The sequence below is a fragment of the Lemur catta genome, chromosome 11 (genome assembly GCF_020740605.2).
Source record: "Lemur catta isolate mLemCat1 chromosome 11, mLemCat1.pri, whole genome shotgun sequence".
NCBI lineage: Eukaryota > Metazoa > Chordata > Mammalia > Primates > Lemuridae > Lemur > Lemur catta.
The window spans coordinates 67,597,369-67,741,547 of record NC_059138.1 but is presented as its reverse complement, the minus strand read 5'-3'; the positions used below and the strand labels follow the sequence as shown (position 1 = coordinate 67,741,547).

Sequence of the window (144,179 nt, the reverse complement as noted above, 5' to 3'; positions counted from 1 at the left end):
AGAGAAAACATTCATAGTTCTCTCTCTCAGTCTCCTAAGGAGAGCAAGAGCATGAAAGAAAAACATCCAAGTTTTCATCTTCTGTGTTGAATATCTTGTTTGAGTTTGTTTAGATCTTAGTTTTTCACATATTAGCCAAATTTATCCATATCCTTCTATGAGAATGTTATTACTTCCTTCCTCCTCTCTTGTCCCATCTCTATGTAGAAAGCAGAGATAATCCTGTAATTGGGAGGGAAGAATGTTTTCCACAGCTCCATCTCCATGTCAACCCCCACCCAGAAGCAAAGTCAGTCTGGAGGAAAATTGCTAAATAGACTGAGGTTTTCTTGATTCTCCATCTTCTCCCTTTCACTTTTGAGCTGCCCTCCTCTCGGTTCTTCACCTTCACCAGGGACCTTCTTCAAAAACTTCTATCTGTAGCACCTCTTATAAGTTAACTGTTAATTCACCCATCTGCATTGAAGCTCTCACTTTCAGATTTCTTTAAATGTGCTCAGTATACAATGTATCAAGATGGGGATTCCTAGATCCTATTCTAGACTGACTGAATCAGAATCCTGAGAGATTTGGGATGCAGAAACCTGCATTTCTAACAAATGTTCTTCCATACTAAGCCACTAGCCTCATTCATAGCAATTTACAGAGTTATTTCCCAATAGATATTTGCATTTTAATATGGGAACTTCTGTGGCTCAAGAACTCGATAGTCTAGGGGAATATGTGAAAAAGCTTTCAATCAAGAGAACATTTCATAGTTATCACTCATGGAAAAGATGGTGCACCTGCTTCCTTAAATGGATCTCGCTTTCTCTCTCACACCTATAAGCCCAGGCACACTGGGTCCATAAATGCCTTCCTGGTAGATGTCCTCAGTGTCATGTTCCATGGAAACAGACAGACCTGCAAGGGAGAAGACCATAAGTGGTGTGAAATGTGCATAAGCAGGTGTATACTCTGCTGAATATATCTTCTGTGCTTTTCAATTCTGTGTTTTGCATAAAAATTCAGAAAAATGTTTAAGTAGAACTTCACAATGATAAGCCATTTCTATAATTGAAGTTACTAAAGGAATAAAACAAGGGGATTTGTATAATATAAAGATCAGTTTGTGTTTATTTTAATCCAAAATAAGCCTGAAGGAATTTTTATGAATATCCATCTTTGGATCCATTCATCCTATAAATATTATATCAATGATTTTTGATATCCTCTTCCATTTTTGCAAGTATCCTCAGAAATATTTTATATTTGTTTTGTAGCCTGTTACTCGAGGTATGTTTTTTAGTTATCTATGATTGTGTAATAAATTACCCCAAAACTTAGTAGTTGAAAATAACACACATTTATTATTTTCATTTCTGAGGATCTGGAATCTAGGTGCAGCTTAGCTGGGCATCACTGGTTCAGGGTCTCTTGCAAGGCTGCCACTCAATGTCCTCTGGGGTTACAGATATCTCAGGGCTCTCCTGAGATAGAATCCACTTCGAAGTTCCTTCATGGGTCATGTGTCTGTTGGCAGGCCTCAGAGGCTGCAGGCCTGAGATATCAGCTTCTTGCTACATGAGTTTTTCTGTAAGGCAGCCCATACATGGCAGATAACTTCCCTCAAAGTGAGTGAGAAAGAGGTAAAGAGAGCAAAAGAGGGAAAGAAAAACAGAAGTAACAATCATTTTATAACCTATTCTAGAAAAAAACACTCTCTTACTTTTATGGTATATTATTTGTTAGAAGTGAGTCACTAGGTCCAGCCTACATGCAAGGAAATGGGATTTCACAAGGGCATGAACAGCAGGAGACGGGATCACTGGGAGTCAGTTAGAGGCTTCCTACAACGGTGTTCCTAGGACACACAATATGGTTCTTTGCTTTTGGGGTTTTCGCCATAGAGTTCAGTAGGAAGAACATGTATTTATAAAAAGCAACATGTAAGGTAATACATGAATACACAGTAATAGCAGAGGAGATCACAGGAGGAAGAAATCTGGGTTGAGAAAGCCTGAGAAGTTATGGTATAATGGGCTTAAATACTTTGATCTGTGTCCATGGATGGAATTTGGATATGTCCACAGAGAGAGGGGATTCAAGATTTGAGAATAAGCAGTTGGAAAAGGTGGAAGAATCTTTAGAGACTTAAGATAATTTAAGTGGTTAAAAGTTATATATATATATTCAATAATGATATTTTTTTCAGGATAAAATTCAAATTTTTTACCAGGTTACACCTATGAACTCTCCATGGCTCTTTAGGGAGTCTCCCTATGGATGGGATCTAATCATGCAATGTTCCAAACGAACCCTGCTTTTCTCATCTACATGCCGTGATAGGAATTACTCTCTTTGGGCTCTCTTATTCTCCACAATGTGCTTTGCTAATGTCTATTTCAGCAAGTACTATTTCCTAGAATATTACCACTATCCAAAAATTAAATGGGAGGTCCTTAGGCTGAGGTGGCTCTAATGCCTTGAGTTCTTATCTAAGGAAAATGAAACTTAAGCTCAGTCCATCACCAGTGGCCAATAGGGCATTAGCTATATTTTCTCCAACTTCCCATCAGGAGAATCCAGATAAGTCAATTGCTTGAACTTTAACCAATCAAAAAAATTTTTTTTTTTTTTTTTCCGCTCTGCTTCTGCATTGACCCTATAAAAGCTTCCCCTTCAACCACTTCCGGGGGAACCACAAACCACTTCCTGTTTGGAGCTTCCTTATTCATGAACAACTGTTTGCTTAAATAAACTCTTTAAAATTTTAATGTGCCAAAATGTTATCTCTTAACAACACTGAAGAAGTGAGAGGGAGCCTTGTGTCTCACCTTATGCAGCAAGACTTCCCTGACCTGCTTGTGTTGGAGGCTGTCTTGTCTCCTGTATTTTTTTTTTTTCTTTCACTTGCCTACTTGCCCTTTACTAGATGGAGCTCTCCTCCAGGACAGGAACTATGCTTTAATTTTTGTCTCTCTGTAACTGACACAATGCCTAGTAGTTTAGTAGGTACTTTTTCTGTTTGCTGAAGGAATATGCTCCAATTAATGAGAGTGGGGTGGGCAGGTGGTACAGTAGACCAAACAACTGGAGCAGAGAGTCTGAGCTGGGCAGAAGCAACACAGTTGAAAATAACCATTGACAAAAATAACAAAGTCAGGTAAGAATGTAGTTCACTCACTTTTCCTCCCACTCTTCTCCTTTCTTTGCTAATAATTTAGATGTGCCCTTATCTGAAGCAAATGGCTTTCTTGGTCTTTTATTATGATATAAGGTACGAGAGAGATGGTATATTTTCATGGATCATTCCCCAAAATGTATTTTGTTTTTTTTTTTTTAAGAGGTGGAGTCTCACTATATTGCCCAGGTTGGTCTCAAACTCCTGGCCTCAAGCAATACTCCCTCCTTGGCCTCCAAAGTAGCTGGAATTACAGGCACAAACCACAGCAACCAGGTCATTTTATTAATATGAACAGGTATTTACTAAATAAACAAATAAAAAGTATAAGATGAAATGATGGTAAGCTAAACAAAGTTTTTGATATTGTATTTCATTTCAGGACCCAAAAAACCTTTAATGTGGGCACTATTTATCTCAGGAAGCACATTTGTTGTGGACGATTATGCAAATATATTTGATTAAGAAAATCTTTTTTCAAAAAAGCATCTCTTGGAATCCATGGATAATTCTTTGAAAAATCCTGAGTTAGTGTATTTTCCCCTGAACAGAGACCTCAGTTATGCATTCCTGTGTGTTCTGTTTGCTTCTGGACACCTACCTGAGTTTGACTCCACTTCCAGCCTGTAAATGAAAATAATAAAATCTGACCTCTGCCAACCTTTGTGGGAATATTATAAGGTCCAATAAAATAAACATAGTGAAACATACAAAGCAGGTATCTTTGCTCTATTTTGGATTTTCAATAGTAACATGCCATTTCTAGTGACACCTTTTAAATCACTTAGAAACATAAAAATCAAATAGAATTTAAAAACTGACTGGAACTACTAAAGTGTATTTAAAATGAACTTCAGAGAAATAGGAGACCAGGAGCACAATTGCATGTGAAAGGGAAGAATTGAAAGGAGAAAAGACCACCACTGCGTGTCACTTTTTGGGCTAGTTCTTTCTGCTTCTCTGTTTGCTTTCAACTTTAGTTTCTTTCAAAGATTGCCTGAGGACTGAGGAGAGGGGTCACCTTGAGTAACTACTCCACTGAAAGGGCAGGCTCTAGTCCCCATTCAAATCCTGCTGAGGCACTTTCTCTAAAGAGACTGCTTTTCTATTATAAGCCTGTCTATTCACTAATCAAATAACTGAAGTATCAGTTGACTTGAATAGGGGTCAACTGATACTGAATCTCAAGTAAGGGGAACTAGAAGCTGAACTTGAAGAAGAAGTTTAGAGGTGAAAGTATAATTCTTATGGGCACTGTATTTGAAGGTGGAGAACATGTTTCTAATTCTTTACTCTCCACAGGAAGATTTTGAAGCAATTCCATGAACTTGCTTCAATCACACTTTGAAGACATTTTTCATCTTACAGAAATGAGTCCAGTGCTGGTTCTGCTAGGTCCTTCATCTCCTAACCTTTAAAAATGAAGCTAATAATGCCCATTCTGCATGCTCATTGTGAGAACTTAATGAGATAATGTGGAGTAAACCAAAGGCACTTAGCAGGCATTCAGTAAACAGTAGTCTTGGCCTTCTCTTTAAAGTCCACAGAGTTCCCCAGAGAACACACACTTCAGGCTTAACCCATGAGGCAGCTCTGAAATTAAACTGCTCTCTGACAATAGAAAAGTGGAATCCTGATCCTTGCAGGATTTGCCCAATAATTTATAGCAATTCTTTCTTGACTAGTGCATTTTTTCTCTATGAAGAGTTAAGACTTTCATCTCATATAGTTATTATTCAAGTATCAACTTTATTTTTGTTTTAGTCTATCGTGTGTAGCAGAGCAATCCTGCTCTATGTGTATTTTATATATTATGTATGTACATATAAGATGTGAATTGTTTGGTGTAGTATTACCCAATGAAGTAGTACTAAACTGTGCTCTTGTCATAGATAAGACCATGTGCCTTTGATGGGATGAAGGCCCTGCCCTGAGCCTCTATAATCCTGCCAATCATTTACTGAGTGGGGGGTCTTTGAGACTGGAGTTTGATTTTTTGTGCTTGTTCTGAGGGCCAAGTGTGTCTAGTGATTATACTGATCTGGTGGGGAATATATGCTATAGAGAAGTAAATGGGAAGCTGTGAGAAATTAGAGAGGCACCACTTTTGCTGCCAGGGATTATAGAGATACTACTTCTGAGGCAGCAAATCAGTGTATTTTAGCTCCAGCCATCCTCAGTTCCTAGTTCTCCAAACCACTGAGTCAACAGCTTCATGGAGAAAGTGGAGTCCTGTTACAAGCAGGAATACATTGGCTTTGAATTTAAAAATGGATTTTTTTCTGTAGTCTAATACCAAGCACTTTTGAACATTGCAAATGCTTAGCTTAGTTAAGAAGAAGATGATTTTCTCAAAAACTCCCAAAACAAACATTCAGCTTGAAGAGAATCAGGCAATGTATACAACAGAACATTGAGTAGAGAGGAAAAAATGCAATGCAAGGAAATTTCTTGGCACATAGGAAGAGGAAAGCCCAACTGGTCACACAGAAATGGAGTCTGGAAAAGAGACAAAGAAAAGTCCCCAGTGTTTTGATTTCCCTCTGTGGTTGAATCCTGAACTAACAATAAATAACATCCAGGAGGTAGATTAGGGGATTTTAAGACTGTGGGGGCTGATACTTTGTTTTCCTGGGCATAGCCTAGGAAAATGGAAAGTTTCACACAAAGTCCCCAGGCCTCTGAAATGCCAGGAGCATTCACGCCTGAGGGAAGCTTCACTTCAGCCTGCTGGGGAGAAAACAAATAAGAGATCTTAGACCCCCAAGGCCATTCATAAGTGCTATGTGCCCTAGTGATCTATAGGAGGACTATGGTAGCCAGGTAGACTGTGGGATGTGGGATGCTACTGACTAGAGGCTCAGCCAAAGTCCACGGACATCGGCCATGGTAATAGAGTGCACTCCAAAGACCAAGCAGGACAATCTCAACTCAGAAGGATCTTCAGTGGCCATGGGCTTACACCACCGCAGAAGCAAACATGACTGATGCCATTACCCAGAGATGAAGCAGCACCTGGTCCTCCATCATCTAGAGAGTTGTGTGTTCCATTCTCATGTCTGAGGACATGTCTGCTTCATTGTGCACCCAGATCCTAGATTTGGAAGGGGAACAGTAAGGATTTGAACCATGAGAGAATGAGAGACTCTTAAATACAAGATCTAAAAATGTATAGTCAGTCCTTTGTGGGCAGGGGTGGAGGGTCTAGAGTAAATCGAACAAGATATAAGTTGTAAAACTGAATTGCATTTCTGATATCTGAATGCATGCTTGTTAAATTCATACCTGTCACATAGGCAAGAAACCTGTGAAGCTGGGTCAGCCCTTTTAGCATAAAATTCATTTGTCTTGGGACATGAATCCTCAAATGTGGAAACTTAACCACGCTTATGGTATTTGGATTTGCTATAACTGATTTCTTTTGTTTCTTTTTTGGAATTTTGGAATGTCCTCTGTGTGCCAAGGTGGCTGAGACCTGCGTTTAAAAGTGGGAGTAGCATCTTCTTACAGGCTGCATAGGTCTTGGAGTGGGAATCCAAGTGAGAAAATGTCCATGCCAGTGTAATACTTGGGGAAGCACTTTAGGAACCCTTTCATCTATGCTCGCGTCTCTTAATGCTCATCTCTGCTCAGTCTTGAAGGGATTTGCATGCTGCTTATTTGTGGAGGTCATTCCTTAATACTCTTTGTGGCAATGGTGGAAGGGAACTTTTGGTGCCCTCCTCTCTAGCCATCCCACCACAGCCTTCTGAGTGACTTCAGAAGAATAGCCAAGAGTGATTTGCCAGTGTGACACACGGTTGGCTACAAGACTGGGTTAAACACGGTAGCGAGGACTTACAGTCTAGTTAGACATAGAGAGTTTGGAATACAACAAGCCTAGGTAGGAAGGTGAAACCCAGAAGGCTGTGCTAAGACAAGAAAAAACACCCAAGTGTTAGGCAAGTATAGCCCCCAATGCATTCAACTCTAGGTGAAGGGTTTGGATAGTGAGCGTAGACTCAAATTTAATACTCAGCTGTAGGAGGCAGTGAACCCCAATCTGCTTCTTGCCCAGCTTTAGAGGTGAATTGAGTCTGAATAGGCCTGAAAGAAAAAAAAAATACCAGAAATGAGGCATAAAAAGTGTAGTATGTTGTGAATATGGCAAACATCTAGAGTACCAATCTTCAGGACCAATGTGATCCACAGCCCAGGTAAATCTGTGCAATTCTTACCCTCACACACTCTGGTTGTTGACTGGTTCCTGTCGTGTGTCCCAATCCCAATGCTGATTAACAGGCTTCTTCTACATGTTTTGTCTGAGGCCCCTTATTAATAGCTACCGACTCTAGCTGTCTTCCAAGGCCAGGATTCTATTTTGTTCTCATTGTAATTCTCCCCAGTAACTTCAGCCTGACCCTCAAAGCTAAATTTGTTCTTGTACTGAAGGTGGTAGTGGTTGTGTGCCCTGTTACTTGATACCTCCGAACTCCCTCATAGTATTTATGACATTCAAATGAGGTTTTATATGAAAGAACTGGAAAAAGAACTCATTATATACATTTGTTAATTTCTATGTGATGTCAACAGATAAAGTTAATGGCTTTTCTGTTTTTTTTTTTAATTCTGTAACAGTAAGCTTATAAAAAACTGTGGTAAACATACTAGGATCACAAAATAAGTCACTGACTGAACGGTGATTTGTTCAAACTCTTAATTTTTCAGAGTTTTAAGCCATCACTTTGTTTTTCAGAGAGCCACTTTTCCCCTCAAAATAAATGTCTATTGGATACTCCTAATTCTCCTTACTAATTGTGAAAGAAAATCCAACAGGAAGTCAAAGGACTTGTGCTTCTCTCTGTGCCAACTCTCTGGACCACACAGAAGCAAAAGCTGGAATAGCTTGGCAGAGCTATCAGATGTGGGGAGAGATTTGGCAATTGGATGAGGGGAAGGAAATCTGAATGTGGTGTCACTAGGACAGGACAGAGGAGTGATTATAGGCAGTGGCTGGTAAACTGCCTACTCACACTGTGGTGGGAACAGCTGGATAGGGAATTTGACCCAGTGAGGGAAGAGAGAACATACTGGTCTATTTGATGTCAGGATAAAATGGAAGTTGGCATTTTAAAGAGTTATTGAGACCACAAAGATTACTTGTGGGTGTAGAAGGGGTAGTGCAGGGTATCATGTTTATGACCAGTTGTAGGTGGCTTTAAATATTTGATACTGCTGCTTTCTAGGATTAAGGCTATGTAAAATAATGCTGTCTGTATACTTTGTCAGGATCAAGTCCAACTTAAAAACAAATGAAAACATTGACAAGAAAAGAAGTAGATACAAAGATACATTCCAGAGTAATGCTCCTTTATATTTATGGTCCACTTACTTTGAACAGATTGGATTTCTGACTTTGAAGAGATTGGATTTATCAATTAAAAAATAAATACTATAAAGCACTTTCCTACATTTGGTGAAACAGATCCTATAAATGCATAATATTATTATTATGATCATTAGAAGTAAAATTAATATGTTTAAAAATTGAAACCCTCTACATTCTGTAACAGAAAGAATGATACTAATTACCTTTTATTGAACACTTACTATGATGCAGGCACTATGTTTAGTGCTTTACATTTATTTTCTCTTCCAAGTTCAAAACAAAACCTGAGGAAGGTACTATTTTTATTATGAATTAACAGAGGAGAAAATTGAAGCACAGAGAAGCTAAGGCAACTTGTACTCACACACATGGGTCCGTACCAGATCTGGAATTCAGAGCCCCGTGTGACTTTCGTGTCAACCCTTTTAACTAGGATTCTCATTTGCTAATCTAAGTCCTCTTCAAATATAAACTGTTTCCCTAACTCAAATTAAAACCACAATGATAAAGCACTGCACACTCACTAAAATGTCTAAAATTTAAAAAAATTGACAAAATTAAATGTGATTAGGATATGAAGCTACTGAAACTCTCACACACTGCTGGTGTAGTATAAAAGGTACAACCTATTTGGAGAACAGTTTGACCATTTCATGTGCAATTAGAATACACTTATATAAACCTAAAATTCCATTCCTAGGTATTTACCAAGAGACATGAAAATGCACCTGTACACAAATGTTCCTATCACCTTTATTTATAATAATCAAAAACTAGAGACAATCCAAATGTCCATTAACTGGCAAATGAATAAACAATTTGTAGTAGATCCATACAATGGAATATTACTCAATGGAAAAAGGAATAAACTACTGTTTCTTGAAACATGAATAAGTCTCAAAAGCTTATCCATGGTGAGCAAAGAAAGCCATTAATAAAAGTTCACATACTGTATGATTTCATTTATGTTCTAGAATAGGCAAAACTCATCAATAGTGACATAAAGAAAATCAGTGGTTGCTTAGTGCCCAGAGAATAGGATCAACTGTAGAGGGACATGAGGGACATTTTGGATGATATAACTATTCTATATCTTCACTGTGGTAGTTACACAGGTTTATATATTTGCCCAAACTCATTGAACTGTACACTTAAAATGGGGGCATTATATTAATATTTTATAAAGATTATACCTGAATAAAGTTGATTTAAAAATATTGTTTCCTATAGTTAAGTTCCTATGGCTTAGGAATCCCCAGCCTTTATTTCTTTCAATGTCTTGTCTCCATTGTGTTCCACTGTGTATACGTTAGTAGGTATATATGTATAGTATGTATTAATTTATTTATGAGATTGCATACTTGCCTGCTTATAGCCTAGCTACTTCATAAAATTGAGTAATATATATTTTTCTGTTTAATATTTTCTTATGTTTGTCTGCTTAGTCTTGTTTTGCTGACTAAATTATAGTTATAATATCTGATTGTGTGAAAAACTATTGGAAAATACAGTGCATAATGTCACCTATCCATATGTAAGTAAAATGAATATTTTAATGAAACATTCAGATTTATTGGCTCTCTGATAATAAAAAAGCTCTTAAACCAGCATCTCACATAAATGAAGCAATGGAAAAGAAGTCCTTAATGTTGACCTTGAAGTGTTAACTCCTGAAATATTGTCTAATAATCTTATATAGAGTGAATTGTGGGTTTTGCAAGTTTTGGTTAAAATTGAAAGTCAGTGTGTTGTAGTAGGAAAAGTTGCAATGTTGAATTTAGGTGATCTGGCTTGAATTCAAATTCCAATTTTCCCGTTTACCTACTGAGTGACTTCGAGCAAGTGCTTTAGCTCTTTGATTGCACTTTACTTATCTAAAAAAAAAATAGAAAAAATTTCATAAGCTTGAGACAATTTGAAACAATGCATGGCATATAAAGGATGTTCCATATCTAGTATCCATGACTGTTATTATTTATTTTATTAAATGTACTATAGTGAGAAGAATGCTGGTGTTAACGTCAGAATCTTGGGTTTGAGTCTTTATATTCCACTCACTGGCTTGGTGTCTGTGACAAGTGCCTGTGCCTTTTGATTTTCTATTTACCTATTTGGAAAATGCTTATGGTAATACTATTGGTTTATTTTGAGGATTAAATTAGACTTCTTATGGAAAAGTATATAGGTAATACCTGGCACATGGTAGTATCACCTAAATATTACTTGATTTGAAATCTAATTTTTATTGAAACCCATATAAGATATATGATAACTCTTATTAACTAGAATATTAACAAAAGCATCTCATTTAACAACTGTGAATAAACATATTTATTTGCACAAACTTGACTTAAGAAAAAAGAAACACTGAGGTCATAGGCTGAACTTTTCTCATTTTATCCAAATCCTTGACATCTTAAAAATAGCTAAATAACTGGTCAGATAATTGAGAAGCCATTTTGATTCTGTACTCCAAATGCATGTTTGTGTCCTTTGTTAGTTAGATTCTATGAAAGTCTAGAAGGTGGGAAACAGAAGGCAGTGCAACAAAGAATAGTACAGTGCTGATCATTTCTTTTGACAGCACAACTGTTTCATTACAACTTGGTTATTAAGCAGATGAATTAAGCAGATGTCAAAACATACTTGAAGCTCCAGGGATTCCAGCTCTGTAAAAGTTTTCAAAATGAAAATTAAATTGACATTTTTCATGATGAGAATAATGTTATGAATTATTCTTCCACTGGGAATTTTTTTCCAATTATATATTATCCAAGATAATAAATAAATAGATATAATAAAATAACAGATAAACCAAATGAAAATGTAATAAATAAATATATAATAAATCTTATTGGAAAACAAGGAAGTAAAGTTTAAGAAAATAGAGCATAATAATAATAAATAGAGCATAATAGAGCATAAATAGAGCATAATAATAATAAAGTTCACTTTTATATATAAAAGTGAACATGGAAATGTAACACAATTTCCTGCAAAAATGTAGGTAGGAATGCATCTTGCAAACCTTTGAATGATAAGATAATATATTACTTAGCTCACTTATTTGTAGCTGACATGTCATGGCACAAGACCAACCAAACTCAACAGAAGGCCTACATTTCTGCATAGGACTCTATTTTTGCAGGTATAATTATTCTGTTTTGGGAATCAATGTATGGTGCCAAGATGTATTGGCACTGTCATGGTTTTTAATTAAATATCTATGTGCATGTGAGACATTTTAATTTGCAGAGTCTTATTTTTCACATTTAATTTAGAAAATACTTCATATAATTTTTTCTCTTATCTGGAAAATTGAATTTGTTTCATATAAAATGATAGAAGTGTAAAAACTTATTTTAAAATAATATAGGCTGAGTCAATCAAATGTAGTTTAAATAATAAGTTAAATCTCACCCATAGTATTTTTAAAATAAGTTATCCAAGCACAGCTTCCCCCTTCAATCCCTGTGACTGCCATTTCTCATTCTCTCTGCATTGCCAAAAAATTCAATTCACAGAACAATACAGGGCATTCAGTACTCTAGTTGGGTCATGAATAGTTTATATGCATATATTGAAATAGTCATAGAGTTAATAATAAATCATAAAGAGAGATAAATTCATCAAAACAAAATAACTACATACTAACAAGAGAACACTAATTAACTAAGAATTTCCAGGTGAGGGGGGAAATTATAAATACATTATATAGAGAAAAACCTTTGTTTTATAAATCTATACTATGTTTTATAAGTTTTATAACTACTTCAGGAAGCCTCTCCTAATAGTTTAAGATTGTTTTATGTGCTCCCAAGATACTCTGTGCTTATACTATAGACCTAAGATTCTGTGTTGAAACTGCCTGTTCTTTTTTTGAGTCTCCTATTAAGATTTAAGCTCTTTTGGGCAATGAATTAACCTTGTTCACTCTTGCATACCCGGTACTCAGCATAGTGCCTGGCATGCAGAAGCTGCCCAGTAAGCTTTTGGTTATTTGCTCAAGGTCACATGACTAATTAGTGGCAGATTGGGATTCAAATCCAGGTCTCTCTACCTATTGGGCAATTGTTTTCTAGTGTGCTGAGAAGCAATCCCCCTCCACATGCATTCACCTAAACACATAGTTACGGAAATCTACATTGGAAAGTACTGATTGCATGGTATAGACTGACAATCTTTGTTAGGGAAAGACCCACAGGTAAAGTAAATTATTCTAAATCCTTCCACTGAAGTGTGACAAAACTTGGCACCACATGTGGTGCTTCTACTACAGAGCATTTTGGCCCAGGAGTGGGCCCTGATGCATTTCTCATGTGGGGAACAATAATAATACCTATATTCCAGCCATGTGGAATAAATATGTCATGGGTGAACTGCACAAATATGTCCTCCCTCAATCTAGCAATGACATTCCATAAAATGTTATCTAAAACATCATGACTTATTCAGTTATGTTAGCAGGAATGAACAGTTTTGCCGGTGTTTCTATTAATGAAACGAGTTGCATTTTAAATCTTTTAAGTATATTTTAGCTCGATTTTCATTACGTGTTATAGTTTATAATGTATTTGTGCTACAGGACAATAGGTCTTTTAGTCTCAGCTGCAATGATGAATTATGCAAGAGTTTCTAAGTGTTTTTTTTTTTTCTTAATCATTTTGATGTTGAACTTTCAGATTATGGTAGCATTACAGACCACTGCATCTGAAAGGAGGAAAAAAGAGCATTTGACAATAGCTCCTATCTCTGTACAGAATATATTTTATATCCTTGCCAATAGTTTCTACAGCTGTACAGAATGTATTTTATACCCTCATCAGTGAAAGAGTTCATTTGTAATTCAGATGGCATAGGCTGAACACATAATCCATTCATTATAATTGTTCACGCCGTTAATGGATGTGATGTCTGAAGACCTTAACTGCTAAGTTTCTACCTAGAGCAGAGGTTGTCAATCACATGATGTTTTAAAAAGCAATTATGCTAGCATTTTATTATTTATTTATTTATTTATTTGAGACAGAATCTCACTCTGTTGCCCCGGGTAGAGTGCAGTGGCATCGTCACAGGTCACCACAACCTTAAATTCCTGGGCTCAAGTGATCCTCCTGCCTCAGTCTTGCCAGTAGCTGGGACTACAGGTGCACACCACCATGTCCAGCTAATATTTTCTATTTTTGGTAGAGACAAGGTCTCGCTCTTGCTCAAGCTGGTCTTGAACTCCTGACCTCAAGCAGTACTCTCCTCTGGGCCTCCCAGAGTGCTAAGATTACAGGTGTGAGGCACCATGCCCAGCCTATGTTAACATTTTAAAACTGGGAGATTAAGGCTCAAAATACATATTTCTGACTTCTCTTGAAAAATCAGGTGATCTGGGACCAGATACCCAGGCAGCATAATGTCCTGGAGTGGCATAGCTCCTGCCTGTCCCTTTCTAAGTATCTCTAGTCCCAACACTCACAGGTTTCCATCCTTTTATGTTACTTCCGTGGCCCTCTTGGCATTGAGCTCTTGACATCTGGACAAAAGTATTCTTATTTATATAAATAATGATAACTTTGTCAATCAATTGGCAATGTCCAAACAAAATCTAATTTCAAGATCAACAGCTATTGAGTTCTTTCATCTTCATTAAGTGCTAGGGAGTATTTTATAAAAATAAGGAGACATCAAGACCAGAATAAATAAATTTTTGGCCAATATTATGTTGCATATAACTTAATTTAGTGTATTAAGAATTTATTAAACATCTGTGAAGCCCGGAGGTCCCAGTCATCTGCTTTCAAGGAACTTACAGACTTTTTCTTCCTGTTATTTATTAGCTCTCAACAAACCATCAAGAGGATAGTGGATTTGGGGTGGAGGGGCTGCAACTTTATAAATAAAACAGAGTTGGAAAAATTAAACTTTTTTTCTTTAGCTATATGTTTAGAATTGTGTTAGTTCATAAATAAAAATCATAGACTTTCCATCACAATTAAGGAAAACACTAATTTTTTATTATGTGCTTTATTTTTGGAAAAAAAAGATGTACTGTGATTAAGCACTTTCCTTCTTAGGGAAAAAAGAATCTTTGAAAAGTAAGGTTTACTTGTTCTCTCATTGAGCATAGTTCCAGAAACTAGGTCATTGCTTTTCTCAACAAATTAACCAAATATGTTAGCCCTTGACCTTTAAAAAAATTCACTCCGTAATGCTAGAATGGCCATGGTGTTCTCCATCTATTCCCTAGTTGGGAAATAGCTGTTTGCATGTTCTTTTCCCGACTTCATTGCCTTCAATATGCATTAGTGTTTCATCTCTTCTACTTTCAAGACAGAACACAGAGATTTGCCAATTCCTAATATCAGCTCTCCTGGATATGGCCATCTGCAGAATTTTGACTTTAGAATTTCTCATTAGTTTGATCTAATTTCCTACAATCATGCCAACATATGAAATGGATTCAGAATTAATAAAGTTACGAACCAATTATCAGATGAGAAGTCTATCTATTCATTCTTTTTCCTTCCATAACGGCTTCTTGAAATCTCCTTTAAAAATCCTATGATCCTTGCAATCAATACTTCCTCCCTGTAAGATGGTGTTGGTTTCATAGAAAAGTGGAAATTTTTTACTTAGTAGTATTTCTCTACTACCATGCCAATTTTCTTATAACCTCTAACAAATTCTGCACTCACAAATCAGTATTTTTTCTCCTGGAGTTGCCTCTGAATGGAATCCCAGTACCTTCTCTCCATTCAGGGAATTCATAACTTTATCAACTGATGCACCATTTCTGCTTTCATCATTATGCCAATGGATATACTTTGGCTGAAGTCCCTAAGGAGTTGCACATTGACAAATTCATTAGATCCTCTTTAGTCTTTGTTTCACTTAATCTTTCTGCAGTGTTTGACCCTCTCCTTGAAACTTCTATTACCTTGTGTGACACTGTAATCTCCTAGTTTCTTCTTCTTCCTATACTTCTTTCTCAGTCTCTTTCATAGAATTCTCTTCATCTGCCTCTGTTCCCTAAATAAAACAAAGCACGTTTTATTTGGGGCCTTTCATGTGCTCAACCCTTCCCTGAGTGATATGCCTCATAATTATAGCTAAAGAGGCACTCCTATGCCATCAGCTTTCAAAGCCGTATCTTCAGTCTCAATCTTTCTTTCTTGCCCCATGCTCTTATGCCCAACCCTTGAATACACATTTGTATTTAGATGGATTACAGGTGCTTCAAATTCAACTTATATTTTGCACTCAAACCTGATCTTCTTTTATTTTATATCATGGTGAAGAATACCTTGATATATGCAAAACACCAGGCTAAAACCTGGGACTAATTCTGATCTTATTCTTGATCTTGAGTCCAACTATTTACCCTAGGAAGATGGGAAATAGTTTGAGACCACTAACTTCTGTTCCAGTAGCTAGCTCTCTATTCCACTTGCTGCCATCTTGGAATATGCCCCCCCAAATATTTCACCTGGGCAAGTTAATTAATCTCAGGCTCCTCCCACTTCCCCTAGAGATCTAGACAATAACTTCTTAAAATGTCAATCTGTTCTTATTACTCTCAACTTAAAACCTTTCATGGGTTCAGTGCCCATAACAGAGGTTTACTGTTTTTTTTTTGTTTTTTTTTTTACTAAAGGAAATCTTAAGTGAAAGCCTAAACAGATAAAAAGCTAAGCAGTTTTTATTTCCCAGCAGGCCCTCAGGTGGCTCTACACTATAATTTGAAAACCACCAGCCTGCAATATGGAATCCAGATTCTTGTATATAGCCAGCATGGCCCTCCCTGTCTTACCTGTCTCCTCTCTACACTCCCCCTTTAACCTGCTCTCCACCGCATTGATCTTCCTGCCTTTTCCTAAACTGGTTACTTTTGCTGTGGGACCCCTGCTGTTCCACATCTTCTACTGGCTGCCTGCATGTTCTTCCTCACCTTGTGTTACTGATCACGTCTGGCTCATCTTTGAGAGGCAATTAAACTGAGCCCTCAGAGGCATATCTCCATGCTCCCCAACATCTCAGCAGTGATTGCTCCTGCTTCTGAACATCATAGTATTTTATAGGCATCTGTATATTTTGTATATATCTTTATTCTATATATACATTTATTTTAGGTTGTTTATGGGTTAATTTCTCCTGTTAGATTGTGAACTCCTTGGAGGCATGTGTTACAATCATCTGTGTATCCCCAGTCTCTAGAATGCACGGATCACATTTAATACCTGGTATCTTTTACTATAATTTTAGAGAATTTTCCTTTTTCTGGGTATAATACAACGTCTAATCCTTTTCCTCAAGATACAAATGCACTTACCCCCTTCTGCACAATTCTGAAGTTCCTTATTATGTTTTCTTCAATTAGGTCATCAATACATGTCAACCAAGTGATTCACCATCACAAATTTTTATTTAATCTTGGAAGTTTTTTTTTAGGTTATCCACTCATTTATTAATTCATCAAATGAGTGTTAATTGAGAATCTATAGTGTATGAGGCACAGAGAAGTGGAGGAAAGTAGGAATATCGTTTCCCCATGTTAAGACTTGCTGTCCATAGTGATTGCTTTCAACCTTAACACATTATGGATCCTTCAAAGAGAAGCTAAATTTGACTGTTAACACACTAGTCCCTAGGATGGATGGGGAAGTTTAAGAAAAGAAGAATAAAGATTTGACTATTCTGCCTTTACTTTTGAATGCATCTACCATATTGAAGTCAGTTATTACCCCAGAAGACATGCTCACAAGATGCAAAACTATAGCCAGAATTCTTTTGCTGTCTAGAAATTCTGTGATATCTTCCTTCTATTAAGGCAATTATGAGGAGATTTTGGACTTTAGTATTTCATATACATTACTTACATATATGGATAAAATGGTGTTTATCCACTTTTGTGGGGTAGTTTATGTGGTTGTAGGTCATTAAACTGAGAATTAGAAAGTGATTATTACTCTTATTTCCATGAAAAGTCCTGAGTCGATCATTTCAAAGAAAAACAAAACTAAAAACAAGAACTCCTGTGACAAAGATTGCTCATGCCTGTTAAACTATTTATTGCCTGAAATGTTCAAATTTTTATGCAATAGGCATGGGGAACACTTAGCTTTTCTTGGACTGCTTTGCATTTTTAGAAAAGGGAAAGGGGAAACTAATATTTATTGAATGGCAATTATGTACTAGGGTGGTGTCAGATGCTTTCCTTTAATCCTCACAGCAAACCCTGGAGCAAGAGGTATTACCTCGTTTTTGCCAATGGGAAAGATGGATTTCAAGGTAAAGTAAAGTAATTTGTCCCAGATTCCTCACTAGAAATTGGCATAGTCTGATTTAGAACTCAGGGCTCCAGTGTGCATCCACATTCTTTTTACTGTGCAATGCTGCCTCTCATACAAGTGCTCAAAACCAGCAAGGAATAACATTACCCAGAAAAATGGGCTAACATAGCTCATCTTTTTGATAATACCACTTTAGAACTGACCTTCTTCTTATTATTATTTATCCTAAGGGCACTCTATTTACAACTATGACTCACTTTTCAGTATGCATAGGTCATTTCTAGTTCTCTCCTAAGGCTATAAAGCTTGTTAAACTGAGTTTCATGATGTGATATACAGAACATATAGGTCAACTAACTAGAAATCACAATTTAAAATTATTTTGGCCATCAGTAAAACAAACGAGTACTTTTATTATCATATAAAAGAAAATACGGAATGAACAATCTCTTTTTTGCCTTGTTTGACCTCAATGCAAAATTATCTTTTAATTTTCTGTTCTTTTTAATTATTGTGTGTTTTGTGGTTACTAAGGCTTTTAGAAAGCTCACATTCTTTTCTGCTAATACAGTATACTATAGCCCAGTTTTATACATCATGGAAATAGATTTGCTGTCCAAATATGAGAATGCTGCAAGAAGGTCAGTTCTAGAATGGAGTATATTCAGGCCAGGAACTAATGTGAAGTTTGATACTTTTCCGTTGAATTAAAAATTTTATATTATGATTTTATTTCAAAACATTAAAATACATTACAATTGATTCAGCAGTAGAATCCTGTGTACAAATTTTAAAAGATGTATCTGTTACCCGATTTCCATTATTATTCTCCAGATCGTATTAAATAATGTTGAATTTCCAAATCCTCAGACAACAACTAACTATACTTCGTTAGTACTTAATCACAAACTCACTATAATGCCACACATCTGTCATAAGAGTAAGATGAATGCAATCTTTTCTTAGGCGAGCAAAAAATATGAAAATTGCAGCTTGTGCTTTTCATTAAGCTTTTGGGTGAAGGAAGCCCATTATTAAAACAAATTGCAATCTCAACTAATGGAATAATGAATGGGAAGAATTAAGTCTGTATTTGCATATGTTTAATTTTGTGTTTCTATAAGCTTTAATGAAAAGCCTTATGTTTCCATAAGCTTTAATTTAAAAAAACCAACACTTCAAATTATAAATTAATAATTGGGTTTTTAAAATAGTGTACTATAAACAAAACTTTATTATTTTCTATAATATAAGTTAGATTCTGCTTTGAGTTCCTACCAGTTTTATTTTGCAGAACAGAGAATCATCAAAAGGGGAAACTCACCTTTTGTAGGTAGTAATGGGATAAGAAAATTGCCCCAGTCAGTGCTTGTCCTGTCCTCCTCCCTGCTTAGCACTAATAACTTCTTGGGTGCAAAGATTTATTTAAAGACATCAACTGTCTTTCCTCGCTGCCCATCTCCTTCCCATCTTTCTGTAGCACCCCCAAAGCAAATAATCTGACTCTGATAACAGGCAGTAAACCGGTATTATTTTTAGCGAACTGAATCAAGAACAGCAGAGAAAAAGCTTGGCTTATCATCCATGTCATTTGGTGTTTGTGAAAGTCATGTTTTCTTTGCCTAAAGTTTCACATTTGGTGGCAGAACCAAGTCCAGAACCTAGATCTCCAGGCTAATATTTATACTACACCACACTGTTGCTTATATTGAATTCAGCTAGTACTTGCTCTAGAATCTGTGCTGTGCATATAAATATATGTTGCCTCAGTATTTCCACAAATTTTAAGGGATATTCGTTCATCCCACAAATATTTATTAAGAACTTACTATGTGCTGGAGAGACAGCTATAAACAAGGTGGACAAATTCCTTACATTCACAAAACTTAAACTCTAGTAAGGGAGATAGGCAGACAATGAATTGACAAATCTATAATATAGTAATAGATGTTCAAAGCAAGGAAAGCATATAGAATATTTTGGAGAGTAACTTCATGAATGCATTGTTTTGCTGTATAACTTTTTCAAATGAAGATGGAATAGAGACATTTTGGGAGTGTCTTAGTCCATTTAGTGTTGCTATAACAGGGTCCTGAGGATGGGTACTTTATAAAGACCAGGGTTATTTTAGCTTATGTCTCTTCAGGCTGGGAAGTACAAGAACCATGGCACCTGCAGCTGCTTGGCTTCCGGCTAGGACTTCTCATGCTGCAACACAACATGGAGGAGAAGGTCAGAGGGGAAGACAAAGCAAGTGAAGAGGCAAAACCTGAGGTGTGTCCTGGCTGTATAACAATTTACCCTTATGGGTACATTCCCTTGAGTACTAATCCAGTTTCATAAGAGTGAGAACTCACTCACTAGCAGGAGAACAACACTAAGCCATTCATGATCCAAGCACCTTCTACTAGACCTCACCTCCCAACATGACCACATGAGGGGATCAGATTTCAACATGAGTTTCGGTGGGAACAAACTCAAACCACAGCAGGAAGGTATTAACAGAAAGCATGTTTTTATCCATCTTGGCTTTTGGACTTTTTTATTCAGACTATTATGAGGGTACAAATGTTTAGGTTACATATATTGCCTCTGTCCCACCTGAGACAAGCATGTCCATCCCCCAGATGGTGCCCACTACATCCATCCCCTTCCCCCCCCCACCTGCCTGACACCCGATGAATGTTACTACTATATGTGCACCTACAGAATGGGAGAAAATATTCTCATGCTACACATCCAATAAAGGGCTGATAATTAGAATCTATGTAGAACTCAGGAAAATCAGCAAGAAAAAAATCAAACAACCCCATTAAAAAGTAGCCAAAGGCCTTTGGACTTTATTCAGCATATTTACATGCATGCAGCATATTTACATACATGCATATAAATGTGCATGAGATTGGCATGATAATGATTCTTGATGAATTGTTAAAATGCTATTTTATTTTATTTTATTTTATTTTTTTTTGTGTGTGTGTGTGTCTGTGTGTGGATAACACCAGTGCTGGACCACCAAACACACACCGTTAGCTTTTTTTGATGAATATTCGGGTTTTTCTTAAATTTCTGACTACTATGGGGCTACAAACATTTTGGTTACATATAATGCCTTTGCCTTGCCCAAGCCAGGGCTACAAGCGTGCCCTTCCCCATACAGTGCAATCCTCATCAATTAGTTGTGAATTTACCCACCCCCACCACACTCCTCCCACCTGACTAGCACCCAATAAATATTACTATCATGTGAGAACCTTAGTATTGATCACTTAGTAATAATTTGATGGCGAGTACATGTGGTGCTTGTTTTCCCATTCTTGTGATACCTCACTTCGAAGGATGGGCTCAAGCTCTATCCAGGATAATATAAGAGGTGCTACTTCACCATGAAATTGAAAAGAAAAGAACTATACAAAAGGTTAATAAAACTAAAAGTGGGTTTTTCGAAAAGATAAACAAAATTGACAGCTCTCTTGCTAGATTGACAAGAACTAGAAAGGAAAGGACTCTAATAAACTCAATTAGAAATGGAAAAGGAGAGGTCACTACAGACATCACAGAAATACAAAACATTATCTTTAAATATAATAAAAATCTATATGACCCAAAACGACAAAATGTGGAGGAAATGGACAAATACTTAGAAACACACAACCCTCCTACGCTTAGTCAGGAAGAAATAGAATTCCTGAACAGGGCAATATCAAACACAGAAATTGAGGCTGGGCATGGTGGCTCACGCCTGTAATCCTAGCACTCTGGGAGGCCAAGGCGGGTGGATCGCTCGAGGTCAGGAGTTCGAGACCAGCCTGAGCAAGAGCGAGACCCTGTCTCTACTAAAAATAGAAAGAAATTATCTGGCCAACTAAAATATATATAGAAAAAATTAGCCGGGCATGGTGGCGCATGCCTGTAGTCCCAGCTACTCAGGAGGCTGAGGCAGTAGGATTGCTTAAGCCCAGGAGTTTGAGGTTGCTGTGAGCTAGGCTGATGCCACGGCACTCACTCTAGCCAGGGCAACAAAGCGACACTCTGTCTCAAAAAAAAAAAAAAAAAAAAAAAAAAAAAAACACAGAAATTGGAGCAGCAATTAAAAATCTTCTAACAAAAAAAAGTCCTGGACCAGATGGGTTCACACTTGAATTTTACCAAACTTACAAAGAAGAACTCATACCTATACTGAAGAAATTATTCCACAGTATTGAGAAGGATGGTATCCTCCCCAACTCATTCTATGAAGCCAATATCACATGGATATCAAAGCCAGGAAAGGACAGAACAGAAAAAGAAAACTATAGACCAATATTCTCATGAATATAGATGCAAAAATCCTTAACAAAATCTTAGCAAACTGAATCAAACAGCACATCAAAAAATAATGATAATAATAATTCATCATGACCAGCTGGGCTTTATCCCAGAGGTTTAAATGCAATCTACCACATAAAATGCTATTTTAAATACAGAGTCATCACTTGTCATTGTGAGTGTACTCATTCTCTCTTACTCCAGTTTATTTCAATGAGATCGTCATCTAACAATGTTAACATGTCTAACTGTTGTTGCAAAATGCTTTGAAAGGCTAATAGATATAGGAAAAAACACCATAGGAAGACTTAGCAAAACAGAAAACACACTGGGTTCTCCTCAGTGCAACTGTGGGAGGCTTTTTCCATTTCTGGGGAATTCTGTAGAGAAGAAAGAAGAGTATTATGCTCCCTCTTATCCTGCTCTGTCAGGAAAGAGTAATGGTGGCATTTATGGCTCCCGAGTGGCCTTGAGGCAAGAATCAAGTGTTTTATTTTTCCTCCCCCACTGGTTTTAAATACCTGAAGTTTTCCCTCTACAATTACAAAACAAATATGAAGTTGATAATGATAGTAGCTATAATATCCAGTCGCATCAAGCCCTTACTATTTCTCAAGTACTGGGCTAAATATTTTATATAACATTATTTCATTTAATGAAAAAAATCCTATGATTCAAATATCATTATGCTCATGTGATGGGTAGGAGTCCTGAAGAGTCTAAATATCTTGTTCCAGGTCACACATGTAATCAGGAGACTCAGGCATGGACCCCTAGCGATTGGATTCAACTTTTGAACAGAAGCCATCTCTGTGAGACAAATAAACTGTGGGGCAGGTTCTGAGTGAAAAATGAAAGTGAACTGTAAGCATGAGGCGTGAGACGTCTGCAGTTGGCTGCTGGTCATGGTCAGTGTGGTGAGAAGACCATGGCTTTTCTAAGTATCTGTCTGCTCTTTTGAGGGTGATCCCCACAAGCACAGGTTGATACAAAAAGAAACCTTGGAGAAAATTAGATAATTTTTTCACTGCAGGAGTTTCTTAGATGGAACTCTCAGTAAAACATTTGTAAGTATGTTTGGAAAGACCAGGGAAAAGCCTTACAAATATCAACCAAAATCGAAAGGGTACTTGTGGTCGGTAGAGACACGGGCTTAATTACCCACGACTTTCTGGTCCCTGCTTCTTCTTCTGTGTCCCCTGGCTGCAAGAGTGAAATTATTCACAATTGCAGACACTTCTCTGATCGCATATTCATTCACTAAACTAGCATATCAAACACTGACTTGGAGGGTTGGAATATATATAAATTAAAGAGTTAATTTCTGCTTTAAAAGAGCTTAGGGAACATTTCTTTTTTTCCTTCCTGTAATCATTTAACGCATATTATGATAGTAAATTGTATGCTATATACTCCTGGGCTCTGACTTACAACCCCAAACAAGAAAGACTATGTACCTGAGCTTATGCACTAGACGTTGTAAAAGGAGACAGAAAATAAACAAGTAAACAAATAAATAAAAACAGATGAAGAAAAGCTCTCCGAGGAGGTGGCATCTAAGGTGAACATAAAAAGATGAGATGCAGACGATCGTGGGGGAAAAAAGTCAAGAAGGAATCTAGGCAAAGAAAACAGAAGGCTTATCGTGGGAAGGAGGAAGAATAGAAAAGGGTGGATTTGGTGACTCAATATAGATGAAAAAGAACAAAAAGTTTGTTATTATATTTGCAGAGCCAGTAATGAACCAGGTTTCCAGAGACCTAATCCTATGATTTCTGTTATACTTTCCTGTTTCCCAAATAGTATAATAGAACGTGAATTAAATGCACTGAAGAACCAAGAGGAGGAAAAGGAAAAAAATCCTACTCAAATTTTAGAAGGTCTTCAAGATATCATGAGACAAATTTTATTTCCAGAGAATTAATAGCTCTCCATAAAATAATATATCAAGGTAAAATCTCAGGACACACAACCTATGCTTGCAAAAATATGTTATTTCCCAATAGTAAATTGAGACATGGGGAATGATGGATGTGTTTCTAAAAGTATTCTGAAACTGCAATTAAAAGGTTTTATTGAAAATGTTTGTCACGCAAATACTCCGCTTAATGTTTCAAAAAAGTCATTGCTGAGGTCAATATCTAAGGAAAAAAATGAGATAATTTTTGTTTTAGGTCAAAAATTGCAGAAATAAATTTTCACTAATGATTACTTCCTTATTTTAATGAGGTATTTTTTTTTTACTGTTGTCACCCTAGAATACGGACAACTGACACCTCATTACTTGGCAAATTTTGCATGGTTTTCAGGTTTCTGATTTATAGAAAGAGGATATTGTGAAGCTCTCATTCACTCAGTTTCACTATTTATATGACTGATTAAAAATTAAGTCATGAGGGAACCACTAACGATGTGACTGAAACTCTGTGGTTGTCGGCTAGGTTGTTCAAATAATCCAACACACACACACACACACACACACACACACACATGTGTTCTCATTAAATCTGCTATGGCAGAGCAACCTCCAGCTACCCATGCAAGTTCTGTGTCACAAAGCCTGGGCACAGCAGCTCGTGAACACTTCAGGGGCTCTGTTGGCATGGCAAGGCTAAGAGGGTAACAGACTCAGGATTCTTGCCTCTATTGGTCAGAATATTCTTCTAGTATTCTTCAAAGAACAATGAATATCCCTCCATTATTCCACATGCTGCCTTGTGTCTGTCTCTCTGCTGAGGAAATGCCTTTTTAGGATCCTTAGTTTTCATCTGATCTTTGATGCATCTTCAATCTCATTCTTTCTCTGCTGTTTCATTCTCTATATTCTTGCTTCTCAAGGGAAGGTTCATGAACCAGCAGCATCACCTGGGAGCTGTTTAGAAATGCAGAATTGCAAGCCCCAACCCCAGACCTGCTGAATCAGAATTTGCATGTTAACAAGAAGGCTTATAGGCACAATAAAGTTTTAATCTCTCCTCTACATTCATACATACACCGGTTCCCTTTGTCTGGCAAATCTATCATCATAACTTGCCCCTGTTTCCTTGCTAGAATTATATTTTTCCTTTCTCTTATGGCCAGACTTTCATGTGCTGCTTCACATATTCCAATTCCTTTTTGCTCTCATCTCCGTAACACTCTGCAGTCCGGCCTCGGTTCCATCTGTTGTGCACATGTAAATGTTGCTGCTCCTGAGCATCCTTTCACCTTACCTCACCCAGCAACCACCCCGCCTCCCTCCTCACATCATGGGGTCCCCCCCCCAGGCCAAGTTCAGTCAAATAGTCCATCACACTCCTCCTGGTTATGGTCATTGGTGGCCACAACGGAATGGGCTTGTGACCACTTAGAATGAATGAGAAATAACCAGACTTGATTGGAACTTCTGGGGAGGGGGATTTCTTACTTTTCTTTCTGTGGGGTTTCAAGATGACAGGATGTAAGTTCTGGAGTTCCTCCTACAATCCATCCTGCCTTTGAACCCAGGCAGATGTGGCTTCTTCCCCAAATCCCATGCTCTGACCCTTCTCCAGCTGCACTTCTTCCCACTGCTTAAGGAATCTGCAAGGCCTGGGGATGGACCACCCATAGCCCTTGATATTTGACATTCTCTGTCCAATTCACCCCAGTGCTACTCCCAATGCTTGTGCAGGCGGAATGCTGTCTGACAACGTGCCTCTTTTTGCTGGTACTGTGCGTACTTCTAGGCTTGAGTGGTGACCAGGAAAAGCTCTCTGTGAGGGGTGTGGACCAAGCTTTGTCCTGCGGGCTGTGGTGCCCACACGTGTCTGGGAGACCCCTCCTTGTGAGGCAGGATGGAGCTGAAGGTGAAAAGATAAGCAGCTACCAACAGCCTCCACTTGTTACTTACTGCTGGCAGCTCATGAGAACTATGTAGATATTCTGGTTCAGTTACTTCGACTGGATTTCAAACTAGTCTCATTCTTCTCCAACACATTCTCTGCGTAATCATGAGAATGACCTTCTAGCAGGAAACTAATTATGTTTTTCCTACTTAATCATCAGTGGTTTCTCTCCACCTAGAGAAGCACAGTTTACAGATCCCTTCATGCTCTATTCCTTGTTCACAGGTCCACCCTACTTCATTCATTCACCAGGTATTTATTGATTGTCTACTTTCTGGCAGGCAGAACTGCAGCCAGTGAGCATACCATGGTGAACAAGACAGAGAACCTGCCTCTAAGAAACTACTGGGGGGAAATAATCAGTAAACAAATAAATAGATAAGCCAATAAGGAAAATTTAAAAATATATTACATTAGTAAATGCTATTCACAGATGAAAACAGGGTTCTTTGCTGGAGAGTAAATGAATAGCTAAATGAATTTGGTCCGAGAAAGTTTTCTACACACGTGATATCTAATCTGAGACTTGAATGACTACAAGCAGACCCCTGAAGTACAGCAGAGTGAACCTTCAGAGCAGAACTCACAGATGGTGTGAAGCCCCTGAAGGAAGAACACACATCCACTCTTTGATTCATGTTGTATGGTTCAACATGATCCCAAACTTGCAGTTCCCTAAGCATGCTGGGTTATTTGAAGCCCTTATTCTTTTTGAAATACCCTCTCCTTCATTCTGCCTGTCCAATTCCTACTCTTCTTTCTAGTTCAACTTGCCTATGACCTCCTTTCTTTTCTTTCTTTTTTTTTTTGAGACTGAGTCTCGCTCTGTTGCCCGGGCTAGAGTGAGTGCCGTGTTGTCAGCCTAGCTCACAGCAACCTCAAACTCCTGGGCTCAAGCGATCCTACTGCCTCAGCCTCCCGGGTAGCTGGGACTACAGGCATGTGCCACCACACCCGGCTAATTTTTTCTATATGTATTTTTAGTTGTCCAGATAATTTCTTTCTATTTTTAGTAGAGTCGGGGTCTCGCTCAGGCTGGTCTCGAACTCCTGACCTCGAGCAATCCACCCGTCTCGGCCTCCCATGACCTCCTTTCTTAAGGCTGCCTTGACTGCCCTCCCCTGGTAAAACAGACTGAGGCCCTCCCTCCTCTGTGGTTCCCGTTTCGCTGCATGAACTTTCACTAAAATAACCCTTTTATAGTACTGAACTTCTCCAAAGATAGAGGACATGTTTTATCACCTTGTTTTTCTAGAGCTTTTCGTATATTTTAATACACACTCAATAAATACTTATTTAAATGGATGAAGGAAACTCTTTTGAAAATCTCTCATCTGTTAGAATTCTTCATGCCACTCTAATACTTTTTAAAAACTCTCATGAGTTCCTTGTTTTAGTGATTTTCCCATACTCTCTAGATTTCCTTTATTTTTCTTTTCAATAGGCTTTTCTTTCTTTTTCTTTTCCCCATCTAGTCTTTAGGATTTTCTGGGAACTGAGACTTACATTTTTCTATTGCAAGGATCTCTTGAATTTTCATCACTACAACAACCAGTTTCTGTACTAATGATTTAAAAAATTGTATTTTCAGTAAAAAGCTAGTGGGTTTTTTTGTCTTTATTTCTATTTGGTTGACTTTCAGTTTCTTATTTTATTCTTTGTCCTAAAGATCTTAAACACTGTTGAGAGAGGAGAAACACAGAAATAGCAAGCATAAAAATCGAAGTCAGAGTGTATTTTCAGGAAATCCCTCCTATCTACTTTGTGATAATCTTCCCATAGTTATGAGTCAGACATGCTAAGTGCTTTATAAGTATTAGTCCTCTAACCTTCACAAGAGTCTTATAAGGTAAGCGCTTTTATTATTTCCACTTTAAAGGTGGGTCAAATGAAACTTAAAGAGATTAGAAATTTGCTATCAGCTACCAGTCAGTGCTAGAGCCTAGATTATAACCTGCATCTGTCTGATTCAGCGTTAACCAGTAGGTCCAAAGGACACGTAGGATGTAGCTTAAACATTGAAAATTTTGTGACAACTCTGTGCCTCCTCAATTTATCATTCTATAGCAATCTTTCAAGTGAAGCTAGGAATGCAAAAGGTCTTAAATTCTTGCAACTATTCAGTAATTGGGGTTTATTTGAAGCCTTTTACTATCTTGCTTTGTATTGTCAGGGAGCAACTATTCACAAAAAACCATTTCTCTGAATCTAGCCATAATACTGTTATATTTCTAAACAATTTTACAACTTTAAAGGGCAAGAATAAGACTCAAGTAGGCTTGAAAAAATTTTTGCTATGTAATTTAGGTGGTGAAAATTTGGAATTCATAAAGACTGCTGAGAAAGGTACATTTTGTAAATCAAACAATGCCACAATCAGGCTTCTGATACACCACATGGCTTCTTCCAGACCGTGTTTTGAGATTAAATATGCTTCCTCTGGAGAACTACATTAAGATGTGACAGCAATCAAATTCCTTGGCTGATTAAATACTTAGTGAGCATGGAAATAAACTTCACACTTCTTCTGCAGGCAGGACAGAAACCTGAGTGGGGACTTCACAGCAGTGATCCTCTGAGGAGAAAGGGAGATGGGAAATATCTGATCACTATAGTAATTCAATTATACAGGAGAAACCCAGGAGCTGAGTGCGCTCCACACTCCTCAGCAAGTGGTACAAAGTCAATTGTTACTCCAACAGCAAGCAACTCCACAGACACTCCAAAACTTTTGATTTCTGAAAAAAATGCTTTGATCAATTGTATGTCTTCTTTTCATCTGTGCTTGAAAAATGCAGTTGAACTCTGTAGTGGTGAATTCTTACAACTTCAAATGTCAGAGTGGGTTCTCATGACAATGGATTTGAGGGTGGTTGTGCAGTTCTGTGTTGTCCCAGGCACTGTGGAAGAGGTTGCTAGAGTGACTATGTATTTGCCAAATAAAGAATGTTGCAAGCTATGTTCATCTCCAACTTCAGATCTGACTTCCTTCTTCAAAACAGAGTTGTACATTCTGTAGGGGATATTTTGGGAGGCTCTGGAGTTAGGCTACCTGGGGTAGAATCTTGTCTCTACTACAGTGTACTAGATGTGTGACCCTGGACAAGGAACTCACTTGCTTTTCTTACCTATAAAATGACGATGTCAGAAGTACCTGCGTTAGAGGCTATTGGGAGGGTTAGACCAAAAGATTCATCTGAAGAAGATGAAGGGCTTCACAGAGTGTTTGCCACTTAGTATACCCAATACATAATACTTCCCTGTGATTGTAGTCCCCAGAAAACTGTTCAGGAATCTGGCTTTGCCTCAAGTCTCATTTGATGATGATAAAATTGATGACCATTCTACTCCATATATAGCAAATACTTATTAGACATTAGCCTTGCTAGGTACCAGGGCACAAAAAGTAGGGTACTGGACTCAGTGTATGTGTCTCATAACCTAGATTTGGTTGGCATCACCTGTCTACTTACACTTACATGTTTCCTATAGTAATAAAGGCCATCACAGCAGTTATCTTATTTCTGAGCAGCACTGGTTGCTTCTGCTTCCCCTAAGATGAGAGGAGCCATCATAGCTCATTTCCAGCACCAAGGTTCGATCCAGCTGGACCCGTGGAGGCGCAAGTTTGTGCAGTGGCTGCCCAGAGTGGCTGGGCAGCACATTGACACTGTGGAGTTATGGGAGTTAGTAGTGCCCTGTGGGGTGAGTAATGACTAATGAAAGAGGGAAGAAGGGAAGAGTAGTTAGAATAATTTGCTCACCTTTCTTTTCTAGGTAGCTTGTCTGAGATGGAGTGGTTCCATGTGGCAAGTTTAGGAATGTGGTAATTTAGACCTATAATTTAGTGATTTATAGTTCTATTGGCACACAATAGACTTATAAATTAGAAAGGATAGGTATTATTAAGGAAACTGAGACTCGGGAATTCTGTACTCTGCAAGGTTACACAGCTATTTCACAGCCTTTCTATGACGTGAACTGACTTTGAGGGCATATCACCTGGTATTTGTCTCACTCTTTTCCTACCTCATTGCACTTTCTCTTTCACTCTTGCTTCCTTGAGATTGTGCTCCCCCCAAAAATCCGAGTAGGTCAGCTTTGCCTTAACACACTATCTTCTAGGGATCCCGTGACAAGAGGCAACATTTTTATAGCTGATAATTTAGCTTAAGAAACATAAATATTCTTTAATTTTTTAATATTTTAGTTTTTAAAAATTTTATTATTTGTTAATTTAGCTGCATTGTTTTAAAGCTCAAAAGTGATATTGTACCCTTTTTTTCTTTTTTAAAATTTCAGAATATTATGGGGGTACAAACATTTGCTTACAAAAATTGCTTTTGTACAGTTTGAGTCAGAGTTATAAGTGTGTAGAGTGTGCATTGTACCTGTAAGGTGTGAATTTACCCCTCCCCCTCCACCTGCTTGATTTCCATTGAATTTTACTACCATAGGTGCACATTAGTGTTGATCAATTAGTTCCAATTTAATAGTGAGGACATGTGCTGAAGAAACATAAATATTTTAACAGCAACTTTAAAACAATGTAGTATTGGTTACTCTATTGCTATGGCAACACAGAAGATTTAGGGATGTACTCCTCAGAAAGGAAGGAAGGAAATGTCAGTCTGGCTTTCCTGAGAAGGAGACCTTTTTGAGAGATGATTAGACGTTATGAAAGACAAATAAGGATTGACAAAAGAGGCAGAAAGAACAAACTGAGTAAAGGCAAAGGTGTATGAATGAATGCAGACTTGCTGTAAAGAATAAGGGGCCCATATGACTGGGGTGGAGGGTATGTGAAGGCAAAGGTATAGATAAGTCAGAAAAGAATGCATGATTCAGTTTGTGAAGGTCCTGAATGCTATGCTAGAAAGAACTGTGGTGTTATATTCTATGCAGAAGGAAGTTTTCAAAGGTTTTGAGTAGGGAGGTGATATAAACCTATGTAACACCGTTCCCCAACCTTTTTGGCACCAGGGACTGTTTTCATAGAAGACAATATTTCCACAGATGACTTTGGGATGATTCCAGCTCATTACATTTATTGTGCATCTTATTTCTATTATTATTACATTATAATATATAATGAAATAATTATACAACTCACCATAGTTTGGAGACACTTGCTATATATGATTTTGGGGGCAACTAATCTACTTAGGCAGCTACTTGCTATAGTCCAAAATTGAAAAGATAAGAGTCTATTCCATGAAAGAGCAAGAACTGAAAATTGAAGAATAAATGCTAGAGAAATTTTAGAGAGAAAACCAAAAGGACTTGGAAATTTTTCACATGGAGTGAGACAAAAGAGTCAATGATATTCTGATATTAATTATGACATACGGGAAGACATAACTTTGAGGAAGAAGTCAATTTTGTAATAATATAGTTAAGTTTTCTAATGAACATCTTGGTAAAAATTCCTAAAAATATTCGGAAATACAAATCCAGAACTAAAGAATGTTATTATTTTATGGATAAAATTGACTGCTAACATTACTTTGTAATAGAGTTCAAGATTTGGGGGAATAATCAAATTTGTAAATATCAATTCATCATGCAATCCAAGCCTCCATCAATACATTAAAATATAATGAAAAGCTCTAATAAGCTTGACTAAGGATGACTACTTACGTGATAAGCAGTAGAGAACAAACAACTAGATTGAGATATAAACTCACCAGCTCACTCTAACCTGAACATCTGGGTACTTAATTGAACATAGGAGCCAGATACAGGCCTCAGAAAATGACAAATTATTATGTGTTTGGGACCTTTTAGGGTCTTTAATAAATATGCAAAATTGGACTACTAAATGTTATTTATGTGTGTAATAGATATTCACATTCAGAGGATGAAAAAACAGGGCAAAACGGAGGAAAAATGAACCAGGAAGAGTTTGTAGAATATAAGGATTTATTAGGAAGGGAAGAAAACCTCACATGTGTTGATATTTCAGTAATGTGGTCCAATTTTTATAAATAAAGGTAACCACTAACATGTCTTAAGACATTGCCATTACATGCCAGACACTGTTGTATTAATAGGAAATTTACATGGATCAACTCTTAATCCTTGTGAAGTCCTAATGATATAGGTTTTATTATTACCAGCTCTTCCAAGATGAGGAAACTGAGGCACAGTAAGGTCATAGATCATAGGAGTAATCCAGGGTCCCAAAGAGGTAGTGCTGTGTCAGTGTCCCGGCTCTTAACCACTGTGCCATTCGACTCCCCCCACGCTGTAAGAGCAGTAACAATGTTCTTTACATTTGTATAGCAATTTATTCCTCTTGATGCATTATTTCACATTGACACACTATAGACCTATGAATTGGAAAGGATAGATGTTATTAAGAAATTGAGGCTCAGGAATTCTGTATTCTGCAAGGTTACACAGCTATTTCACAGCTTTTCGATGACAAGTGCTGACTTTGAAAGCAAATAACATCAAGGCTGGAAAGTGCTTAAATTTCTGAATAGAGAAAATGAAAAATCCAAAGGTAAGCAAATGCTCCGGACGGCAAAGCCAGGATACAATCTAGGAAGTGTAATTTTTATAAGACACTTGTGTAATAAATGTACTCTGTGGGGTTTAACTGGGGGAGAAAAGCCTGCATATTATTTTGCCCAAAGCCTGCTAAGACTTAGTGGGCAGCCCCATTGCCCCTCACTGCCCTGTGTAATCTGGCCTCTTCCATGCTCAGAAAATAGGATCATTTTCACTTTATTCTTCTAAGGAGATTTTCTTGGTCATTTTGTATGAAAACAAAAGGAAATGACCATACTTTTTCATAAAGTGGGTTTCACTAACATTGTATCCTCAGTGTTGTTATGGTTTAGATCTTTCCAAATAATTATGGAAGAAGATGGAGATTCATTCATTTATTAAACAAATACTCTTCTCCAGTAACATGTAGCATTAAAAGAATTGATTTTGGAGCCAGAGGGGATTCGAATCCTACCTCTGCCATTTACTGGCTGTGAGATTGATCAATGCCACAGTTTTTTTTTTTTCCTTTTTTTTATTATCCCAAGACCTTATATATATTTATTTAGAACTTTATAATTTATGAAGCACTTCCATATCTTCAGTCTCGTTATTTTTTCTAATTTCAGACTATTACAGGGGTACAAATGTTTTGGTTACATGGATTGCTTTTGTACTGCTTGAGTCAAAGTTATGTGTGCCCATCACTCAGATAGTGGACATTGCACAGTTTTCTTATCTGTAAATTGTGGCTAATAATAATAAATAGTACCTAGATCACAGAGTTGTTATGCAGATGAGATGCCTGGCACATAGGTGCTACATTAGTGACGGTATATTATTAAGTGCTGACTATGTGCAAGGCACTGTTTTAAAGATTGGGAATAAAGTCATAATCAAGGTAGACAAAGTTCCTGATCTCACATAGCCTGTCTCAAACATTCTATTCAGAAAGACAGATGACAAGCAATCATTAAGTTCAGTATACACTATAGTTTCACATTGTGTCCTAAGTTGCATAATAGCTGTGTATAGGCTTATGTTCAACAATTAGAGCATTATATTAGTTAACACTCAATAGTTTTCAAGCACCTTCTACATCTCTTATAATCATTGCAGCTATTCATTAGCCCAGTACTTATTAGGCACATATTTTGAATCCTCCTTCAAATTGTGAAAGATAAGAAATTGAGACTCAGAGAAATTCAATAACTTGGTAAGTGGCGAAGGTAAAATCCAAACCTACGTTTGTTTCACTTTGAAGTCCATGTCCTTCAACTGCCCCAAACTGCTTCACAAGCATGAGATGAGATGCGACAGAAATTAGACCCATCTCCAGCTGAGGAAATTGTGGCTCAGGTTAACTGTCTTGGATCAAGGTTGTACGTATAGCTTAGCAAGCAAAAACGCTAGGGTTTTGGATTCCTATTTCAGAGTTTTTTTTTTTTTAACTATAGCAACATCGAAAAATTCCACAACCATTTGAAGAATAGAAATGTTGTCTAGATGCTCAAATGACTCAAAATTTACTATTATTATTCATATCATTCTATGACTTAAATCACATATGCGTTTATAAATCCATATCAACTATGTGTGTCAATTCTTTGGAAGAGGAATGCAGCTTCCTCCCTAAAAATAAAGTTCAAAATAGTGGTTAGGTTCTTAGACCAGGCCACAGAAGTCTCCTGAACATTTAGGGGCATGGAAATACAATGTTAATGAGGTGACTAGATTGGTTAGTTCTCTGGATTTACATAAGGGAAGTTTCCTTTCTAGGGCAATCTGAAACAAAGCCATTAGAGCATGGCTCAGTTGGCAGAAGAGGGATGGAGAGCAATACAGAGGGACCACCCTGTTGCTCAGGGAACCTTCACTAGTCAGCAAAGGTCTGCATTTTCAATCTCCTGTAACCATCCCGTGACAGAATTAGCATAGCCAGTCATATTCTCCACCTCCACAGTTTTTAATTATTAAAAAATAGCGTGACTTAGTGTATTAAGGCCATGATCTCTCAATTCCCCGTGCCCAGACCCCCCCCCCCAAAAGAGATTGTGTATAGAATCTTTAGAAATCACTTTCAAATCTGATATTTCTCTGACACCCCTACAGTCTCAGTGATGTTGGAAAAATCTGCCAGGAGAGAAACCAACAGGAAAATCAGTATCAGCAGCATGAATATGAAAGGAAATTGTGTGGTAGTATCACAGACTATCTTTGCAAAGTTCTTAAATGGGCCAGAAATCTTCTTTTATGTTATGTGGTTCACCTTTTGGCAATACAAACAAATATACCCAAATGAGTTCCAGAGCTCTTTCATATTTCAGAACTTTTACTTTCATCTACCCACCAGTGAAAATGAAAGGGATTTTTCTCAGTTTAATTTCTTCTTTGGAATCCTAAAGCATTTCCCTAACATGTTTTTGATCCTTAAATACTTTTTGAAATCACTTTTTCCCCTTTTACTAAGGGGTTCTTTTTAACCACTTATACCAAACATTTATGTAAAAATACACAGAATCATGGTTTCCAGGAATACTGAAGATTGGAATATTAAAAATTCCAGAAAGAAGGTTGATATTAAGTGTCATAATGGTAAAGTGGAAAGAACACTGGATTAAGAGCCCTACTGAAATGATTCATTTAAACTCTTTGAGTGTCAGTTTGTTGCAGTGCCTGATATATATACTGCTGTGTGTTGTATGTGTCAGGGCTCAGAACATGATACTCCAAAGCATGGCGGCTTGGTGCGCTGAATAATTTGGACTGAAGGAGATTGGGAGGGCCTCAGAAACCATGTTTCTCTGACCTTCTCCCACCCTCTTTTTCCTCCAGTTCTCCTCCAAGTGGGTCATAGAAACTATAATTCCTGCCCCTAAAGCAAGCCATAAAACCTAGAAAGATCACTTTCTGACCTTCTGGCTTTCTGTGTGAAGCATTGTCATATGGGAATTCTCCGGCCTACCTAGGCTAAAAGTAGGTCATAAGACCTTCATTCCAGAGGGGTTCTGCCTCACACTTGGGGAAAGGAATGCTACGCAGAAAGGCCAAGAAGAATCTGAAAGAACAAGCCTGGCTGAGTTCCCTTCAGTTTATTACCATTAGGTCATGCCCCACTTTTTGTTCAGTCAAATTCTATACAACTATAAATTCTTCATGGAACCTAAGTGTAAAGCCACACAGTTTTCTCTGGGTTTTGGGTCTTCATTTCTCCCGTTAATCTGTCTTTTGTCATAGGAATGTCAGTGTGACCCTTGTGATGGATGAGGGAAAGGTATTCCTTTTTCTTGCCTGTATATGAGTAAAGATATGTTGTGTGAATTTGCACAATAAAGGTACTCTTAAACTTGAAAAATTCTAAGTAATCTTTCAATGATCAAAAATCTCTTTTTAGACGCAATTCTAGTTTCTTTCTAGTCACTTTCATGCACATCTATGAATGGCTCTGGCATCATTAGAAACTGGCCAGCAGGTTAATTCCTAGATAATTATTATACTATTAATTTTCTGCAAAGATGAGTGGAGTAGGAGCAAATCTATTTAGCTACTATTAATATATTTATTTTATGGGTATAGATAGTATAGGTATAGATAATAGGAACAAATAACTTTCTTATAATAGCAACACAATTCATTAATTAGGTGCTTTCAAGAAGTTAGTGCTTTAAAATGCTAAGGAACGTTCAGAGTAATTTACTACACAGCATAATTAGTGTGAACAGTGTCCTTCGGTTTTAGTCTTAAGCATATTTGATATTTTGTCTTTTCTTACATATATTGAAATTCTTTTAGTCTTGTTCATAATAAAAAGCCTGATTGGTTACACATAAGCTTTAAGCATAGATTTTGATTTTAAAAATGTAAAATTGGCAGTGCCTATTCCATTATGGGGAAATTAATTACCCAATTCTAGGAGTCCTGGGAGTAGAAACATATTTGTTCAATAGCATTTAAAATTTCACTAGATGTTCTGTTAGTAGAATACCACTCTGTAATTGAAAAAAAAAAAATTTACTGGAGGAACCTTGGTAGCTTAAAAGAGTTACAATGTCCAAATTGAGATAAACTTATTTCTGTCTTACTGGCAGCATCAATCCTTAGGATGACTGCCTGGAAAATACCAGCTTGGAATTTAGGGTGACACATTACCTCAATCTCTTGTGCGTGGGGCTGGTTAACTTCATTTCCCAGAAAGTCAGTGAAATCTGCAGGCCTGTATTTATTTAATATGGGCTTTATGACTTTAAAATCTGACTTTGGCAATTCACACATTTCTTCTGACATGGAGAGGGGGAAATCACTGTGACAGCGTTCCAGTTAATCGTTCTTCTTCAGCAATGGTTACACACATCTGGAGGATGTGTCTCTAGTTTCTACCCTAGGTATTATGTAAGAAGAATGACTGTGAAATATAATTGGGAAAAGATGCGAAGCTGTACTTCTTTTATTAGTGAAGATATCACTTAAAATCTCAATAACAAGTACATTTTAACTAAAACTTTATCTTTCAAAAATATTTCTTTTTAAATTTCTCTAGTGATAAGAAACACACTCCTTTCTTTTTCGGAGCAATTTTAAACAAAGATATAAATTTTGTGTTCACTAAACTCTAATATACAAAAGGAATATAATAGTTGCCATTCAGTCTTGCATTCAAACTATGTTTAGCAAACTTCACTGTGACGCAGACACCATGCTAGCAGCTGAGAAAATAATGGTGAAGGAACAAAAACACAGGCCCTGGCCTCATGGAGCTTACTTGAACAACAAGCATGAATTATTCAGAAAAATTATCATGAAATTAAAAACTATAAGATGCTCTAAGGAAGGCTTTCCTGTGGAAGGGCAAAATCCAAATGGAAAGAAGGAGAAAAGCATTTTTCAGCTACTGGGAAATATCTAAAGACTCTTTGGTGTAAGAAAACTTGCAAAATTCTAGAAACTACAATAAGCTCCTCTGGAGCAGAGAAAATCATTAAGAGGAATATAACATGAGAGTGGAGAGATAGGAATGGATTCAAGAATCCATGGGGGGCCTTACTGGCTAAACAGGGATTTCAGCTTTCCCCTGAGAACAAAGAAATGCCATTTAAGGACATTAAAGGAGAGAAAGTCTATTTGCATTTTGGAAAAATCAATCCATGTTCAATGTAAGGAATGGATTGAAAAGCATAAAAAATGGATAAGGAGAGGCCAGTTAGGCTACTACAGTATTCCAGGCAAGGGCTATAGGTAGTTTGGAGCAGGGCAGTGACAGGGTTTGTAGAAAGAGGAACACAGGTGAGATCTACTGAGGAGGTAACCCTGCCTGCTCTTGGTGATGGATTAGATCTGGAGTGAGAGAGGAGAAGGCACAAGGATGGGTCCTGGGATGTTGGCTTGCAAAATTGAATGGCTCACAGTGCCATTCTCTAATGTAGGAAACACCTGGGAGCAAATTTACAAGTCCAGTTTTGGATTGAAATGCACAGGTAGAAATGAGAATAGCTGGATATCTGGGTCTGGGGCTCAGAGGAGGGATATGATATAAATTTAAAATTGTTAATATATGGGAGGTAATAGAAGCAAAGGCAAGGAGGAGATGGCCCAGGGAAAGAGAGGAGGCACTGGGACAAGCAGAGTAGAGGAAGGAGCATGAGCCTGCAAAGACAGAAAAAAGTTGGCCAGAGGGAGAGGACAGGCAGCAAGAGACTGTGTTCTCTCAGACACTGAGGGAGAGGAAGTTCCTGGGAGTGATCAGTGAAGCTCACTGTAGAAATTGCATCTAATTTGTCAGATTTTTCCAGCTCTCTGCCTACATGGACTTGGTAACATCTACATCCTGGCCCACTGTGGATGGGTGTGACCATGTGCTTCGTTTTGGCTGAAGAGTTGTGAGCAAAAAGGATGTGTATCGATTCTGGGCAGAGTTTATAATCGCCTGTACGGAGTTCACCAGGGCTCTTCCTATACCAGGAAACCAATATTCAAACTGGAGGCTGCTCAGAAGGTCTAAGTTCCTGAGCAATTAAGATGAGCAGAAACCTCCCACGAACCCTCAATGGACAGGCAGAGTGAATGAGAAAGAAACATTTTTTGTCACAAGCCCGAGGTTTTGTTGGACTTTGATTTGATTTGATTTTTTTTTTTTTTTTTTTTTTTTAGTGCAGCACAACGTACACTATTCTGGTAAGTGTTAATAATCTGCTGAGAAATCAGGAAAGATAAAGATTGAAAAAAACATTCATTGGATTTAGAAAAATGGCCATAAGAAGAACTTGATGGAGGGTGAAGTCAGATTAGCAAGGGTTGAAGACTGAGAAGATGAGGAAACAGACAGCAAGTGTATATGGAGAGATTCTGGCACAGGGATCAGTAAGGTTATCAGAGTTGCTTGAGAGGGATGTAAAAGTTTTTTGTTTTTAGAGAAAGGGAGAGAATTGAGAGATATATGGATAGGAAGGATTTAGATGAGAGGAAGAGATGGAATATACAGAGAAAAAAAACCCAAGAGATAATTGATGTTAAACGTTTCTTGAAGAAACAGGAGTGATAGACTTTGAGAACTACTAACAGGTGAATTTTGACTAAAAAGTAATCCCCGATTTCTTATAAGGGATCATTTATTGGAATAAAAATATAAATAAATAAATAAATAAATTCTGCAACAAGTAAACAAGGAACAATGATGAGACCCTTGTTACATTTAATTTACCTCATTCTTCTCTTTTGGTCCCAATAACATGTGCAATGAGAGAAAAGATCTTGCTTCATTTCTACTAGAGTAAGACTGCTGCACATTTAAAATTGGTCCTAAAGTAAAATCAATCACCTTTTATTTAGGCAATATTACTTAAGCTCTTTCATGTTGTAAGAAATAAAATAATGAGAGTGAAAGGATAGAGGACACATTTAGGGAGCAGAGTCACCACCACATGTGTACAACCAGGAAGAACTTAAATATAGTTTAGGATAGATCTCTTAGTATAAGTCCTCTATAATGTAGGCTCCATTAAACCATGGATTTGTGTCTTTTTTTTTTTTTTCACTACAATATACCTGGCTCTTCGAACAGTCCCTGGCACACGGTCAACAATCAGCAAGTATTTGTTGAATGCAACAATAACTAACAGCTCACCTTGCCTTACCCTTACAAAGGAGTGTCTAATGCTTCCTCATTCTGTGATTCTACCATTCCTGTGACTAGCCTTTCTCTTATTCTGCTTTGTCCTCTGTCTGCTGTTACTGCCACCACCAATCACCAGTCCTCTACCCTACAGCTTTCTACTCCCATGATCTCCGAATATTAGTCAAGCTTTGGACTACAGTCTGGTTTCTGCTATCTGTTTTGTCAAGGTGCTTATCTTGATTTTGCACTGCTCCAGAACCCATACCTTTTTTGAAGTTTTTCATTCGCATACCAAGGAAAGATGATTTGATTGGTTAGCTAGTTGGTTACTATGCAACATAGAAATATCCTAAGAGGGCATAGCTCTCATGCTAGACTACTTTATAAGATGACTGTCTCACTGTGTGGCTTTCACATTTGCCCACAGAAACGAAACCATTTTACCGTTTTATATTTGATCCAATATTCAAGCACACACACACATACACACTGAAATTAACAGTTCAAGAAACAACACTGACCCTTTTTAGTTCAAGGCACTCCTATTTATTCTCTTCTGCTCTATTCATTTCATCCATCCAGTTTCATTCCATTTATTCAATTTCACTTTAAAATGTTGGTAAATTGATTCACAATCCACAAACTGGTCAAACATACAATTAAAAAAAAACCCTGCTCTATCTTGCAGATAGTTGACTTTGGCTTGCAGATCAATTTTCAATCCAGTAATCTATAGCCGGGTATCTGTGGTCAGTCAGAGCAGTAGAGTCATATGTTATAGGGCATGAAAAATTTTATCTGTGGGTAGGTTCTTTCATGAGAAGTGAAGCTATTACCTGAGAGGCAATCCATATATCCTCTCTGGTGCAGGCAGATTCCTGCATCTTTTCCTGCAAATTTTCCTCCATTTAGTTCTCCCCTTGTGCTTTCCCCAATCTCAGCCCTCGTCATAAACTTTTCCCTGCTATAAGGTGGATTGATAAATCCTTGCAACGGAAGCCCTTCTAAGGTATATTTCCATTTTAGTATGGTCTTGTTTAGCTAATTTAATTTAATTGTTCTTGAGAGCAAACCACTTTTGGAACTGAATCTTGTGTTTCTCATAATGAAATAATGGGTGACAGCCTTGAGGGAGGGGATGTTTTGGGAACTCTGGGACTTTCTTTATGCCTCTTCAATCATACATCATCTTCTAACACTGGTTCTGTGTGAAAATCAAAAGATTTTCTCTTACCCTCAATGAAAAGCATGTGTGGGACTCAAATCCAACCTTAGAATGTTGGATACAGAATTTCCTGAGAAAGTATCCCTTGGTGGTAGCCAGAATAATAGCCCCTCCAAGATATCCTCATCCTAATCCCTGATGTGTGTAAATACGTTGCCTGACATGGCAAAAGGCACTTTGCAGATGTGATTACAGGTCTGTACTTTGAGATGGGGGATGATGTGGACCATTCAGGTGGCCTCAATGTAATCATGAGTCCTTAAAAGCAGAGAAGTTTTCCCGGCTGTAGTCAGTGAGAGGGATGTGATGACAGGAGAGGGATTTGATGACAGAAGAGGGATCAGGGAAATGGGACATGAGAGGACTCGGTCTGCTGTTGATAGCTTCGAAGAGGGAAGAAGGGACCTGAGCCAAGAAATGTGGGTGGCCTCTAGAAGTTGGGAAAGGCCTCCGGAAAGGAATATGGTGCTGACACCTGGATTTAAGCCCAGTGAGACTTGTGTCAGCTCCTGACTTCCAGAACTATAAGATACTAAATTTGTGTGGTTTAAGTCACTAAATTTGTGATAATTTATTATGGCAGCAATTGCAAACTAATGCATTTAGAATGAACATGTTAGCACCAGGAGCATGTGTGCAATATAAGCAGCCAGCCTTATGTAGGCTCCTACATCCCAGATGGAAATCCTTACCGAGTATTGAGTGAGTAACTTAAGATACTCCTCTTATTCTATGTTAGAGAACACCAGGAATTGGTCCTTGTAGGTAAACCCATCCATGTCTCGATGGAGTTCAGTCTACTAACCCTGAGTTATAGAATAGAGCTCACTGTCATGTGATACTTATTAGAAACATACAAAATAAGAGACAGTATTCCCAGGATATGAAATATATAGCTTCTTTCTTACAGAGCTTCCAATTGTCAGAAAAATTTGACTACCCCTGTAAAATCCCAATGATAGTGTCCACAGCACAAAACAGTATGTGAATGGATGTTAACATCAAAAATGTTTTGTGTCTTCTTGTACGAAATTTAAAAATGTGCAAGAAATATACATATATATACACACACACATATATATATAGTGAAGCAGATTATTTAAATTATATTGGCAGATGAATTAGGAACATCTGCCAGTCTCTTGTCTTCTAGATTGTGAGCTTTATAGAATACAATTACAAGTTGATATTCCATCCTCAAAGAACTTATCATCTGATATACAGTGACTCAGTGTAAAGTCTTTTTCCCCCCAAAGTGGGTGAGGTACACACACTTAGTGACAAAATTATGCTTTGGAAATTTTCTGAAAAATTACATAAGCTCCAGGGAAGTTGATGTAAAGACAGCTAAAGATTTTTCCAAAGAGTGATCTTGGTATGATAATAGCAATTGTACCAAGGCATATTTTTTTTGTCACTGAATTATAAGAATATGTAAGATTTTGTATCTCTTAATTAAAATAGTGATTTTGAGGAGCCCATTAATAAATGTGTGTGTATCTCACCCACTTTGGGTGAGTCAACAAATGGACAGTTTTTTAGGCTATGATTATGAGTCAAGTAATCCATGCACATTCCAGTGAGAACTGCACAGAGCTCTCCCTCTGTTGCTGATTAGTAGCAAAAGGACAGCATAGAAATATCTTGTCATCATGTGAAGAGTTGGCCCATGTTTCCTTGCATGTTATCCTGAAACTAACAAATGAAAGAAAACAGCAATTAACTTCTAAACTCCAGCTTGATAGGGTCAACTGATGGATGATCCATCTTATGGTTGAGTAGGGAGCCAAAAAGATGTAATGGAGGAAAATATGAAATTGTAAGAACAACTTGGCTCACTTTCTTGATCTAGGGAAATAAAATCAATCTGACCTAAATTAAGTCTGTCTCTAACATTTTACCATGATTTGAGGTATTCACTGAAATTAACTGGTAAATGGCATAGTTATTAACTGTTTTTGGAAAGTTACACTGTGATCATGACTCAGGGACAAAGTGACCCAGAAAATGGACGTTGCAGCAGCCCAGGGTCTGAGAGTCAATACATACTGAAACAGGACAGAGAAAAAACTCCAAGGGGAACTTTCTTCTAAGATTGGAAATCTGGCCTTTCTCTTTCCAAGATAGCCTCATACTAAGAAAAATCTGAGCATGGAGGGGAATATGCTGTTTCCTATTACTCTTTCTGGTATACTTCAGGGACTTCAGGGACCAAACATGAGTGATATTCAACAAAGGTTGTTGAAAGATACCAAAAAACAAAACAAACAAAAAACAAACCAAAAAAAAAAATCCCTTTTGATTATTAAGTAACAGTAAGCAATACCTTGTATGTTTGATTCCCCCCTCTGGTGTAGGAAATTACTAGCTCTGTTCCCTCCTAGAGAGAGAGGAGGTAAAGTCTAAAGTCTACACCTAATTAGAAGGGGAAAAAAAAATACCTCTGCATTAATAAGCAACCTGACAGCTTCCATGTGGTCAGAGTCAGGGAATTTTTAAGTTTGAAGGAACTTTGAGCAAAGCTTCCTCATTTTATTCAGCAGCTCAAACTAGTTCAACAAATATATACTATGTCCAGGCACTGTGGAGCTTTCGGATATTTAGAGATAAATAAGCTTGGCCAGGCAGTGGCAGTGTGGTAAGAGATGTGTTGGATGTATCAGCCAGTTTTTAGCTTCAAGCAACAGAATAGGACTTTGGCTGATCTAAATGGAAAAGAAACACACCAAACTCCAGTCCCAGAATTGCTGGGAGGCAGAAGAATCAGGCACATGGTTGATGAAGCCAGAGCAACACTGAATAGGTTCGTGGTTTCTGCTAAGGCCTAGAAACTCCATTTGCATGACCAACGCTGCCAGCCCTGGGCCCTGGGCTCCATGGCCACCTGTCACACCTAGAGCAGCGCAATGTTTGCACAGCTGCCTCTGTGCACTCCCAGAGTGGATTCTCTTCTGTCCCTGCTTCTTTGTGTTGCCAGTTGCTAATTCCAGGTCCGGATAGCTATGTCTGATTAGCCATTCTAAGTGCTTTTCTTTTCCCTTATCTACAAGGGCAGCCGGGACAGTGAGTCACTGGAATTTTAGTTTCTATATAGGGTGTAACCATTGAAGTGTGTAGATGGAAGGAAGGAGCAGATTTTAGACTTACAGTTGAGCTCATCACAGTCCCTTTTAGCTTATGTATTCTTTTGAATGAGTTGTTTTTTACTCTCAGTCTTTGAGTTTCTCCTCCCTCTCCTCTGGCTGCTCACTAAGATGATACTTGTGTATATGGTAGGGGACAGACATAAAATTACAATGTGGGGGAAAAGACAGAGGGCTGAAACCCACACGGTGTCTTCTGTACTGGGGCTGGTCACCTGCTGTGAGGAATGCTGTTTGATTCTGGCCTTGGAACAGCAGACCTTACTGGAACACCACACAAGCTTGGCATCCAACGATGGGTGAGTTCCACTCATCTCTGCCTTTCTTCTTCCCAGCCACTGGGGAAGAGAGGCTGGTTTTCCATATCCTTTTTCCATCTGTCAGGAAATAACATATGTCTACATCCTACTCTTTTTCTCAGGTACAATAAATTTCATGGCCGTAAGTGATCATGACTATGACTTCAATGGAGAAATGAAAACACCTTGGATTAGAATGAACAAAACATCAACCCACGAAGATGTCTGCATAAATCAGTGTAAGAGACATGGAAGGGGGCGTGGAAGGGGTAAAGAGGTCAGAAGAGACTTTTTTAAGGAAGTGATGCTTCTTAAGGAAGTGAGCTGTGTGTTGAGGTTGAACTTCGGGCCCAACTTGAAGTAGGTGATGAAGTTCACACAGGCAGGCTAAGGCACTAATGGTCCTTATGACATAATTAGAGAAGGGGTGGGAAGACTTCCAGACAGCAGTCACCTTCACCAGCCAGACTTTGTGTCTGATGGTCCACAGAAATCTCATCATGTGAGTCAGCAGGAACTAGAAGGTTCACTTCCTCCACAGTGGCTAAGAGCTAGAAGACACAGCAGAGCATGTGAAGTCGCAGGAGAATCCTGTAGAAGAAGTGTGAGGAACTAGCAACTGCTGAGACAATTCCCTTCCCTGAGTGGGGGAGATCCGTGATTAAGAACTATTTAAAAAGTACCAAGGAGAGAGTTGAGTCTTCAGAGCCAGTAGATTAGATTATAGGGGAAGAGGTCCAGACATGCTGGAGCTGATCAAAAATCCTAGATGGAGGCAGGACCAGGTCTCCAAGAGGTAGTCATGGGGCTGAGGACTCAAGGGAGGACAGTCCTTGGGAAGCTGTTAGAAAGCCAAGGGCACAGCAGTGGGTGGAGCTGGTGAGACAATGAGTGGTGACCCATTAGAGCTTTCACTTCAGGTACTGTCAGGAGTTGGATTGCTAGATTTAAAAACCTTGCCTTTCTGCAAATAAAGGTTGTGGAAGCTACACCAGACTAAACCACAGGGGGATTCTGATAACAGTACTCATTTCTGGCATTTAGAGAGTTCTTTAAATGTACATGTTTTCTGGGAGAGACATGGTGTTAGGTATTAGCATCCAGCTTAGAGTTAATACCTAAGTTATTTCATGCATTGCTTGTTTATCAGAAACATCTACATTATCGAATTAGTGAAATGGGAATAAAATAAGGCCTTGCCTTCAAATAGGAAGATCAGACTGCATGTGTATACATACACCCACATAAAACAATGAAACAAGGTTTAAAATGTGTTATGAGAGGACGAGATACAATATTACGGATTTATTCAGAGGGAGAGAATAATTCAGATTAAGACAGACCAGGGAGGGGTTCTTGGAGGAGAGTGTTTTTTTACTGAGCTTTGAAAGAAAGGAAAGATCTGAACACTTAAAGATGAGCAAAGAGGATTTCTAGGGAGGAGAAACTGCAAGAAGGATGAAACCCATAGCGTTTGGGAAATTGGAGAGTCATTTGTTTTGGAAGGAATATAAATAACATAAAGGAAAGGTAGGTCCTAGTTGAGAATTGAGAGATCTGTGAAGAAGAGAATCAGAACAGCTTGGTGTGGATTGTGGGATGACTCAAGGGAAAGTTCAACGTGGCTTCGGGTAGATTAGGGGGCTTGGGTAGCACAGAGCCTGGGGATGCAGGAGGAACAGCAGGGGCACATAAAATGGCAGGAGAGAAAGTGCAGAAAAGGGGAAGGAAACTTCTCCTTTGTACCATTCTGCCATCTGCTTACCTTAGATGAATCCTCCTATTACATTTCTGAGCCCAGACCAAGCCAAGGCTTGTTTCTATTCATTTTCTGGGCCGTGTCTAACAGGAAATAACAGGCTAGAGAGAGATACTGAATGAACAAATGAAGAAGCACATTTCTTAATTTTTGCTTTTGTTTTACTACATTCTCTGCTGCTGATGTTGCAAAGATGTGAAACAATTATTGCGTCTCTCATTTTATTTTTAATTTTTGTTCCTATTTTCCTGCCAATTTTCCCTTTCTTGAATGTTGAAAGATTGGAAATGATGAAATATACAGAAGGAAAACATGAAACTCAGAAATGGAAAGAAAAAATGGAAGAAAATATCAAGAAAGGTTCACACTTGCTTACATTTTAAGAGGCACATTTTAAGTATATTTTTAAAAATCCAGAGCATTTTAGAAGATGAAGGGTCAAAATGTCTCCATTATATTTACACATCTCTGAGTGACAATCACAATGCTGATGTAGGGGAAACTGGAGACGTCAGGCCTCACCTGGAACGTCTTTATTCACCTGTTCCTGAAGGCAGTGAGGCACCCTCACCTCTGAATCACCGAAAGAGAATCTGGTGGGGCAGGTTCCAAGGCTTCGAGAAGATTTGTTTGCATGAAGATTTTTTAGTTCTTGCCAACAGTGAGGGAGCCTTCTTACTCCTTGGCAAACATCAAACCACTTTTATTTCCTTTCATAGAAACAGGATCATATTTACAGATTGTTCTTAGATATAGCCACCTGATTTTTTTTTTTTTTTCTTATTGCTTTTCCATCTGTTTCCCCTTTCTTCCTAGGGTGAAACTTTAGCCACTGCCCTCTTCTGGTTTCAGGTGAAGAGTCTGAATTGTGGGAATTGTAGTTCTCTTGCCTTTCAGGTCTCTGCTTGGGCAGGCTTGGAGCCACACTGGTGGAACTTCAAGTCCCATGTGGCTCAGTAAGCAGGAGTTCAGGTGCCTGCCAGCACACAGAACAAGGCACGTTTGAAGAGTACCTGACTTCCATTCACTAAAACCATGTGCCTAAACTGAAGAAGCTGGAACTCCACTTCCACAAATGTAAGTGCTGCTTTTGAAAAAATAATATTCTTTTCAGTATTGATATGTGCTGCACACTAGGAAGTTATATAATTTCCAGAATAATTGAACAAACTAACTGCTTCTTCCTTCCCAAGCTCTGTTTGAAAAAAAAAGAAGGTAACCCATGCTCTGTGGGCTTGTCAGACATGTGTTAGAATAAACCTGGAGGCAAAGAATAGAATAATATCTTTGAAACATGGTTTAGAATAAAGTGGTTTATGTTAGAAACAAAACAAAAAAAAGAGGAGGCCAGGTGTGGTGGCTCACACCTGTATCCAAGCACTTTGGGAGGCTGAGGATGGAGGATAGCTTGAGGCCAGGAGTTTGAGACCATCCTGAGCAAGAGTGAGACCCTATCTCTAAAAAATATAGGGAAAAAAAATTGGTGCTGAGTGTGGTGGTGTGTGCATATAGTTTTAGCTATTCAAGAGGCTGAGGAGGATCACTTGAACCCAGGAGTTTGAGGCTGCAATGATCTATGATCACAGTACTACATTCTAGCCTGGGCAACAGAGCAAGACTCTGTCTGTAAAAAAAATTTTTTTTTAAAAAGGAAGAATATATGCAGCATGAAAACTCAAATGTAATAATTACACCATTCTGAGTTGCTTCAAATATGTAGGAGGCTGAGATTATTTGAAAATTTTAAATATTTTAAAAGACATCCAGGTGTGTTGTAAAGACTGTGAGTTTTGAAGTCAGATAAAGTCAGATTCAGTGGCCCCTCTGCTTTTTAGGTTTGTGACCTTTGAAAAGATGCTTTGCCTCAAAAAGCGTCAGTTTTGTCATCTGTAAAGTAAGTATAACCTTCCTCATTTTGTTAATAAAATTAAGTTAGCATAGTGCATTGTACTAAATAGGTGGTTAGACCATAACTGATGGAGGATAACTTGGCATTGTCTTAATTAAGTTTCATTAAGCTTCAAAAACAGATCAAAGAGACAAAAAGACAAATACTGTATGATTTTACTCAAATGAGGTATCTGCAGTAGTCAAATTCACAGAAACAAAGTAGAATGATAGTTAACAGGGGTTTGGGGACAGGGAAATGGGAGTTATTTAACGAGTATAGAGTTTCAGTTTTACAAGATAAAAACTTTCTGGAGATTGTTTGCACAACCATATAAATATACTTAACATTAAAACTTACACTTACAAATGATTAAGATGGTAAAGTTTATGTTATGTGTTTTTTACCACAATGAGAACAAAAATCAAAGAACATGTACTGAAAATTCTGGTGCCTCTCATTTATTGAGGTAGGCCTTCCTGATTCCTTAACATATGTCTTAAGTCCATATTCAGTGGGTCCAATGTCAGGATTGATATTGACTCATCTATGTTAGTGTCTGGCTTTTATATAACAACAATGGTTAGATTATGATGATGCATTTCAAGTATATTCTTAAAGTTGCATCGACCTTTTATATGATTATCTTTAATTCATAATAGTGATTTTAATATGATTTCATGGGTAGTATACAGGACTTAGAAACTATGAAGTCATAATGATTAGTTACAATTTACTTGAAAGCTTTCGGTACAACTCATTTATAAAACTTAAAAAATGTATTTATTATTTATTCCAGTTTTCTCACCTTCCCTGTAGTTAATTTATAAACAAAATATTTTCATCTGTCTCAGAGATAATAAAGACTATTAAGAGAGTTTGTTAAATACTATCTTATCTTAAAATATATAAGCTAATTTGGAGACAAAAAATAATTTTAAGTCATATTGATTTTAACACATTGACTGCCACACTAGAAAACAAAGATTTTCCTTAGGGCCATGGTGTTTTATTATGAAAATAGAATAAAAACTTTGAAAACAAAACAATCCTTCTTAACTTAATGAAAACTTTGTCATTTTTTATTGTTTTCTGTGCATGAGTTACATGCAACTTGAAAAATAGTTCTTGCAACCCCCAAAATGAAGAGATGTGTGAAGTTACATATGCTTCATGAGGCCCCGGGCTCAAAACTAGAATGAATTAAATACAACTCGCATGCCAGTTGATGTATTCAATTTCAAAACATACCTTTGTTGAATTTTTAGAAATTTTTTTCTTGAAAGACCACACATATGCTTAGCTGTCTATTAAGACTAAACATCCCCTGTGGTATTTGGTGACAACTGAAGGTGATAACAACCAGTATTTGTGATGAGTGTGCAGAGCTTTTTATGTGATATGCCATATGAATATAAACTCTTTTAGGAGCTATGTCAGCGAAGTCCAGGATAGCATGAGAATGAAAACAAAGGTGGGGGGCAGCTGCAGCAGCACTGGACACACATAGTAGACTTCCTGTAAGGGCTGTATTGTTTTTGTTGTTGAATGCCATCTATGCTCTAGTTTCTCTAAGAAGTGTCATTTATTCATTTGACAAGGATTTCTAGCAATCCTACAATGTTCTCCCAATGGGCTGGGCTTAGAGGTCTGAAGAGTGACTCAGGCACAGGCCTTGGGGGGATCCTTATGCATAGAGAAGATACATAATTAGAAACAGCTACAGGGAGGAAGTGCTAATCTATCACGCTGTTCATGGAGTCATTGTTAATCCCTTCATAGAAGGTGTGATGCTCAGTATCAGGGGATTAAAAAAGAAGCCTCCAAAAATCTTTCCTTAAACTGTAATCACTGGAAAAAAGTAAACTTGTATATGAGTCATTCAAAAGCAGAGTGGAGTGACTTCCCAAAACATGGAAGAGATGCATTTCCAGGATGCCAGAGGAAGAAGCAATCACAACATACTGAATTTCAAGGACATTGTGGGAAGTGGTAGAACTTTAGCCAGGCCTGGAAGGATGTGCAGAGTTGGGATTGGTAGAAAACAGTAAAGAAAACATCTCATGTCCAGCATCATTTTCCAAACTTTGCACAAATTAAATTATTTTAAACAACACATGGGCTGAACAATCTATAACATCACAATGACAGTTTAGGAAAGTTATTATATTTTTTGACTTTCAATTCTTCAAGGATAAATTTTGTTGTTGTTGATATGACTTAAAAACTTTTGTAATACTTGTTTAAGCTTCCTTTATAACAACAGAGTAAGCAACAGATTTTGGCAGGCAAAAGTATTTAGTTTAATTACTCCTTTTAAATAAAATTAATTTTTATAGTTATTTCCTATTTATTGTGATAGACATCAGTTCTTTCATTTATGGAACTGACAGAACTTAATCTTTAAAATATTTATCTGAGCTAAAATGAGACTGGATTTACAAACAAATGTTAAGTAAAAAATAGTTTAGGTGGTAATTGGTAATGGAAAAATCACAGCGAGGTACTGGAATGCCTGAAGTTTGGGAAACACTGCAGTAGGGGAATGTCAAGCACTGAAATGAGGAAGTGAAATTGAATGGGCTGTGTTTTATGTGTAGCTGTAAAGAAAAGAGGGATAGTAGGTAGTTTAGGGAGAATATTGTAGGGGATTTTGGATGATGATGCTGGAATAAGGTTTTGTGGAAGCTTTTAAGGGATTTGGATTTCAGCTTCTGGATAGCTGCAGGTTCAAAAGGGTCCTGACCCAGGGACTGACGTGTTGCAAGTTGTGCTTTGGAAGGTTCACCCACCGAATAGCGTACAGGTAGGCTGGAGCATAGGGAACACGGACACAAGGAGAGCACTTTGGAAGTTGGTTTCAATAATCTGAGCATGAATAAATAAGGGGTGGTAGGAGTAGAATGGAAAAGCAGCAAGGGATGAAGGAGTCACTCAATAAAAAGGAAATGGAATAATAATAATAGTTACAGCCAACATGCTCTTGAGTTTCTAAGCTTGGTGGCCTGTGAGAGTGACAGTAACACTCAGGCAAAAGACAGGGAGCTGGTTCTTGTGGGGGAAATGATGCTTTGCATTTCAGGCAACTTGAAATTGAGAAGAGGACAGACCTTCAAGCAGAAAGGGAAACCACATCGAAAATCACGTGGGTTAGAATTATGAAGCGTCATCAGGGATGGCTAGGGAAAAAGAGGACATCAGAATGACACCTAGCCCTACTCTGCCTCCTGCCCCACTCAAGGTTTTGAGGGAGGAAAGCCGAAGAAAGAGAATCCTCAGATACCTCAGAATGGGAAGGCGGAGAAAGGGCCTGCTGACTCTTTCGTCCTAAGGTTTTATTTCTCTTGGGGCTTTTCTCTTGATCGCTATGGCCACCACCTTGCCAGGGATAAGAGGCTTCCTTATAGGGTCCTTCTTCAGAATAAACAAAAACATCGTCATTTCCAGCTGGGAGAACAGGCACCAGGTTTCAATTCCAGGAATGGTAGAGGAATTTTATATGTTTTTCTATTTCTATTGGGAAAAGCACTTAATTTAGATGTTTCCCTAATACATAAAATATGTAGCAGATATTTAGACAAAAACCACAAAGACTTGTGTACTCACCTCCCAGTTTAAGAAATAGAACATTACAGGATAAAAAAAATATAAAGCATCCTCCCTGGTCTTTTCAACCTCTTTTCAACCTCAGACGTTACCACTGTCCTGTCTTTGTAGATACCACTGTAGTCTATATTTTTATTCTTTTGTTTGTTTTAATGTTTTTATTCTTTCCACTGCTATGTGAATATATCCACAAACAGTATATAACATTGCTTTGAATGTTTAGCAATTTTATATAAAGTATGAGTTATTTACCTGCAACTCATCTCCCAACATTATACTTTTGAGATTAATCCATGTTCATTCTCATAGCCCAACTTACTTATTTTCATAGCTGTATGGTATTTTGCTATCACAAATAGCACCATAAAATATTCTATTATATTACTATTTGTGTACAAATGAAAGAATTACTCTAGTGAATATGTGTAGGAACAGATTTGCTGCACCACGGGCATTTGCATCTGCAACTTTATGAGATATTGAGAAATCACTTTCCAAAACATTTATACTACATTGTATTCCAAACCAAAATGAGAGTTCCTGTTTCTCCCCATTCTCAACGCACTTGTTTATCTCAAATGTTCTAATCAAATAATCTTTCCAGATGTAACCTAAAGCCAGATGTTTCTGGCATCTGGGGAACTCAGATATGTTTGGAACACTCCAGTCTCTAAAATACAGTGCAACATTTGATCTTAAATCAACTTCTCTTTCTCTCAACCTATGGTGCTGGAGATTGACTTTTCCATTTAATAGGCATTTAATATTAATCATATTAATAACAATAATGATAATAATATTGATAATAACTATTAACACCAATAACTGTTAACACTATGTGCCAAATATTGTCCTAAGCACTTTAATTGAGTTATTTAATTAATTTAGAGGGGAAGATAATGCTATTATGGCTCTTTTAGAGATGAAGAAACTGATTCACTGAAATGATGATGTCAGTAGTAAGTAGAGAGTCTAGATTGTGTATCTAGTCAGTCTGCTCCAGCTAGGACAGGGGGGAAAGGAGAGATGGGCACAAACTGGGAAGAGAGACATCAAAGTATTATATTCCTTCACTTCTAACAGTTTGGGATCTAGTTAATATTTAAATAGCATCAAAAGAGCATACTTACATGATGGGAGGTGTCAAATAAGTGCTGTATTCATACTGAGGAGAATTTAATTTTGCCTGGGAAGATTGGAAAATGATTCTCACAGATGACCAAACTTTACTAAGCCTTGGAGACTTGACAGAGGAAGTTAAAGAGGTGAAAATTGGAGGGAGTAGCTTTTTAGAAAATATGGGGAAGTGGAAAGCACATGGTTATGTTTGCGAAACTTAATTAATTTATTCAATCATTAATTCAACAAATAATTTTTGAACATTTATTATGTGAGAGGCCCTGGGCTAAGCTCTACAATACAGCAGTGAGTAAGAAAGACACCCCCCCCATGAATGTGCTTACAGATGTAGTATGGGGGGAGAGAGGGGCAAAAATAAGAAGAGAAAAAGACAGAAAAGATAGGTTGTCTCTAATTATGAAGAATTTTCAAATATCAGCCTATCACTTTATTCCCCAAAGGTGGTGGGAAATCAGTGGGGCTCACTGTGAGGTGGGTAGCATCATTTATTTATTTATTCAGTAAACATTTGTTCTACCTGTATTTTGCTTAGCACTGGGACACGGGGATGAAGGAATGAAGGAGGTCATAGTGAAGTGGAAGTGACATGTATGTATATAAAATTTATAATACAGTATGAGAACTAAGGCAGAGGTTTGCATAGGATAGAGATGCCTAATCTAGCCTGGCAAAGTGTGGTGAGCAGCGAGAAGACTGGGTGTAGGGTGAGATATTCCAAGATTCTTTTTGGGATAAAGGAAATTGCTCCAAGCAATTTGACAACTGGATTTAGTCCTTTTTTTTTTTTCTGATTTCAAAAGTGTTGCGTGTTTACTGTAGAAAATTTGAGAACTGCAATTATACTGACCAAGGATGTACACCTTTAAGTTTTGTGTGTATATCCTGTTAATCTTTTTATGCCAATAATAGATATTAAGAAAGAACAGTTTACCAAAAAGTTCCATGATCTTTTTAGAGCACTTAACTGTATATTACACATTTTTGACATCATTATATATTCTCCTATGACAAAAGTTTAAATTGCTCCTTTACATGTCATATTATAATTTAAACAATCCTGAAAATATCTGATTCTTCTAATATTTGCTATTGCAAATAGTGCTGTGTTGCATATTGTTGTCAGGACATATCTGATTAATATGTCAGATAAATTTCTAGAATTTGAATTTGAGGTCAAAATATCCACAAAAACACCTGAACATATCATACAAGAGAAGGAAAAAGTCCTTTTAGAATATTTAATGACAGATTGAATCAGTGAAACTTGCATTTTATTAATAGAACGATCATGCTAAAAATATTGTGAAGGGAGAATAGAAAAGATTAAAGGTAGTGAACACGGTAGGATTTATTGCAGAAACCTAGGTGAGAAAAAATACAGCCTGAACAGAAGTGAAATTAGTAATGGAATGTGGCAGATTTTAGAGATACTGATTTTTCAGGAATTAGTGGATTGGGGACAGTGCCCAGTATCCCAGGAAGGAGGTAAAGTTGATTGTTGATTACCTCCCAGTTTTTAACATAGGTATCTAATTGGGTAGATTATAGTGTCCTTGTTACTTTCAATAGGGAAAACAAGAGAAACAGGTTTGCAGGGAAGAATAGGAGAGTTGGGTTTTAGCTGGCCAACTTTGACATGTCTGTGGCCATCTACATGGAGAAATTGACTGAACAACTGGATGGGTCTAGGAGTCAGGAGTGCAAATGAGTTAGCGACAGATAGATGTGGAGTTGGCAATCCGTAGGTGTGGCTACTGTCATGGGTGTGGATGGCTTTCCCAGGGGTATTAAAAACCACAGTATGAGAAGAGTAGGGGGATCAGGGTGATGCCCTTTGATACAGTAATATGAAGGTTTAATCAGGGAAAGAAATAGCCACAGTGGAGGTGGAAAAGGAGAGGCCAGAGAAATAGGAGGAAATCCAATGGAGAGTAGAGTGAGAGAGGACAAAGGGGGAGAACTTTTCAAGAAGAGAGAAGTTAACATTGTCACATGTCACAGCAAAGCCGGATAAGGATGAAAGATGCCCTTTGAATGTCACTGGAAGTCTTATCCAGAGCAGTTTCAGTAGAGTGTTAGGGACAGGCACCAGAATGCCCTGATTAAACCTATGACTCAAGATGACTGTCCTGACAAAATGACTTAGGAAAGGAAGACACAAGGAGGTGGGAGACCCAGTACAATGGAGAGGAGATCAGGTTGCTAGAAAGAAGCTAATAAGGGAAAAACCAGGGCAGGGGCCATGGTATCAGATAGAAAGAGACTGTGTTAGTGGGAGTTACCAAGTAATTGGCTCCAAGATTTTAATCTGAAATGAACGAGAAGATCGTTCAGATATTCCTGCATGAGTCCTGCTCACTGTTGTTTCTACACCATTGTGAATCATATTCCTTTTACTGGAAGTACTTCATCCTTCTTGTCCCTACAAATTTCAGTGCAGAGCCAGCATAGCTGGCCAGATGGCTCATTCTCCAGAACCCATTTCATTAACACTGCATGATAGTCCATAGGGCAGACAGGCTGAAGGACCATTCTTGCCCACCTGGAGAGCCTGATCCCACTGCTTCTTCTTCCCTCTCTTCTGTTATAACCTCAGACTGTGTCATCCTTCCTCTGGGTCTGACCAGCACTCATCAAGGTCTTCCTTATAGCTGATTCACCAATTCAGATGACATAGTACCACTTCTCTCACTTTACAATATTTTAGTACCCAGTCATCTTCAAAGACTTTTAAAAAGGGAGAAGAACAACTACCTGGGTAAGCTTAGGCTGACACTTTTCTGGATGCAGAATGACACTAAAAATATGCAGCAATGAGTATGGCATGGATGTTTGACCCCTCTGAATGATGCTGGCCAGTCTATGGTACCCAGATGTTACTGGGTATCCATCCTGGCTGAAAACAGAGGATAGGCATGAAAATATCACCTGACTCTTACAAATATCCAGTGTTAGACAGCTCTCATGTTTCTAGCTGGGGTGGTAAGGGATGTCTTAGGAGCCTAACTGTGCATCAGTGGAGATATTTCTCCTGGCTCAAGCAAAAAGAAATGAGGTACTGATGGTTGAGTGCTTTGCTTTGGCTCCCTTCTTCTGTAATTACATCAGTGGCTCTCTCATGTCTTGGGTTGAGTTTGGCAGTTTCCTAAACTAGAAATTTCCTGTGATTAACCTCTGCACTCTTGCCTATTGCAGTTTTACAACAATTTACTTTCTCTTCCAGGATTTGTCATTATGACCAGTAAGCTGGTTGAGAATACTGATACCAAAGGTCTCCCAGTAATCTCTTTTTTCCTTGGATGTCATCATGTGTTTTCCTCAGTATTTATTATTATCTTGAAGTATAACTTAGTGTATTTTTAATGAAAGACACAACTTTTATCTGTTTATCTATAGCTGTCCATTTCTAGTAATCTTTTAAATGAGTATATGTGTACGCATGCATGTGTGTATAACTGTGTCTCTGTACACACAATGGTATAGTCACTTGTTTTCCTTTATTCTGTATCTTGTTAATAACTGCATAGAATTTGGCATAAAACTCACCTGAGCTTTAAACTTGGTTTGCAAGTGCTTTTGCCTTTATAGAAGTATGTATTACTCCTCACTATTTTATTTATTCATTCATCTTATAGACCATTTAGTTTTATTTTTAAAATTTATTTTAAAATATCTCTTTTAATAATAAAAAGGTTTTTTTTAATAAGGTGGTAAGGATTTAAAGTGAATTCTGTTGTAATATTTTTGAGTGACACTTTCTGTACTCTTTGACTCACCTCTGTGAATTCCTCTTCATTCATTTCAGTGTTTAATTTCATGTTAATAAGTGCTCTGTTGTCTCTGTGTGCTTTCTGTTTCATTGGAAGATTTATTTATTCTGTCATTCTAATCCTTATTTCAGAGCATGGCTGTGACATGACAGCTTCCTGATAATCATCTGGTGGTGATCTCTCTGGTGTTTAGGAGGGTGTGGTTAGGGAGAGGGATGCTGAGGGAGGGGTTGGCTTCAGGCCCCCAGGATACCAAAGCATCCATTCTGCCAAACAAGGCAATCAGTGTCTTTCACTGGTGTCTCCTGGGTGGAGCCAGTGCCTTCGACACTACCACACACTCCCAGTGCCTTCTCAGGGTGATTTCTTCTTTGCTTTAGGTAGCTTTGGGTGGAATGGTGCCTACTTTCTACGTGAGTATGGACAGGATAAGGTCGAGGTCAAATTGCGGCAACTATTTATCTGTGGACTGCATTTTCACCTAAGTAGCTAACAATTTTTCCTTCTCACAGCTTTCTTGCACAAGCCTCGTATAAGCCACGTAATCTGTCTCAATTTCTTATCTGCAAATGGCGCTAATAACATCAGATACTTTTCTCCTAAGACAGTCCTGAGGATTAATAAGCTGACATTCAGAAGTACAAGTGTCTGAGATGATAGGCCCTCCATATATTCAAATTACTATTATTACGGTCCTCCCTTTACACTGCCAGCAGAATAGTAATGCTCACACGGAATGTGGTATTTATATAGAGCTTTGCATTTTGAAAGTATTTCATAATGTTTATTTAATGTAGACAAGCCTCTTTGCACAGACTCAGCATCATCCTTCTATGGATAAAATGTTTGTTGAGCATCCTCTGTAGATCTCTCTTTTTCACTGAGTCTTCACTGTTTGACCCATTCAAATTATTATTATTATTATTGTTATTTTTTTTGAGACAGAATCTCACTCTGTTGCCCAAGCTAGATTGCCGTGGCGTCAGCCTAGCTCACAGCAACCTCAAACTCCTGGGCTCAAGCAATCCTTCTGCCTCAGCCTCCTGAGTAGCTGGGACTACAGGCATGCACCAGCATGCCCGATTAAGTTTTTCATTGTCCAGCTAATTTCTTTCTATTTTTAGTAGAGACGGGGTCTTGCTCTTGTTCAGGCTCTCGAACTCCTGAGCTCAAATGATCCTCCCGCCTTGGCCTCCCAGAGTGCTAGGATTACAAGCGTGAGCCACTGCACCTGGCCCAAATTATTATTATTAGTCCTATTTTGTCTCTGATTTGAAGGATTTGTCCTATATCAAGTCTGCTTGGGGCATATGGGATGTATGCTTTTGATTGAACTAATTGGATAATATATATGTAATTTGATTTAGATATTGGCAAGCCCATAAAAATCTTGCTTCATGTGAAGGGGACAGGAGAGATTATAGGTGAAGCTTAGATCTGAAAGAAGAACTCCAGAATGGAGGCTTGGGCCAGGAGCAGACTTCAGGAGCTTATCAAGACACAATCGAATAATCAAAGGGTGGAGCCTGGACAAAATGTTTACTTGTCTGGAAAAGCCTGAAGTGTTTACATTGGCCAGTTGATCCTCTTTCATCCCCTCTTGCCCACCAGGAGACCAACGTCCATTAAGCTCTGGCTGTTGGCAGTCCTGCTCTGTTCCTTGTTTACAACCTGAACTAGCGTGATACGCTTGGCTCTGGGTGCCGTGTAGTTTCCCATGCTGCCTTTGGATCTGACGCCTAATGCTAGTTCAGAAAAGCTCCCAGGCACTTTGCTTAGGCAATAGTTTAATCAGTGCCAGGTTTTCTCAGCCCGCATGAAAGGGGATGAGACATTGGTTTGATCAATATCTCTGGGGCAATGATTTGCTTCTCTTCCCACCAGTCTCCTCCATACCCCACGTATCAGATGCCCTCAGGGACCTCCAGATGCTGTGTCCTTCTTAAGGTTTCTTGCTAATATGCCAACATCAAATCCTCCTGTCACTTCTTCCCCACCTGGATTAGTCATTTTGGTAAGTGGGGAGACACTCTGTCCCTGTGGCTTTGCTGTTTAAGGGTTTTACCGTTCGAGGGTAGTGTTTTCCTCTTATGATTCTTGAGAATGGTTATGTTGAATTGCTTTTTATTAAACAAATATTCCTATAAATGAAACAGCCATGTCTCTAGTGGACGAAACAAGCCTATATATTGCAAGGAATAAAAATAAAAACAAACAGTAAATGGTAGATTTGGAAGCATTTCTCCTAAAAGCTATCATATTAAGCTATGACAAAAATTCCACTGAAACTTTTCTGTTCAATGTGAAATTGAGTGTGTAGCATCATGACTTTGAACCTTGAATCTCAAATGGCTTCTTATAGTTTCCATGATCTGTTCAAAATTTGTCTGAAATCTTTGTGCGTCGTGCAAGTACATTTTAGTTTCTTAGTTTTTGTCTGGAGACATTTGTAAAATAAGCCACACTCCCAGGTTAAATCAGTCCGAGTTACAATTAACTCGGCTAGCAGGTGCACAAAAACATGTCCAGGCTTTACTAAATGCACAAGAGATTTTCATATGCATAATGGTAAAAACTAAAGTTAGGGCAATATTTAAAAATGCTCAAGAAAGAAAAACAAGTAGTCACTAAGACTCTACAGAAATCTTTATCTTGGCTAAACTTATTTAACACACATAAAACACGAATCCATGTAATTCTTTACCCAGGGGATCTAGAACTTTAGATCCATGAGAGATTCAAAGGGCACAGGCAAGGGCAGCACCAGTTTGAAGCAAGCCTGAAAGTAAGAGCAGGCAGCCCCTTCTGCACATCGGCCTGGAAGGAGGAAAAAGGAGTACTGAGCTTCAGAGAAAATAATGTTTACTGCCTTGTTTAGTTTAAGGAACGATTAGACTCTCTTTACTTTTGTCAAAAATTCCAATTTGCTCAACTCTTTTAAAAGATCATAATTTTAAGTTTAAGTTACTATTTGGGATGGCCATTTCTTTTTGACAAAAATGAACTTCTGGAAATCAGAGAATCTGAGTTCTGGTGGTGACCTGGTCCACTAACTAGGTGTTTATAGATAATTCACAACTTTCTGAATGTCATTTTCCATACTTAACAAAATAACATCACTAAGGTCGACTGGTAATATTCAGATGCATATCTTAGAAAACAATGTGTTCTGTGGCGTGACTCTGGAGCTCTCCATGAAAAGGGTGACTTGAAGGTGTGGGTCGTGGGCTCTTATCCTCCTATCATTCAGCCAAAGGACGTTTGCTTTTAGTTATTTATTTTGCAAATGTATTTCTTTAAGTTTTGGGCAATGTTTCATTTGAGGAAATAGGTTCTCCATGCATAATAGATGCCTCTTTGAAACCATTCAATGAAATTATCTTGAAGCTCTTTTTAATTCTAAAGATAGGTTTTCTATGACAATTAATGATAATATATATTATATACAACATAGACACACATGCATGCATATGCCTACATACATTGTTATATATTTATATACTACCTTTTCTCAATATGATTTGACATGCCTAATTATAGAAATACATATCCAATAAAACTGAGCATCATTGCTAATAAAAGCTAAACCTCGTATGTTAGGTTGGGGTAAGTGATTAATTATATCAAACAAACAAGAAGTATCAGGGATATGACAGTTACCACATGTATGCACAAAACCCAGCCTAAGTTTCCCTAGTAGTCAAGGTAAAATTCAAAGCATGAGGGGATATTGTTTTTTTAATAAGAGGAAACATTAAGATTAGGAGAAAGAAACTTTTTCCTATCCCCAAACTTTGAGAATAATTTCCTATATGTGGCTTTAGATAAAGAAAAATGTACAACATAACTGGCAAGGATTTCGATTACGGTTTACAAAAAACATAGACAAATTCCAAATATGGCTATATCTCATCTTTACGTTGATTAAACAGCCAAGAAAGCAGTGTTAAGGCATCACTTTGTAAAGGCGGTTTTGATAGGAGGCTGAAGTAATAAGCTTTACCTTTAAAGCTGCCTTTTGATTCCAATTGATTTAGGGATAAAACTAGGAGAATGGTGTGCTGTGAATGGTTATTATATCCTCTTTTAGTATTGGGATGGCTTTTAATGGAAACTGCATGATGGCAATTTTAAATTTGCACTGTGAAGACCTATCTGAAAGGTAAGCTTTCCTTATTGTACCTTAAAGACAGAAAAATGATGTTGTTGTGTGAACGTGTGTTTCCTCAGATGGATTTGGTTACGCTTCCCACTGAACCTCTGCCAGATGGGCCCAGAGGTCAAGTTGGCTTTCAGCCAGCACGTGAGAGAGTCAGATGTGAGCTTTTACGGGTACAACGGAAGGCGTGTGGCCTACTTAATTAAGCAAGGCTCTTAAGCAGGCCCCGGGGCAGATTAAAATGCCCCTCCCTGTGTTTCTCTCTAATGAAAACTGAAAGGAAGGGGCACATGAGGGGCCACTACTGTCACAGTGTTTTTTACATTTGGGGCAAAAATAAAAGCTGGATTCTCTGCTTTTGACACCACTGAGCTGTGTGTCAGAACCTGGCTTCCCTTTTAATTCTTTTCTTCCTATCATTTAAAGTTTTATTATCTAAGATTCTATTATCTAAAATTAGGATATGTAAAAGAGGTAAAAAACCACTCAGAGGAATGTGGCTTCACCAATTCTCTGCTTTTTAAATTCATTTTATTTGTGAACTGCATCGGATAATGGTGCAATAGGATGTTGGTGGTTATGGACATTTCTGTCATTTCACGGACAAAGACATGGGGACTCCCAGCAAGCAAGAAACGCTGCGGGTCAAATTAACTACTGGCCACAAGCCTATAGTTAGACTCCAGATCTTGCTATTTATGTTCTGCCACTCCGCAATAAGCAAAAAGTTATTACAATAGCAAATACTTTCTTTAAACACATCTTCTTGAAGGGGTGTGTATGTGTGTGTGTGCTCATACCCATTTGTGTAATCATGGCAGATAGGGGGATAGGGAATAGAGCTGGCTCTTTAATTTCTGCCTCCTAGCTGTTTTACTTTGCTATTCATGAGGCAAAAAGGGAATAGATAGACACCAAATTCCCCCAACAGTCTAACTTTGCCATCTTAATGACAAGTTTATTTTTCCACATTATTACATTTTGTGAAGTGAGAAGTGGTCCTCCATACCCAAGCCTGCCTTCCCAAGCTTTGGGCACTGCAGTTATCTCTTTAGTTTAGCTACAGCTTTTAAAGGATATTTCTTATAAAAGCTCAGAAGCTGATTTCTGAGGGAACTTGGCATCACTTACTGTTGACAGTACTGGGGTGCAACTTAGATGAGAAATGAAGGTAAAAGTAATTCAGGGCAACATTGTATCTCATGAGCGTCACCTCAACATAACTGCTTTCACTTCTCCAAATTCCCCTTCCAGTTTTTATCTGTAATATATACATTTTTGTACTTGTAATCATAGTTTATATAAACTTTCAAGATTAGCTTTTGCACTTAGACACATTATAAACACTTTCTCATGTTGTTAGTGGCTTTATAACTACTTTTTTGAAAAAGATGACATCATACCCTAAGTAGAGAGGTTATAAATTGTTTAATTATTCATCTATTACAGAACATTTACGGGTTTTTCAGTTTATGTTTCAATTATATATAATGTTCTACTAAAGAGTTTTATAAACATAGCTGTCCCCCACTTTTTTTTTTTCTTTTCTTGGAGAAAATACTGATTACTGAGAAGGTCTAAAAAAGAGTTTTACAATTGTTAATATATGTCCCACAGGGACAGATTCTATTTTATTGGGACTAAAATTTATACAACTTGGGAAGGGGATTCCTTGAGAAAAAGAGTGTAAAATTATAAATATAAGTTGCTAGGGAACCTCCTGCCTCGAAAGGACTCATCAGAGTGAGGAGCCATAAACTCAATTTGTATCAGATTCCTATCCTGTGATCATTTTCAATTTCTTCAGTAAGGTGTGAGAATAATTCCCCTTAAGCCTCAATGCTACTGTGTGTTGTGATTTAATTATTTTAGCTAATTCAGCCAGCATGACCTGGTTACATGTAACACGGATACTTTGCTTTAGTGTGCATTTCTTTGGTTATTAGGAAGGCCATGCTCTATTGCCTATTGCTACATGGGAAACTATTCCAAAACTTAGTGGCTCAAAACAACTGTTGTATTGTATTTTGCAATTTGGTGGCAGAAAGATTTAGTTAGGGATTGGCTGAGTGGTTTTTCTGCTCATCATAATGTAGACTGTGGTTCTCAGCTTGCAGATGGAGTGGTCTGGAGGGTTCTAGATGGGTTCACATTCATGTCTGGTACTTTGGAAGGAATAACTAGACATCAGGGCTCAGCTGCAGCTGCGATTGGGCACCAAACCACCTTGATGTGGTCTCTCCAGCATGGTGGTCTCAGGGCAGTTGGACTTCGTACGTAGACCTGGTTTCACCCAAACCAAGTTTCCTAAGAGCCCTTGGGCAGAAGCTGCAAGGATTTTTGTGACCTAGATTTCTAAATCTCCAAACATTGTTCTTCCTGCATTTCATTAGTCAAGGAAGTCACTATGGTTGTTCTAGATTCAAGGGGAATTTTAATGAGAACAGCATAAAGTTAGAGGCCACCGTAGGCTAATAATTTTTCCCTGATTGTTTACTTCTTACATAAATTATCTGGTCAATAACATCATATATTGGAATTTGAACAGAATAATAAAGATTTAAGTAGAACATTAAGATGGCTTCATGAAAATAAAAAAAGATAAGTATCATTTTATAATTTGTATAAATCTACTAAATGTGCCTTTATTAAAGTCAAAAAATCAGAATTTCTTTAATAGAAGGCTTAAATAATGTTACTAGTTTATAGTTAATATATTACATGTTATATTAATATTATGATATTATATTTTCATCTTCTATTATATCACCTTATTATTCTGTTCCTTTAGTAAGATAATAAAAAGAAGATATCAAAGTCCCATTAGCAACTTTAGGCATAATCATGTTAAATAAATAATACAGAAAAACTGGCACTGAAGATAATAGATATGCCAGCCATTTGACTGTTTCCTTCAACATTTATTTGTGCCCTTCTGTGTTTTTTTACATATTGTAGGTTCTGGTATCCCATAGATTATCTTTCCAAGTTTTTGTTGCCAGCAGGGTTTCAATTAGGTCTTACCAAGGGGAGGACCTGGAAAGAAACAGAGCCTCCTTCCACAGCAACATGAAGCTATTGACTCCAGTCCTCTGGCAGCCCCAGTGCCCACAGCATAGGACCTTTCCTTGGTTCCAGCACCAATGCCACTCAGATGTCCCAGCACCTGGCCAGTGGCACTGCTTTTGGCTATACCAGTACCTGTAAGCAGAACAGCACTTTCTCTTCAGCTCCAGCACCAACGATGTAGGGCCCAGTTGTGTCTCTAGAGTGGTGTGAAGCACATCTCATCCGGGTTGTCCAAGCACTTATTGCCTGGCACCTTACCCATGCTCCCAGCACTAACCTGGGGGCCCCTCCTTTGTGTTTCCAGGATCTCTTGAGATCCTAGAGGTGCATTAGCAAGTAGGCTTCTGAGTTCTGCCACATACTCCTCCCTTTTGTTTCCCTGGCCCTGAGGATAGTAGCTGCTTCCTGCAGGTCTTGATATCTGGGTTATTTCACATTCTGGTTTTTGCTCTTTCAGCCTTCCAAATGCTTTTGTGTTATAAATAGTCTCCTCTGCTTGAAATACCTCATGTGGTTTCCATTTTCCTTACTGGACCTCAATTGATAGTATAGGTGTTGTGTTATTGCTGGTCATTTGCAGATATGCGTAAAATGTCCACTAAGAAAGAATGCTCAGATTAGTGCAGCTGGCATGACAGAAAGGTGATTATTTGAGCCAGCCATTCATGAAACACTGGTGCTTTACTTTCTGTGTTTTTCGTATCTTCCCTTGTTTATATGCTCTCTGTACATAGTACCGATTGTGTTTGCAAAGTAAGACTATTTTTATAAAACGGAAAGCAAATGTTCTTGGGTGTAATACTTATTTTTCTTGTCAATGTCAAATTGAATTTTATAACAGCAGAAGTCACAGGGATATGTCCACTGCTCATTCTGTCAGTAACAGTTCAAAGGCAAGCTCTCAAAAATGAGAGTGGGCTATTATTAAAAAAAGAGCTTGCAATGAAAACCCTTCCATTTTTCTTGGTTTGAAAAAAGTGAACAGGTTTCAGCTTGGTTGCCATTTTGAAACTGTGAACTGCTGTAGAATTTTCATGCTTTAGAATTACCTGTGCAGGCTTTGGGGATGGAAAAAGGGACTGCCAATTCCGTTTTGAACAAACGAATCAAAAAAGAGGAATCTTTATTTGTATGCCTTGGCTCTTATGTTCATTTGCCAGTTCTGCAAAATTTGTATTAAGAAAAAGTTTTTTATTTAATGTCAAGATCCAATAATTTTGTTGATTACTTTGTGGCTGTTAAATATTATTTAAATACTAAATAATAATTAAAATATTAGAGTCATGTTTTGAAAAAAAGCTAAGAGGAAAACTGTTCAAAATTAAACATTTATTTTTGTCTGATTGCAATCATCTTTTTAATATTCAGCAGATGAAAACAATATGGTATGCATATATTTGAACAAATTCATAAAATGGTCCTGATTTTTTTTTACTCCATTATGCCTGGTCCTGTAGATCTGATGGGCATATTCTCATATCATATTTGCTAATTATCTTTCTATCTCTAGAGTGCCACTTACTAATAGTAATTCTTTTACTATTAAGTAATTTTGGAATACAAAAGACTGGCCTCAGTCATGCTAATAGTTTATTAATTAAAGCCAGTAGGGGCTGACTTAGAATATCACTTCACATGACTGCTTGCCTTTGTGAGCCTGGAGGACAAATGCTGGAAATTGATATCCAAGCTAGGTCAAGAATGGACTAGTCAAATCTTTATAGAATGAGGTTTTAGGAAGGACGTAAGGACTAGAAGGAATTTAGAAATTAATTAACCCTCAAATGTATGAATCTTAAGATAATTTAGGAGAATGAAAATATTTGTGACTGTCTGGTCTACCCTTGAATCCCCTTAAAGGATTAAAGAGGCACTTTAATCCTCTAACATAGTATTATTTAAACTAGAGTTAAAAAAATATAGTCTTGGGAGTCTATATGCTTTCTAGGAGAATTTATAAAGCTTTGCTTCTTATTTTGATCTCATGTCATCTGGATCATCCTTGGGGACCACCTTGTTATCGCACACTGCTATATTTTTGAGAGTATGCCGATATGTATGACTGTGAGCATTAATAAGTACCATCCTAATCATCTCAGAGTGACAAAATAAGACGAGTTCAAACAATACAGAAATAACTCATTTGAGTCATGTAAAGGCCAAATAATGTCACAATGAAATTGCAAAAGGGACAATTTTGAAGAGGTTTTATTATAGAAATATGTGGGAAAATTGAGTCATCAAATGGCACTTGCTAGGTACTAGCACATTGAGCTCAAAAGGGTCTGTGAGTTGTGTTGATACCTTATTTATGTTCTAGTGCCAATTTAGTTTCAGCAATGCATCATCATTCATGACATTAATGTGATTATTTTGAAAATTTATTAGTTTATAGTTTTAAAAGTTTAATAATATTGCTTTGACTGCATATTGCAAATTTTCATAAGCATATGCAATTTGTGAAAACTTTAATGCAAAAGTATATTAATATATATATTTTCTAAATTTGAGGCCTCAGTGGAGGACCATCATCATTGTTTTTTTTTAAAAACAATTTATATATTATTCAACATTGAGAAACACTGCTCTATTAAGTTGGCTATTCCTTGCAGAAAAAGAGAAAGTCTAAGGAATAAGTGTTATTTTACTAAGGGTTTTATGCTGTAGTAATTAGAAACTACTCCCTAAATAACGGTGACTTAAAGTATCAAAGATTTGTTTTTTGCTCATGCTCCATATTCCTTGCCAGGTTTTGGGGGGTTGTGGTGGTGGAACTGCCCTTTGGTATCACTAGGAAACCTAGACTGATGGAACAGCACCCACCTTAAAGATCACTCCTTCCAGAGGGAAACACCAGCAAGCATTTGGAGGGGTTCTCAAGAGCAATGATTTGTTCTTCCGGAGGTGGCACACCTCACTTTGACTCACAACTCATTAGCTAGAATTAGTCTCAAGGCCTTGCCTGACTGCAAGTGTGGCCAGGACATACAATCTTATCCTGCGTCCAAAAAGGAACAGAGGTGGAAATATGTGGTGAATGGCATTAATTACCATCTCAAAGGTCAGATCACAAATAGGCATGGTCACAGAGATTGGAGTACAGAAGGATAGAAATCAGAGTCTCATATACTTTCCTGGATATCTCTCTGCTATGGACTGAATATGTGTGTCTCCCCAAAATTTGTATGTTGAAACTCTAAGTTCAATGTGATGGAAGTCGGAGGTGGGGTTTTGGGAAGTAATGAAGTCATAAGAGTGGAGCCCTCATGAATGGGATTAGTGCTCTTATAAAAAGACAGAGAACTTTCTACCATATGAGAACACCGCAAGAAGACAACGGTCTATAAACCAAGAAGAGGGCCCTCACCAAGAACCCGACCCAGCTGGCGCCCTGATCCCAGGTAATTCAGTTTTAGTTTTTCCACCTCTTAGAGAGAAAAAATACTATTTATTCCTCAGTCTCACCAGGAGGTTGGAGAATAGTGGTGTTTGTTCTACACTAAAGATTAGAGAAGAAAAGCTCTCTGTGAATCATAATTGAAGGGCCTTTGACCTGGATCAAGTTCAAATTGAGGATGTTCTGGTCTCTAGGACTTGGTGAAGTAATGTGTAACTTGTACACCTTTATTATAAGGTGGATTATAATGTATCTTTAAAGGCAATAAAAAAGAATGTGAAATATTTTTAAAGATTTTTTTTTTCAGTTTCACTTTGAATAACCTTTCCTTGAACTGCTGCCTCTCATAAATAAAGTCATTTAAATGATGTCATTAATTGCTCTATGGAGAATTTATGTCATTTCTTTCAAACATTTAGTCAATATTGCTGGAAAACTATCCTCTTTTTGGAGAGAAAAATCTTTCCAGTTAGGAGTAAAGTGTGTTGTCTAACCAGTAAAACTATTTCACCATACATCTCACACAAAGGGTTAACATTTCTAACATACAAGGAGCTGAATCATATTCCACTCCTCCCCCATGGATCATCCCTATGAGCAGAAACTAAAGAAATTAAAGAAACAGTATAATTATGAAGATTTAGAGGCAAGAAGTTTAGTAGATGGGTTGGACGCTTATAGAAGTTCTTTGCTGCTTACTTTTTTTTCATGAAATAGGCAGCAAAGACTTTATTCAAGAGTGAGAAAGAAAAAGGAGTGTTTCAAGTTTGAAATGAGAGTAGAAGATATGAGAAAATTGTTTCAGTTACTGGGAGGGTGAGTTATGTAGAATGCTGTAGGATTTGGCGTGCTCTTTGATGGGCATAGTTGAAATTTGCAATCATGTTTATCTCTAGCCAATTTCTGCAATAGGCAGTGAGTTGGATATTGCCAAACTTGGGGTTTTTCAGATGAGTATGACAGAACAAAATTGGGCTTGAGAGTTGAGAGCAAATGATTGCGACATTGGAACATAAAATGTAAGCAGATAAGAGACAAGTGAGGACTTAAAGAAACAAAGAATAATCCTAAAAAGTCAGGTCAGGTAATGAAGCTCCTTGACTTGAATAATTGTTAAAATTAGGATATTATGGGAAGAGAGGGGGAAAGTAAGACAAATAAGTTGTGGGCAATTGCTCCTCCAGATTAATGCTAGAATCACTTAGTTTAGATTTCCATTTTTACAAAACAAATTACCACAAACTTAGAGACTTAAAACAAGAACCATCTATTAGGTCACCGTTCCATAGGTCAGAAGTCTGCCACAGGGTCTTCTGCTAAAGGTATCTCAAGATATTACAAAAGTATCACAAAGGTACCAAAGGTATCACAAAAATAAAGATGTCAGTTGAACCGAATTCTCCTCTGAAGGCTCTGGGGAAAAATTCACTTCCAAGATCATTCTTGTTACTGGCAAAAATTAGTTTCTTGCAATTGTTGTAGCATGGAGGTTCCTGTTTCCTTGTCAGCTGCAGCCAGGGGGGACTCTCAGCTCCTAGATGCTGCCCACATCCCTCACTACATGGTCGCCTCAATCTTCAAGCCAGCAATGGTGTCAAATTCTTCTCATGCTTTAAATCTCCAAATTCCTCTTTTGCAACCAGCTAGAGAAAATTCTTCTTTTAAAGGATTACCTAATGAAGTCAGGCACATTCACACAAAGAGAAAGGTTTCTGGCAAATACTCTTTATTAGATAAAAAGTTTACATCTATTCCTAAGTTGTTGGCATATTTTTATAATGTTCAATAAAGAATTTTAGCAAATGATTTTTTAGAATGCATTGAGATCATATTTTTTATGTATTCAAGTAAAAAACGATTGCATAAATATATTATCAAATGCTTAAGCAGTCATTCATTCCTGAGAAGCCTAACTTAGTTAACGTGTATTATTCATTCAGTGTTGAATGCACACACAGACACATACACACAGAGGAGCACAACACATACATCTAGAAAATAGTTTTTAGTCTAGCCTTTTAAATTTATTAGTTTAAAGTAATATTTATGCTTTTTCAAAATAATGTCTTATTTTTTTAGAATCTGCTGTTATACTCCTTTTCTTGAATTTGTTTTGTTTTACCTTTGTATTCTTGATATATTTCCTAAACATTTTCCAATTGTTTTGGTCTTTTCAATGAATCATGCTTGGGGATTATTAATCAATTCAATTGCTAGTTTTATGTATAATATTTTAATTTTGTTATTTATCTGGTTTCTATTTTTTCTACTTTCATTGTATTTATTTTTCTGTTTCTTTCAAACTTCTTCAATAGGAAGCTCAATTATTTTATTTTCAACATTTCTTGGGTCTCATAAGTATATTTAAGGCCATAAATTTTTGGTACATACCCTGTATCAACATCTGAATTGAATAAGTATTTATATTCTCTCCTGCAAAGGACAGGAATTTTACTTTTTAAGTAAAAAATTTAGCTGACTCTTGATCGATATGATCAAGTTAAGGCTTTGGCACTCTCCCATTTCCTAAAAGTATTGATACATACCTCATATTAAAATAGAAAAAAAATATCTCTGGATACCCAAACAAAGTTGACAATTCATGGCCCAGAATTGGAGGAGAAATACAGTGTGATAAGGTGGTTGAAACCACAGATCTACTATAATTTATGTGTGAAAGCATGAGTCATAGCAGAATTTTGGCTTTAGTAAGTTAAATTAATTGGGTCTAAAATGATCTTTGTTTAAGACAGAAGACCAGAATTTTAATTGCTAATTAAAACCACTAACCCCCAAATCATGGAAGCAGTTTAAAAACAAAAAAAAAAATCTTGTTTATTTCCACCTGGTACTTCAGGTAGTAACAAGAAGCAGTTGAAAAAACTGAGACTATTCAAGAACAGTCTCCAATTAGGAATTGAAAAAACTATGCATGAGGCTCTTTACACAAATCTGCAATATACCTCATACCAACATGGGACAGAAGCAACACTGCTTGGTCACCTGAGAAGCCAAGTGGAGGCAACAAAAATCCATTAGACAGAAAGAAGTGAGCACACAATTGAGGAGAAAAACCAAACTGACAAAATATCTTCTAGTTAACATGAACCTGGAAACCAAAATTTTGAAACATGAAGGAATAGAATGCTAAGTAATGTGGCTAAAATAGCTATAATTATTAAATAGATTTAATCCAAAATAAATTATATGAAACAATCTGAAAAATATTCAAATTTTAAATGATGGAATGTTTTTCTGTAAGATAGCAAGACATTATACAAAGAAAAAAATGTCATGAAGCACTAATCAGAAAATTTATAACTGAAAAAATATAGTCAGTGTTGGAAATCTAATATGTGGACAAAGAACAACAACAAATTGGAAATTAGCACTGAGGGATTCACTGAGAACACAGTACAAAGTAAAAAGGAGATAAATATTCATGAAATAAAAATCAAGAAATATGAAGAACAGAGGATTCATTTCATCAGAGTTCCAGAAAAAAAATACAGAGAAAATATGGTAGAGAAAATATTTGAAGTCCTATTAGTTGAGTGTTTTTCATTAGTTGAAGAAAGGTGTAGGTTCTCAGTTTGCTAAAAAGAGGTAAATATGCATAGTAACCCTCCATAGTGAAACTGAATAATATCAAGGATATAGAGAAATTCTTAAAAATTCCACAAGAAAACTAAAAAGTACTTACAAAAGAATATCAACCAGAACATGGAAGATTTCTCATCAACATTAGTACATGTCAAAATATAATGTCTTCAAAAAGTTGAAGGCATACAACTACAAATCTTGTGAATTCAGAAAAAAAAGCACAGGGCACAAAAACAATGATGAACACATAATTATATAAAATGTGACCATAAATTCAATTAATTATTGTCGTGTGTGTGTGTGTGTGTGTGTGTGTGTGTGTGTGTGTGTGTGAGAGAGAGAGAGAGAGAGAGAGAGAAAGAGAGTTAATAAAACTAACATTCTGGGCAACAATAATGTGAGATTTTTCAATGGGCAGAGTTATGATGGTGATTTTTGGTTTTAGAGTAGTAAGAAATATGAAGCAAATTTAGACCTTCTTATGAATATTTGTAACTAAGTAGGTAAAACTTACCACAAAACGAATATAAATATGATGTATGTTTCAAACACTGGAATGGGGAAGAAAAAGTATTATCAAAAATTTTATCAATCCAATAAAACAAGGAGACAAATAAAAGCAAATAAGTAAGCACAAAATAAAATGATATGGATAAATGAAAATTTTAAATTTTTAAATAATTTTAAAAGGACAGAACTCAACCATTTAAAGACAGAGACTGCCAATCTGTGTGAATTTTAAAGAATTTAGCTGTTTTTTGCCAATGGTAACATATGTAATAGCCAATCAGAACGATTGAAATAAAGGGATGGAAAAAGAAATGTCAGGTAAATGCTTTATTTCATTGAATTTAAGACACTATCCATTTTAAGATATATCATTATTTCATATCATACGACAAACGAAAAAACACAGCCGACTAAACTCTGATATCAATTGTATATGCATCTTGATTTCAGAGACATTAAGCTGTGATGAAAATGTGTGTTGAAATTGTAGCATACTATATTCAAAAGAAAGTCATTATGATAATATTAATGTCACATAAAATATAAATTACTTCAACAAAGCATTTACAGGGATAAAGAGAAACACTAGAATTTGACATCATATACCAAAATAAAATCTTGGTGTATTAAAGTGTTTGTAAAAGAAGAGTTAAAGCCATAAGGAGCTAGAATTTAATAAAAGTTAACGTTTATTTTCTTTCAGAGTAGACAAAGTCTTTCTAACTGTAAACATATAAAAGGAAACCAAAATCATAAAAGATTTATGGGGTTGTCAACATAAAAATCAGAACATGACATATGATATGAATAAAAGTACTGACACTATAGTGGAGATAGTATTTGTGGTATGTTATACATAACATGAAGTGTTAATATATTAGTAATAGAAAATTTTTTAAGTTCATTAACTGAAAACTGGATCAATGAAAGCAAAGAATTTTACAAAAAAAAACATTAAAAAATTTAATTATATAGTAAATTGTTCATGATATATCAAGTGAAAAGAGTATTTAAATGAATGTCAATATCATGAATATTCACACAGAAACATGAGTACGAATTCACATTCAGAGATACACACACAGTACATACTTTTACTACATGCTTTACATTTCCCTTTTTAATAATATTTTATGTGAATAAATCAGGGAATTGCCATTTGGAATGATATACATAAAACACCAAAAGTGGATCTTTTGAAGTGAGAATTTTGTTCTTATACTTTTCTATATTAAAAGAATTCTGTAAGCTGTACATGTTTGTATACACACACAAGGCATTATACCATATGAAACATTTTATATCTCGCTTTTTAGTGCATAATGTATTAGCAATTTCCCACCTCATTATTTATTTTTATAACATTGATTTTGTTGGCACTATAACATTTATTTAACCATTGTAAAATTTCTTGTAGTTTTATTGTAGTAGTAGTAGTAGTAGTAGTAGTTTTATTGTATTTGAACTTAGAAGTTTTTCAATAAACTTCTCACATTCCTTCCCCTGAGTACTTTAAGCTCTGCCAGGGGCTAATAGGGAAAAGCTTCTAACATGATCATGACAGATGAGCTGCCATCTTGTTTACTGCCAATTCTGTCTGGTTCTCTTTTGTCTTTAGACACACATTGCATGTGTGAATTATAATTTGACTAATTCCACCAACTTTTATTCAGAACTTATTCCAGAATTATGCCAAGTGTTGAGGTCCAAAAATGATTCAGGCAATACCTGCTCTTTAGAAAGTCACACTTTAATGTTGAATGTTGTTTTGTCCATTCATCCACCTGACCATCTGTCAACTTACCTACTTCTTTGACACCATACACCTGAATCAATTTTTAAAAATCAACACATCAGAATCTATATATGCAAAGGCAGCTATTCATCCATGTTGTGGATATACTCATGTGAGGCAGCTATTCCTCAAAAGAAAGGAGAGTTCATTTAGCCCAACTTTCAGAGCTGGTTTCTCCATCATACTCAAGAGTATCAATCTCAGTCATCCTACTCTGGCTCCAAAACAGGTTAATGGCAGCATAATTGGGATGAGTACACTATCTTTTAAAGACTCTGGTGGTTAGTTGGGCCACAGTGGTATGTGACTAGGACCTCAGATCAGATTGTCAACATCATGGGTTTGTGAAGACCATTTGAAGTGGATAATGCTAGGCAAACACACGTTTTTATTTGTGGCTGAACTCTGGTGAGCTAGAAAGTGCCCCCTGGGGCACAAGAACAATTTTTGCCTAAGGTATAAGACAGAAAAAAAGCTTATGCTAAAAGCAAGCCTTATGTCACGTTAACATCTAGAAGTGTCTACATCTAGCTCCTATAATTCTAAGAGAAAGAAAAGACATGGACCCAACAAAGCATACAGAGGGAGAGAATATTTGTCCCTAAAACTTAGAGCAGCACTAGTTTTAGCTATGATCCTAAAACTATGCTAGACACTAAAACTATACTGGACACTGGACATACTGAAATCTTACGTCTAGCACAATGCCCCAATACGTGTTTTTGCCAGTGGAAGGATTACCTTGTAAGGATGGGCATCTAGAACTGCCATATATTTTATTATGTCCAGTAATATGCTTGTATTAAACAAAACAAATGGAACATACATATTCTAATCACCTCACAATCGTGATTCTGGGTATCAGAATATCCATGGACATTTTTATAAAAATGATGCCTGAACTCCACTTCAGACTCTTGGGGTGATTTCAGGGCATCTGTATTTTTTTTTAAAAGCTCCCAGGTTGATTTTGATGCAGAGAAATGGTTGAGAACGACCATTTTATACTAAACTGGTTAGGGAAGCTAGAAGAGGACAAAACTCTAGAACAGCAGTCCAGGAAGACCCCGACCTGGCACCAGGTGGTGCTGTGGACATAACTCTGAGCCTCTTCAGCTTCCTCAGTGGATCACGAAGAACCCACCAGCTCCCATGAAGCCCAGACGGTCTCCACAGAAAGACTCACAACTTCTGACCTTGAGTATTCCACCTGCATTAACTAGGGGGCAACAGGGAGGAAAGGAGAGGACGAGCTCTTTCTTGGAGAGATTCATAGTCATCTTGGGCTGTTAGGTGATGGGTCAATTTTTAGGTTGATTTTATAAATTAAAAAAAGACAGTTTATAGACAATTCTGATGATTCCATTCTGGGTGATGCCTTTTGGATTAAATTTGCTGTTTCTATTAGAATTAGACACCTGAAAGTAGAATAATATATCATAATTAATATAAACATGAAACTAAAGTCATTCCTTTACAACTTAAATGTGTGTGTGTGTGTGTGTGTGTGTGTATGTATGTATTTGGTTTTCTTCCTCGTGATAGTTTTAAATACTTTCAACATTTGTACAGATAGAAGGAATTTACATTGAATATTGCACATCCTCCATGTTGGACTATGTACTTATATCCTAATATGTTCTCATAACTACAGTGATGAACTATCCTGCTTTGCCTTGGGCTGAAATGGTTCAGTTTTAAAATAGGACAGTTCTGGGAAAACCCAGACTGATGGTTTGTCACCCTATTTATAAGCCATGTGTTCACTTGAGCAGCTGTGTTTTCCTGTTATTCCTGCCTTTGAGTAGGAGTCAGCACCTCTTATTTTTCACTATAATTTTTTTGAATCAGTAATACAGATTTTTCTGAAGATTGTATGGGAGAACTAGATGGCAGTGTTGTCAACGCATGCCCCTCAGTATTGCACTCAGAACATTCTCGTTAGTTATGTCTTTTTGTTTCTCATCTCTCTTTTAGGCTGCAATCACCTGCAGCCCCAATCCCCATCTCCTCAGTTAATTTCTTTTCTTAGACAGGGAAGTTTTCATCTCTCTTAGCTTTTTTCTTCAGACTTCTTGTTGCTCCCGTCATTATTTGATACTATCTTGAAATAAGTGAAATTTTGAAGATTTACTTGTCTTTCAGAAAGAAAATAGTCTAGTTTCTAATATTCAGAGAACAGTGTGGCATTACTAATAACAAAAATATTTCTTGTCCAGCTAAATCATATATAGTGTATGTCTCTATTCACCTCTCTCTATCGTCTCTATGTATTTCTGAATAGATACATGCACACATGTACACACATTACTATTTTTCAAGTTAGTGCTTTGGCAAATAGGTCATACTTTTGCACACAATTCTTAGTTTATAAAAAAGAAATACAAACCCTGTGATTCCCTGAAACATAAAAAAACTAGATGAAATAAATTGTTGAGAATTTAAGGGAAATTCCTGCTTTGCGAATTGGATGGTAAAGTTTAATAAGTCTCCCTTTAATCTTGTCATTTCTACCAAATTTCATCCATGTGCTCTTTCTCATAACAAACGTTAGTGTGTGAACACCCTGTTCTCATTTAACAATGACTGAGCATTCATAGTTACTCTCTGTCAAGCAGGTAGACTTGTCAGGTGGTACGTAAATGATTCACACTAGTGTTTGAAGTTCAAACCAGGGAAAACTATGGGTATACACACAATGTTTGTCAGAGAGTGTTTTTCTCTTGGCAAAGAATATTGAGAATCTTATAATTAATTCCACACAGTAACAATGGAGCAAATGTTGGTTGAAAAACATTAAATTCTTTTTGCAAAAGGATTGATAAAATCTAATTAAAAGATAATACAGTAATTTTTGAGTTATCCTTTTCAGAGAGGCGAAAGGAGGATTATCAGATTGAATAATTAATTAAGCTAAAATGGTAATTAAGCTTCCACAGTGTTTATTCTGTTTCCTCTATTCCAATATTCTTTGAGTATGTTTGTCAGTAACTAATCATCACTCTTGCTAAGGCCAACAGAATTGACATAGATTTGAGGAAAAAATAAAGAGAAATGGACAAGAGTTATCATTTTAAGCAGCAATTGGTTTTCACTGGATATTTATGGTGTGTGATTTAATTATCACAACAACTTTTTTAAAAAAAGGTTTTATTGAGATATAATTCACATACCATTACAACTTTCATTGGATAGAAAAATGATTCTCAGTGAATTCATTTTTAAGCATTGTTTGAACCCATACCTGTGCATTTTCAAAGACCGCATTCTTTCTGCTGTGCCCTGGCACCTCTGTCACCACGAGTCCAGACACATTTTTGGCAAGAGTCATGGCAATAGCTGGGAAAATTTCCTGTGAGGAGTGAAGAACAGGACAGAGGGTCCCAAGACACCATGGGTCGGTGATCATGTTTGCTCCTTGCAGAGTGAAAGAGTGAAGTTGGTGTCTCAAGCCATCTGAGTGAGAGGACAAGACTCTGGAGCGGGCGCAGTTGGCAAAGTTATTTGTGTATGTACTGGAATAATCAGGGGGGCGGGACCAGAGGAAGAGAAAGGGAATCACCTCATCACTTTTCATACAGTCTTTCACATGATCCTCAATAGCAGCAGGACAAAGGATGTGGGATTATTATATATTAATAATATTTCTTATTTTATTAAACTTGTTAACAGATGACAAACAGAGTCCCAGAAATGTTAAGTAACTTTCCTAAGTTGTTACTCAAAGGTCTGAAACAAGAGAATTCTAACTCTAAAGCTTGTAATCTTTCTACTTTACCAAAAAGCATTTACATATAGTTAAAAAATAAAAGAAAAAGCATTGCTGGTTGCAGACAGTGAGCTCTCAGGATTTATTGGCAAGTGTTCTGTGAAGCAGTGGAACTTTGCAGAGTATGAAACAAATGTGTAAGAAAGCAAATACAGAATTAGGCTCAGATCCTTGCAAAGGGCCATGGAAATAATGGCCTTTACAGGTTCAGCTTTGTTAGCCACACTGTATACCCCCCTCTGGTTCTACCCCTTCTTAATCAGTTGACCTTCCTACCTTTTGAAAAATATATCCCAGAAAACTTCTCTTGCATTGAAGGGTACAAGAAAAAAAAAAAAAAGACTTAAGGTCAATAATTACACAAAGTCATATCCAACAACTCATGTAACAGTGAAACTAGTTTGGTTACCATGGACAAGTTTTGCAGCTAATTTACTATCTCCTGAGGTTTACTAGAAACATCTATTGCTTAAAGTTAAACTTGAGAAATACATCACTGGGAATATTTCACAGCAATAGTGGAAATTTCATAAAAAATTCATTAAATGTTTTCCACAGTGAAAGTAGTCAAGCCTTGCTCTATGGCCTCCAAAGTTGGTATGAATATGCTTTTGTGTGGGAGCAATGACAAAACTGTTTCTGAGGACAACTGCAGCCCACGGCACAGCACGGTATGCAGAGATAGAATGATCTTCTGCTCAAGCTACATTTTAGCCACTTATCTCAACTTTCACAAGAGAATGTGACTCCCATCTTTAACTCAGTTGAGTGGTTGCAACTTCAAGGGAAACAGCTGACCTGGATCTTTATGGAAACAGAAACTCAGTTGGGAGGAAGGAAGTATGGTGGGCATTCTGACCAGGTGTCCCGTCCTTTGGGGACTGTCACCTGACACGTGTGCTTGTGTTAGAAAAGGGAGGCAGAGATCTGCTTAGCTGGACCCGCTGCTCTCCATCCAACTCGACAATTGCCCTTGGGTGAGATGCTATCAATACACATTAAGAAAGAGTTCTGCGAAAGAGATTTACTGTAAGAGATAGGACTGAGGATGTTATTTCCCAGTTGCTTGCTCCTCTTTACTCCTCTTCATTCCTGGTAATGCCAGTGCTTCTGCTAAGTGGTTTATTTGTATCCTTTGGTCCCCTTGAAGCTTGTAACTAGTAATGTTTTTCTTTTTGCGGTCACTTTTAGAAAGCAGGGAGCCAAATGTGTGGGCCATTGCAAGTAAGTATCCTGGAACTTACAGCATCATGTTTGTGAAAGGACTTTTTAGTTTTATCTTCCTACCAGTTTCCTGCAAATGACACCAGAATTTGTTCACTTACTTGTTGTTTTGGTTTTGAACTTTTTTACTGAAGAATAATATATGCTTGTTGTTTAAACTTACTGTGTTATTTGAATATTTGTAAGTTTTCTCAAATTCTTTTAAAACTAAGGAAGAGTGTGTGTGAGTGTGTATGTGTGTATGTATATGTGTGTGTATGAATGCACACATGTAAAATGAACATACTATAGGGAATTTAGATTAAAAAGAAAAATATCTATTGATAATCAATTATATGCTTAGGTTAATTCTAAAAGATTGCTGATGTATAACAGATATTTATCAGAAGTCTATAACACTCTCTTAAACACTTCTATCTCTATGGAATGTCCTCTGAACTTTCAAATGACACCTTACCCATTTTTTGGAATGTTGATTATATAGTTCTGCTCTAAAAAGGTGAAAGACAAGAGGCTGCAAGCATGATGTAAAGTCAGAACAAGCAGGACTGGCCTTGCCAGTGCACTTGATTCTGTGTAGCCTTTGTCATACATCATATCCACATAATCCTGGTTTGGTAGGAGGTGTGGTAGTAGCTGGTGTGATAGGAGTGTGGAACTGGAGACCACTGCAATTCATTTCACTCTCACTGAATGCTAGGTTTAAACATTTTTTTGGTCATTTTTTCTGTGGCGTATTAAAATATTAACTATTACTTTTGCCATGATATAGCATTAGAGTTTAAAAGGATTTCATTTTTATAGAGTTCATGGAAATGGGTAGAACTCTTCTCATACCCTCCTCCTTTCTTATGCAGTTTAAAATCAGGCAATGGCAGTTTGATTCCCAAACCTGCCAATAATAAACCTGCCACCATAGGCAACTCCATTAACTTCTCTGCAGCTTGACTTTATCATCTGTAAAATGAACATTCTTCATCCAAAATAATGATTTTCTTCTTTCTTCATGGTCCCTTGTAATTTCAGTCATTTCCCTGGGTCTGAAGGATAAAGGTTGCCAACTCTGTGAGCCAGGACCAGCTGCATAATTTGCAGCACCGGTGCAAAATAAAAATATGGGGCCTCTTGTTCAAAACATATTAAGTAATTTAAGATGGCAGCAGCAGCCAGGGCATGGTGGCTCATGCCTGTAATCCCAGCACTCTGGGAAGCCGAGGCGGGAGGATAGCTCAAGGTCAGGAGTTCGAGACCAGCCTGAGCAAGAGCGAGAGCCCATCTCTACTAAAAATAGGAAGAAATTAGCTGGACAACTAAAAATATATAGAAAAAATTAGCTGGGTATGGTGGTGCATGCCTATAGTCCCAGCTACTTGGGAGGCTGAGGCAGGAGGATCACTTGAGCCCAGACAGGAGTTGACGCCACAGCACTCTAGCCCCAGCAACAGAGCGAGACTCTGTCTCCAAAAAAAAAAAAAAAAATGGCAGCAGCTGAGCATTACACCCAGCACGGGCCTATCTGAGAGTGGGGCCCTGTGTTACTGTATAGGTCACGTGACCATGATGCAGGTCACCCTGTAAACTTGGAGAGGGTCTTTTGGAATCAAGACTAAGCCTTGATACTACTCTTCAGAAACAAATTGAAGGGATAGTCTCAAATTTCACTCCCTCTGGAAGAGAAGTTCTGACCCATAGGTAGGAAGCATAGTGTAGAGTCCTAAAGTTTGTTCTCTATAACCCAGTATCTGTAAATTCAAATGTTGCTTCTGCCACTTAGTAGCTTTATAATCTTGGGCATATAATGACCCTAAACCTCTATTTCCTTTAAAATAAAATAATGATAGAACCAACTTTCTAGAATTGTTGCAAATAACAAAGGAGAAAATCCATGCATGGTACCAGGAGTGTATTAATAGCAAGCTCCAAATAAATAATAGCTCTTCTGATTACTATTTTTTATCATTTTTTTACAGGCCTGAGATATTCCTTTTGTGTATCTGTTCAGAGTCCTTCACACCTTCTTTTCCAGAATCGGGTTTCTGGGAACATCCTTTGGCTACATCATTAAACTGCAATAAAACAGTTTCTGACCTACTGTTTCTCTGTTCCTGATTCAAGCTCACTAATATGATGTTATGCTGCACAATTATAATTTTCCTGAATTTCAATTCTGCTGGTGATAGAAGGGTAATAAGATATAAAGCAGTGATAGACATCTTGACATGGTGATATTAACAAGATGATGTCTTAAAGAAATGTTTTGAGTTACCAGGGTTGGAGGCATCATAGAAATTATTATGCATTATGAATACTGCTTAATGCACCAGGGTCCCTGTTTCCCTCCCTGGAGAATCTCCTGAAGCCATTTGCCTTGGGAAAAAGTGACTGCTGACATTTGTCCTGTCAGGCTGGTAGGCCTTTTTAATATTTGGCAAGAATAACTAGAGGTAACACACAGACTATTTAATAACTGGTGAGAAGGCATATACACTACCGATCAGAGAGTGCCACTAGCCCATCAGCAGGTGCCCTAAGGCCACACACACACCACGGTAATGTACAGTAAAATCACATCAGGTGAGTGTCAGCAGCCGATTATGGTTCCTTTGTGAGCCCTTAATACCGGTTTCTCAGGCCTTTATATCAGTTGCATTTGCAAGGTAATGCAATGCCATGTGGGTAGGTTTGGCATTTGGGGGCTGAAGGAAAAGTGTACTGGTCCAACAATCACTCTCATGACATTTTAGTATTTGCTTTCGCCTGTAAGAGCTACTGCCTATGTGGATGTATTTTTAATGTCACATAAATCAAGAGTAAAATACAGTACAGAAGATGGAAAGAGTTAAACGCTGTACAGATCCATGGAAATCACAGAGGTCTGAGGTATTTAAGGACTAATTGGGAAATACTTTGAACCTGCCTGGTAGCTAACAATAGCAATTTCCACTATATAATTACTACCATAACTACTTAAAAGGACACATTTTAAAGGAATAATTCTTTTATGGTATTGTTTCCCTGGTTACTTATTTCCAAACACACACTCCTCCCCACTCCTTACCCCTGCCCACCAAGACCTTCTGGGGTCTTTTGCTAAGTTGTACACTTGGTAAATTTTTCCAGTTGTTTAAAGCTTAGTTTAAATAGTCAAATAAATGAAGAGCAATAGGTTGTTCATTTGAGGAAAAATATAATGGATCATGTGAAATCAGAATAAGTGTTTTGGAAAAGGAATTTTGAAAGACCCTGTCCCAAATTAAATGAATACTAGACTGTTCTCTTCTCATTTACTCATTCCAACAAAGAGTAGCTCATTCTTCTGTAGACAAAGTTAAACAAATCCTATTTGGGACAGCAATTGCCATTGAGCATGGAGATTTGTTGGAAGAAAACACAGGGAAATGATAAATGTGGCTAGTGCGATTTGCACCTGTATAAACAAGCATTGCCCTTGGCAGGGCAGCATCTTTGTCCTCCCCTCCTTCCAGTCAAGGACGTTTTTTCTACACTGCTTCTGCCAGGACTCATAGAAAAACATACTCAGATTTAGGATGTAGTACTGTGTGTGCCTATGTGGGATGAGGGGGAGTGAGTGTGCGTGTGTGAGAGAGAGGGTGTGTGTGTGTGTACAGAAAGATTAAGAGCAGGAGGATTTGTTGAGGTGTAGTGAGAGCATCCAGGGAACCATTTGGCCAAGGAGGGACCTTACTGCAATGGCTTTCAGAATGTGGTTCTTGACATATGCTCTCTAGAACCACACAACATCAGTGTCATTTGAAACCTTTATTAGAATACAAATTTTTGTGCAAAACCTCAGACCTTCTGGGTCAGAAACACTGTGTTGGGTCCAGCAGGCTGCATCTGATCAAACCCTCCAGGTGATCCTGATACCATTGAAGTTGAGAACAACTGTGTGAAGGACAATGAAGATATGCACTTGAGGGCTGGCGGAAAAGGGCTAATCCACAAAGAATTCCAGCTACTGCCACTTTGCACCTTTGTTTCTGTGAGATTATGATCCTTCAGGACCTGAGGTGTATAGGGCACCATTCCTGATTTTATGTGGTTGAGGACTTGTAACTATATTTCACTAGCTTATAACTATTTTTTGCATCAAGGATAATTTGCCTCAAAGGAATCCTTGGTATCAATTGTTCATTTTGCTCTTTTCTCCACAAAAAATGAAAGAATTTAGGTAAATTGGTATGTAATTTGATTCTCCACTAAAAATGGACTTTATCTTTTGGAAAATACTTTTTCATTTAAACATTTTTTTTTTCTCATTTTAATTTGATTTGCTAAATGTTGCTGAGGGACTTGAGCTCAGTTTTCCTACCTTAAAGTTTTGGCTACCTATGCCATGCTAACGACTTTTAATTTTGGACATTATATTTGGTAAAATCAACCACAGAATTTTGAATACCTGCCAGGAAACTTGTCACGGTGAAAAATTTACACATTGCATAACTCAACTTTTCACCCAATCTTTTGGTGTAGTTTCCCCTATCAAAGGAAAAAAATTGCTATTGCAACATTTGATTTTTTTAAGTATGCCACCTTAGGAGGCTTTTGCATTTGTTTATTTATCATGTCTAGAAAATATGCTTCTCCTTCTTTCCTATTCCTTTCCTTCTTCCCTATTCTCTTTTTTCTATCTTATTTTAATTTGTTTTTGTTTTTCTCTTTCTTTCTTTTTTTTTTTTTTTTTTTTTGAGTGTGCCAGAAAGGCTTTGGCTTTCTTTAAAAAATAGAATAAGATACATTGAAATAAAGAAGTCAAGAACTCAAAAGAAGAGTATGACAAAAAAGCAGGGTCAAAGGTGAAGGAGGTGTGGTCAACACACAAAGAAGAACAAGAATGGGGCCTTAGAAGAACTGGAAATGTGATCTGGACAGTGGGGTAGCCTCAGAATGTACCATTGGGAACCTTGGGTCTGAGAAAGGGTAAATGACGTTCTGAGATATGGGCTGCATGCAGTAGCTACAATGTGAACAAGTAACTATTTCTGGGTCAGTCACTCACTTGCTATTTGACCTTGTGGGTTAGTTATGTACCATTGCTAAGACTCATTTTTCACTCTAAAAATCAGATTTAAAATACCAATTTTTCAGTGTTGTCATGGGACAAAGAAAAATCATATATGTAGAGAGAAGGCTGAGTCCCAGCAATGAGAAACCTACAATACTTTTGGTTATAATTCATCTGTTTTCATAATAGTATAGTACTCCATTGTATTAAAATATTACAACTTATTTATCCACTCATATGGCAAAGGACATTTTTATTGGTTTCAGTTTTTTGTTAATATGATATAATGAACATTCACATATATCTCTTTTGATGCACATATACAAGGTTTTTGATAGACAAATAACTGGGATTGGAATTGCTGGGTAGTAGGCTCTGAACATCCTTCCTAGATAATGCCAGATTAATCTCAAGTGGTGGCACCTGTTAACACTTCCACCAGGGGTATATGGGATCTCCCTTTCTTCCACATCTTTGTCAATAATTAGTGTCATTTATTTTTGCATATTTCCTGGGTCGCAATTGTGTTTCATGTGGTTTCATGTGGCATTTTCCTAATTATCAATGAAATTCAGCATATTCTAATATATTTAGGGATCATTTATGTTCCCTTTTTTTTGTTGCTGAGAAATGTTTGTCTATCTCTTAAAGATTTCTATAATGTGTTTAATTTGTTTGTTGAATTATGGGAGTCTTTGGTATAGTAATATTTTGGAATCACATTTTATTTTTCTTTTTTCAGTCATGTATGATGGAAATAAATTCATCCAGGTTTTGGCTTGTGTTTTTACTTTTTGTAAATGATGGCCTTTGGTACATAGGATTTCTCATTTTAATGTGGGCATATGTTTTATGGTTTGCATCTTTTGTGTGTGTGCTTTGCTAAAGACATTCTCTACTTTATAGAAAACATAAAGATAATCTCTTAAACTCTTTTCAAATTTTAGAGCTATTCTTTTCATCTTTGGGTCTTTAAGTCTCTTGGAATTGATGTTTTGTCTATGGGATGAGGTAGTGATCCATGTAATTTTTTGTCAGTATGAGCAACCAATGGAATCATCACTGTCCAGTGAATAATCCATCATTTCTACACCTCTCTGCATGGCCACCCCTGTTATCTGTGAGGGTGGGTCTGTTTTTGGGGTCTCATTCTGTGTTCTTGATATATTTCTATTCCAGTTCCACATTGTCCTACTTAGCACATGTGTATAATAAATAGTGATATCTGGTCAGTAGTGTACATTACTTCCATCGTGCTCTTCTTGTGGATTATCTTGAATATGAGTCCTTTACTTTTCTATATAAATACTAAAATAGCTTAAGAAGTTGTTGTTATCTGTTGTTAAAAACAAAAAGCTTCAAAACAATATGCTATACTTGATAAATATATAGAATTTGTATTTATCAGTTAAAAAATTAATTAATTAAAACAGAATTTACAAACACAAACATACACAAAACACATTGTGATTTATTTTGGAACTGCACTGAGTATACAGAAAGATTTGGGGAGAATTTTCAGGTTTGTGATATTTAGTCTTCCAATCACCAAATGGAATGTCTGCATATTGAGGTTTCAACTTACTATTCTTTTTTCTTATCCTTGGGATTTTCATTAGTTAATTTTTTATGGGATCAGTAATGCATTTACAGGTTTTCTTATTGCATTAATCCAGAATCTGAGTGTTTTGCACTGATACATATTTCAGGATATTTAGTCCAGCATCCTAGCAGAAGAAGAGGTCCTCTATATCTTTACATACAGTTTTTAAATATAAATATGTATGACCATTTTGAGTTTGTTTTCTCTGATAACCTGTATATATATGCTTATAAAAATACATATCTATTTACTTTTTAGGTGGAAAAATGTTAATCAGTGAAACTGCCTATTTTTGGTCAGGAGCAATGGCACAAAGTAGATCCGAAGGAAGTTTGGTTGACATGGAAGCCCAGAAACTCTCAAAAAATTTCAGTGTTACAGGTATGGGAACTTATAAATGTTGTAATTTTGTCCATATAATTAAATCAAATCCATCACCAGTAGTTACTGAAGGTCTACCTCTGAAAAGTGCTACAGAAAATTAAAAAAATTATAAAATCACAATGTTATCATAGAAATAATTACACTATCATTAACAAAGATGGTCAAAATAAAATAGCACAGCCAACAGATTACAAGAAATATAAAGAGGCAAAGATTTATTAATAAATAATTGAGATATGCAATAAGTATAATGGATTTTGAGGTAAAAGAGATTTCTGAAACTTGGATTGGCCTAAGAAATATTTATGGAGCATAAAAGAATTGAACCAATCCTCAGAGGAAAAGTAAACTTTAAGAAAGTTAGGAATAACTGAGTTGAAGAAAAGTGTGGAAATAAGAGAAATACCATTTTTATTTTTCAAAATGCATCTTCTAATTTCTAATATATGACACTTAAAACGCCTTTCAATCTAAATAATAGTTTTACATATATTAAACAAAAAAGTCTGACAATTTACTTGAATTTTTTTTTTCTGTAGAACTTATCATTTGGTTGGCCATTGTGTGACCATCATTTTCTCTAATGCAGCACCAGGTTTATGAAATCAGCAGAGTCATTACTACTATTTACTGAGAGAAATGACCACTATGAAATGCTATTAACATTAAAAAAAGCTTCAATACTGTGGGATATATAGAAATTCTTATACTAGAAACATGAATATTTTAATGTGTTGCTAATTCTTAAAACACTCACTTTCCAAAGTAATAAGGTTTCCATTCCTAGTGGTAAGACCACTTTGCCATTGCAAGCTACAAAACCTCAATAAATTGCTTCAAGCAGTAAATCCAATGATGGTCTAATTATTTTAGGTTCCTTTTCATGAAATGTTTATTTTTCATGAAAAATTTCAATGTGATTAAATGTCATCAATACAAATTATCAGAGAATGAGCTAATGATGAATGTCTAATTTAGCATATTGTTTTTAAAAATTATTTTAGCTGTTAACAGATGTATATGATTTTTTCACATATTGAATGTCATCTGAAAATGAAAACATTCAATTAATATTCTAGATGTAATGAGACCAATTATTCAATGTTTAGGAAAATATGGACAATTGACTGAGTTATTCTGTTTGCTCAGAGTTTTGCTTTTGTAAAAATGAAACATAAAATAATAAAGCATAAGCACATGCTCATCTGGGCCATTTTAAAGGAAAAATATTAAATATATTACCTAAAATGTTAAACATTTATTTGTTTAGTTTATAAATCATGATGCCTTAAGGTAAAATAGCATTACATATGATTAAAATAACTTGGTAGAAAAATTGTCTTTTCCACATTACATGAAAATGTGACCAAATTTACCATTAAGTTTGTAGTATCTAGTATGTTGAATATCAAAAAGAAAACTGAAAAGTAAGTCCTGAATTTTTAAGCTATAGAAAAAATTAACCTTGGTTATATCTCAGAATGCCACCTTATTGCTGTCTTGCTTTGTTTTTCTTTGAATAACAAGAATGCCAAGACCCAGACTTTCTTCACAATTGGCCGGAAGCTTTTGCCCTTCATGGTAATAATGCTTCCAAAGCTACGAATCCATTCTGGAATGAACTGTCTGCTTCTAACCCATTTTTGGATGACATAACTCATCTAAGAAAGAACAGGAAGAGAGATAATATTTCCATCTTGAAAGAAGATCCTTTTCTTTTTTTAAGAGAAGTAGAAAATGGAAATTCTTTTGATTCCTCCGGTGATGAACTCGATGTGCGAAAATTACTTAGGCATTCCTCCTCAAGGAAATCTGGAAGATCTAAAAGTGTTTCAGAACTTCTGGACATTTTAGATGACACAGCACATGCCCCTCAGAGTATACATAACTCTGACCAGATCCTAGAACAAGACTTAGAATGGCTTCAAAATGACAGAGAAGCTTATAAAATGGCTTGGTTAAGTCAACGCCAGCTGGCCCGCTCCTGTCTGGATTTGAATACAATTAATCAGAACCCTGGATGGGCCCAAACACAAGTTGCAGAGGTCACCATAGTTTGTAAATTAAACCACCAAGGAGGGTCGATACAATTACCTGAATCAGACATCACTATTCATGTGCCCCAAGGTCATGTAGCTGTGGGAGAATTCCAAGAAATATCTCTAAGGGCTTTTCTTGATCCTCCAGAAATGCTTAACCATAGTCTTTCATGCACTGTAAGCCCGTTGTTGGAAATCACGTTAGGCAACCTTAATACAATGGAAGCCATCTTGCTGGAGATGAAAATTGGGGCTGAGGTGAGAAAGGATCCCTTCAGCCAAGTCATGACAGAAATGGTGTGTTTACACAGCCTGGACAGAGAAGGCCCTTTCAGAGTGTTAAGCAACTGTTACATTTATAAAGATACCATCCAAGTCAAGCTAATGGACTTGAGTCAGGTGATGTATCTAGTGGTTGCTGCACAAGCTAAAACTATTCAGTCACCAGCTGCCACCATTTGGGACTATATCCACAAAACCACCTCAGTTGGAATTTATGGACCCAAATATATCCATCCCAGTTTCACTGTTATTTTCATAGTTTGTGGACACAGTTATATGCCAGGAAAGCTTACAATCTCTGATATTAAGAAGGGTGGAAAAAACACATCTCCAGTTGTATTTCAGCTCTGGGGGAAGCATTCATTTTTGCTTGACAAGCCACAAGACCTAAGTATTTCTATTTTTTCATGTGACCCTGATTTTGAAGTAAAGGCAGAAGGAGAAAGGAAAGAAATTAAGCAAAAACAGTTGGAAGCAGGCGAAATAGTTCATCAACCATTTTTATTTTCTTTAGTTGACCACAGAGAGATGCACTTATTTGTTTTCTGTGTTCAGGTGGAGCTTACCCATGGTGAAGCAGTCGCACAATTTTGTATCACTACACCTGATCCAGCCCCGAACCTAAAAAGGCTCTCAAATCTGTCAGGTTATTTGCAGAAGGAGAAGGAAATCAAGTCTGCTCCTTTATTACCAACAGTGCTTGTTAAATATCCCACATTTCAAGATAAAACTTTGAACTTTACCAACTATGGGGTAACCTTGAAGGCAGTACTGAGACAAAACAAGATTGACTACTTACTTGAATATTTCAAAGGTGACACTATAGCACTTCTTGGAAAAGGTAAGGTCAAAGCCATTGGACAGTCCAAAGTTAAAGAATGGTATGTGGGAGTCCTCAGAGGTAAGATTGGACTTGTGCATTCCAAAAATGTCAAGGTGATTTCGAAGGAACAAGTAATGTCTACTTCAGATAGCGTCTTTACAACCAGAAATCTTCTTGAACAAATTGCTCTACCTTTTAAAAAACTAACTTACATCTACTCAGTTGTATTGACCTTGGTGTCAGAAAAAGTTTATGACTGGAAAGTTTTAGCTGATGTCCTGGGTTACTCACATCTGACACTGGAAGATTTGATTCAAACACAAGCAGACAAAGAGTCAGAAAAAGTTTCATATGTTGTGAAGAAGTTAAAGGAAGATTGCCATGCAGATAAAAATACAAGAAAATTTCTTTACGAACTTATTGTGGTGAGTACTGCTTGATCATAGTAATTTATTTACTATAGAAAACTTTATTAACCTGACAATATTTATAATCAAACATGAGAAAAGAAATTTAAAAAAATAGCAATCTCAAATACATTGAAGCCACTTTTCAGCAAATATAGAGATTTTCCTATAAGACCATATAATTGATTTCTTAAATTTGAGATTCAATTGTGATTTTCCCAGAAAATAGGCCCCCAGAGATCATCTCCTCAAGGAACACTAAAGGTTCTCTTTGTGCTGGGCCTAACAATTAAGAGATGGCTTCTCTTCCTCTCTCAAATATTTAGACAGCTCTTAGGATCTCAAAGAAATTCCACAACGTGAAAGTAAACAAGAGTAAACTGAAACCAAACTAACTTGGCCATGGTTTAAGGTCTACTTTTCAGTGTTTTTTAAAATGTTTGATTAACATCTTTTACTTCAGCAATTTGATATTCTTCTTCTGCATGCAATACATCACATTCCAAACAAAGATATGGGTAGGTCTCTTCTTAATCCTCATGTTTTAACAGGACCCTCGGGGTCTCATCCCAGGGGAAGACTCAGTGCAGAGTTGTAAAGAACTGTTTTGCCTTTAAAGTAGAAATTCAATATTTTATAAAAATTTAAAAAATCAAGAGCGTATTTCTAAAAATGGTTAAAGTATAAATGGATAAATAATAATGAGAGCTAATATTTCTCTAGTGGTTCCTATGTGTATGGCACTGTGCTGAACACTCTGAACACATTATCTCATTTAGCCAGATAACAACTCTATGGGGTAAGTATAGCTAGTATCTTCATCTTACAAATGGAAGAAACAGAGTCTTAGGAAGTTAGGCTGTTTGCCCAAGGTCCAACCAACCACTGGTTATTATTAGAGATGATATTTGAAAACTTTTTGGTTCCAAAATCATGCTTGAAACCACTATGTCTTCTTGAAACAAAGTTATGTGTGTATAAAAATGTTTATGTAAGTACTGTATGTATGTTAGCATGTGTATAAAATGGCATTATAACTGTGAAAGAATGGTACCCTAAAGGAGATGAGTGAGATTATACAGGCAAGTTCATATACAAAATTCTAGTCAAGGTGTGAAAGGAGGAGAAAACATCTGGAGGAGGAATTTAATCTGTGACATTAGCAATAATTTATATAATAAAGAAATAAGTATGTATAAAACATTTCCTCTCCATTTTTTTTGGATTATTCTATAATAACACTGAGAGGGACTAAAATTTATAAGCTCCACTATCCAGTTGCTAAGTGGATAGTTTTATTATGATGTGCTGCATTCTCACATAATCTGGGCCATTCAGAGTCAGTAGCTGGTGGAAACTGCACATACATTTTGCAATAGCTCATTACCTCTCATAGCTCATGTTCAGTATGCACCCACAAAGGTGTGAATTGAAAAATTGTTCTGTTTTTTTCTATTAGTGGCCTAAAAATGTTATATTGGTCAAATGATCTGAAAGTTCAAGACTGATCATCCCTGCAATCTTTTTTTAGGGGGGGATATGATAATTAATAGAGTGGCTTGAGTGGCTAACTAGACAATCTGGCAGAGAGTCCATTCAAGGGAGGAGTTCCCAAGGGAGTTCCACAGCTCATACAGTGCCTCAGTGGAGGCTTCAGGATTTCATAAGAAGGGGCTTGGGCCTGGCTATCTCACTGGAAGGCAATGGAGCACGGGGTATAGAGTTGTCTCTTTAAATTTTATTTGCATAGTTAGCGTACATTTTCTTGGATTATGTATTTATTTGGGGTGGCAGGAAGAGAGCTGATAAAGCTGGCAAGATTGTGAGGTCTAAACCTTTAGTCATCTCTAGACATTGAGACTGATGAGCCTTACGTACTTGAACCTGACATTCTCCAAAACACTTCAGCATCTGGTTCAATTGTCCTAATGATTATGAAGAATTAGATGGGGTAGAATTACTATCATATTCACTTTAAAAATCATTAAATAGAGGTATTATGTGATTCATTTAAAGTTCTATACTTTGTGAAGCTGAATTTTAAAGTCAGCTTTTGTGACTCCAAGTGCATATTTCTTTTCCCTAAAACAAGAAACTGGTATTGCCACTCCACAGTTCACTAAAAGCACCTTCCGGGGCCTGCTGGCTCAGTATTGCTTCTCAATGAAGCCATAACTTCTCCTTATGAAAATATGGATCAATGTAGCGTTTGTGTACAAACCGTGGAAGATCCTTCTAGTTGTGCACTTCTATGGGAATGAGCGCTCTACGGGCTTTAATGGTTGCCTTACTTGGTCATTCATTGTTACTTATTGTTTTCTGTTGGTAGATAAAGTTTCTTGGTGCCATTAAATAATGAGGGGCTGCCAAACATGCTTACAGTAGTCTCCTCTTATCTGCTCTTTCACTTTCTGTGGTTTCAGTTATCCCAGTGTCAACCGCAAGTGGCAAATAGGTGAGGACAGTACAATAAGATATTTTGAAAGAGAGAGAGAGACCACATTCACATAACTTTTATTATGGTGTATTATTATAATTGTTCTATTTCATTATTAGTTAATTTCTCACTGTGTATAATTTCTAAATTAAACTTTATCATCCGCATATATGTATAGGAAAAGGCATAGCATATATAGAGTTTGGTACTATCTGTAGTCTCAGGCATCCTTTGCAGATAAGGAAGGACTACTCTATTTGGTGCTTTGAACAGAGAAGAGGTATAGATAGATATAATCTCCTATTTTTAAAATGTACTCAAGGCAAAACAGAAACTTGTGGACTTGTTTGAAATGTACATGATGAGTACCAAAGCTCAGATACCTAATAAAGGAAGAAAGAAATAATCTGATGGTTTTTTATTTTGCATGTAGAAGACTAAATGTTTTATCTTTAATATCTTGTGGTTTATTTTTAACATAATTATATTGACAATGAGTGAGTTTTTTTTAATTTATAAATTTGTATACTTCTCAAATTTATAAACATCAAGAGCATTGTTCAATTTGAAGGAGAGTCTTAGTTTTACGCAACATACATGATTCTGGGAAGTTTTTTGACAATTTGATGAAAAATAGAGTAATGTTTATCATCACCAGTGTGTTCATTCTTTAGAGAAATTTTTTAGCCAGTTCTCTGGTAAAGCAAGGCATTATTTTTTTGTGAGTGAATAATCAACCCTGGAATGATAAATTATAGACTGTTGAAACTTCAAACTACCTTTGGAAGTGTCTAGATTAACTTCCTGCTATTACAATCAAAGATATTAAAACATATATTAGTTAAGTGGTTTATCCGAGATCTTACAATTAGTCACACTGTTAGTCTCAAATATCCCCTAATTCTGGTTTAGTAATATCTACTGCAGTTTCCTTGTTGAATTTATTTAAAAGTGAATCAACTTTTTGAGTTTTAGAAAGCTCAATTATATGTGTGTTGGAAAAAAGGACTTCCATTTCTAGAATATATAACGAAAATTCTAATTTATAGAAAAAAAGCTCAAATTAATTGCTTTTAATTATAACATGTAATTGTTGCTGCAGGCTCTGCTGAAGATGGATTGCCAAGGGTTAGTGGCACATCTCACCCAAGAGGCTGCTATTCTGACTTCAGCCGTCAAGCTTGGAAAAGGCTGGAGGGAACTAGCTGAAAAGTTAGTACGACTCACAAAGCCACAAATGGAGGCATATGAAATTCCTCACCGAGGACAAGCTGGGGATGTTGCTGTTGAGGTACGAATTTTGTTTGTCTAATTCAACAGTGAAAAGTTGCAGACCAAGTAAAGCAAATGTAATCAAGCCTGTACCACATTCATGGATTAACTTGGGGAGTGTCCAAGATGATCCACTAGCTGAAGTCATTGCCCCAGGAACCTATTGATGCTATCTGAAATATCCACACATCACTCTTAAAAGGCATTGAGAGCCTGTAAAATATTGATGTTTTTCCTATTGGATTTCATATTAATATGGCTTTTGATCAAATGAATTGATCAAGTTGGGTCAGTAAGTAGGCAGAGCTGTAGGAACGTGAAACATAGAGCAGGTAAATTTTGAAGAGAGAAGACCAAGTCAGAACAAGGGAGAGTGACATAATAATATTTATCAGTCTCACGTGTAAACTTAATCATTTGTGACAAATAATGCTTGGTGACAAGAAGCATTAAGAGGGTGGATATGTGGGGCCACTGGTAATGACAGATAGATACCCAAGAGCTTCGTTATCTCCTTAACAATTCTTCACAAAATATAGCTCTACACATCAAATGCAGAACAGAGCTTAGTACAAAGTGAATATTTACCATGCAATGTTTTTTTGATTATTAATAATATTAAAACAGATGTATGCTGTTAGGCACAAGTTAGATACAATATTTTCTACAGATTCCCATAAAGAAATGTGAGTCAATTTTTTACCATTGAAATAAAAATATTCCAGTGATAAGGACATATAAAATGGGCTGTATCTTTCTCTCACGTGAATGTAAGCATTTTGAAGATATTTTAGTTTTGGAAAATATTCTCTCTCCTATTAAATGATGCCTTGGTGAGAGCAGAAGCTATGTTTTCCACTTCATTGTTGGGCATACAGCTGGGTATTAATTTTTGGAGAAAATTTTCTTACTTTGATGTGACTAATCCAGCTGGGTGAGCAGGACAAAGCAACCCTTGCAAGAAGAGTAAAGAGCCAGGCTGGCTTCTGGGTTTCAGACCCCGGCTCTCCAGCAAGGACTCCTCTGAAAACGAGACTCTCTAGCCAGGAGCAGCCACGAACTGAGGACATATTTCCCCCTCCCAGACTACATTTATCTCCATAAACTCAGAAGGGCGCTAGAACCTATAAATGAGCATCCGGTGCAGTACACAAGATGGACTCAAGTGTTTACTGAATGAGCTGAAAGATGAGAAACCCTTAAGAAAGAAAAAAAAGAACAATATTATGAGGGATATACTGTTCTGATTCTGATATTTCAGTTAACTGATTAAAAATTGTCTAATTGAAAGTTGGACTTTTTTTTCTTAATAAGGCTCTGTGTTTGAACGAGTTTTATTGAGAATTATTTATCAGAGAGTTATTTATTCTGTCAGCCCTCTCAAGCATCTGGCTTCTCTCTAATTGTGGTGTTTACAGTTTGTCTTCCTCCAAATCTTGATGGAGGCCAGCAAACCGCCTACTTTTCCATTATTTACTTTTGCACAGCTCCAATCATAAATGACTAAGCCTTTGCCTGAGGCTGGGACACACTCAGAGGCAGAAAGGAAAGTCCCTAGGTGTCTTTTTATGGCCTATAGTTCTACTAATTGTGATTAATACTAACAGTCATCACTCTGATCCATGTTATAAAATACTTTAAAAAAATGCATGGTATGTTGGCCTAAGGCCATTCTCAATAAGCTACTGGAATCTTTACCTGTTAGTCCACTTAACTAATGGATAAATATATGCTAATTTCCAGCCCCCTAGAATAGCTGTACAAGTTTTTTTTTTTCTCTTTAGGAGGAGATGATTCTTAAATATGATCATTTTACAAGGCAAGCAATTAATTTCAAAACATACTGATATTAGTTTTGGGTAGGGTGTGCGGAGGGAGGGAAGAGCATTGGGCCAGGGAGATAACAAGGTCTAACAGTTCCTGGGCTGCTTTTGTTTCTTTTGTCTCATTTCCTCAGAGGGCATAGGTGCCAAAAATTGTCCTCTATGTGTGCCAACGCCTACAGTCAGACACTTTTACTCACTTTCTCGCCTTTTCAACTTCTTTCTCTTCCATTTGCTCTAATTTTATTGTGTCTAACAGACAGCTATCTGGCACTTACTCTGTGCCAGGCACTATTTGGGGAATATCACAAAAATTAACTGACTTAATCCTTTCAACAAAAAACTTGTGGGGCAGATACTAGTATTATATAAGATATACAGAGGATAGGCAACTTGCTTAAATATGCAGAGCTAGAAACTCATGGAACCAAGTTTAGAGCATAGACCTTTGACTTTGGGGTCCATGCCCTTTAACCTTTACACTCCACCCCACCACCCACCACTGTCCAATATGGCAACCAAGGCACAGAGCCAGGGGATGTGGTCAGGGCTAGGATGTATCCTCTTTTCAAGTCATGTTATGATACTGCCAAAATTTGCCCCAACATCTTTATCAAGGCTCAAGCTGATGAAAGGATGAAGTATATTAATACATTTGTCAGATATTTTTGAATACTTTAACCATTTCTTATTCTCCTCTAAGGGGAAGAAAAAGCCTCTCTTTGGAAGTTTCTGAGAATGTCACTTTTTAAATCAATCATCTCCTCAAGTTAAATTTTAATAAATGTTACTCAGCTTTTTAAATGACTTTGTAATTTCTACATAAAAACAAAACTATGAACCTTGGAGTCTGCTTATAAGTCAAATATATTTTTCAGAGTATTTCCTTTGTGTTATACAAAGATGTTAACTATTGCCAAGGTTTTTCTGTGGAAATTAGTGAAAATTCTTTGGAGTTTTTCTGAAGATATTTAGAACTTTAATTTTTATGAAAAAGGAATCAGTAAAATATTAGAAATATAGCCCCCTCCCAAAAGGGTGGATTTTACAAGGGGAGGTTCTGGGAATTCAAGGATAAAATAAGAATTCATGGACCTAAACTGGATTATCTTCACATAGCCTTTGAGGGATTATTACCATATATGACAATAATTTCCCTATTCTCTCATTGGCCCTTATCTGACAATATAGATTATGCTCTTTCTGTATTATTCAGTAAAGACACTTATTCACCAAGGACACTAAAAGTTCTCTTCCTTTTTAAAATTGCCTTTGCCCACTGGGCTCTCCCTCAACCACAGGCACTAATAGGCCTGTTGAAGATGATTTGGTACCTGACCTGCCAGAATGGGCCACTCTCCCAATGGAGAGTGAAGTCAACATTCCTAATGGTAATATTTTTCCACTCAGAATCTCCTTACCTGTAGAGAGTCATAACCGACAAGGTGTATTTTAAGTTTTTTTTGCAGTCACCATTTAATCAATGCACAATGCAAATCTAATTCTGTTTTGTATCTTCTAGCTGCAGTCTTTTTCTCCTCAATTTCTGACTGGCAGCTAGAATGTTCAGGGCACTTTATCCTAGGTTTTGATTAAAGTGATTCTCAAACAGCTAGTTTTATTTATTTTTTATCAGTGGATGAAAGATTCTGCATGGAATTCTTTCCACTTGTTTAGTATCTTTCTTCTGTATCCTTGCCTTCAGAATTTAATGCATCTATATACTGGGTGTATCAGTTCTCAGCAGTGATTTAGGAGCTATTGTTTTAAAAGAAACACACACAAACAGAATTAAACATATAATTTATTTCTCTTTAAAGCCAAGTTTTATTTTAGCCTAGGAATCAGGATAAATTTAATACCCAAATTGTTACAATGTTTTGAAAAAGCACATGATTAGATGAGAATGATAGTAGTTATCACTTATTGAGTGTTTACTGAAGTCAATTAATCATTAAGAGCATTTTATTTACAATATCTCCCTTATTTCAACAGACTTTGTGAGGAGGACATTATAACCATCCACTTTTTACAGATATGCAAATTGAGAGTGAACGTATTTGTGTAATTTATCCAGAGTTACATGGGTACAAAATGACCGAACTTGGATTTGAATCCAGTTTGTTTTACACAAAGTCCTAATCACTGTGCTGTACTGATGCTAAGCCCTTTTAAAATTAGCTTATTAAACAAAGATCAAATTGGTCAGTAGCTATAGGGGACATATCCTTCAGGATGGATAACCTTTGAATAATTGGAGAGGAGGCTGGGCGCGGTGGCTCACGCCTGTAATCCTAGCCCTCTGGGAGGCCGAGGCGGGTGGATCGTTTGAGCTCAGGAGTTCAAGACCAGCCTGAGCAAGAGCGAGATGCTGTCTCTACTAAAAATAGGAAGAAATTATATGGACAGCTAAAAATATATATATAAAAATTAGCCGGGCATGGTGCCGCATGCCTGTAGTCCCAGCTACTTGGGAGGCTAAGGCAGGAGGATTGCTTGAGCCCAGGAGTTTCAGGTTGCTGTGAGCTAGGCTGATGCCATGGCACTCTAGCCCAGGCAACAGAGTGAGACTGTCTCAAAAAAAAAATAAATAAATAAATAATAAAAAATAAAAAAAATGAATAATTGGAGAGGACTAGAAGTGGATGCTAGTGCTTCTAGATACCAGTAAGTTCTAGACACCACTGAGAAGATGGGAGCTGTAGGGGAGAGTTCATCTTAACAATTATTGGGAGATGTGGTCCAGTGCATATGTTGGGATCAAAAAATGTCTACCAGAGCATAGAGGTTAATATTCCTGGCTGGATTTCTGTTCCACCTCTACCATCTGTTAGCCCTAAAACTTTGGACAAATTACTTGACTTTTCTAGGAATCTATTTTTTTTTTTTTTTTTTTTTTAGTAAAGTGAGGAAAATAATGCTATATTACTCATTGAATGTTTGGAAGATTAAATGAGATAATATATTTGAAATACTTGGGACAATGCTTTTTATATTATAATCACTAAATGCATATTATTTCTTATTTTGGTGAAGTAGAAGAGGAAATGGAAAGAGGTGAATGCAGCAACTGTATAATATTGAATGATTTTGGAAAAGGGAATAAAATATAGTTATTTTTTAGTAATATGATTGAGAGTGACTATAGAAGGAATGTAGGTAATGAAAAAGTCAGCAATGATATCAAGGTTATGGGCTTCACAACATTTAAAATTTTCCTTGGAAATCTCTCTTGCAAAAGGTAAAAGGAATGCCCTTGGACTATTATGATTATCTGGCTTATGTGGCAACTCTTAGATTCTGCCTACAGAGATATTGAATTGTCTGGTTCTATATCTGGGCCTGGTTTAGTTCTAGCCTTGGCACTTAATTCTTTGGTTTTGAGTGATAAATGCACTTATAATGTCTTAAAGAAGGGATAAGTATTATATGGAAATTCATTTACCAGTGATAAAGTATATAAAATGTTACTTCAAATCTTAATTGTTTGAGTTAGAATTTTGGCATAATGATATTATTTTGATTACCATAGTCTACTTTGTATAATCCTATACTTGTTGCTACAACCTTTAATTTTGTAAAGGTACTCCATTTTTGAAATGGAAAAAAGTAAACAAACCACAGTGAAATTCCTGGGGTAACACATTGTATTCCTGTGATCTTTGGTTTAATTATACATCATATGTCTCATTACAGCACTGAAATCAAAGAGAAATAATTGTATTAGGTTAAATATAAAGATATTTTAAAATGGATTTAGAGATGATACTATTTGGTTTTCATTTTAGGCTTTTTTTTTTCTTTTTTATTTCAGCATATTATGGGGGTACAAATATTTAGGTTATGTATATTGCCCTTGCCCCATTTTAGGCTTTCTTTATCAAGATGTATTATTAGGGAGCATAAACAATATGGAATTTTAGAAAACCAAAATCCAGCTAAGTGTAAGAACTAAATCAGCATTTGTTAGGACTGCTTAATAATGAAACAAATTTATGGCAATAACTTTAGTGAAATGGTCCTGGATTTATAGCTAGGCAACCTGGATTCTTTTCCTAGATACCTGATGGTGATTTTGTTACTTAACTTCAAACTCAACCATAATTAGCATTAATTGAGAACCTAGTATGTGCCAGAAACTTTTACATCCATTTCTTTGCATTTCAATGCTTTTATGCCAACTCTCTTTCCCATTTCCCAGAAGGGGAAAGTAAAGGATCAGAGAAAGTTTATAGTTTATGTAAGATCCTGGAGCTAGAAAGTTAAGAGTCTAAATTTAAACTCAAGATGTGTGCCTCTAAATCCAGAGATTTTGCTATTATATTTTCCCACATTTGCTTTAATATTTACATTAAAAATCATTAGAGAAGCCCGTTTTCTTTAAATATTGACTTTCAGGTATTAGTACTAATGTATGTTTGTGGTGAGGGCAAAGGGGGAGGTGATGATGGAGGGCAGTGAAAAATCCTTCTGCCTAGGGATTGGTAAGAATGGCTCGACCGGCAGGTTTTTTATGATGATAGACTGTCATGAGCAGTTGTACTAGCAAGGAATGGGGTCCTCTATCTTCCTCTGAATCATGCTTAACCCCTTGAAGTTCCAAGTGGTTATTCTCACACCAAACTTGGCTGGCTGTCCCCAAACAGATGTTTTCAAGAGAATATTAGGTCAAGTTTTAACCAAGCAACAACTCTCTTGTGAGGAAATAGGGATCCCCAAACTTAGCTGGCTGTCCCCAAACAGACTTTTTCAAGAGAATCTTAGGTTAAGTTTCAATCAAGCAGCATCTCTCTTGTGAGGAAATAGGATCCCTTCTCTTTTGAAGATGACAGCAATCTTATCTTCAACAATATTTATGTACCTACTAATTACAGGTGATGTAAGGCTTACTGGATATTGTAAACGATGCACTGAAGATAGAACACATGTAATAATCATTAATAAGGCAAACTTGCCTAATACTTCTTCAGCTAATGGTCCTTGAAATGTAGCTCCTATAATTTTATGAAGAAAGTAGGTGGACTATTAATCCTTTAATGTGGCAAAATGTAATTATCCAAAAGTAGTTAAGACCAATTGCATTCTTATGCTATTCCTATTTTATGAGCTTAAAAAAGATATAGAGTGATATGCTAAAATAATTGCTTTTATTCATACTGCATTTTATTATCTAGTACATTATCTAATAAGTCTTATAGGCTTCTGGGAATAAGCACACTAAATTTGGAAAACTATATATTTTTTGTGTCCCTATTTCTATTACATTTCTTTTGGCATCTTACTTATAACTTTTTCATTGCTTCATTATTCTTCAGAGAGGATAATCTAAAGAAAAGACATACTCCTTCCTCACCGATGCTGGGATTTGGAAACTGCCCAACCTGATAGATTAAATGCTTACCGATGCTGTTGCCCTATATATAAACAGCTCAAAAACATAGATGAGAAATTAACAACTGTACTTTTATCAGCCTCATGCTTCCTATTCAATGATGTATCTATAACATCACAAGATTACCATTAAAAATCTAAGAGGGGAGGTGTAAGAATGCAGCCTATGTAGTGAATATTTGTGGTAGAAATGAGACAGCTGAGAGAATTTGTTTTGTGGTTAGGAATAATTCAACAAAAACAAACCTTCAGGAGCATGCTTTCCTTTTGATTTGTTGAAACATAAGTGCAGAGTTTCTGAGTATCTTCTCTTAATCATAACATTGAGCAAGAGAGGAAGAACTATTTTTAAAACACTGAATAGATATAAGATAATACAAACCTGGAAGAGATCTCGGTAGTCCACAACTCATTCCCAGCTTTCAGAGGACTTGTCTAAGTCAGCCCAGAAAGACAATTATTTATTCCCTCTGTTTTATTCCTTAAAACATTTCCAGAGAAGATGACTCTACTTCCTTTGTAATTTACTACAAAATGTAGAATTTTTGTGACTTAACTGGGCATGTATTTTCAGGCATAATTTCATAGAGTTTATTGTTAATGTCTGCAAGTTACCTCTTGTGTCTTTGACTCGGATAACATATATTCACTTTATAAGAAAACTACAATGAAATAAAATAGTAAAAAAATGCTTAAGAAATAAGAGTGTATGAGGACTTGAGGACCTAAATCCAAATATCGTGTATCTATTTCACAAAGGACAAAAAGACAACTGATTACACTATTTACTGCATAGATAAAAACTGGACTATTATCAGGTTTTGTCAAGGCCAAACCCAATATAGAAAAAGTTACATTTACCACAACTGGTAGAGATTTGCTTATTAAAGTGAAACATAGTTCCAAAAATTTAATATTTTTTATCAGTGTATGAAGTACGTAACTATTGGCATATGCTTTTGTTCTCATTTCTTCTCACTTTCTCATGATACTCACCCCTCTAATTATGTACCCCAACTCCATAATGATTTTAACATCCTTTCATATTTATGTTTCTGCCAAAGAGGTTAACCTTTCTTCTTGGGTATTTTATATATGCTTTCTCTTTAATGCTCATTAACCCTAAATTCTCCATCTGCCAAAGTTAGGATTCAAATCAAAATCTCCTCTCCATTGTAGAACATTAATTTTTTTCTTTTAAAAATACTTCTGTTTTCCACTGCTGCTTATTCTGGTTCTGACTCTCTTCCTTTTACACTCAAATTCCAAACATGATCAATCTGTTCTGCATCTTCATTTCTTCGGTTCCTGCTCATACCTGTAGTACGCCCTCCACTACTGTCTTGTAACTGACTTCTTCAAATTGCTAGAGGCCTGATAATTGCCCACACACTGGCTTTTCTAAGTTTTTCTTCATATTTCTACTTGAAGATGTTATAGGTAGTGGGGGAGGTAACAGAAAAGGGAAGTCTTCAGTGGCATGCTGGCAAATGTTTAACAACCAGCTCACTAGGCAGGAAAACCCTAACTTACAGCTTTTGCTAATTTCCATGGTATAAATACTCCCAGCACGGATGATTTGAACTTACCACTGTGATGTCTCTGAACATGGAGGTGGGAAGATTTATGAACAATTGGTTTTGGGGAGCTTGTGTGAGCTGGCCGTAGTAAGCCACTGACTATTGTCATTTTGGGATGTGGTTAGTCCTTGGCTTTTGTAACATGAAGCACCCACTTCATTTTCTATTGCTCTAACTCCAGCTTTTCCCATCCTTTTTTTGCTTTTATTTCTTAATTAGTTGCCACAAATTGTAGACTTAGTTGAGGCTTAAATTTTACATGCCTTTATTTTTTTCCTTGGCATTTCGGTCTACTTTCATGCTTTTCACCCTCAGTGTAGCATGAGTTATGCCAAACCTTTGTCCCCTTGAGGTCATCTCCCCATTTCAACTACTTATCCAATACCCGCCCCCCCCCCACTTAATTTCACACAGGGTATGGCTGAAACCAGGCTCCTTAACTTGCCCCCACCAAAAAATAAGCACTTTCTTCCATATCCTATTAGAAAGCATTAAATGTGAACTACGTGTCAGATACTTCATGAGGTGCTTTGGACACAAAACTTGGAAAGTATTACCTATATCCATAGATTTAAAAAATTCAAAGCTCAGATAATTAGATTAGTTTACTCAAATTGACCCATTAAATAGGTAATGGAACTCAGATGGAACACAGGACCCTGACACCAAAACCCATCTTTTTTTCCATTATAACATCATGCCTCTCAGTCAATGAAACAATCATTTTCTTTTTCATCATAATGATTTAAGACATGCAAGTAATTTTGGAGTTTTTCATAATTGCTATTAATTATCAAGTCCTATCTATTTACCCATTTGTCCAGTGTTTGTACAAGTTCCTATCTCTTTTCTATGCTAAAGCAAGAGCCATTCTATATTCATTATTTTATACCTGGCTGTTCCAAAATTCCTTGTAGTGGAAGGTACTCACTAAATCTTGATTCAATAAGTAAAATAATCAATGAACAATGATATATTTTGAGTATTTTCATGATATTTTAGCTATAATAGTGTTTTACTATTATCTGTTTTGAGAACCACCAATGATTTTATGTATGGAAGATCAAGTTTTGTACTGAACGAATATTCAGGTTTAATTTGTTGTAATGAGGAACAAAAATTGGATGCAAAATGTGCTTACGTTTTAGTACAGATAATGAAGTTTCCCAGTGTCCTAATGGTTTTGGCCCAAAGTTTATACCCATTTCTAGCCAGATTATGGTTTAGACTCCAGGGAATCTCAAATGAGCTTAGGGCAATATTCCTCCTTACATTACAGCCGCCTTCAGGGGACTCTTGGGAAGTATCTTTATACTTTCAAAAGTCTTAATTAGGGTCCAGGACTCAGCAATCTATCCAAATTTCTCTGAATTGTAGGAGCTGGCTGTACTGTTCTGCGATCAGTACAAATTGCCAAATTGAGGAAGTTCTGTGGCACTCTGCGTGAGTTTGTGAGTAGATACATCATTGGACCTTTTCTGAATGTGTAGTTTCTAATTTCCGCATCACTTGGGTGTATTTCCTGCTCTCAACAGCACTGAGAAGTGGCTTCATGATTGAGTATGCCTCAGGGCTTTTCTATACATAGCAATTCACAGTGCTGCAGCAGAATAGACGATGCAGGGCTCTTCTACCCAGGAACATAAGTGGAACCATTTTGGCTGCTTCTGACTATAAAGGTACCTAAATCTTCAGAGTAGTGAACAACCTAAAAATTACCCATTTGCAATTCTTAAGACATATCTGTTTTCTGCAATATTTTATGCTAATCTCCTATGCCATCCCCTTGTTACTGAAATGCTATCAGTTGCTATTTGTCATAAAATATATCCAAATACAGCTCTTATGAGTTTCAATCATTAAGGTACTTAAAACAGTTTTAGAAGCCTTCAGTTTAAACACCAATGTTTTAAACAATACATGACATATTGAAAAATTTACGAACTAGTTCAGCATCAGGGACTTTTAAGTGAATGCAACATAGAATTTAGGTCCCAGAGCTTTTATAGATAGTTAGGATATACCCAATACAGAATTCTATTTGTTTAGTGCTTCTTAATATCTGAGCAGTGACAGCCAAGATTGAGTCTGACAAAAAGGTTTATTATTATGACTTAACTCATCTTCCATTGCTGAGCTACTAATGGCAGCCTGTACTTTGGGAGGTTTGGTTTCAATGTAATTCTTCAGAAATACAAATGAGGGGATATCTTATTTACATCCTATCAGTGATAGAAGATAAAATTCTTTATGAATCTGATTGGTAAGGGTGAAGCTTGTATAAAAAAATTGAGATGATTTTTGTTCCTGCATCATATACTCTGATACGGTGTAACTTTAATAATTATCCATCATTCTCTGTCTTGCAGGATTGAGTTTTGTCAAAAGAGGTGAGGATATGGATGTTCGTGGCTTCTCAGGAATGCCAATTTGGATACATAACATAAAATTATTCTTTGAGCCTTTTATGTGGATTGAATCAAACATAATAGAACTCCTTATTTAGGTCTTTCATTTTTTTTGCCTTCAATTGTGAACTATATGGGGATATTGGAGGAAGGTGAAAAATTATATCCCAAGGCTCTACTTCATGTGATATTACTTTTAAGAGAGGCTCTATTTTAAAAGAACAATTCTGCATAATATTTAGCTCAGAATCTGTGTTCCTACATTTTGCAAGTGATAGAATCACAACTGAATTAGTTTAGTGAACCCAAAAAAGAAGTGCGTAATAAAGTTTATATTCCAAATATTCCAATTATATGTACAGCCTTCATTTTGTTATTTTCCTAGAGAAAATTCATTTCAAGCTCTGTATGTGTGTGTGTGTGTGTGTGTGTGTGTGTATTCCTACAATTTGTCTTATTTGGTCTGCCTTTGTCTTTATTCTCTCTGAGCCTGGTTGCCTTGGTTACCATTATATACCCGCTAGTATGTGAAGTTTCCCTTTGACGTACATTTCTATGGAAACAATGACATCATTGGTATGGCTAGGTGCTTAGGGAAAGCAAAATGAAGCAGCATTGAATATTGATCTTTCTTTAGGTCACAAAATACATCATTAAAGTAATATCTTAAATTAGAGAACTATATTTTTGGTTTCATTTTGACTCGATCATGAAGCTCCATTTTTGCTAATGTGTAGACTTGCTTGAGCATTAAATATACTGTATAGTTCCTTAGTGTGATATGTGGTGTCATAAAACTCACAACAGATACATATAACAATAAAAGTTATTACCTTCAAAGTCTCTTAGAGAATGAAAAGTTTATCTCAATAACATTTGTTATCATCAAAAAATTGTGAAAGGAATTTTATATTTACATAAAGGCAAGGAGTAATGGATGATAGATAAAAATAAAGGCTCTACTTGTTGTGATTATTTTAAAAATCTCTAGTTTTGAAAACAGGGATATGATAGAGAACTGATAGTTATTAAAACATCTTTTCTATGACACTAAATAAGTCTATGTATAATTGATATTCAATTTTCTTTTAAGTCTTAAGAGGCCCTTTTTTTAAAAAAAAATCTATTTTCCTTTCTTTTCTACTTCAACACTACTCCAGTCTATTTTTTTTTTTCTTTATAGATGATGTGGAAACCTGCCTATGATTTTCTCTATACCTGGAGTGCTCACTACGGAAATAGCTACAGAGACATATTACAAGATCTTCAATCAGCTTTGGACAGAATGAAAAACCCTGTGACCAAACAGTGGCGAGACCTAACTGGAGCTTTAATACTAGTAAATTCATTAGAGGTTTTGAGAGTAACTGCATTCTCCACTTCTGAGGAAGTATAGAAATGAAGGATATGTTTTTAAGGGGAGAAAAACTGTAGGGGGAGAATGAGGAGTGTGTGTGTGCGAGTGTGTGTGTGTGTGTGTGTGTGTGTGTGTGTAAGAAAGAATCTCAGAAAAGTATCATACTTATCTTCTTCATGTTTTAAAATCTACATTTTTTCTGATGAAAGAACAGCCTAAGGGTATCCAAGGATGAGTTTTATCATCAAACATATATTTCTATGTATGTTTCATATGCAAGCATTAGGCTGCTTTGTTCCTCAGAAAGGAAAGAAAAACCCTCTTTCTTTCATAGTTACTTTTAATTTCCTTGAGTTAAAACAAATGACTGTTAGAATAATTACATCACACAGGTACCTGGATAATCTAGAGGCTCTGAATGTGAATGAGTGGAGTTTGACCAGGAAGCAAACAGGGAGAGAAGAGACACAGACAGACTCTGGGGCCAGTCAGGGCGTGGCATGCTTTCTATACGTGATCTCTTTGAGATCTCTTTTATTCCCCAACCAACATTTATCCCCATTTTTCATGTGGAGAAACCAAGGACTGCAGAGAATGCCCAAGGCTACATAGCCAGTGTAAAATAGGTTTTCTGTTTGAAAAACCTGTTTCTACTTCTTTAAAAATAAATCATACTATATAGCAGAGTATTAAAAAATGCATATTAAAACTTACAGAGAAATGGTAGCTATTCCATTGTAATTGAAGCTTGCTCCTCTTTTTCACCATCTCTTAAAAGATTGCCAAGAGGAAAACAGGACGTACCAGAAATCTGTTGTCTGCATACATGGACCTCATGTTTTCATCAGCTTCCTTTGGCCTCTTAGGACCTATGCCATCCTGCCTAACTTGGACTTTTTCTGCAGGATCATAATGCAAAGCAGTTCTTTAGCTCCAGGAATTTTTAATAACAGTAGTTATTAAAAACAACAATCATCACCAAAAACCTGATTTGTCACTGTTGAGTACAGCAGTCATAACCACCAAAAATGCTGATATTCTCTGGGTGTGCAAGCTCATGCAAGCACGTGTGCGTGTAAGTGTGTGTGTGTGTGTGTGTGTGTGTGTTTACCAGAGTGTTTCACAAAGCTTTTGGAAGACAAAGATTATGTAGGAACCCGGGTTAGTATAAATGTTAATGGCTGGCAAAGTTCACAAAGAGACAATCATACTCACCTGTTCAATCCTCTGGTTGCTTGCCAGTGTTTATGTGTGTGTTTGAACAGTCATTTACTTACTGTCATTCAGTTGACAGATAGAGCACACCTGCCTGTTCTGTGGCAGCCACATAGGTGCTTGAGGTTAATAATGGGGGAGAAACAACATGATTGCTGACTTCAGTACTGCTAAGTGATAGAAAATAAAAAATAACACCATTAAATGTAAACTGGCATTTGTAATGACAGGGGCAATGGAAAGGTTGTGATGCTAAGAGATCTAGACATAAGGGGTTATATGAAACTGAGGAGGTGGTGTGACCAGGTGAATTTTCCCTGGGAAAGAAATGATGAGCCTGAAGGGGGACTAGGCATTGTCTCTGGTCTGGGGAGGATAAAAGAGGTGGTCCTCCAAAACCCTCGAAGCCCTCAGGCAGGAGGGAGTTTAGGAGGTGCAGGAGCAAGGGGTGAAGGACTCAAAGGATGAAGGTGAAGAGAGGAGGAAGGGTGCAGGAGTGAGGTCAGGATGGAATGAGAAGAGGCCACATTAGTGCCATTAAAGCCACTGGAATTTAGGAAGAAATGACACACCTTCAAAGTAATATGGATGAGCTGAATCAGGATTTTGTTTTGGGAACCTGAATAAAACATGTCCATTTGGCTAAAAAGTAAAAGCAGAATCTTTTTAGAGCTTTTAATACACCCACTCTGGAGTATCTGATATGCTGGCAATGGTAATTCAAATTAGGGTTCAAGAACAATCTTTAGGCCTTTCAATATTTATGTTTGATGATAAGAGAACACAGCCTGACCAAGGAGTTATGTACACACATTCAAGGATAGAATTTATTTTCAATTAAAACAAATTCTGGAAGAGGAAAAAAAAAACAACTTTTAAGTTCAGAGCACAATCATTTTGCTTTCTTTAGAACATTCTTGGAATCTTATTTACATGTCAGCAAACCAGAGAATTTCGGGAAGGGATAGTAAAGAATTAATAACTGGGTTTTTCCAGGCTCAAGACAGAGATCTTGTTATTTGATTAGTGTAGTAAAATTAAATAAATCATTTCAGATTATACTGCATCATGTATTGTGATTGTGGTTGGGAATTTTAGAAAGAGTTTAAAAAGTGGAAAACATGATCTCTGTAATTTAAAGATGAAACGATTGTTTAAATATTAATTCACACAGAGAGATTTTATAATCTGGTAACAAATCCTTCCAGAAGAATTTTAATCCCACATCCAAACATTATTTTCTTATAAATATATTCCATTTTTTTAATAATTTTTTTCTACTCTTCTGAATTTTCTATTTTTTCTTGCTATAATGAATTTTCATAATCAGAAAAGATTAAGTTAGTAATCATGAATTGCCTTTAATATTTAGCAGCCAGTCAAGGAAATTAATAAGGCACTTACATCCCATCCTTGACATCATCAAAAGCATCAAAAGCCATTAATCTAAAACTTCTTTAGGCATTTGAAAGTGGCAAAAGCTTAGATGCTTTTTTTCAGGTCCTCAGGCTTTCTGTCTAATGATGCATGAATTAGGGTAAGATTTTAGTTTAGTGGCCAATGTGTAACATAATAATTTTTCTGTGTAAGCCACAGATCCTCTATTTCCTTCTGTTAAAGCTTTTACATGAAGCAATTAAGATGTGCATTCAATAGTGTGTCATGAACTGTTCCTACCAGTAATGGATACAGCACACTTTCATGTCCTATAATGTAGAAAATACTGTGTGAAGTTTTGAGCTTGGGGATTCTGGAAGGAACAGAATGCTAAATCAATAAATGGTGTTGAGATAAGAAATGTTGCTGCTAGTCAACAGCTTTGAACATGTGATAGGAACATACAAGAGAGAAAATACATTCAAAATTATACAATGCTGTAATTGGAAGTTTCAAAGCTTGAATTTTCATACTGTGCTACTGTAAATTGTATTTTTTGTAATTTTTTTAATGGCTAAGGAATATTTGAGGTAATATAAAAGAAAAGCAGGAAAATGAAAAATTATGTAACTGGAGACTTTTTAAATTAAAAGAGATCTTTTTGGTTCTTATATATGCAGAAGTCCCTCCTCCTCTTCCATATGAAGTTTTCCCCAATGTGCTGCTGTATGGCTTAGTGGGACTGAAGTTCCCATCATGCTAGGTGGGATAATCCAAAGATATTTTTCAGAATAAAATGACATGTTGAAGGTTGTTTTCTTGCATACGTATTTACTGGTGCACAACACAAAATAAAAAATGACCACGTATATATAGGAAATTTGAATTTGTACCTATCTAGCATCTAATATGTATCTGATATTCAGCATCAAGATTTCACTGATTGTTGTAGAAATATGTGGCTTTTGCATATGTATTTTACATTGTTTTCTATTTATGTACATCCGGAAAGTTTCAAGCCCATTAAATAGTTTTGCAATTTTGAACAATAATGTCAGTTAATATATGAGGGAATGGAGGTGGAGAGATTAGCACTGGATCATAATTAGTAAGGTAAAAGAAGAAAATTCCAGAGTAAGCACTGTTGTCTTAAGGAGCACCGCATGAATGACTTCCTCTGCCAGACACTAGTCCAGGAGTTGAGAGCTGTGGCTCCTAATCTTTGCCCATTAATCCCCATGTGGACCTGTCACTCAGCCTTTTTGGGCTTCAATTTTCTCACGAGTAAAAGGAGAAGCTGGAACCAAGTAACCTCTAATAGTTCCCTTAGGTTTAAATGTCTATGAAAGTATAATGAGTAGAATATATTGTCCTTTTGTTTATTCATTTTGCTATGAGCAAAGAGAATGTAAATTAACAGTAATAATTTGAATACCAGTAATGCACAAGAAAATAATTTCGCCTTTGTGTGAGGCATAGCACATATAGCACACACACATAAACACACTAAGCACTTTATAGATATTTAATTTATTCTTTACATAACCTTATAAAATTGGTTATGTGATACACACTATTTTGAATATTTGGAAATCACCAACTAATCAAAACAAACTACAGTAGGATGATTGAGTACTGAGTTAGAGGTCAGCAATGGTTTTACTGGGAGCTACTCAAAGCACACTGCCAAACATACTCCAGTCTCATTGCCAAGGTCTTAGACCAGGCAATATTATGGTAGTGGTTTTGCGACTTCATCAGTGGCAGAATCACCTGGAGGGCTTGTTGGAAAGACTGCTGGGCTCCACCACCAGACTTTCTAATGGAGCAGATCTGGAGTGAGGCCTGATAACTTGCATTTCTAGCAAGTTCTCAAGTGATTCAGATGTTGCTGATCCAAGAACCACATTTTGAGAAACACTGTATTAAAATTTCCTTCATCTCTGTAGAACAAAAGAGTCTTTGTTAAACCAAAACCTTTGCTTTTAAATAGGAAAACTGCATGTCATTCTCTTAGAGAAATTGTTTTTAAAATTGTAAAAAAGCACCAAAAATTACTTTGTATAATAGCTCGGTTTATTTATATACAGTGAACCTTTCCATAATGAGTTAATAAGTGCCTGGGAAATAATAATTTTCATTGTAAAACTAATTAAAATAATCAAGATCTCTGTGTCTCGTTTAAAGTGTAAACATATTTAAATAAAAATAGGTTAATGATAATTTGAAACATTTAATCAGTATGGTAAGATAAGTTTGCGAAATATATGTAGTTACATTGTTTCCATAAAATATATTTGGAGAAAGCCTTGCGTTTACTGGTTTGTCATTTGTTGAACTTCTTAATGAGTTTATTTTTCTTCCTTAAAAAATGTTTTTAACCATTATGATCAATACAACTATCTATATGCCTCGCTTTCACTGTAGAATTACCAAGTGATTAAAAGCATTTGTTAATAGGGTGGCCAGATGTTCCCTTTCCAATGAACAGTTCCACATTTAAAGGGATAGTGACTAAGAAAGGGTGAGGAGCTGAACCACCTCACTTTGACATTAATGTATCACATACCGTCCTCTGCCATCATTTCCTTGTTAATTGTTCTTTCTGTGGGTGACTGGTAGAATCTGTGGCTTCCTTTTTTTCTGTTTTTAAAGATATCATGACCTTCTCTTCTTGTGTCTGGAAGCAGATTTTAAATGTTCTTAATATTTAAGACCACACTTAATCCGTGGAATGTACTGGCATATTTAATACATTCATGTAAATATGATTAGTAGTTGAAATCAAAACGTAGTTATTAAATTAGTGGTTTTACAAAAACAGGTTCTACCAAACTCAGTCTTTTAAGAAGAATTTGGGATTGGTAAATTTGATGTAATGTTGACCTTACACATACTAGGTTAAATAGCATAATAGAATTAGCTATCACACCCCTTCCTTGCATAGTAGAAAAATCCATTCTATGGGAGGAAAATACCCTCTTTTACTTCCAGGAAATACACACTCAACACTCATCCAGACCTTTTACATTATAGTGGGAAGGAAGGAAAGTGTGAAGGGGAGACAGGGAAGAGTTTGATTATGATCTAATAAAAGAAGGCTATTCGTGGACAATGGAAATTTTGTCTTCCTGTCTTTGTGCTGGTCTTTTTAAAAATGGGAAACATTTTTTATTCTTTCTTTTTATCAGATAATAAGATTCAAATTAATTGTTATTTGGTTTTCTCCAAGATGTATTTAATGCTACTTAATAGTTTTTCATACCATTTAATGCTTTTTAAAACTACTAAGAAACTTCGGTTTCAGCAAATACAGCAGTCCTCCCTTAAAATAGCCATTTAGCAGTCTTCTGGGACCCTGTGTCAGAAACATATTTCAAACTGGCTTAAGCACTGAACAGTTACTGTCTTTCACAACAGAAAACTCCAGGAGGTAGTTTCAGATATTTCAGGACTCAGGGCTTAAAGAGTGTGGTCAAACTTGCGTTTTGTTTTTCCTTCTCTTTGCCTTTGATTACATTAGTTTCATCCTTGGGCTCCACAAAGCCCAGCTGCTTCATGGGAACAAAATGGCTGCAGCAGCTCCCGCCTCACATTCCTCATGTTATAGTTTCAGGGTATTGTGGCTTTGCAATGTGGCCACTTGGCTAAGCTAAACAATGTTTCCTAGAGTCCTCTTCACTGAATGTTTCTGGTTAGACCTGGCACAAGGGAAAGCTGTGTAAGATTTGGTTTGAAAGGTCACAGTGGAGCAGTAGCCATTGTTATCCTGGGAAGATAGATATAGGCCAGGTGCTGTTGCAGCCCCTGGTTTAGCTTGTTCATGGGGGCAGCTGACTGGCCGCCAGCTACAGTTTCCCTGTGATCTCTTCCTTCCCCTTTTCCAGATCTTCGCCAGGTGTGAGTATCAGTCAGCAGGGACATAACCATTTCTGCAGAGAGATTCTCAGCAGCGAGGTTGGAGTCAGGGAGAGATCAACATGGGTGCCAGTGACTGACAGACGCAGGCTCCAGTTGTTCCTACTCTCCTCGAGTCCATGTCCCTTCTTTCTTTCCTTCAGCCTGACATGACTTCAGGCTCAGCACCAGAGACCAAGGCTGTGACCAGCATTCACAAGTCAGAGCAAACTGATGTAATAAACCTTTATTTTATGTCATTGTGGGTGGTTCTGCTTCTCGGGGCAAATCCTTACAGATGGGGTTTCTGTATATCAGATATTCCCTGATACCCCCCCCCACCTCCCAAGTAGAGTCACTCTGATTGGACAATTTAGGTTTAATGTGCATCTCTCAGCCAATCACTGAGGGCTACAACCAGTGGTCCTTTGGCCAGGCCTGAGTCACATGCTGCTTGCTTGGCACCCCACCCAAACCACCCCGTTTGAGAGTTTGGAAGTCATTGCTCACCAGGTGAAATTAAGATCTGTTTCTGGAAAGTGGAAGAGGTGGAAGTTCAGGAGGCCAAGAGCAATTTTCCATTAGAAATGTGCTATGAGGTTAACCTCAGCACTATTTCCTGTACCAGGAAGCCTTTCTCTCTCAAGTGTAATCAAGAAGCTAGTCCTCTGAGTCCTTCGCAGGAGACTGGGCAATGGGCCTGCTTTTCTATAAACTTCTGCACTAAATCAAATGCTAAGTAAACTGAGCTTCACAGGCAGTGTGCACCCTCTACATTCCACTTTATAAATTGCGGATGGCATGACAGAACCATCTAAAACCCCATCAAGGCTACAGGTACGCCTGTCCCAGGAAGAGGAGGGGCAGATCTCCTATTACTTCACTTACTCTCAAGCAGGACCCAAAACCTAGTGGCTGCACTTCACCTACTGCCAGAAAGAGCTGACTGGACGAGAGGGACAGGAGAGGAGTTCCCAGAATGCCTAATTGAGAAAATCGTTGAGTTATACTCGACTGTTATGACCTGCTGGTGAAAAACACCATGGCAAATTTCTTTGATTATTTCCTGAATGAAATTACAAAAACAGGTCCAAGGTCAGTGGTATTTTTATCTTTCTCAACCACCTGACCTTTCATTGGAGATCTTTATCTTCTCATTTGACTAAGTAATAACCCCTAAATACTGCCCAAGGGGAAAGTAGAACAGCAATAGCGATGGAAGCGAATTAGATGATTCTAAGACATCATCAAAAAATAGGGCAAAATGAAAGGGATATCACTGACAAAGGTGACATAGTTGTTCTTTTTTAAAATACATAACAGCTTTATTAAGATGTAATTCACATATCATACAATTCACCATGTTTGTTCATTTTTAAGAGCCCATAATCATTTTTTCCTCAATGCATAGTCCTGTTTAATGTTTGTTCAATTATATTCTTAATTTACTCTGCATGGAGAAATGCTCTTCAGGAGGAAATATGACATTGTTATGTTTTTCAAGGTTAAGTAGAATGCTTGGTTGTGGCGAAATGAGAGATGAGCGATCAAGGTTATTTGTGAGAGGAAGAGGAGCAAACACTTGATATTGCATTTTTAAAGCTATTTTCAGAGGCTTCACTGATAGTTAGGAAGAAAAAAAAATCTAAAGTCCTTCTTTCATGCTCTTACAGAAACTTTGTATATCTTTCCATTTTGATTGCAGAGATATTTCTGTGTGCTTAGGTATAAGAGCCCAAGTTCCAGTGTGAGAGCTGCAAACCCACTGCGTGTAATTAATCTGCCCACATTGGTTCCTGCCTCGAGCAAGGTTTTAAATTTATCTTTAATGAGAGCTCTGTTTTGATCACTTACATATTATATTCTGTGTTTATCTACTAGAAAATTTATTTACTGTAGTTCTCCCTTATTTGTGGTTTTGCTTTCTGAGGTTTCAGTTACCTGTGGTCATCTTGGGTCTGAAAATATCACATCACTACTCTTGCCCTTTGGGGCCATTAATAAGTAAAATAAGTATTAATTGAACACAAACCCTGGGATACTATGACAATCAATCTGATAATCTAGAGGGCTACCAAGTGACTAACAGTAATCTGGGAAGGACAGAGACGGATGGAGTGAGATTTCATCACAATGATCAGTAATTAAAACTGATTAAAATTTAAATGTAATTTAAAACTTATGAATTGTTTATTTCTGGAATTTTCCAGTTATGTCACAATCCCTACATCAGTCACCTCACTTCATCTCATCAAATAGGTATTGTATAGTCTCACGTCATCACAAGAAGGGTGAGTACAATACAGTAAGATATTTTGAGAGAAAGGCCATATTCACATAACTTTTATTACAGTGTATTGTTATAATTGTTCTATTTTATTATTACTATTGTTAATTTGTTACTGTGCTTAATTCACAGATTACACTTTATCATAAGTAGGTATGGATAGGAAAAATCAATACATAAAGGGTTTGGTACTATCTATGGTTTCAGGCATTCACCTGGGATTCTTAGGACTTATCCCCCATGGGTAAGGGAGGACTACTGTAGTGTGTTAGGGCTGTTGTAACGACGTACCACACACTTGGTGGCTTACAGCAAACAAATTTATTTTCTCACACTTTTGGAGGCTAGATGTAAAATGAAGGTTTTGTCAGGATTGGATTCTTCTGAGGGCCAGGAGGAAAGGATTTGTTCCTGGCGTCTCTCTTCAGCTTATAGATGGCTGTCTTCTTCCTGTATCTTTACAAGGTCTTCCTTCTATGAAGGTGTCCAGTCCTGATTTCCTCTTCTTTTAAGGACAACCATCATATTAGATTAAGGCCCACCCTAGTGACCTCATTTTAACTCAATTACCTCTTGCAAGACCTTATCTTTAAATGCCATCACGTTATTAGGCACTGGGGGTTAGCACTTCTGCATATCAATTGGGGAGGGGACACAATTCAGCCCATAACAAAAATGATTTGGTCAATTTTTATTTTTTTAGTTACTGAAATCAACTACTGTGTTCAAATGCATCTTAAACGATCCTTCCATGAGCCTTTTAAAATTTTTGCTTGCTTGTTTCTCTATTTCTAGCAGAAATTCATAGACACCTGAGAAATAGAGGGCATTCCAGGGCCACAGTGATTAGAACTGCAGAGAGATGGCCAACCTAGACAGCTGAACCTCTGCCACTGCATTGTCCTTTAGTCTCAGGCATGATAATCAAGCTCTACTTATTGGAACTACTGGTAGGCAACATTGGTATAAATAATACAGATGGTCCTTGACTTATGATGGAATTATGTCCCAATAAACCCATTGTAAGTTGAAAATATTGCAAGTTAAAATTTATTAAGCTGTGTGTGGTGACGTGTGCCTATAGCCCAGCTACTCTGGAGGCTAAGATGGGAAGATCCCTTGAGCTAGAGGTTTAAGTCCAGCCTGGGCAACATAGTGAGATCCTGTCTTTAAAAAGAAAAAAAAAAAACCAGAAAGAACAAAAGAAAAAGGAATTTACTTAATACAACTAACCTGCTGAACATCATAGCTTAGGCTAGCCTATCTTAGACGCACTCAGAACACTCACATTAGCCTACAATTGGGCAAAATCATCTAACGCAAAGCCTATTTTATAATGAAGTGTTGACTATCTCCTGTCGTTCATTGAATATAGTACTGAAAGTGAAAAACAGAATGGCTGTATTGGTACTCAAAGTATAGTTTCTACTGAATGGGTATTGCTTTCACACCATCATAAAGTTAAAACACCACAAGTTGAACCATCGTATATTTGGACCATCTGTATATACTTGTAGATAATTTCCCTCGGGTTTTCCTTGTTGTCACTATAGGATCTAAGTAATGCAAAAGAGAAATTCTCTTTTGACAGGTGGAGAACCACAGACAGTCTAAGGATGGACCGAGTGTCGCACCTTCGGTTATTTTTTATTGGTGAATTAAAAAAAGACATCTGGGAAGCAAATGTCTCTTACTGAACAAATCAAAACAGCGAGAAGGTGTGATGAGCCAGAGAGCACACTGAGCCAAGCATCTGAGAAATTCATCTTGCAGGGTGTGCTGAGGGGGGAAGAAAGACAGGATACTCTGGACCCCTGAGGACATGGAGTAGATCATCCTGAGCAGGGATTTGAGAGAAGACGCTGAAAAAATCTTCAAATGAGTACTGCAGTTTGAGAGAATAGGCTGAAAAGTTTCCCTTAATTGCCATTTTTCAGAGTCCTTTCAGTGCAATTACCTGGACTATGGGGTTTCCTGAGACTTGGGATTTTTGGTGCTGAAACCAGGAAATTCTCAGGCAAACCAAGACAGTTGGCTACCCTAAGTACAAAACACTAAAAGTCACTGTTAAAAGTAAGAGTAGCAACTGGGAAAGATAACACCTTAAATCATTATCAGGCACTTGGCACCGTAGCTCAAACCTACATTGGGTTTACTATGAGGCATGAGATGCTTTTATAGGTGAAGGGAGTCATGGAAAGTACCCAGAATGGGCAAGACTTACAGTAAATACAAGGTGCAAAAATTGATAGGGAGAAATACTGAGAGCCAGCCTTGCTAATTAAAGTTCTGGCCGAGGACCAGACCTGATACAGCTCATGCCACTTTGATGTGGATAATTCTTGCAAAGATATCTGTAAGTTTGTTACTCAATTACCAGTTTCTCTGACTAAAAACACTAAATTTTTCACTTCATTCTGTCAAAAAATAAATACATCAGTGAAAACAATTTGGGACTTTACATAAACCCAACAGCCAGTTGACGGAAAGAATAAAGTAGTTCTTTTAATTTATGAAAACCAGTTTTAGGTATATTCATCTACAAGATACATTTTAAAATGGAGAAAATGTTAACCTGGGAGAGAGAGAGAAAGAGGGAGAAGAAAAGCTTTTAAGTGTCTAACTTTTTGATCTTTGCAAAAGGTCTTTGGAAATCCTTCTTTGGATTACACAGACCATGCTAGTGATTTAACAAGGATACAGAGTTTGCAGTTATCAATCTATCGGTTAGTATTTACAAAATGCTAATTTGTGCCAAGGCAACACCATAGGTGTGAGCAATGATCCAAATAAATTAAAGTGGGAATTAATTGTTTTAATGATGATAATACAGTCACTGTCAGGCTCATCTTCCTCTGCTTTTATTTTGCTTCTCTTCCTCTTTTCCCTTACCTTTTTCCTTTCCCTTTTTCTTCTTCCTGTTCTTTTATTTCATTGGCAAAAAGATGTAGATCTGTTGTTCTCAGAACAGTATATGGAGTTACTGCTTCTGAGAAAACAATGTGTAATTGCATGTCTGTCATGTGGAAAGCGCTGTGCATGGAGACACATGACTAAAGAAAATCACCCTCCTTTTTAGGCCATTTCGACCTAGTAAAGGAGCTCGGCATGTAAAAAAATAATTATGGACATGGCAGAAAAAATAATTGATGAGCAGTGGTTAACTTACATGGAGAGAGGTCTTGAATCAATGCTATCTTAAAGGATTTTCAAAACTTATACATGAAAAGCAGTAAGATCTCTTGTGGTCATTACTGCAATTCATTCCTGTTTCTTTCCTTGTGGTTTTGTGGTATAACAACAGACATGTTTGTGTTAACTGAAATATTCTCTCTCTCTTTTTAAAATCAATGTCCTTTGGTTCTTCTTTTCCTTAATTGAGGTAAAATTTACATTTTTACCATCTTTACCATTTTTAAGTGTACAGTTCAGAGGTAATAAATATATTTATATCTTTTTTTTTTCCCATTCACCCCCCTTGCCTTCCTGGCCAACTGTTCTTTTTTATACTTACATCTAGCTACATTAAAAGCTCATTTGACAGTTAATTTGAACTGTTGCACATAGTAAAAACAGCAGACTCGAAGACTTCTGGACTACCTACTTCTTAAATTCCATTTTCCTATATCCCAGGAATGCAGAGTAAGCACAACAACTGGCTTTCCTGCCTTCTCAGCCTTATTCATATATTGATAGCTTCTGTAGTATTTAGGAGCAAAAAAACACCTTCAAATGGAAAGCTTCTAATTTCCTACACAAGGGTCCTTATTAAATATTACAGCGACAACTGTAATGCATTCCTTGGGGACAAAGGGCACTTGGAACATAACATTTAAAGCCCTGGGTAAATTCAGGAATCTATCAATAAATCCTGACTCAACAGAATTAGCTCAAGTTTATGGGCAGGGCTCTTACATTAATAAAGGAGATTGTATTTCCAAAAACATCCCACTGTTTAAAACAGTCTTAGGAAAACTATAACTCTGACTAAACAGTGCTCAAGTTGAAATAATTGTATCACTGAGTATTTTATACTGGAAAAACACTTGAGAGAGAAGCAATTATAATTAATGGTGATGATATGATTTTGATAGAGTTGCTTCTCTCTTTAGAAGCAACTCTAAAAAACAAAATAATATTAGAAAAAACAAAATAAACATTTTAATGATTGGGGATATAAAAAATGAATACTTTCTTAATATTAGGTAAGGTAATTGGAAAGAAATCTTGGAGCATGGAGGGTCAACATATCTCCTTAAAACACTCTAACCAATAAAACTGTAGACTGTCAAAGCATATCTGTAAAAAGATTATCTAAAATTATGTTATATAGGATTATATAAAATGGCCCATTTCGATTAGTACACATACTGCATCGATTTTTAAATAGAAATCAACGCAATAGATTTTTGATGTTTTCATTTGTCTATTTTTATAAACAATTTTATTTACTTTATAAAATATACTTTTCATTGTTTGAAGTGCTTTATTGAAAGAGTGTAATAGAATACCTACTTTGAAATCTTGTTACTGTTACTGTATTTTTCTTTTGTCAGAATGATGGATTGAATTCATCTATCTGTGCTACTATTATGGTGACCCCTGGATTAAGGATTTTTTTAGATGGTTGGACAATCTCACTAGTGAGGCAATTTGTGTGATTATCAGTCACATTCACATTGGGTATAACTTTCAGAACCAATTGACTCAGAAAATATTTAGTGATTCATTGAAAGTCCAGTGAGCATATGAGAGAATCTTACAATTAAAGAAACCCATCTTATGTTCATTCTAATTTTATTTCAGTAGCCTACCGACTGAAAATTCACCACTCAGAAAGGCAGGTCATTCCATTTTTTAACAATTGTCTTTTTATGAAGTTCTGACTATACTTCAGCCCAAATCTGCCTTTTGTACCTTTTTCATTCATTTGTTTATTCATCATTTAATAAATGCTGATTGATTGCCTATTCTGTGCCATTAGTGTTGAGGATAAAATGAGAAATAAGGCACTTTCTCTACATGTGCTTTTTCAGACATTGGAGACAACTGTCATTCCCTCAAAACCCTGAAACATTTCCTCAGTAGGCTGCCCATCCCAAGTCCCTTCAGTTCAAATAAAGAGTTCCCAGATTCTTCATTGCATGTGTTACTTTCACTGTGGTTTGCCCATGATTCTTTTCAAAATTTGCTCAGTACTAAACCCAGTGTTTTGGTGAAGTCTATCTAGAGCACATTCACCTATTCAGTCATTTATTTGGAAAACTTATTTGACACCTGTTATGTGTTAGGCAAATGTGAATACGTCCATAAGTCTTGTCGTTGAGAAGTTCATGTTCTAAAGGAAGTTCCAGAATGACTAAACAAGATAATTACTTCCATAATTATGAGCAACACAGTCCTGTTAATTCGGCATGTGCTCTGCAGATAAGGAAATGGATCTTGATAGGTTTATGACTTAACTTTGTCTTTTATATTTGTTTGAAGAGTTGTGGTTCCAGACAAAGGCCCAAATACAGAAAAATTCACTGAGCTAAGCAAATAACTTGCAACTTAAGAACCCTGAGAATTAATACAAATTGTGAAATACTCAGTTTTTTATAGGTAAAATGAAATGATTGCAACATAAATACCTTTTTAGGGCACAGCTGTATCAGTGATATCTTAGAAATAAATATCTCTGCTTTGCTAGTCTCTTTAAACTGGAGGAAGTTTCCTCCCTATCTTGTCCTCTGTGTTAAGTCTCTCTATTTTGGGAATAGTTCATATCTGTGCTACAAAGAAAACTGATGAACAAGGTATTATAGTTTTAGTCATTTGTTCACTCATATGCCTACTTATTTTATTTATTCATAAAATTTTTAAGAATAAATTTAGCACCTGGTCCATGTTTGGAACTCAGTTAACTTTTGTGGAATGAGTAAACAAATAGGTGAGGACCTAGTCACCCAACCCAATTTCCTGAGATTAAGATATTCATCACTTAATAGACAAGAACACCACCAGGGGTTCTCATAGCTGGGAGAAGCCATAAGTTTGTGATGGAGAGATAATGCCAACAGTGTCAGGGACATGGGTGACAGGCTGTCTATATCTCTGACGTGATCCTGGCTTCGCAGGGCCCAGTGCCATGATGTCATGCCCCTAATAAAGCCAGGGCCTCACAGGAAGATGTTTGGTGAATTTTAATGTTCCTTTGAGTCTTTCTCATGATCATTTTGAAGATGCTGCATTATTGCTACATAATATTATGTACCAGTACTTATTGGTCTGTGCCAGTGCTTTACTTGTTATTACATATTTTAAATATCTGCCACCATATTATCTGCTTTCAACTCAGACACCATGTGGGAGTGGTTCTTCCCACGAGAGATTTACTATGATCCTCCAGTCCTCCCAACGTCACAGAGAAAAAGGAACAGGTGCTCAGATTCATGAAAATGTTGCCAAGTTGCTATAACAGGCAGGTATCGTTTCCAAGGTGGTAAATTCATAAGCAGGCAAGATTTTGTAAGAAGAAAACTTTTATAGGTATCTGTTGCTAAATGTTGTTCTTGCATGCATTTTGGAAAACTATATAAGCAGAGAGTGAGAAGTACAGATCCAGACACAAAAAAAGTTATCAGTCCCCAAAGAGAAAAGAACAACATGGAATTCAGGCAGGCCTGAAGTAGAAGCTGACTTTCATTACTGGTTATCTTTAGTACCTTAGTAAGAAGGAACTGGTAACTGCAGAGTAATTTCAGGAACCTGATATATGCAGTTGCAAGGATATATTTTCATACCAAATTTAACTCTATAGTACTGTGAATATGGTAGAATGAATTTTCTAAACTTTCCCATGACCCATTCAAGAAACTTAACCTCTTCTTGGAATGTGTTGTGTATGAAAGTTTAAATAATAGAAGAGGGTTGTTTTATCAATATAAATCAAGTGAGGATCTCATAAACATATTCTGTACAATGATACATAGAAGATCTGATGGTAAGAGGTCACTTTACAGGGAAAATATTTGATTACCCTTTAGATATTGTGCCCTGAGACCAGTCCACGTAGAACTTGTTCTTTTCCAATGCTCAGGATCTAAAGCTACCAGGCCCCTATCCATTGCCAGAATTCACCAGTATAAAGCATGACGGATGAGCCATGTTGCAAGGCCAAACAAAGGAAGAGGCAGGGTCTTGGTGGAGGGTGATTGAGCACAAAGGCTGAGGGTCTGTGGATGAGGAGGGTGAAAGCCCATGACCCTGAGTGATGCTTTGTCTTCATTGCAAAGTTGGCTATTTGGTGCGCTTAAAGTACCCAGGGACACTTGAAGTATCTTCGCCATTGTATTAGTTTGCTAGGGTTGCCATAACAAAATACCACAGACTAGGTGGCTTAAACAACAAAATTTATTTTTCCACAGCTCTGGAGGCTGGAGGTCCAAGATCAAGGCCCTGGCAGGGCTGGTTTCTCCCGAGGCCTCCCTTCCGGCTTGCAGCTGGTTGCCCTCTTGCCTTTTGCATGGTCGTCCCTCTGTGCACTCACACCCCTGTTGCTGCTGCTTCTTCCTGTAAGAACACCACTCAGAATTAGGGTCCCACTGTCAGGGCTTCCTTTTGACTTAATTCCTTCTTTATAAATCTCATCTCCAGAAGAAATTATATTCTGAGGTATTGAGGGTTGGGACTTCAACTTATGCATTTGGGGTGGACACAGTTTGGCCCATGACATTCCCATGTATGGTATTCAAGAGACAAGGTAAATACACCAGAGAAGAGATGCCCAAATCCCCGGCACTATCAATACTTTATGTGAAGTGAGAACATTCTTCAGCCATGGAGTGTGGGTATGTGGCCAAGGAACAGAATATTTATTAATATCATGGGCAATACTATACTCTACTCCTATCAGGGACATGTTGGGATTACAGTAGCACACACAGAATTACCAATACCATGTGTTGATTATGACAAACCCATTTTTGTTATCTTCATGTAATTCTGAATTATAAACCTTTCCAGATACCTTTATAGATACATAGGATGGTTGGCCTTAATTTCAGTATTTCATGAAAATGTCCACAGCCAAGTGGACAATATCAGATGGTGAACAGGCCCCTGTAGAGAACATTGTCTTTATAAGGCTTATTTTTCTCACAATGGACTACTTTTGGCTTTGGCATTGTGAAAGGTAAGCCTCTACAGGCCTTTTGTCAAATCCACATAATGGATGCTATCTGTGCAAATCTAGAGAAGATAAAAGGCTAATAGTCCACAGCTGAAAACATCATTTTTAAACCTCTCACTCTTGGGAAAATCAAATGAGGTAAGGTAAGCCAAAGTGATCTGTACAACCATTAAGTGACATATGCATGTAAGTTACCACTTTGTAGTATTTTGGCCACCATGGTGATGCTCCTGGAGTTCCTCTGGTATTTGGGTGAGTTAGAAGCCAATATTCTTATTGGTATCTCTCATTTTCACACTTTCTTATTATCTTTTTACTTACCTGTAAAACTGGAACCATACATTTTATATAGGATGACACTAGAGTCTGGAAAAAATGTGCTGTAAGAAAAATTGGCTGAGTTATTAAAATGACTTATGATTGCTTATGTTCTAGTCACACGAAACAGGCATGGGAAATGAAAAAATTTATGTCAAAAGAAATAACACGCCTTGAGGAGTTAGTTTCTCAGACTAAACCCATGAGTAATGCAGCAAGTCAGAGTGCAGAATCATTTGTCATTAAGGGAGAATGTTTGCAAGACAGCTCCAGTGGCAGGTGGGGCACTTGTTAAGAGGCTTTTTTGGGTGACAAGATTTCAAGGGAAAGGAAGAAGAGGAGGGTGCACTGGTTTTGCCACAGGCTAAAATTCACAGGTGGGCTGAGAGAAGATAAACAGGCTTTGTATGCACAGGAGATGAAGGCAGATGGGGACAGGAGCATTGGAAAGGCCACAGCAGTGTGAATGGGCACTAACCCTAGCAGCTGAGCAGGACTGGAGTCCAAGAACATTTGGAATTCTTTATCCTTCTCTGGTGTGCCTCCTTTATCCTAGATTCTCATGATGTTTTACAGTTTGGTTCTCTGTAATAGTTGGTTTTGTTTATATCTCTACTCCGATTTTATTATGTTGATTTTTTCATATTTATTTAAGAAGTGTACAATCTGCATTAAAGATGACCAAGTACATAATTTAAGATACACAATAGTCTTTGCCTTATGGGGATCTGTTATTTAAATATGTGCTTTTCGTTCATAGTCATAGCTTATGCTCACACTTGTCATATACCCTAACACCTAAGGATATAATTTATATACCTAAAGTTAACACTTTCTAACTAAAAACTAAAACAAAAACAAAATGCTGAGTGAAGAAATAAGGTGAAATGGATTCATATAAGAGGTAACTCTTCATATACATTTTAAGCATGTAAAATTATTGTATATTATCTTTGCATGTAAACATATATGGCAAAAGTATAAAAGACATGCATAGGCCATTTCAAAAAAGTAGTCACATTTAGAGAGGGAAAGAAACAGGTGAGTAAATAATAAAGTATTTATTATTTGCCATGAATGAAGTATTCATGGGACTGAGAAACTTTGAAAATGCTATAGTTTCCTCTAAAACATTAAAATTGCACAAAAATTGCATAAATGAGTTGCCTCCCATACAGAGAAATACATTGTAGTCAAAGAATTCTGGAACTGAATTCTGGAACTAGTATCAGAAAATTGGATTCTAGCTCAGTTCTGATGATAGTAGTTTAACCATGGGCAAACCAGTTGACCTCTCTGGGTCTTTCCCTCTTCGTTTGTAAAATGAAGATGATATTCTTTCTAGCTGAGTCCTTTCAGTGGGTGGCAAATTAGCAGTGTTAAGAAATTAGGTTCTGAAGTCAGACTAGGGCAAGTAAGAGGAGTTGCAGTCCCTATCTTACTGGGTGCTTGTGAAGGCTGAATAAAATAACACAAGCACAGCCCTTAGAACAATGCCCAGCAAATACAAAAGGGCTCAGCTCTTTGAATTGCTGTTAGGAAATGCTATGATTTCATACGCTCAGAACCATGCTAGGCTTGTGAAAGCTTATGATACCAAATACATTGTTTTGGTTTATCACTTGTAAAGTATTTTTCTAATATTTCATTATACCCCAGGATTGAAAAGACATATATGCCCTCATCCTGGGTCTTGAGCAGATAACAATGTAGTTGAGAAATAAAAAGTAAAGTACATGAGATAATTACTAACCCATATAGTCTCTAAGAAGAGCAAGGTGGTGGGGTCCACCCTCAGTCTGGAGGAGGATGTCAGGAATGAGACACACCAGTGTTGGGGCTTGAACTGAGTCAACAATGATTCAGTGATAACGTGGGAACCTGGTTAAGTCTCAGTGGCCATTGTTGTCTTAGTCTCTCCTCAGCCATTGCCAGTGCTAACTCATGGAATACATTAACAAAGCCCTGAGTGATTTCATCACTAACAAGAAAGGTTCTGGGTTATGGGAAGAATCTGACTTAATTATTTACAACTTGGGGCATGGATTAATAACTTCTTTCTTAAGCAAGAAGTTTATGTGCCAAAATTTACATCCCTCTACTTAAAAATATGAGTTCCATTTCTTTCTAAAGCTGAAATATTCTTTCCAAACAAGCTATTTACTTTTTAATCCCCTCTGCCTGGAAGCCCTCTGCATGCTCATTACTGATCTCCTGCTCAGTGAGGCAATGCACTTGATCTTGTGCTTCTTAGGTTGAACCAGGAAGACAAGCCCTCACGAAAGGAGGAAGTTAAATTTGAGCAGAGGCTTACACCACTGTCTAGAATGGTCACTGCCTTCCCCTGAGAGGGAAGGCAGCTTCCCTTCAAGAGCTAGCCATTAGGTTTTAATATAAATTCGGCTCTGGAAGAGTTTATCTGGAGTCTCTGGTTTACTGGACAGTGTGGTGAACTGCAATAACCGGAGTTTCATGGGAAGCATGTTACAATAGTGCCATTAATGTTTTACTTTTATTCTCAGAAACTATAAAGAGGAAATGCAAATCTCAAACAGTTGAAATAAATGCTCAAGACTCCAGTTGGTCAAGAGAGAGGAGATCACTCTGAGCAGAATAGAACCACACACGCTGTTCTTTTATAGTAACCAGCTGCTTAGGTGGATGCAGTGTTTGTTTCCCCAGTCCACACTCTGTTACCCACATGTATTAACACTTTGCTTCCATAGGGGTACAACATGTCTTTACTAATACCTTCAAACATGCCCGCTTAACCATTAAGCTTTTGTTTTGGTTTATTTTGGAGTTGTTCACATTTCTCATGCTATTTTATATAAAATGATTTTGAATGAAGAGGGTTTTCATTGAGCTGAATCAGGTGATCTCAGAACTCTGATTTATAATCCAAATTGAGTTAGTGTTTTCCTTTTAGGTTCCATACTAGTCATGTTTTTCACATGAGCTGTCGCTCTAATCCAAAACTAATGAAATCTTTGAAATTTTCATTTCCTCTTTTTTCGGGTCTTTCATAAGGAAACAGAAACAGAGTACTATTTTTAACTGAAAGGAAGCAACATGGAACTGATAATTGACTTTTGCTTTTCCATTATGGTCCTCTTTTTATTCTCAGGGTGACATCGCTCTCAGAAGAGATGGGTAGAAAGCAGCTCTTCCAAGAGATGCACTGAGCATCTGATAACTTCCCCCTTACTGAGGCATTTCTGCAACTCAAGTATTTCCTTCTGTTATCCTTATTTGGTCTAAAGCACCACAAAATATCCAGGCCTTTTCCTGAAATGACCCTGATGAAACCGTACATGGCTAAAGAGAATAAGGACATCATTGCATACTCTCTAACATATGGTTGTCAGCTAAGGGTAATGAGAACAGATTTCACAAGGGATTTTCAATTTTAACAATGTCATCTTCTGCATATGTAGTTACCTTAATCATAGAAATAACTAAACTCCATTATCATTAGCTGTATGTCAGGCATTTCCATAAGTGCCTTATGTTCATAGTACCTACCTATGAGCTGTAGGTTATATGTGTTTTACCAATAAGAGCACTCAAACAGAGAGAGCTATGTAAATTGTTCATGGTCACACAACTTGTAAGGTTAAGTGATAGGCCCCAGAATGAAACTTGAGTCTTTGGACTATAACTCTAATAGAATCAGATTTGGGGAGTGTGCTTAGGAAAGGCTGCAATTTGTCCAAAGCTTCTGTTGCTTCCAAATGCCATTTGGATTGTGTGAACAAGATAGTTTTGAAAAGGGGGCTCCCCACTCAGATGTGGGCTCCGTTTTGAACAGCTTTGCCTCAGCCCCAATCAGTTTTCTCCTGTGCAATGAAGACAGACTCTCTTTAAAGCTCAAATGGGTGTAGGGAATTATTAGAAAAGGCACAGATAATATGAGGCTGTTGACTGAAGGGACTACTATAAGAAGAAGGACCGACTATAAGAAGATTATTTTCTGAATTTATTATAAATTTCTCTGGCATGTACTAGATATGTTTACTATTTTAATGATCAAATACTTTTTTAATGATTCATCCTTTTAGGAAGATAAATAGCAAGTTGCTACAGAGAATATGTATTTCCACTTTTGCAGTGTGTATACTTCGTCATGTATATAAAAGGACAGATAAAAAGTTTTGATTTTGGTGCTAAGAAAGAACTACAAGAAGAACCTTAAATCACAGAAATATGTTATGTGTAAGCAAGTCACAATAGAGAAATGAAAAAGGAGAGTGTAAATCAGAAATATTGTGGGGAAACTCATTTTTCACCCTTACATGGTAATGGGCAGTAAAATGAAAGGACTTTTCTAGCTATAGCTCAGAAGAAAGTGAATAGTGATATCATTCATCCCATAAGGAAATATCTAGTTAATGGTAACAGAGAAAATGACCCTTCATCACTGAGAACATTCATTTTCTCCTTTGCTTGTGACACAATGCAAGGCACCCTGTGGATTTTTTTAAATAGAAATGTGAATTAATGAAAACAAACGTTCCTTTTTTTAAAATCTTGCTTGGGAACTGTGTTGGGGCATGAAGTGTTCTTCTGGGCTACCGTTTCCTTCAGTCCAGTTAATTATTGTCCATCCTTACAACAGCATGGACTAACAGAGCACCTAGGAAGTCCCTATTTCCTGGTTTTCCTGGCTCAATAGACTTACAGATATTTTCACATCATTAAACATCTATGCGAAGGCATAAAAGTATACCTTAAACAAACTGTAATTGCTATTATATATGGAGACCTGCACCTATCACCACCCTCTCTGATATACATATTATAAATTGGAATAGTTGAGGATAAAAAACCAAGAAGGCAGGATGTGGCATTAAGAGACAAGTAAAGGAGCAATAAACAGGGGTAAAATAATAAAGGCTGTTATATTTCATGCTAAGGATTTTTAGCTTCAACAATGAGGTGTAGGACGCCCCTGAAGTGTCTAGAGAAGGCAGCATTATGATCAGACTTGTGTTGTAGAAAGACTACTTTCATGTTACTGTGAAAATGTTGCTATATATGACCAAGGAAATTGTACTTATGTATTATTAATAAATTAACTAACATCATTTGACTCCAAGCTGGAATAGTGGAAGGGGTTGTATTTAACCCTTCTTTATAATGTGGCTTCTCATATTCATATGTAGAAGAAAAAAAACAAACAAGCTACAACTCAAATATATAATAATAGTAATAGACTACCTCCTACAAAGGACACAGAGAAAAAAACCACTAGTATTCTGTATGGCTTCCTTGGAGAGTTCCAGAGTCCTCTGGTGTTTGTATTATTGACATCTAGCATATAGCAGTGAAGCCTGGAGACATGTCCAGAGTGCCCTCTATCATGTAAAGCATACCTACGGAGACAGAATGCAAAAAATTATATACGTAGAAAGTTGTGTTGGGTGAAAAATACCAGCAATGCCAATTACCAATTTGAAACAATTTTTGCGATTATTATCATTGTTACAATGTATATGTAGTGACCATTATCTTAACTTTTAAGTGATAAAGGTGATGTCAAGAAAGACAGGCGGCTTACTTAGGAAGTATTCAGCAAAGATAAACATGCAAATAGGTTTTCACCTAAAGTTATGTAAGCATTGGGTCATAAGCATTGCATGATCACCTTAATACTGATCAGAGACCATGATCCCCAGGTATACTGAATTGCTTGCTATAAAAAATGGAGAATGGAGCTCTGAAAAATAGTCTTCGATGTTGTGATAAACTTGACAATAATAAGAATGATGATGATGATGATGATTGTGGTGGTGATATTTAGTTTCCCTCACCAGTTGTTGTGTCTTTTTTTTTTCTTGCATTGACGAATCCTAAGAAATAAAGTGTAGGTGGAACTAAATATAGGCAGTTGATACCAATATGCTAATTGTTTAAGGAACTAAGTGAAATTATTCAATTCCATCTGTAACTTTACTGATGAAGAAACTGAAGCTCAGAAAAGATAAAAAAAAAAACCCACTTATTTGGACACAGAATTTCAAAGCATCTTGCTTCATATACTTCATAATTTAGTACATGTTTCTCATGTATTTAATGTTCTTTAAAATAATTGGCACTTCGTGGCTCAGTTTCTAAATCAGTAGGACAGTAAGGGAGAATAAGGCAGAAGCACTTCAATACCACTGAAATCCATGCATAGGTTGCTTCCTTGGCCGTGTTTGGCAGCTGTGTAGTCATTATAAGGTAGGCAGACATCGCCTCTATTCAGAAGAGTAGGGGACAGATTTCTGCCAATCAACTCTGTTTCTCCTCTGCCACCAGATGGATGAAAAGGCATAGTTGAAACACTCAGAGTCTAGGTTCGTGTCATCTTCTTGCATGTATGTTTCCATAATACGCCTTCAGAATTTGGATAGTTATCATTAAATCTAGTCGAATGCCATATTAGTTTGATAACTCCATGGTACCAGTGTCCTGCAGCAATGTCCTAGGCTTAGATTTTTGAGACTGGTGTGAATAATCTGACACAGAAATGTCTTTTTTTGCCCTTTGGACATATTTTTTTATTAGTCTGCTTATTTTCAGCCCAGAATGGAGCTTTCTTTCTGGTTTATTTTTAAACTATTCTAGTACAATACAATTGTCTTGTTTTATTTTAATAAGTTTAGAGTGGTCTCTGCCTGACTAGGAAAAATCCCCCCAAAATTCCAAGGTAATTAAAAAGTATGATTTATGATCTAAAAGTTGTATAAATAGTTAGGATGTGTCTAGGATTCTGCCGAAAATGATTCAAAGCAAAAATATGTCACCATCTGTGGTATTTATCAGAAAGCATTTGCTAGAAAACATCCCCTCACTGAATACAATCAATATTTTAAGTTGTATAATACAAATATTATACATATTGGGAGTATAAAAGCTTAATAGATTTTCTTAGGGACATAATTTCATGAAATGCATGAATGGTGTGTATAGAATCAGCCTGTCTAGATGAGACCAGGAAAGCTGAATCAGCTTCATTCTAAACCATCAACATCTGTGACCTTGGGACAAATCAATAGAATCTATTCAGCTTGGCTTCGGGAAATGGAGTTAAGTCAACTTCTAATTCAAGTCAATTAATATCTATTGATCCCCCACAATGGGCCTAGGATACAACAAGTGGTTAACTTTCTTGTCCTCCAGTAGCCCACTATCTAGACGTGAGACCAATTTGTACACACTGAACTGTAATACAGAGTTGGGCTATGGCCACTACACAAACAAAGCATTGAAGGGAAATCGATGATGACTGAAGGTTGAAGGAAGCTGAAGGAGAAGAAGGCTTCACAGAGGAGGTGAAATGCAAGTTAGATAATTAAGGAAGAGTGAATAATGCCCTTTTTCTTTTTTCTTAGAAAATGCTCCAGAATCCTGTAGAATCACATGTCTTTTCTTCCTAGCTCATCAACCACTTCCACTTTTCTAATATGTGAACTTCTTCTATTGCAGAGAAATCATGAACTAAAGTGATTTTTTTAAAAATGTAACTACCCTGTCTTGTATTTGTTTGTGAAGACTAGAGTTGGACATACATGTGCTCATTTCTCAAATGAGGAATTTGAGTCAAAAAGATAATTCAGTTGGAAACCAGAAAAGGATTTGCACTTTCAGTTTCTTTCTGTCTCTACAAAGAAAACATTATTTTCCCTGGAAATTTTTGTTATCAAAAGAAAGCAACTAAGTTAAAAAAGAATCTAACATCTCATAGATTTCCTAAAGCATTATATATTTTTTATGAAAGGAGCATTCGACTGATTCTATTTGGCTTCAGATGTCAGAATAGGGCCAATGATTTGTTGTCTGGGCTTTGGCTTGATAAAGGCAAATGCTGAAAAATAAGAGTGACTCAAGATTCAAATGTACTGACTTGGGAAATAATGAGCTCTCAGTTTTCATAGAAGGAAAGGTCACCAATCTTCCAAATAAAGTTAGGCTCAGGGGTTGTTGTGGGCAAACATAAACATTTCCTCAAGAAGCAATTTTGGATTGACTCAAATAGGCAAGGCAAGAGGCAAGAGAGGCAAGAGAGTTTCCCTCTGTTGAGTAGGAGTGAAATGACTTTGGCTCAAACATTAAAAATAAAACGAGCAGCTGAGAAGGAAAAAAGAGCAAAGAATACCAATTCTTCCTCTCTGAATCATTTTGAAATGTTATATGTCCTCAAGATATATAAAAAGACAGGTTGAAAAGAAAACTGACAAATCTTTCTTTTTTCCTTTCCATTATGAATTAAGAACCATCTGTACAGCCAAAATGCTCGAACAAATGCAAAGTGTTCTATCATGCACTAGATGAAATGAGATATATAAGGAGCTAGATGTGTATGCGAATTTCTTTTTCAAATAATTATAAAATACATTTTCAATGTGAATTTGAAAACATTAAGAATAGGTGTGATTAAGTCTGTCAGTGTTTTAATTATAATTTTGCCTGAGATTACAACACTAACAGTTGCTCAACATAGAGACAAGCAGAGAAGCTGAGATTTAATTCCAACCAGATGATACTAAGCATGATTTTTCAAGCCACTGAGGAAGCAATGCTGAGTTAGATTTTTCTATTAATAGGAACTGATTTAATATTAACTGAAATCGGATGACTTCTGAGTTTCTTCCTATCAGCCAAAGAGAAGAAGAACTATAATTTCTAATATTCTTTCCCAGTCAAGGGACAAAGAGGACTTGTAACATTTGGAATATTATTTGCTGGTATGTCTGGTGTCCTTAGGGATCAGACTTCATGTATTTCAACACAGGGGTTGGCAGCATTTGTTTGGCATTACCTCTTTTTTTTATTTCTCTGAGCTGCACTAGCAATAGAAGTTGGTGGTAGAAGTAGAAGGAGTTTTATGAGTTTGGACATGTTTTAAGTTCTAAGTATTTGATTGTGAGTGATATCTGAAGGTCTGTCCATTAGTCCATTTTGCATTGCTATAAAGGAATTCTTGAAGCTGTGCAATTTATTTTAAAAGGAGGTTTATTCGGCTCATGCTTCTGCAGGGTGTACATGGAGCATGGCTCCAGCATCTGCTTCTGGTGAGGGCTTCAGGAAGCTGCCAATCAAGGCAGAAGGTGAAGGGGGCAGGCCTGTCACATGGTGAGAGAGAGAGAAAGAGGAAGGAAGAAGGTGCTAGACTCTTTTCAACAACCAGCTCTTGCATGAACTCATAGAGTAAGAACTTACTACCATGCAGAGGGCACTAAGCCACTCATGAGGGATTTACCCCATGACCCAAGCACCTACCACTAGGTCTCACCTCCAACATTGACTATCACATTCCAACATGAGCTTCGGAGGGGACAAATATACAAACTATACCAACGTACCTGGTACCTTTGCCAAAATCATGCTTTTTGACTCTCATACTCCGAACTTACAACCTTATATCAAAATTACTTGATGAAGGCCAACAGCACAATTGTCCTAACATTCCCCTCTCTCCTCTTACAGTTTTTTGTTTTGTGATAAATACATCTTTATCTTGCCATGATTCTAGGTGATAATCATTTTCATATTTTTATCTTCACTACTAAGGATCATGATTGGCTTTAGAATGGAGTTCTTCTCTATTTCTTGCTTAATATGGTGCCCTACACATGGCTGTCCCTCAATGAAGATGTTGATTGCCAGGAGGCATGAGGTAAGTGTGGTAGGAATTTAGTAAGAACATTGTTTTATCAAACTGATTTCCTTCCTTCCTTCCTTCCTTCCTTCCTGTTTCCTTCCTTCCTTCCTTCCTTCTTTCCTTTCTTTCTTTCTCTCTCTCTTCCTTCCTTCATTCATTTCTTTTCTTTCTTTCCTTCTTTCCTTCCTTCCTTCTTCTTTCTTTCTTTCTTTCTTTCTTTCTTTCTTTCTTTCTTTCTTTCTTTCTTTCTTTCTTTCTTTCTTTCTTCTCTTTCTCTCTCTTCCTTTCCTTTCCTTTCCTTTTTTCCTATCCTTTCCTTTCCTTTCCCTCTCCTTCCTTCCTTTCTTTTTGGGGATTACTACAGATGTCACTCGGAGGATGACATAGACATAATACATTTGGTTTTAGTGAACTTTCATGTGATATCTTTAAATGCAAATCAGAGAAACTTGAGTTCTGTAGTATGGTTAGGTAGATTTATATGTGGTTGAACAATTACAATCTCAGTCTCTTGATCAGTGTTACAAAGGAAGGCTACTTTATGGGAAAGCATGCTGGAATGCCATTCTGGAATTTCTCTATCAGAGTTACACAAGTCGGAATAGCATTCTAGAGGCTTGTATCATCATTAAAAAGCACACAGTAATATGCTATTAAAATATAAAATTTAAATAATATCTTTAAACAGACTTTTATATCTTCATTTCTTTATGTGAAATATAAGGAATCATTTTATAAGATACTTCTTTTTCTTTAATTCAGTATGTGACTTCTGTCTCTTGAGTCACATGTTGACCAGCCTATTTTTCAGACACTACTGGGAAAATAAGAGACTAAGATGGCAGTGAAACTTTGAATTCAGGATTTATTAATTGGGACATCACAATAGCTACATGGTAGCCCAGGCTGAATTCGTGGGTCTTGGTATATAGTGGAATGGCTAGTGAAAAAGGTGACCAGTGAGAAAGAACTATTAATAATATGTGCTTTTCTTCGCATGTGGCCCTTTCCTTTCATTGTCTCCTTCTTGTTAGAAAATTAAGCAAACCATATTATGGAAAAGCTAAGCTATGTTAACATCTACCAAAAAAGTAATTATCTCTGAAGAAGGTGATAAGTGGAAAGGCAGATGAGGTCATCTTACACAATGTGGAGAATGTCCTGTACTTTGGTTTGGGTAGTGGATACATAGGTTTATGCATATTATGTAAAAATTAATTAAGTAGTTTATTTTTGTACTTTAATGTATTTATTATTTATTTTTTAATGGAAGAATAGCATGATTAAAGGCATTAGGCAGGAATAAGCAAATAAGCAGACATTATACCAGCTTAGCTACAATGGATACAGTTATATACAAGTAAAGAGGAAAAAAGAGTTAAGAATGTTGTTTCATGCTAAGTTCTAAGTTAGGGTCTTAAATGCTAAGTTAGTGTCTTAAATGTCATTATGAAGAAAATAAACTTTATTCCTTGGATTTGAGGTAACTGTTGGGGATTCTACTCTTGAACACTTAATCTTGAACTTCACTGGAGTGAACTGATAACTACAGAAGATGTCTGGGGATCCTCCAGAAAGCACACTGTGATTCCTAGGGAAGAGCATCTTCTAACGGGTCATGATTCCTGGGTGGAGGAATCCACCCCCATCCCACCCTAGCCATGAGTGGGTCAAATAGTACTCTCGAAGAGATTCTGTGATCTTTGGTTTGAAAATGAACTATGTTTGAAGAATCAGAGTCCTGGAAGAGTAAAGGTGAAACAATGTGAAGAAGTGACTTCTGGGAAAGTTTCTTGAAATATGATGGAGGTAGTCTGGGGGTATCTGGGAGTAATGGCCTTTCTGCATAAGATGGCTTCCTTGCATCCTCCTTTAAGAGAATACGGACTTGTTTCTCTAGGAAAGACCACCATAAAGGAGGCATTTAATAAAAGTTTTCTGAGTTAGTGAAGAATGTATAATATCCTTCAAAATAATAAGAGTTTTGCTCTTTGAGGAATCTCCATACTGTTTTCTACAGAGGTTGTACTAATTGGAGTCCCACCAACAGTGTATAATCATACCTTTTTCTCTGTATCCAGGCCAGCATCTGTTGTTTTTTGACTTTTTAATAATGGCCATTATGACAGGGATAATGTGGTATTTCATTGTGGTTTTAATTTTCATTTCCCTGATAATCAGTGATACTGAACATTTTTTCTTTTTTTTTTTATTTTTTTGCCATTTGTCTGTCTTCTTTTGAAAACATTCTGTTTATGTCTTTTGCCCACTTTTTGATTGGGCTGTTTGTTTTCTTGCTGTTTTGTTTGAGTTCTTTGTAGACTCTGGAAACTGGTCCTTTGTCAGATATATAGTTTGCAAATATTTTCTCCCATTTTGTAGGTTGCCTGTTTACTCTGTTACCTATTTCCTTTGCTGTGCAGAACCTTTTGAATTTAATTAAGTCCCATTTATATATTTTTCTTGCTGCTGTATTTGCCTTTGGGGTCTTAGTAATAAATTCTTTACCTAGGCCTATGTCTGGAAGAGTTTTGTCCCACTGCTGTGTATCTACATAAAGGAAAATAAATCATTTTATAAAAAAGACACCTGTACTCAAATGTTTATCACAGCATAGTTCACAATAACAAAGATATGGAGTCAACCTAAGTGCCCATCAATACATGACTGGGTAAAGAAAATGTGATACATACATGCCATGGAATACTACTCAGCCATTAAAAGGAAGGAAATAATGACACGTGCAGCAACTTGGATGGAACTGGAGACTATTAGCCTAAGTGACATATCTCAATAATGGAAAAGCAAACATAATGTGTTCTTATTAATAAGCGTGAGCTAAATGATGGGTACACATGGGCACAAAAAGAAGTAAATGTCACTGGAAACTAAGAAGAGGATAGGGTAGCAGGAGGGCATGGGATAAAAACTTACCTATTGGGTATAAAGAACATTGTCATAGTGGTGGGCACACTGAAATCCCTTCCTTCAGCATCATAGAGTATATCCATGTAACAAAAACTTTTGTACTCCCATAATATATTTTTAAATAAATTTTATTTAAAAAATTTTTTTAATTTCAGAATATTATGGGGGTATAAATGCTTTGGTTACATATGTTGCCTTTGCACCGTCCAAGTCAGAGCTACAAGCATGCCTATCTCCCAGACATCACACACCACACGCACTAGGTGTGAATTTATCCCTCCTCTCCTCCCCCTTTGCATCTGCCCGACACACCTATGAGTGTTACTGCCATATGTGCACATAAGTGTTGATCAATTAGTACCAATTTAATGGTGAGTACATGTGGTGCTTTTTTCCCCATTCTTATGATAATTCACTTAGAGGAATGGGCTCCAGCACCATCCAGGATAGTACAAGGGATATTAGTTCATCATGTTTTATGGCTGAGTAGTACTCCATGGTATACATATACCACATTTTATTAATCCGTTCATGTATTAAGAGACACTCGGATTGTTTCCACATCTTTGCAATTATGAATTGTGTTGCTATGAACATCTGAGTGCTGATGTCTTTTTTATAGAATGACTTTTTTTTCCTCTGGGTAAATACACAGTGGTGGAATTGCTGGATCAAATGGTAGTTCTACTTGAGTTCTTTGATGTATCTCCATATTAATTTCCACAGAGGTTGTATTAGTTTGCATCCCACCAGCAGTGTATGAGTGTTCCTATCTCTCTGCATCCATGCCAACATTTGTTGTTTTGGGACTCTTTGATAAAAGCCCTTCTCACTGGAGTTAAGTGATGTCTCATTGTGGTTTTGATTTGCATTTCCCTGACGATTAGAAATGTTGAGCATTTTTTCATATGTCTGTTGGCCATTAGTTTGTATTCTTTTGAAAAGTTTCTGTTCATGCCCTTTGCCCACTTTTTAATGGGGTTCTTTGATTTTTTTCTTGTTGATTTTCCTGAGTTCTATATAGATTCTAGTTATCAGCTCTTTATTGTATGTGTAACATGGAAATATTTTCTCCCATTCTGTAGGTTGTCTATTTGCTTTGATGATAGTTTCCTTGGTTGTGCAGAAGCTTTTTAATTTGATCAGGTCCCATTTATTTATTCTTATTGCTGTGATTGTCTTTGGAGTCTTCTTCATAGCTTCTTTCCCTAGGCCAATGTCTATAAGATTTTTCCAACATTTTCTTTTAGAATTCTTATGGTTTCATGCATTAGGTTTAAGTCTGTTATCCACTGTGAGTTGATTTTTGTGAGAGGTGAGAGATGTGGATCTTGTTTTAGTGTTTTATATGTGGCTATCCAATTTTCCCAGCACCATTTATTGTAAGGATTCTTTGTCCCAGTGTAGGTTTTTGTCTGCTTTGTCAAAAATCAGATAGCAATATGAGGATGATTTTATATCTGGGTTCTCTGTTTTGATCCATTGGTCTATGTCTCTGTTCTTGTGCCAGTACCATGCTGTTTGGGTTACTATAGCCTTATAGTATAGCTTGAAATATGGTAAATTGATATCTCCCACTTTTTTTTTTTTTTTTGCTTAAACTTGCTTTTGTTATACTGGTCTTCTCTGGTTCCATATAAAGCATACAATAATTTTTTCTATTCCATTAATATCATAAATTTAAAAGAATTTTTAAATTAGAAACAATGCAATATAAATGCCATATAGCATAGGAATGAGGGTGGAAACTATGTTTCATTCATTTTACACAATAACATGCAATTAATAATAACATTTTAGAAGAATTCTTAAAAACAAAGTTTTACAAAATAATTATAACAATAATTTTGTTGTTTTGTTTGTTTTTAACCAGAAAGATTGTTTAAAAATTGTGATCACTCTAAGTTAATGTGTTATATTTCCATCCTCACTTAAAAATGTCTTCAGTGACAGATGTACCAATTTAAAACAAATAGTCTTTTTTTTTTTGGTGGGGCTGTGTGTTGGTGTGTGTGTGGGGGTAAGAAATACTACACTAAATGTAAACATTGTCATAAGTTGCAATCAATTTCATAAATGCTAAAAATTAAAAAATAATTCATCTTAAAAATGAGGGAATGGACATCCATCTTTTCTTGAAGACTTACATCACACATTCATGATACACTCACCTTTCTTTCTTTCACATCTCCAACAGCTTCTAAGATTAGCTGTGATTCCTACAGATTCCATAGGAATATCCTGGAGATTGAAATCTGAGAGAAAAAAATGGTCACCACACACTCACAGGAAATAGAATGCAGTTCCAGATCTTACACCTTTAAAAACAACAACAAAGAACTAAAGTTGGGAAAGAAAAAAAGCTTGGAAGTCCCCTCCTTTAAGAATTCGTTCTTGGCAAGATAATTTCATGATTATTGTCATTTGCTTGAATGTTGTCTTTTCCTGCACATGCACTTCCAGTAAAACCTCTCAAAATATAAACAGTGTTGATTTCACCTTTTTGTCCTCACACAGAGTCCCCACTGTGAATTTACCCTTCTCTGTTTATGCTAGAGGCTTGTCTACTGTTCATTTCCCCAGCTTCTTCAGGGCCTCAGCGGTTTATTCTACGAATTAATAATTATACTTACCATTAGGTTATTAAGTATGAAATGTCTGATTTCCTTAAGCACTAACTTTGACAGTTAATATCTCTGACATTTTACTTTGACACTTCGTGTTTTATTTTTATTGTGAAGGTACATCCTCAGTCTTTCAAATGCCCAGTTTGGCTTGTGATTATCTTTCAAACTTTTTTTAGAGCAATTTTTGTGAAACCATGGGTAAGTCAAAAATTCATGTTATTTTCAAATACAAGTTCTATCATGGAACCATTGCAGCACAGACAGCTTGAAATATCAATGAAGTGTTTGGGAAGGATGTGGCTAACGAACACACAGTATGTCGATGGTTTCAGAAGTTCCGTTCTGGTTATTTTAATCTTGAAAATGAGCCACATTGATGACCTGAGACCAAGGTGGATAATGAGGGGCTGAAAGCTATAGTAGAAGCAAATCCATCTCAACCTACACGTGAATTAGCTGCAAGGTTTGATATTACTATTCCAACAATATTGGACATTTGAAACAAATTGGAAAGGTGAAAAAGCTGGATAGAAGTCTTCCACAGGAATTAAATGAGTGTCAGAAGAGAAATGGCCTTGAAGCTTGCCTTTCTTTGCTGTCATGACATAAAGGCGAACCATTTCTATGCTGTATTGTAACATGTGATGAAAAATGGATTCTTTTTGACAATCAGAAGCATTTAGCACAATGGTTGGATAAAGGTAAAGTGCCAAAACACGGTCTAAAACTGAATATTCATCAAGAAAAACCTAATGGTATCTGTTTGGTGGTCCAGTACTATTATTATCCACTACAGCTTCATGAAACCTGGTCAATCGATTACAGCAAATGTCTACTGCAACCAGTTGGACGAAATGATGAGGATGCTCATGATTAAGCAGCTGAGATTGATTAATAGAGACAGGCCAATCCTCTTGCAAGACAACAACTGGCCATGTGTCGCATAAACAATGCTGCTAAAACTGCAGAGGCTGGACTTGGAAACTCTCTGTCATCCACGTATTCACCAGACTTTGCACCAACTATCACTTCTTCCAAGCTTTGGACAACTTCTTGCAAGGAAAAATATTCAGTTCTCATCAAGCTGTGGAAAATGCCTTTGGTAATTTCATCACTACTCTCTCTCCAGGCTTCTTTGCTTCTGGCATAAACAGCTACTGTTAAGATGACAAAACTGTGTTGATAGTTTAGGAACATACTTCAATTGTACTGCTTCTTGTTTGAGATATAATAAACTAAATTTCTGATTTGAAATTGGACATTTCTATATTTAATGACCTAATAGTAATAATATAATATAATCATCTACTTTTCTTTATGGGAGTTTTTTTTTATGGATTAAATTTCTTTACTCATTATTAATCTATTCAGGTTTTCTATTTCTTCTTGATTCAGCCTTGGCAAGTTGTATGTTTCCAGCAATTTATCCATTTCTTCTAGATTATCCAATTTGTTGGCATATGATTGTTCATAGAAGTATTTTATGACACTTTGTATTTCTGTGGTATCAGATGTAATTCTTTCCTTTTATTTCTGATTTTATTTACAGATGCTCCTTGACTTATGGTGGAGTTACATCCCAACATATCATTGTAAGTTGAAAATATAATAGGTTGCAAATTTAATGCACCTAACTTACCAAATATCATAGCTAAGCCTAGCCTATCTTAAACATGCTCAGAATTACTCACATTAGCCTAAAGTTGGGCAAAAATCATATAACATAAAGCTCATTTAATAGGAAAATATTGAATATCCCTTGTAGTTTATTAAATACTATCCTGAAGATATTAAAAAAAACCAGAATGGTTGTATGGATACTCAACATACAGTTTCTACTGAATGTATGTTGGTTTTGTACCATTATAAAGTTGAAAAATTGTAAGTTGAATTATTCTAAGTTGGGGACCATCTGTATTTGAATCTTTTCTCTCTTTTTTTTTATTCTGGATAAAAGTTTGTAGATTTTGTTTATCTTTTCAAAGAACCAACTCTTAGTTTCATTGATCTTTTCTCTTGTCTTTATATTCTCTATTTCATTTATTTCTGCTCTGATCTTCGTTATTTCCTTCCTTCTACTGATTTTGGACTTAGTTTGTTCTCTTTTTGCTAGTTCCCTGTGATGTAATGTGAAGTTGTTTTTTTCAGGTTTGTCTTCTTTTTTGATGTAGAAATTTATTGCTCTTAAGTTTTCTGTTAGAACTGTTTTTGTTGTATCTTATAAGTTTTGGTATGTTGTGTTTCCATTTTCATTTATCTCAAGATATTTTAAAATTTTCATTCTAATTTCTTCTTCGACAGCTGGTTATTTAGGAGCACATTTTTTAATTTCCATGTATTCATGAATTTTCCAAAATTCCTCCTTTTACTTATTTCTAGTTCATCCCATAATGGTTAGAAAAGATACTTGGTACAATTTCAATCTTCCTAAATTGTACACACTTATTTTGTGACTTAACATATGATCCATCCTAGATAATGTTCTATGTGTACTTGAGAAGTATGTGCATTCTGCTATTGGATGGAATATTCTATATATGTCTATTAGGTCTATTTTGCCTAAAGTGTGATTCAAGTCCACTATTTCCCTATTGATTTTCTGTCTGCATGATAAGTCCATTGTTGAAAGTGGAGTATTAAGGTCTCTTACTATTATTGTATTGCAATTCATCTCTCTATTCAGAGCTATTAATATTTTCTTTATAAATTTTGGTGCTTCAATGTTGGGTTTATGTATATTTAAAGTTATAATATTCTCTTGATAAATTGACCCCTTGATTATAATATAATGACTTTCTTTGTCTCTTTTTACAGCTCTTGACTTAAAGTCTATTTTGTCTGATATAAGTATAACTGTTCATGCTCTCTTTTGGTTAGCATTTGCCTGGAATATCTCGTTTCCATCCTTTGATCTCAGTCTACGTGTGTCCTTAAGAATAAAGTGAGTCACTTGTTGTCAGTGTATCGTTGGATCTTGTTTTTTTATTCATTCAGCCACTCTGTGTCTTTTGATTGGAGAATTTAATCCACTTACTTTTAAAGTAATTATTGATAGTTAAGAACTTGCTACTGGCATTTTGTTAATTTTTCACTGATTGTTTTGAAGTTCATTTACTCCTCCTGTTCAATCTTGCTTCTCTGTGATTTGTTGTATTTTTGTAGTGCTGTGATTTGTTTCCTTTCTCTTGGTGTATCTACTAGAGGTTTTTTCTTTGTGATTACCATGACACTTACATAAAACATGTTATAGTTATAATATCCTAATTTAACCTGACAGTACCTTGAGCTGAATCCCATGCAAAGACTCTACAATTTCACTATGTTGCTGTACATTTTATGCTATTAATGTCATACTACATCAATTTATATTATATAGCTGTTAACTAATTGGTTACAGCAATAATTTTTAATACATGTGTCTTTTAACGTTTATACTACAGTTATGAGTGATTTACACATTGCCTTTAAATTATTAGAGTCTTCTGAGTTTGACTATTTGTTTTTCACCAGTAAGATTTATACTTTTATATAGTCTCATATTGTTATTTATTATCCTTTTGTTTCAATTCAAAGAACTTCCTTTAGCACTACTAGTAAGGCCAGTCTCATGGTTATAAGCTTCCACATTTTTTGTTTGCCTTGGAATGTCTTTATCTCTGCTTCATTTCTGAAGGAGAGATTTGCGGGATATGATATTCCTGGTTGGTATTTTTTCTTTTTCTTTTAGCACTTTGAATATGTCATCCCACTCCCTCCTGGCTTGCAAGGTTTTTGTTGAGAAGTCCACTGATAGCATTATGAAAGATCCTTTGTATGTGGCATGTTTCTTCTCTCTTGCTGCTTTAATGATTCTCTTTGTCTTTGAATTTTGATAATTTGATTAGAATATATCTTAGAGTAGTATTTTTGAATTGATCTTGCTTGAGATCCCTTGAGCTTCCTTAATTTGTATATCCATATCCTTCCCAAGATTTGAGAAGTTTTTGGATAGTATTTCTTTAAATAAATTTTCCTCTCCTTTGTCTCTTTCTTCTCTGGGTAGCTCCATTATTTGTATATTTGTACGTCTGATGGTGTCCCATAGATTGCTTATGCTTTCTTAGCTCTTTTTTAACCTTTGTTGTTGTTGTTGTTGTTGTTGTTGTTGTTACTCTAATTAGTTAATTTCAAATACTTGTCTTTGAGTTCACTAATCCTCTCTTCTGCATGACCAAGTCTGCTATTGAAACTCTCTATTGAAATTTTCAATTCTATCATTGTATTCTTCAGGAGGAGGATTTCTGTTCTGTTCTTTCTTAAGGTTTCTATTTCGTTATGAAACTTCTCATTTTGTTTATGCATTGTTTTTCAAATTTTATTTAGTTGTCTATCTGTATTTTCTTGCATCTCATTGAGCTTCTTTAAGGTAATTATTTTGAATTCTCTTTTAGGAAATTTTTATGTCTCCATTTATTTGGGGTTAGTTATTGAAGCTTTAAGAGGTTCCTTTGGGCCAGGTGCGGTGGCTCATGGCTGTAATCCTAGCACTCTGGGAGGCCGAGGCGGGAGGATCATTTGAGCTCAGGAATTCGAGACCAGCCTGAGTAAGAGTGAGACCCCATCTCTACTAAAAAAAATAGAAATAAATAAATTAGCTGGACAACTAAAAAGAAAAAGAAAAGTAGTTAGCCAGGCATAGTGGCACATGCCGTAGTCCCAGCTTCTTGGGAGGCTGAGGCAGGAGAATTGACTGAGCCCAGGCATTTGAGGTTGCTGTGAGCTAGGCTGACGCCACAGCACTCTAGCCCAGACAACAGAGTGAAACTCTGTCTCAAAAAAAAAGGAAAAAAAGAGGTTCCTTTGGTGGTGTCATGTTTGCCTGATTCTTTGTTATCTATGTAGCCTTACACTAGTGGCTATACATTTGAAGGAACAAACCCCTCTTTCAGTCTTACAGACTGGTTTTGACAACTTAAAGCCTTTTCATGTTAAGTCTCTGATGGGATTGCTTTTGGGATTGGAGTTGAATGGAGTTGGATTCAGGTCACATAAATGAAACTAGGTCCAGAGTGAAGACCAGAGTTGGCAGGCCTGTTTCCAGGGGCTATATTTGGTATAGGTCCTATCTGGTTCCTGGGTCCTGGACTGTGCCCAGGACCTTGGTCTGCTGGGCTAGTACTGAGATAAATGTTCACATCAGTGTTTGCAGTCAGCAGGCCTCTTACTAGGTGTGCTGATGTGTTATGTACTGATGGCTGTGGCTTCTTCCTGGTCTCTGGGAGGATTTCTACTGAAATACTGTATGGGTCTCTGGGCTAGTTGTAGTGCTCAAGTCTGTGACTGAGATGGGCTAGAACTGAAGCACAGGGTTGTTTCAGGTCCACAGCCAGGACCGAGATCTTCAGGCTTGTCTCCATGGACATGGATAGGCATATCCCCAGTGAATTCCTGGGTGAGCAGGTCTGTTGTCAGACTGTGGGTAAAAAGGGTTGGAGACAATTTATGAGGCTGTTTCAAGATCCGCAATGTGACTGAGGTCGAGGTGTCAGTCTGCAGAGGCACTACTGGACATGCCTCCCTCTGGGTCCCCAGTTGGGCAGAACTGCTCTCTGTCCATAACAGGAGGGGCAAGGACCAACATCCAGGACCACTGAAGATCCATGAAGGCCAGAGGTTGGCAGTCTTATCACAGGGACTCAGATGGGCATGACTCCCAACAAGATGCTGGCTGGGTAGAACTTCTCCCATAGCTGGGAGGGGCTAAAACTGAGCTTCAGGAATAGTTCAGCATCTACTATGGGACTGATGTTGGCAAACCTAACCCAATGGCATTAGCATGCAAGATTCTCAGTGGTTTCCTATGTGGGCAAGACTCCCAGCACTTCCCTGCACATGTTGGGTAACTCCAGGGCTGCAGCAAGAGTGGCTGGAGCTGAGACTGGGCCCTTTCAGGGTCTGCTGTGGGGTGAAGGCTGGCACGCCTGTCCCAGTGGCTCAGATGGGAAAGTCTCTCTATAAGTCCTTGTGTGAGCAATACTAAGATGGAACCATAGCTGAGGTGGTCCAGAGCCAAGTTACAGAGTAACTTTTGGGTCAACTGCTGAGACCAATGTCAGTGGGCAGATAAGCCTGCCTCCCAATGCACCATTGTGTGTGATTGTGTGATTCCTCCTGGACCCCTTGGAAGATGGTTTTGGTTGCAGGCTCAAGGCCAAACAGGGCTGTAGCCAAGCCATGCAGGGACTGTGGCCCTTTCCAGGTTTGAACCTGGGAGCACAACTGGCAGATCAGCCACCTGGGTGCAGGTCTATACCCTCAAAAAAACTCTCATAGGTCTTGGGCTCCAATGTGGTTTCACAACCTCTTACCGAAGTACCAAAGCTCCCACAAAGAGACTTTTGTTTGTGCATGAGTGTAGAATTCCTGTTGTCGTGGGAGGATACTAGCAGGCGACCTTGTATTCCTCCGTCTTGCTGATATCATCTTAGGATTTGCATTTTAAGTAGCACTCTGAGTGTTCTGATTTACATAGTTCTCAAACCACACTTTGGTAAACACTGTTTTATATAGTAGTTGTAAACAATCTAATGATGTGGGCCTTTTTTCATTTATACCAGGGTTTCTCAACCCTGGCTGTATATTAGAACCACATGGAGATCTTTTAAAACTGTCAATGCACAGTCCATACCACAGACCAATTGTATCTGATTATGTGGGTATCTGATTATGTGGAAGGAGATGAATACACATAAATTTGTATTTTGCAAGCTTTGGCACAGTTCTTAACATTGATGCTTAGAAGGTCTCCTGCTTATTGTGGCTATTACAAGAAACTGGTAAACAGGCCTAGTGCCAGCCACAAGTCCCTCAACTGAGAAACGTGGGGCAGAGCATTATAGAATAAGGCCAAACAAGTACCAATTTCTTAAAATTTTAGAACATGAAGGTCAGA

General features: G+C 36.8%; 1 protein-coding gene and 1 long non-coding RNA gene across 5 annotated transcripts in view; both read left to right on the top strand.

The window, feature by feature from the left end:
• Positions 1 to 47,000: 47,000 nt before the first annotated feature.
• On the top strand, positions 47,001 to 105,799 carry MACC1 (MET transcriptional regulator MACC1). 4 transcript variants are annotated; one of them, XM_045564074.1, is made up of 6 exons: positions 47,001 to 47,092; positions 47,851 to 47,909; positions 84,833 to 84,955; positions 86,486 to 88,527; positions 92,049 to 92,237; positions 104,604 to 105,799. In XM_045564074.1, the coding sequence occupies exons 3-6, from the start codon at positions 84,841 to 84,843 to the stop codon at positions 104,814 to 104,816; spliced, it is 2,559 nt and encodes an 852-aa protein (XP_045420030.1). In that variant the 5' UTR covers positions 47,001 to 47,092; positions 47,851 to 47,909; positions 84,833 to 84,840; the 3' UTR covers positions 104,817 to 105,799. The 4 variants fall into 4 exon arrangements, with proteins under 4 accessions (XP_045420030.1, XP_045420028.1, XP_045420029.1 ...); XM_045564072.1 differs by lacking the exon at positions 47,851 to 47,909; XM_045564073.1 differs by lacking the exons at positions 47,001 to 47,092; positions 47,851 to 47,909 and adding an exon at positions 82,854 to 82,886.
• A 16,767-nt stretch (positions 105,800 to 122,566) lies between these two features.
• Positions 122,567 to 144,179, top strand: part of LOC123647488 — a 21,844-nt gene continuing 231 nt past the window's right edge. The window contains exons 1-3 of the long non-coding RNA XR_006738254.1: positions 122,567 to 122,580; positions 131,603 to 131,708; positions 138,798 to 138,840. This is a non-coding gene — a long non-coding RNA (uncharacterized LOC123647488). The remainder of the gene's footprint in view (positions 122,581 to 131,602; positions 131,709 to 138,797; positions 138,841 to 144,179) is intronic.

Bases quoted from the DNA above. Each gene is read 5' to 3' on its own strand.
- MACC1 (XM_045564072.1), top strand. From the start codon at position 84,841: ATGTTAATCAGTGAAACTGCCTATTTTTGGTCAGGAGCAATGGCACAA. The intron at 84,956-86,485 runs GTATGGGAACTT...TTGAATAACAAG, and splicing joins AAAAAATTTCAGTGTTACAG to AATGCCAAGACCCAGACTTT. The intron at 92,238-104,603 runs GTACGAATTTTG...TTTTCTTTATAG, and splicing joins CTGGGGATGTTGCTGTTGAG to ATGATGTGGAAACCTGCCTA.